We start from the raw sequence: 109414 nt of genomic DNA, 5'->3' as shown, positions 1-109414 counted from the left end.
AGGGCAGGGTAGATTGCATCACGGCTATGCAAACAGTCTCTCAAGCCTGAGGCTCAGTCAAGTCCCAGGTTCAATTCCCTGCACCACCATAAGCCAGAGCTGAGCAGTGCTCGGGTTTAAGAAAAAAAAAAAAGTAAATAAATAAGTAAAAGAATGAGGAAGATTCCTTGTAATCTTTATTTTTCTTTTCCCTTTTGTTGCCCTTGTTGTTGTAGTTATTACTGTTGTTGTTACTGATGTTGTCGTTGTTGGCTAGGACAGAGAGACATGGAGAGAGGAGGGGAAGACAGAGAGGGGGAGAGAAAGACAGACACCTGCAGACCTGCTTCACCGCCTGGGAAGCGACTCCCCTGCAGGTGGGGAGCCGGGGGCTCGAGCCGGGATCCTGATGCTGGTCCTTGTTCCTGGCACTTTGCGCTACGTGCGCTACTGCCCGACCTCCCCCCTCGTAGTCCTGAGATTTGAAAATGGCAACAGATAACTGTTGCTAGGTTAGCTGGGAGCTTGTTTTTCTTTGGAAAGTCTTGTGGTTGGGATTCACCTCAAGAGAGACGTGACCTCGGCAGCTCGGTGACATCTGCTGGGTAAGCTCACGGCCAGATCTAGAGACAGACAGACAGACAGCAGCAAAGGCACCTGGTGCTCTGGTCTGAGCTGCAGAGAGCTTAGCACCAAAGCAAGCACGGCGTGTCCGGGGCGGGGGTCATCTTTGTCTGACCCAGAGCCCTTATGTTAGTTAGCTCCCGCCCCCATTATTTTTCTAATTTAATCTGATGTTGGTTTATGTTGTCTCATCCATTTTCCCCAGAGCCCTGCTCAGCTCTGGCTGCTGGTGGCGCTGGGCATTGAACCTGGGGCCTCAGAACCTCAGGCAGGAGGGTCTCTTTGCAGAACCACTGTGCTGTGTCCACAGCCCCCAAAAGGAATTATTTTTTAAATTTTTACTTATAAAGTTGACAAGACCATAGCATAAGAGGGTACAGCTTCACACATTTCCCACCACCCGAACTCCATTTCCCATCCCCTCCTTTGAAAACTTTCCTGTTCGTTATCCCTCTGGGAGTACAGAATCAGGAAAAAAAATTAATTTTATTTATTTATTTATTTACCAGAGCCCTGCTCAGCTCTGGCTTATGGTGGTGAGAGGGACTGAATCTGGGACTTTGGAGCCTCAGGCATGAGAGTCTGTTTGCATGACCATTATGCTATCTACCCTCCGCCCAAAAATTAATTTTTAATACACATTTAATTTTGGGCAGAAACAGAAAGAGATCGAGAGGAAAGGGAGATACCCGCAGCCCTGCTCCATCCCTCGCAAAGCTCTCCCTGCAGGTGGGGGCCAGGGGCTCAAACCCGGGTCTTGGCACTGGGTAATGTGCATATGCTTTACTGGGTGCACCCCTGCCCCCTGAAAGATGAATTTTTATAAAGATTTATTCATTAGAAGAGGAGTACACACGATTGGCATCAGGACCCCGGTTCGAGCCCCCGGCTCCCCACCTGCAGGGGAGTCGCTTCCCAGGCGGTGAAGCAGGTCTGCAGGTGTCTGTCTTTCTCTCCCCCTCTCTGTCTTCCCCTCCTCTCTCCATGTCTCTCTGTCCTATCCAACAACGACGATAACAATAACAACAACAATAAAACAACAAGGGCAACAAAAGGGAATAAATAAATAAATAAATATTTAAAAAGAAAAAAATAATAATGACCACAATAAAACAAAGGCAACAAAAAGGGAATAATAAATAAATATTTAAAAAAAGAAAAAAGATTTAGAGACACAGAGAACCAGAGTGTCACAGGGCCTGGAGCTCACACCACGGCACCACCTCCACCAGCATCGTACGCCCCTCGGGCGCCCAGAGCCTCTGTCTGCAGGAGCGAGTTGGTGCCCCTCATAAGCAGAGTTCTGGTGCCCCCGGCCCAGAGCTGCCCCGACGGGTGTCTCTGGAGGCCAGCAGGTGGCGTCCGCTGCTCAGGCCCCAGACGGCCGCCCTGCTGTCCCAGGTGTCTGGCGGGCGGCACCCAGAGGCAGCTGGGCCCTGGAGCTACTGGCCAACGGGGTCACCTCTGAGTGCTCCCGCGTGGGGGCAGAGGCACCCCCGGGCCCCCGGACTGTGGGTGGGGAGTCCAGCAAGACCGGCAAGTCCCAGGGCCGAGGCCGTGGCTGCGGGGAAGACAGACCGGCCCCTGGCCCCTGGCCCCTGGATCCAGCCGCGCCTGAAGGCCGCCCACCGGGGTTTTCCGCGAGTGTCACGCTCCTCAGAAGCTGCTCAGAGATACGGGTCCGCTGCCGGAGAGGACCCGGCAGAGGACGGCTTCACCCTGGAAGGGGGTGCTGGGGCACCCGTGTAGCCGGGGAACTCCTGCCTCGGTTTCCCCACCTGGGACCCAGGGTGGTCCTGGCCTGGGCGGCCGAGGGAGAGTCAGGATGCAGAAATGACACAATCTGAAGGGGGGGAGGGAGATGAAGACTGGGGGCCCCTGGGGGGACTCAGCTCCCGCTGCCCCCTTCAGCCACTCCAGCCCCCACCCCAAATTCCACCCCCCATCCCGGCCTCGTGGGACTGCGGTCTGGGTGCAGGGGGCGGCGGGATGCCAGGCGGGATGCCATGGGGGTGGTCTCTCCAGCCCGAGAGGGCCCGGTGGACTTCCTGGAAGAGGTGGCTTGGGACTCAGGGGACCATGGGAGGGAGATGCCGATGAGAGAGGGGACTCCCGCACACCCCCAACCCCAGCCCGGGGGCGTCTCTCCCAGGAGAGATGCTTGAGGTTGGCAGAGACCTGTGCTGGGGTCCCCGGGGTGCAGCACCCAGCGGCCGCAGGGCTGGTGTCTCTCTCGGCCCCTCTCTCCATCTCTGAAAAGAAAAGAAGGGACAGCAGGAGGCAGCCCGCCGCCGGGCCCGGGCGCTGCTTGCCGGGGCCTCGGGGCCCCCAGGGAGATCTCCAGGGGCTGGGCGATGGCGCGGGGCTATAGAAGGACCGCCTGAGGCCCCGATCCCCGCTCAGTCCCCAGCAGGGCGCTGGGCTCGCTCGCTCCTTAAATAAATAAATACGTTTGAAGCCTGTGGTCCGGGAGGCGGTGCCGGGGACCAGAAGCACGTACCAGAGGGCTGTCTGGGTCTCTCTCTTTCTCCTTCTCTCTCTATCGCTCTCCCCTCCCCGTCTTTCTCAGTCAGAAATACACAAAATCTTTCAGAAAGAAGCAAAGAAAGAGGAAGGGAGAGAAAGAAAGAAAGGAAGTTTTTGAGGGCCAGGGAGGGGTGCTGGACGCTCGGGCCTGAGGCCCTGGGTCCCATCCCTGGCCTCGCAGGTGTCAGAGGCGGCTGTGTGTCTCTCCGTCTCTGTCTCTGCCTCCGTCTCTCTGTCATTCTGTTAGCGTCTGGTCCTTGCACCCAGGGACCCCAGGACGGGCCCGGTCTGGTCGGGGGAGCCGGTCGGGGCAGGTCGGGCCGGGTGCCGGGAGATAAGATCTGAGGGCGGGCGCACGGCCCTGTGACACCCTGCGCCCGGCCTGGCGCCGCCACCAGCACCCGCCCTGTCCCTGCCCGCACGCGGCCACTGTCTGTCTGAACGTCTGTCTGTCCCTGGCCACGGCCCTGGGGCTCTGATTCTGGAAGCCGCGGGGCCCGCTCCGGGGCCGGCCGGCTCCACCGTCCACCTCTGGGATTTTAAGAGGCGAGAGTCGAGGAGACCCCCCCCCCCCAGCCCCTGCACCGTGCTCCCTGGGGGCTTGAACCCAGGGCCTCGCTCAGGGCAACGTGACGGGAAGGACAGTCTCTGGTCCTTCACTCTTTCTTTCTAATGATTTTTAAACTGTCTTTATTTATTTATGGGACAGAGACAGCCAGATATCGAGAGGAGGGAGGATAGAGGGACAGACCCCCGCAGCCCTGCTCCAGCGCTCGGGAAGCTTCCTCCCTGCAGGCAGGGGCTGGGGGCTCGAACCCAGGTCCTTGTGCACTGTATCAGGTGTGTCCGGCCAGGTGCGCCACCACCCGGCCCCCTCTTTTTAAATTGTTATTAGTGATTTAATATTGATTTACAGAATTGGCCCGTCTCCTTCCATCCAACATAAGATCTGCCCAGAATGAGGGAGTTTAAAAATTAATAGAGTGTGGGAGACGGCACAGGGGTTCTGCAGACACTCCCGCCTGAGACTCTGAGGCCCCAGGTTCAGTCCCCAGCGCCGTCAGCAGCAGCCGGAGCTCAGCAGGGCTCTGGGGAAAATCACCATCATCATCACGACGACAACAACAATACAAAGTTGAAAGAGGAAGAATTCACTCTGGAAATAACCGCCCATCACCTAGTTCCTGGTAGGCTGAGTGACTGGGAGACCAGGTAGGGCAGGTCACTTGGTGGAACTCCCTCCTCCTCCGCCAGGCAGGCAACTGCAATCTGGGAAGCCCCGGGGCGGTTCCCTCACAGCTGTGCTGCGGCATCTCCCTGCTGAGGCCTGGAATGAGTGAACCAGCCGCCCCTCAGGCCTTGCTCACGCCTGGGGGCTGCCTCTCTCCTCTGACCTCCGTGTTTATTCCTTCAGGTATCGTCTCTGTTCTATCAAATCAATAAAGTTTAAAAAAAATAGCTTCATTTATTCCTTTTGGCTAGAGACAGAGAGGAACTGAGAGGGAAGGGGGGAGAGAGCGAGGGAGAGAGACAGAGAGACAGCCCTGCTCCACTGCTCACAGAGCTCTCCCCCTGCAGGTGGGGACGGGGGGCTCGAACTTGGGTCCTTGTGCCTGGCGACAGGTGCCCTCAACCGGTTGTGCCACTGTCTGGCCCTCAAATAGCTCTAAGGATGTTATTATTATCATTATCATTATGACTGTTGCTACTGTCATTATTATTTCCCCAGAGCCTGCTCAGCTCTGGCTGATGGTGGTGCCGGAGATCGAACCCGGGACCCCGGAGGCTCTGGTGGGAGAGTCTCTCTGCTGAACTACCGTGCTGTCTCCCTAGCCCTTTATTTCATTTTTAAGAGACTTATTTAGTGAGAGACACGACACAGAAAGGGACTCGGAGCCTCACTCAGGCACCCACAGCACTGGGGCTCGAACCCGGGGCCCCCACCTGTCTGCTCGATGTTTTGGGGGGCTCTCTGCCTTATCTGTCAGGCCTTATCTATCCTCCCCAGTGCCCTGACCCCGCGTCTGCCCCTCCTGGCCTCCTCCCTCCCAGCAGCCCTGTGTTGAAGCTCGCCCACAGGCTCCCCGAGGCGGCTGGGCCTGCCCCCTAAGTCCCTCGTCTTCCCAGCAGGACCCAGGACCTTTGCACAAACTGCCTACACATACCCTGCTCCATGGTAGCTGCCTGTCCATCTCCTCCCTTGCCTGGCATAGAACACCTCCTCCAGGAAGGCCTCCAGGACTGCACTTGGGCTCCCAACTTTGGGACTGTAATATATATATATATATATGCTTTTTTTTTTTCTTTCTTCCAGGGCTTCCCAGATCTAGTATGACTTTTAGAGAGAGAGAGAGTTCTGTTTCCTTCTTTCCTTTTATCTCTTCTCTCTCTGGGTCATGGTGGAATTGGGGTTCAGAGCCCTCCACGGACATGTCTTACAGACAGCGGGTGACAGACAGATACAGAGACAGGGAGACACCCCAGCCCATCTTCACCACTCGCGGGGCTTCCCGTGCACGGTGCTCCCGCGTGGTGGCTACAGGGGGATGGGGACGGGGGCTCCAAGTGAAGCGTGCACTCTACCTGGTGGGCCCGCTGCTGGCCCCACAGAGCCGGGGGCTCCGCCTGTCACCCCCCTGCCCTGCGCCTGGCTGGCTTATTCATTCAGAGACACAGAGGGAGAGATCATAGGAGCTTCCTCTGGTGCTGCGACCCCGCCCACGTGGTGTCTGGCCTGGACTCTTCGCTGAGCGCCTTGTCCGGCCCCAGGGACGTGTGTGTCACGTGTTTGGTTTCCGCTGTTTGTTACTGTAGCCAGAGCCCTGCTCAGCTCCCCGTGGACGGGCTGGAACCCGGGGCCTCGGGGCTGTGGGTGGGAGTCTGCTGGGTGACCCGTGCTCTGTCTCCCGGGTGTGTGAGCCTCTCTCTGTGTCTCCCTCTGTGTCTGTCTCTCTGCCTCTGCCTCACTGTCTGTCTGTCTGTGTCTCTGTCTGTCTCTGTCTGTGTCTGTCTCTCTGCCTCTGCCTCACTGTCTGTCTGTCTGTGTCTCTGTCTGTCTCTGTCTGTGTCTGTCTCTCTGCCTCTGCCTCACTGTCTGTCTGTCTGTGTCTCTGTCTGTCTCTGTCTGTGTCTGTCTCTCTGCCTCTGCCTCACTGTCTGTCTGTCTGTGTCTCTGTCTCTGTCTCTGTGTCTGTCTCTCTGCCTCTGTCTCACTGTCTGTCTGTCTGTGTCTCTGTCTCTCTCTGTCTGTGTCTGTCTCTCTGCCTCTGTCTCACTGTCTGTCTGTCTCTGTCTCTGTCTCTGTGTCTGTCTCTCTGCCTCTGTCTCACTGTCTGTGTCTCCATCTGTTCTGTCTCTGTCTCACTGTCTGTCTGTGTCTCCGTCTGTTCTGTCTCTGTCTCACTGTCTGTCTGTGTCTCCATCTGTTCTGTCTCTGTCTCACTGTCTGTCTGTGTCTCCGTCTGTTCTGTCTCTGTCTCACTGTCTGTCTGTGTCTCCGTCTGTTCTGTCTCTGTCTCACTGTCTGTCTGTGTCTCCGTCTGTTCTGTCTCTGTCTCACTGTCTGTCTGTGTCTCCGTCTGTTCTGTCTCTGTCTCTCTGCCTCTGTCTCACTGTCTGTCTCTCTCAGTCTGTGTCTCTGTCTGTGTCTGTCTCTCTGCCTCTGTCTCACTGTCTGTCTGTCTGTGTCTCCGTCTGTCTCTCTCCTAGAGAGGGGAGCAGGGCTTCTCTGGCACAGGGAGGCCGGGCGTGGGCCTCCTGCCTGCACTGGGGGAGCCTTCTCCTCCCAGCGAGGGGCGGCCACCGCCGGGTGGGCAGAGCAGGTCCCGGCTGGATGAGCCGCACAGCACTGGTCCGGGATCCCCGCACAGCCTCAGTTTCCCCTGGGGGCCGCAGGTCGCCCGCAGCTGGGCTTCAGAACTGCTTCCCGGGGGGTTTACTGCGGGGCTGAGGCCTTGGGTCCGAGCCCCGGGCCAGCGCAGCAGGAGGAGAGACCCACTGCCCCACTCTGCCATCAGCCACGAACCCACGAGCTTCCCCCAGGATGGGCCAGGGTCCTCTCATGGGGCGCCCGGGCTGGAACCCAGGGCCACCTCCCAGGCGCCCGGTGGAGTGCGAGGGGCGGTCACCCTCGCCCCTGGCCTGAGGGGAGCGGCAGGGACAGGCCCCAGTCACCCCCCTCTGGCCTCAGAGCGGCTGACGGCCCATCCGAGGCTCCTGTGACACCCTGTGACCCGACACGGCTGCAGGCCACCAGACACCCGGTAAACACCCAGGACGCGGCACCTGGGGCGGGGCGGGCGGGCGGGGCGGCCGAGGGGGGTCCCTGCATCTCCCCGCTCGAGGTCACGACCCCGGGGTCCCAGGGGCGCCGGGGAGAAGGCAGATACTCATCAGCTGGAACTTTCTAGCAGAGATAAGAGAGACAGAGACAGCCCAGTGCGGAGCCCTGCAGGTGGGGTTTTGAAGGCCGAGTAGGAGTTTGCCGCCTCGTCAGGTCGGGGGCCCCTCCGTGGGCTCCCGATGTGCCCCAGCCCCGTGGGGGTGAGGAAGGCCCAGGGCTCCCAGCCTTCCCTCTATCCTTGGTGAACTCCTCTCTTCATGCATCAAAACCCCTCGCTCAGTGCCTACTCCTCCAGGCAGGCCTCCCGGATTCCAGGTCCCAGCGGGGAGGTGGGATCTGTTCAGGGTACATGGCCCCATTCCGTGGGGGGGGGGGGGTTGGAGTGGGGAGCCAGGCTGGGTCCCACGTCCACACTGAGGCCCAGGAGGTGGGGTGCCTGCAGGGGGAACGGTGGGCTTTATCCCTTGGGGTGGAGCCCAGGCAGGACTAAGGGGGACCCAGGCCCTGGGAGGGGTTGGGGAGATGGTAGAGGGGTCTGCACACAGACTCTCCCGCCTGAGGCTCTGAGGCCCCGGGTTCCATCCCCAGCACAGCAGCAGCCAGGGCTCAGTAGGGCTCTGAGAAATAATAATAATAATAATAATAATAATAATAATGGTTCTGCACAGACTCTCCCGCCTGAGGCTCTGAGGCCCCGGGTTCCATCCCCAGCACAGCAGCAGCCAGGGCTCAGCAGGGCTCTGGGGAAAATAATATTAATAATTATAATAAATAATAATAGTAATAATATCTATCTGCTCTAGGGAGAATAGTAATAGTAGTAATAATTATTGGTCTGCACACAGACTCTCCTGCCTGAGGCTCTGAGGCCCCGGGTTCCATCCCCAGCACCACCAGCAGCCAGAGCTCAGCAGGACTCTGGGGAAAATAATAACAATGGTAAGAATAATAATAGTATGGCTGGGAAACAGCACAGTGGTTTTACAAAAAGACCCTCCTGCCTGAGGCTCTGAGGCCCCGGGTTCCATCCCCAGCATCAGCATCAGCCAGGGCTCAGCAGGGCTCTGGGGAAATAACAGTAATAACAACAACAATTCAGCACAGACTCTCCTGCCCGACGGCTGCTTCTCTGAGGCCCAGTTTCTGTCTCTGGAGCCGTCACGCAGAGCCCCGGGTCACCACAGGCACAAACAAGCAGTGTCCTAGGAGGAGGGGAGGGAGGGGAGAGACAGTCTCCGGAACAAAACGCCCTGGGGAGGGGGGGCTGGCGGAGCGCTGGGCGGCACCCAGGGAGCCATGGAGGGTGGGCAGGGCTGTGGGGTGTCTCCTCTCTCAGCACCCTGCACAGCACCCAGGGAGCCCATGGAGAGTGGGCAGGGCTGTGGGGTCTCTCCTCTCTCAGCACCCTGCACAGCACCCAGGGAGCCCATGGAGGGTGGGCAGGGCTGTGGGGTGTCTCCTCTCTCAGCACCAGGCACAGCACCCAGGGAGCCCATGGAGGGTGGGCAGGGCTGTGGGGTGTCTCCTCTCTCAGCACCCTGCACAGCACCCAGGGAGCCCATGGAGGGTGGGCAGGGCTGTGGGGTCTCTCCTCTCTCAGCACCATGCACAGCACCCAGGGAGCCCATGGAGGGTGGGCAGGGCTGTGGGGTGTCTCCTCTCTCAGCACCCTGCACAGCACCCAGGGAGCCCATGCAGGGTGGGCAGGGCTGTGGGGTGTCTCCTCTCTCAGCACCCTGCACAGCACCCAGGGAGCCCATGGAGGGTGGGCAGGGCTGTGGGGTCTCTCCTCTCTCAGCACCAAGCACAGCACCCAGGGAGCCCCATGGAGGGTGGGCAGGGCTGTGGGGTCTCTCCTCTCTCAGCACCAGGCACAGCACCCAGGGAGCCCCATGGAGGGTGGGCAGGGCTGTGGGGTCTCTCCTCTCTCAGCACCCTGCACAGCACCCAGGGAGCCCATGGAGGGTGGGCAGGGCTGTGGGGTCTCTCCTCACTCAGCACCCTGCACAGCACCCAGGGAGCCCATGGAGGGTGGGCAGGGCTGTGGGGTGTCTCCTCTCTCAGCACCCTGCACAGCACCCAGGGAGCCCATGGAGGGTGGGCAGGGCTGTGGGGTCTCTCCTCTCTCAGCACCAGGCACAGCACCCAGGGAGCCCATGGAGGGTGGGCAGGGCTGTGGGGTCTCTCCTCTCTCAGCACCCTGCACAGCACCCAGGGAGCCCATGGAGGGTGGGCAGGGCTGTGGGGTCTCTCCTCTCTCAGCACCCTGCACAGCACCCAGGGAGCCCATGGAGGGTGGGCAGGGCTGTGGGGTCTCTCCTCTCTCAGCACCAAGCACAGCACCCAGGGAGCCCCATGGAGGGTGGGCAGGGCTGTGGGGTCTCTCCTCTCTCAGCACCAGGCACAGCACCCAGGGAGCCCCATGGAGGGTGGGCAGGGCTGTGGGGTCTCTCCTCTCTCAGCACCCTGCACAGCACCCAGGGAGCCCATGGAGGGTGGGCAGGGCTGTGGGGTCTCTCCTCACTCAGCACCCTGCACAGCACCCAGGGAGCCCATGGAGGGTGGGCAGGGCTGTGGGGTGTCTCCTCTCTCAGCACCCTGCACAGCACCCAGGGAGCCCATGGAGGGTGGGCAGGGCTGTGGGGTCTCTCCTCTCTCAGCACCAGGCACAGCACCCAGGGAGCCCATGGAGGGTGGGCAGGGCTGTGGGGTCTCTCCTCTCTCAGCACCCTGCACAGCACCCAGGGAGCCCATGGAGGGTGGGCAGGGCTGTGGGGTCTCTCCTCTCTCAGCACCATGGACAGCACCCAGGGAGCCCATGGAGGGTGGGCAGGGCTGTGGGGTGTCTCCTCTCTCAGCACCATGGACAGCACCCAGGGAGCCCATGGAGGGTGGGCAGGGCTGTGGGGTGTCTCCTCTCTCAGCACCCTGCACAGCACCCAGGGAGCCCATGGAGGGTGGGCAGGGCTGTGGGGTCTCTCCTCTCTCAGCACCAGGCACAGCACCCAGGGAGCCCCATGGAGGGTGGGCAGGGCTGTGGGGTCTCTCCTCACTCAGCACCATGGACAGCACCCAGGGAGCCCATGGAGGGTGGGCAGGGCTGTGGGGTCTCTCCTCTCTCAGCACCCTGCACAGCACCCAGGGAGCCCATGGAGGGTGGGCAGGGCTGTGGGGTCTCTCCTCTCTCAGCACCAGGCACAGCACCCAGGGAGCCCATGGAGGGTGGGCAGGGCTGTGGGGTCTCTCCTCTCTCAGCACCCTGCACAGCACCCAGGGAGCCCATGGAGGGTGGGCAGGGCTGTGGGGTGTCTCCTCTCTCAGCACCCTGCACAGCACCCAGGGAGCCCCATGGAGGGTGGGCAGGGCTGTGGGGTGTCTCCTCTCTCAGCACCATGGACAGCACCCAGGGAGCCCATGGAGGGTGGGCAGGGCTGTGGGGTGTCTCCTCTCTCAGCACCCTGCACAGCACCCAGGGAGCCCATGGAGGGTGGGCAGGGCTGTGGGGTCTCTCCTCTCTCAGCACCAGGCACAGCACCCAGGGAGCCCATGGAGGGTGGGCAGGGCTGTGGGGTGTCTCCTCTCTCAGCACCCTGCACAGCACCCAGGGAGCCCATGGAGGGTGGGCAGGGCTGTGGGGTCTCTCCTCTCTCAGCACCAGGCACAGCACCCAGGGAGCCCATGGAGGGTGGGCAGGGCTGTGGGGTCTCTCCTCTCTCAGCACCCTGCACAGCACCCAGGGAGCCCATGGAGGGTGGGCAGGGCTGTGGGGTCTCTCCTCTCTCAGCACCCTGCACAGCACCCAGGGAGCCCATGGAGGGTGGGCAGGGCTGTGGGGTCTCTCCTCTCTCAGCACCCTGCACAGCACCCAGGGAGCCCATGGAGGGTGGGCAGGGCTGTGGGGTCTCTCCTCTCTCAGCACCAGGCACAGCACCCAGGGAGCCCATGGAGGGTGGGCAGGGCTGTGGGGTCTCTCCTCTCTCAGCACCCTGCACAGCACCCAGGGAGCCCATGGAGGGTGGGCAGGGCTGTGGGGTCTCTCCTCTCTCAGCACCCTGCACAGCACCCAGGGAGCCCATGGAGGGTGGGCAGGGCTGTGGGGTCTCTCCTCTCTCAGCACCATGGACAGCACCCAGGGAGCCCATGGAGGGTGGGCAGGGCTGTGGGGTGTCTCCTCTCTCAGCACCAGGCACAGCACCCAGGGAGCCCATGGAGGGTGGGCAGGGCTGTGGGGTCTCTCCTCTCTCAGCACCCTGCACAGCACCCAGGGAGCCCATGGAGGGTGGGCAGGGCTGTGGGGTCTCTCCTCTCTCAGCACCAGGCACAGCACCCAGGGAGCCCATGGAGGGTGGGCAGGGCTGTGGGTCTCTCCTCTCTCAGCACCATGCACAGCACCCAGGGAGCCCATGGAGGGTGGGCAGGGCTGTGGGGTGTCTCCTCTCTCAGCACCAGGCACAGCACCCAGGGAGCCCATGGAGGGTGGGCAGGGCTGTGGGGTGTCTCCTCTCTCAGCACCAGGCACAGCACCCAGGGAGCCCATGGAGGGTGGGCAGGGCTGTGGGGTCTCTCCTCTCTCAGCACCAGGCACAGCACCCAGGGAGCCCATGGAGGGTGGGCAGGGCTGTGGGGTGTCTCCGCTCTGTGGGGGGCTGTAAATTGGCCAAGAGGGTCTCTGCTCCTCTCTCGTTAAAATGAAATAAAATAAAATAAGTAACAATATTTGTTTAAAAGGCCGGCAAGGTTTCTACACCTTATAAGATCCCCAAGGAATCATGATGTGTGACCCCGCCCCCAGGGGTGGATCCTCACGCCTGATTGGTCTGTTCTTGCCCTACAGGGGCGGGACCTCACAGATGGCTCCACCCTCAGGGGCGGGTCCTGTCTCCAGGGGGTGGAGCCTGAGCCTCAAGTGGGCAGCGGGGGCGTGGCCGCTGGAGTTTGAGTGGCAGTTCCAAAGGTCCCCGGTACCACCCCTCCAGGCGCCCAGAAGCGCCCCCCAGGGCTCCCACTAACCCGCGCCCCCCACATCAGCCACTAGGCCGGTGTCCAATAACGAAGGTGAACCCCAGGACCCTGCGTGACCCTTGTGTTTCTCTGCCGCCTGGCCACATAACGCAGGCACATCCCTGTCCCCACACTCTGAGTGACCCTCCAAAACACCCCAGGAGGGGGACACCCACATACAAAGGCCCTCCAGGGTGGGGCCCCGCATTGGGAGCCCCGTTTCCCCTTCTAGAAAGGGGGTCCCCAGGGAGTCGGGTAGGGGCGCAGCGGGTTAAGCGCACGTGGCGCAAAGCACAAGGACCGGCGTAAGGATCCCGGTTCGAGCCCCCGGCTCCCCACCTGCAGGGGAGTCGCTTCCCAGGCGGTGAAGCAGGTCTGCAGGTGTCTGTCTGTCTCTCCCTCTCTGTCTTCCCCTCCTCTCTCCATTTCTCTCTGTCCTGTCCAACAACAATGACATCAATAACCACAACTATGTTAAACAACAAGGGCAACAAAAGAGAAAATAAATAAATATATTAAAACCAAAAATAGAAAGTGGGTCCCCCCCCCCCGAAACGGCCATTTCTCACTCTAGGTATTTATTAGAAAAATAATCATGGTACAAAAGAACATTTCCTTCTGGTACTTGCCAAGGCTGGGAGTCCTACCCGGGGCCTGGGCTCTGCACTTGGGGTGCACACGCTGCCCCCACGTCCCGGCCAGCCGGGACCGCACCCTGGTCTGGCCCTGAGGGCGGCCCTCTGTCCAGTGTTCCCCGGCCCCTGGGTCTGGAAACCCCAGCGGCCCCTGGCTCCCAGCACCCCACTTCCTAGGCCTGCCTGGCCCCCGAGCTGGGCTCCCTGAGAAATCTGCCCCCGAGCTTCCATTCCAACCGAAAAGGGGGCGTGCTGACCACTGGGATCATCTGCCCGCACAGCCCCTTCCTCCCGGGCGTCTTCACTTCTCGGTTCCTGGTTCAGAACCTCCTGGTCCTGGGGCCCCGCTCTCCCCGAGGTTGGGCGTCTGTGGCGACTCCAAAGTCCTCAGGATCTGAGGGCCTCGGTCTAGTCCCCGGGGGCAGCCGAGGCAGGGGCTGTTTCCCCGACTGCACCGGGCAGGGGGGCGGCTCCTGCCCCTGCGGCCTCGCTGGGGGGGGGTCTCCTCAGCAGGTCATGCGGCGCCTGTGGGCGGCCCCGGGGGGCGGGTTGGGATCCACCTGCGGAGACAGAGACAGGCAGCGGGTCAGGACCCCCTGCAGCCCTCTGCCTCTGCAGCCCCCAGCCCTGCTCGGGATGACGGGGCCCCAGGAGTTGTCCGCGGGGCTCGGCACCTCGGAGTACAGGGGCGGCGGGCGGAAGCGGAACTCCTGGATGTAGGGGAAGAAGGGGCTGCTCTTCAGGCCCCTGGCCGGCTCCAGGGGGGCCCCCTCGGCTCCAGTCACCACCTCGGCGTACTCGGGAGGGGCTGGGGAGAGACGGGGGGGGTGAGGCGGGGGGAGGGTGCCGGGGACACCCCAAGGGCGGCCGCTTACCCTCGGGGGGCTCCGGGGGGCCCCCGGGTCCCCAGCAGTCCAGCACGAGGCCGGCCTGGCTGCCCACGCTGGAGCAGCGGCTGGCGCAGGGGCGCAGGGGCACCGTGCCGATGACCAGGGGCAGCTCCAGCATCAGCTTCGACGTGCCGGGGATGTCCACGCACACCTGCAGGGCCACAGCTGGAGTCTCGCAGCGCCGGGGAAGCTCCCCCGACACCCCGCCCGCCCACCCCCGCGAGTGTCTCACCTTCAGCTCGTAGTCCACGTGCAGCAGGCGGCAGCCGTGGATGGAGGGGCCCACCGGGGGCACCCGCAGGGGCCGGCCCTGCCACAGCCCGCGGTCCCCCGGGGCCACAGGCTCCCCCTCCAGCCTGGCTACCACCTGGTGCTTCTGCCGCCTCGCACCCCGAGCCACGAAGGTCTGAGTCTGCACCACGGCCGCCCGGGGCCTAACCGCTCGGGTGGAGTTGTTGTCAATCTCCGCGAAGACTGGGATCACCTCGCCTGGGGATGCAAGGGGCAGGGGGGGTAGGGGCCCGCTGAGGGGCCGCCCACCCCCACCTGCTCAGGCCTGACCCACCTGTCTAGGCCTGACCCACCTGCCCACCCCCCACCTGCCCAGGCCTGACCCACCTGCCCACCCCCACCTGCTCAGGCCTGACCTACCTGCCCACCCCCACCTGCTCAGACCTGACCCACCTGCCCACCCCCCACCTGCTCAGGCCTGACCCACCTGCCCAGGCCTGACCCACCTGCCCACCCCCACCTGCTCAGGCCTGACCTACCTGCCCACCCCCACCTGCTCAGGCCTGACCTACCTGCCCACCCCCACCTGCTCAGGCCTGACCCACCTGCCCACCCCCACCTGCTCAGACCTGACCCACCTGCCCACCCCCCACCTGCTCAGGCCTGACCCACCTGTCTAGGCCTGACCCACCTGCCCACCCCCACCTGCTCAGGCCTGACCTACCTGCCCACCCCCACCTGCTCAGACCTGACCCACCTGCCCACCCCCACCTGCTCAGGCCTGACCCACCTGCCCACCCCCACCTGCTCAGACCTGACCCACCTGCCCAGGCCTGACCTACCTGCCCACCCCCACCTGCTCAGACCTGACCCACCTGCCCACCCCCACCTGCCCACCCCCACCTGCCCAGGCCTGACCTACCTGCCCACCCCCACCTGCCCCGACCGCCCGGCCCCACCTGGCGTGTACCCCCTGCGATCGATCTTGGCCGACAGGCCCACGAGGCCCCGCGCGCTGTACCAGGACCGCGCCATCTTCTCCCGCGCGCCGGCCTGCGGGGCCTGGGGACAGAGGAGCTGGTCACCCGGGGCCAGGCCGGGGTGGGGGGTCTCGGCCCGGGGTGCGGGACGCGGGACGCGGGGCGCCGGATGCGGGGCGCGGGATGCGGGATGCGGGGCGCTCACCAGCAGGGCGGGCGTGTTGATGTCCACGGGCTCGATGACCGTGAAGGCCGTGCGCAGCGCGCCGGGCGGGCACCCATGGGCGGCGCAGGGTGGCCTTGACGCTGTAGCGCACGCTGCCGTGCCGGCCCTCGAACGACGTCACCAGGCTCCTGGGTGCGGGCCACGCTCAGACCCCGCAGCCCCGGCGCCCGCCCCGGCCCCCGCCGCGCCCCGCCCCGCCCCGCCCCACTCACACCGGCAGCTCGAAGCTGAACGGGAACTCGTGGCGGCCGGCGGGCAGCTGCAGGGTCTCCCCGCGGTCTGCGGGAGAACAGAGCGGGTGCGGCTCAGGGCCGGCCGGGGCGCGCTGTCCTGCACCCGGGGCGCGGGGCCGCCGTACCTGGGGCGAGCACGGAGGTCTCGTGGTCCAGCACGTCGAGGTGCTCGTTGTAGCTCTGCGTGTAGGCGGTGCTGGAGCCCGCGCTGCGGGACTCGGTCCAGTGCACGCGCGCGCGCCCCCGGACGCGCACCCGCAGCGCGCGCACCCGCGTCGGGCCCCCCAGCTCCAGTACCACCCGGCCCAGCAGCATCTCGCCGCCGCAGAACACGGGCCCGGCGCCCCCCGCCTCCCCGGCCAGCCGCACGGCCAGCCGCTTCACCTTGCCGAACAGCATCGCGCCGCGCCGCCGGGGCTCGAACCCGCCACCCCGCGGGGCCCCGGCGCCCGGCGCGCGCAGACGCACTCTCAGCCCGTCCCGCCCCGGACTCCCGCGGCCCGGCCCAAGCGCGGCTTAAATGGGGCCGCGCGGACGAGGCCACGCCCCCGGACGCACACGGGCCAATGAAAAGGGGGGCGGGGCACGACGGGGCCGGCGCGAGCCAGTCCGGGAGCCGCGGGCGGGCAGGCCACGCCCCGAACCGCCTTCGCCAATAGCAGGCGAGGGGCGTGACGACCAGGCCTGTGGACGCGGAGCGGGGCGCCAGTGCGGGGCGTGGCTAGCGAGGCCGAGACTCCGGCCCGCATCCTCCGGGGCTCGGGGAAAGCGCGGCCGGGGGCGGCGGTCACCTGCCGGGGGTTCCTGCCCTGCTGACAGTCGTTAACCAGCGCCACCGGGAACGTGACTGCGGGCAGAGAGAGGGATCGGCAGCCGGGACTGTTTCCCCTCTGGGCGTTAGGGAGTGGAGGGGGGGTGAGACGGGGAGATATCAGGCGGCGGTGCACATGGTTGGCCGCACATACGGTGCACAAGGGCCCGGGTTCGAGTCCCCAGCTCCCACTTGCGGGGGGAATGGTTCGCCAACGGTGAAGCAGGGCTGCAGGTGTCTGTCTCTCTGTCTCCCTGTCTCCTCCTCCTTCTCAGTTTCTGCCTATCTCTATCAAATAAATAAATAAATGAATCCTAAAAAAGGAAATCTATATACAGAATAATAGTCATGTAAGAGTCTCTCCCGCCTGAGGCTCCAAAGCCCCGGGTTCAGTCCCCGGCACCACCAGCAGCCAGAGCTGAGCAGGGCTCTGGGAAAAAAAAAAGAACAGCAAAGAGTATGGAATGGGTAGGATGGGGCTTTGCCTCGGTTTCCCCTCTGGGCCGGGGGAGTTCAAGCGGGTGGGGTCTCCCGAGCGGGTCTAATCTCCCCACTGGGCACACACCCGCCCATCCCTCGGGATCTGCAGGCCGCTGGCGCCCCCTGGTGGAGGCCCGGCGAACTGCTGCCCTCATGCGCCGTGACCCCGGCATACCCCATAGCCAGCACCCCATGACCGGGTGGACAAGAGGACCAGAGTCTGTGGGCAAGGGGGTCAGCCTGGAGGCCAGCGTGGAGGCGGCGGCTTCTGGGATGAAATGGGGGGCACAGAGACCCTCCCCGCCGCAGGAGCCGGCCGCTGAATGTAACCCAGGGTCCCCTTTACATCCGGGCTGTCACAGCTTACATGCAGGGACCGGGGGACCCCGCGGCCCAGCAGGATGACCCCCCCGTTACAGGGGAGACTCGGAAGATCTGGGGGAGACTGGGGGGTCCCGGGGAGACCCTGGCGTCCTGGGGACAGACTTGGGGGTCCAGGGTGTGGCTTCAGGGGTCTGGGGGAGACTGGGGGGCCCAGGGCAGACTCGGGGTTGGGGGAGTGAGAGACTCGGAGTCCCCCCCCAGACATGGGGGCATGGCAGACTCGGGGTCCTGGCGGGGACCCCAGAGTCACGGGGGTCCCGCCCCTGGTGGGTGTCCCTGTCCACCCACTGCCTCATCCAGGCCCCCACCTTGGCAGTGGGGGGCACCCAGTGTGGGGGGTGCTGTCGGGTCCCCACGGCGGGCGGGGGTCGGCAGCCGAGGTGGTCTTCTAAGTGGGAAAAGATTGTCGGGGGAGGTTGACATTGCACATGACTGAGGTGGCACTGAGGTGGCGGTGCCCCCACACACCCCAAGAGGGGGGAATCCAGAGGTGCAGCCCCCTTTTTCGCACAGTGTCTCCAGCTACAGCGGGGCAGCTGGGAGGCTGGGAGGGGCTGTCCCCACGCATCAGCCACCCAGGCGAGAAGCGGACACTTGGGGGTCCCGCACAGGGTGGACACTCACAGGGGCTCTGGGCGTGAGGCCACGGAGGCACCCAGCGCTGGCCCCAGGCCTCGAACCCGGCCCCCCAGAACCCCGTTTGTTGGGTGTCATCTGTCCGGCACCCCATGACCCCAGCCCCCCTTGAGCCTTCGAGGTCTCCTGTTTGAAACCATCCCTCGGAAAGTGGGGTCCCCAAGGCGGCGTGGAGCCCCCGACTCTGCCCAGAACCCCCACCCCAGAGGCCGAGCGCCAGGCCTGAGACGGGCCCCAAGACTGAGCCCAGACCGCAGAGTCCAGTCCCGCTTTATTCTGCACCATGTTCTCCAGCTGTGACCCTCCTGGGGGTGGGGGGTCAGGACCCCCGATCCGATGAGGGGGCAGCGGGGCCCGGGGGGCAGTGAGGTCCACAGGAGGGCCAAGACCCAGAGGTGCGCTGGCCAGGGAGGGGGTGGGGGCATTCAGCCACAGTCCCACGCTGGGGCGCCGGGCACGGGGGCCGAGGGGCGGGGGACCCGGGTCAGGAGGCCCGGCAGCGTGTGCAGGCAGCCGCCCATCTCCTCCAGGCCATCCACCCTGACTGCACCCTGCCCAGGGCCGCCCCCCTCAGTGGCGTCCTTGTCCGAATGCCCTTCCCCACACCCTTCAAACATCTGGGGAGGGGGTTCCCCGGGGTCTTCCCCTCCCATAAATCCCCAGGAGGCAGGGCCCCACGGGGAAACTGAGGCAGGCTCACCATGATGCACGTGAGCAGACACACGGCCTTCCCGCAGGAGCTGCGCGGCACCGAGTCCCCGTAGCCAATGGACAGGAAGGTGATGGACACCAGCCACACGGCGTCCAGGAAGCCCTCCGGGGTTGCCTGCTGCTCCTCAGACCTGGGGTGTGTGTGTCAGGGGTCAGGGTAGTGTCCGAGGTCGGGTGGGGGTGGGGGGCCCGGGGTTGGGTCTGGAGTCCTCAGACTGGGTTGTGGGTCCAGGGTGGGGTCTTGGGTCTGGGGTCCAGGGTTGGATGAAGGGTCCTGCCTGGAGTGGGGTGGGGGTCCAGGCTGTGGGGAGGGCGCCAGGGCAGGGTGGGCGTCTTGGGGGGGCGGGGGAGGGGGGTGTCTCCGCAGTGGGGGCTGGGGTCCCTGGGGCTGGAGCTCCCGTGCCTGGGTGGGGTCGGGGTGGTGCTGGGTGGTGACTCTGGGGTCCCGGAGGAGCCTCCCGGATTGGGTGGGGGCCCCAGGGGGCTGTTGTGGACCCGAGTGGGCGTGGCCCTGGGTGGGCGGGGTCATCGATGAGCGGGGGGCGGAGCCCTGGGTGGGCGAGGCCCGGGTGGGCGGGGTCATCGATGAGCGGTGGGGGGCCTGGATGGGCGGAGTCATTGATGAGGGGGGCGGAGCCCTGGATAGGCGAGGCCCGGATGGGCGGGGTCGTGTGGGCGGGGCCACGGGTGGGCGGTGCCAGGTGGGTGGGGCCCTGGGTGGGCGGGGCCTACCTCGCACACACGCAGGGTCCAGGCGGCGACTGCGCAGGCGCCGAGGCTGCAGGCCAGCAGCGCGGTGGCCGGGCGCGCGCCCACGAGCGCCTTGGAGGCGGAGCGCGCGTCCACGGCGACCCGGCTGAGCGCGCCCAGGGAGCGCGCGGGCGCGGCGCGGAGCAGGTAGACGCGCAGGAACATGGGCGCCGCCAGCAGCGGGGCGCCGGGGCCCGAGGGCGGGGGCCGGGGCGGGGGGTGCACTGCGCACACGGCCAGCTCCAGCCCCAGGCCCAGCAGCCGCCGTCCTGTCGGCGCCACGCGCCAGTCCCGCGCCCCCGACTCCACCAGGAACAGCTGCGGGGACCCCAAAGCCAGTCACGTCGGGTCGGGGGACCCCAGACCGGTCACTCTGGGTCCGGGAGGGCGCCCCAAACCGACTGTCACACCGTTCCGGGGGCCCCGTCTGTTGGGGCGGGCGCCCAGGATCCCCCTGTAGGCCTGCTCTCCAGGGTCCCACTCTGGGGGTCCGCAGAGTCCCCCTATTAGGAGGCAGGTCCCCAAGATTTCCCTACACGGGTCGGGCCCCGGGGGGCCCCAGGATGTCGTCGGGAGCACCCACCTGCACCTCGCGCGCGTGGTACAGCCCCACCAGCGCCAGGAGCACCAGCGTGGACAGGGACACCAGGCCGCGCAGCATCAGCGAGAACAGCGACTTCTGGCTCGGACAGACGCACAGACGGGGTGGGCCGCCTGGAGCCCGCCCAGCTGCTGGGGGACCCCAAGCCCCCGGGGCTCAGAGGCTTCAGGCTCCTGTCACCCCGGAGGGGGGCTCTGGATGCCTCCAGGGGTCCCCCCATTCTGGGGTCCCCTCTCCTGTGCTCCACTCCTTCGCCTCAGCCTTCGGGGGGCCCCTACCCCAGCCATGTCTCCTGTCCCGCCTCCCCAGCTCTGGAGTCCCCACCTGGGCATGGGCCCCCCAGGACAGCTCGGCGTCGGTCACCATGACCACGATGCCGAACACGGCGAAGACCAGGGCGTAGTCGCTGAGCCGCCGCCGCTTCTCAAACAGCTTCCGCCGGTGGGGGGCCCTGGGGGACCCCCGGGAGCCCCCCGCGCCCTCCTCCTCCTCCTCCAGCTCCTCCGCCCCTTGGCGCACGGGCGGGGTGCAACCGGCCTCGGGGTCGGGGTCCTGGGGGTGACGGCAGCGCCTCCCTACGAGGCTGGACATGGAGGATTCCTGTGCTGAGCTGCGGGGACACAGGGGGGACAGAACCCCAACATTTGGGCCCTCCAGAACCTGCTGGGGTCCCGGGACACTCGCAATGATGGGTCCCCAGTCCTGCCCCCTTGTCCCATGTCCCCCCAACCCCAGCCCCTTCTGTCAGCAGATATGGGGTCCCTGCTCTCCCCCCCACCATCCCTTGGAGGAGCGCAATGGTTAGAGCATCAGAATCTCGGGTGTCAAGCCCTGGGTTTGAACCCTGGTGTGGCATGTGCTGCATGGACACTCTCTCTCTCAAAAATACAATAAAGGGGCCGGGTGGTGGCACACCTGGCTGAATGCACATTACAGTGCACAATGACCCAGGTTCAAGCCCCCACTCCCAACCTGCAGGGGAGAAGCTTCATGAGCAGTGGAGCAGGGCTGCAGGTGTCTCTCTGGCTCCCCCTCCCCTCTCTGTTGTTCCCTGTCTCTATCCAATAAATAAAGATGACAAGAACAATTTAAAAAATACAATAAAGCGAAAACAACGCCTTCACAGTTCCTCCTCAGTCCTAACACACCCCAGACAGAGTTCTTGGAAAATGAGGTAGCCACCCAGGAGGCCCTCCCCACTCCAAGGACAGGCCAGGGCTGTGCTGTGTGACAAGAGGTGTCCTGGAGCACGCCGCTATCAGCTGACCCAACAACACAGGGATAAGGGGGCCAGGGGTGGCGCCACATACGCCCCGAGCCTCTGCCCACATGCAGCCCTGGGAGGCGTCAGCAGATTCGAGGTTCCTGCCTGCCCGTACCCCGGGGTGCAGAAGGACAGCTGGGCAGGGAAATGGGGTGCTAGCAGAGGTTGGGGGGTCCAGGTGGACAGTTGGGGCTGCGGAGTCAGGTTCAGGAGGGATGTAGGGGATGGATTGAAGGCTGGGGTTCAGGCCAAAAGACGAGAAGGGGAGTGGCTATCCAAGATCTTCGGAGGCCTGTGACTCAGCGAGGGGGGCCAGGCAAGCGGCCGAGGGTGGGGGCGAGGGCAGGGTCTCCTTGGGTGTGACCAGTGGGTGGGCGGGGGGGGGGGGCTGATCCTTTGCTGGGGACTCAACAGAGACTCACAAAGACCCCCGAGTTCCTCCCCCAAGGGAGGCTCAGAGAGGTGGGGTCAGCGTTGTAGCCTCAAGGAGACGTGTCCAACCCGATCCGGGCAGCCCTGCCTTTGGGGGTTCACAGAACGGGGTGCAGGACCCATGTCCTCCTGCCCTTGGGGACCCCTTTCCAAAGCTGACTGCTCCCAGTGTTTCAGGGGGCAGACACCCTGCTCACTGGCCCTTGGGAATAAAAGTTGAGGTTCAGGAAGGACTGCGCGGCTTTGTCCCCGAAACCCAGGAGGCCCCGACAGGGAGGAGCCAGCTGACCCCCAGTAATGGCCGGTGGTGCCACCCTCCACGAGCAGGGGTCCTGAAGACAGAGCCCCCCAGTGTGCCCACAACCCCAGGGGTGGCCTCTCCCGTGCAGGGAGCCCCTGACATTGGATGCAGCCCCCAGGTTGCCGGTGGGGGGCTCCTCTGGGTCGTACCCCTCCTGCCTGAACGCCCCCCACTCTAGAGGACCCCCATCTGTCTTTGGGGACACACAGGCCTACCCCCCGATGGCCCTGAACCCTTGTCTGGGTGCAGAGTCCTCCCGAGGGTCCCGTGGCCCTGCGCCCCAGTATCGGGGCCCCTCTGCACCCGGATACCTGCGGGCGGACCCTGGGGGCGTGGCCCCGGCGGGCTGGGGGCGCGGCGACGGGCGGAGCCCTGATTGGTCGGAATACGCCCCCGCTCCCTGATTCAAGCCCCCGCCTCCTTGTAAAGAGGCCTCGTGGCGGAGACCCCAGAGCGCCGCCAATTCCTGGGGCCCCCAGCCCAGCCCCTTCCCCCTGGCATGGAGGGTCCCTGCAGGAGTCTACCTTTTACAATACAGCAATACAGGAATCCGGGGTCCCCTAAGCATCTCAAACCCCCCCCCTGCCTCCTCAGTCGCCCAGGTCCCTCGGGGTTGCTCAGCCCCCCACCCCAGCACTCCCCCTCCCCAGGCTCTCACTGGGTGCTGGTCCAGCTGATGTAAATAGCGCACCCCCCACCCCCCAGGAGCTGGCGGGAGACTGGCAGGAGGCAGAGTCCGAGGTGGGGGGTCTCCCTGCATGGTGGCGCGGGACTGTAGAGTCTGTCCACTCTGATGCTTTTCCTTGTCGAAAGAAAGAAAGAAAAGAAAAGGAAAGAAGGACAGACTTGGAGTGTGAAGTCTGGCCCTGGGTTCCAGCCTATTCAGAAAAACCGAGAGGCAGTGCTGTGAATCTCTGGGGGTCCAGCTCCCCCCCAGGTCTCCCAGAGGTCTTCACTGTGGTAGGAGACCTGGGGGGAGGCTGCAGGGTCAGGACCCCTGGCTCAGCACCTCCGGCCTCTCCTGTGTCGGCAGCTGCACTGGGAAGTGGGGCACCCCCGCTATGGCCCTGGGGGTGAACTAGGGCCCCCACCTGGTGCAGCTGAGGGGTGCTCTTAGGGGCATGAGGGAGGGCAGCCTCTGAACACTCCTCACTCGTCTGCTGGAGACCGCACACTCAGCCCCTGAGGCTCACACCCTTGGGGGTTCGCCCACTGTCCCTTCCTGGGTCCCCAGCAGAGCAGAGAAGCGTGGAGGCTGCGGGTCCTCAATAGCGCCCAGGCTCCCTCCTGGGTATTAGGACACCCAGCCTGGAAGATTCTGGGGTCCCTGTGCTTGGGGCCTGGGGTTCACATTAGTCCTCAGTGGGTCTCCCCAACCCTGTTCCGGGACTGGGAGAAAGGGGGGTCCCCAACACACAGCAGGTCTGCAGGTGGGGGTCATCAGCCACAAACACGGGGTGGAGGAGGTGACAATAGGGGTCTCGCTCGTCTCAAGTGCCCACCCGCGCTGGGTAAGAGGTGTCTCCGCATCCCAAATCTTAGGACCTGAAGGCCCCACCACGGGTGTGGAAGGGGAGGGGGAGGGTTTGCGTTACCTGGGGACAAGGATGAGGTGCGGTCTCTCTAGGCCCCCTTTTGAGCATGGAGCCCCAATCTCAGCCTAACAAGGGTGCAGGAGCTGGGTTGCTCCTCCGAAAGCCCCCCACAGGGCGGCTCACCCCCATCAATGGGGGCTCCCCAAAGGAGAGGGAGACACTTAAGACAACTCTGAGTCCTGGGAAACCGCCAGGTAGTGGGGAGTTGGGGTGCCCGGGGCTTCAGGCGGCCAAGATCTCTGCTCCCCGCTAGCAAGCTCCCCCATAAGCCAGACACCCCCCAAAATCAACTTCTCCACGCCTCCTCTGTGGGCCGGGTCCCCACCAGAGAGACGTCTGCGGGACTCTGGGTGTGAAGGTCACACGGGAGGGAAGCCCCCTGCATTGTGCCCTGTGACCTTGGCTCTCCTGGCTGTGTCCACACAACTGGGGGGATCGTCTAGCCCTGGGGGGGGGGGCTGGGCTCCTCACCGTGTCTCCCACATCCCCCCAGACCCCCAACCCACCTCGGGCCTCCGCGCCGCTGGGGGCTTCCTCCCTTCTTCTGTTCATTCGAAATATAGCGCTGACCCCCTTCTCCACTCCCGGAGGGGGCGCAGGGGGCTGGGGAGGGGGTGCCCCACTGCAGGGCAGACATACATTAGGAAGTTTGAGGGGCCCTCGCAGAAGGTGCCGCAGCTCCTCCCCCTCCCTGTCCCCGGGGCACCATCGGGTCTTGGAACCCCCCAAAAAGGCGACCTCGGGGCACAGCTCAGCTGGTCCCCGGGACCCCCACCGCACTCGCTGCCCCCCAGAGGCCGGTCCGGGGTCTCCCCCTCTGTGGGGCTCCTTTCCGGGCTGCTCTGTGCGCCCCTCAGGGCTGACTCGTGTTGCCTCCTGCTCCGGCCTGGGGCACACCCTGGGGCACCTGGGTCCCTTCACCCCGGGTCGGGCCAGGAGCTGAAAAGGGGTCCCTGGCCCACCCTCCCCCCAAGAGGCGGATGCGCCAAGCTCCGCCATCCGCGTCCTGCAGAGGAGCCATGGGAGGGGGAGGAATTCCGCGGATCTCCAGAGGAGAAACAGCCGTAGAGGGGCAGCGACGCCCCGACCCCGCTTTCACAATAACCTGCCTCTGAAGGGGGGGGCCGGGTCCCCCGTCATTCATCTCCCCTGCAGAGGGGCGCAGGTGTGCAGGAACCGCGTTGTGAGGCGAAGACGCAGGGTCGGTGAGCCCGGGGCTGGGGATTCCCGCCCCGCGTCTCCTGCAGCGCGCTTGCTGCACTGGGGGCCGAGCTGGGGTGTCCCCTCAGCCCCCCACCTGCTCCTGCACCCCTCCTGCCGCTCTCCGCTCCGGGTCCCTCCCTCCTCCCGGGGGGCACACAGGGGAAGCCGGCCTCACTCAGGTGCGCCCCGCCCAGCTTCGGGGAAGCCCCGTAGACTCCCGCAACCACCCACCCCGCGCACTGCGGCGCCCGGGATTCCCCGGCTACGGGGGGGGGGGGGAGAGGGAGCGCGCATGCGCGGCAGACACCGGCGCCCCTCCCCGTCGGGGATGCCCTGGCACGTGCGCGGTACGTGCCCCGGCCGGGGATTCCCTGGCACAGTGCGCGTGCGCAGCGTGGCCGGCCAGGTGGGGTGGGGCCCTTCTGGGATTGGCCCCCGGCGGGAGCCCGGGCGCCCCTCCTGCGGGGGACAGACATGGGGCGCCCCCTCTACCTCTCCTTGGGCTGCCACCCCTGGCTTCACGTCAGTCCTTGGGGGGCCCCAAAGGTCCATTTTTTGAATTTACTTTTTTATATTTATTTTCCCTTTTGTTGCCCTTGTTGTTTCTCATTGTCGTAGTTGTTACCGATGCCATCGTTATTAGGACAGAGAGACACGGAGAGAGGAGGGGAAGACAGAGGGGGAGAGAAAGACAGACACCCGCAGACCTGCTTCACCGCCTGGGAAGCGACGCCCCTGCAGGTGGGGAGCCGGGGGCTCGAACCGGGATCCTAAACGCCGGTCCCTGCGCCGACTCCCAAAGGTCAGTTTTTATGCCCCCGCCCGCTGCACCCCGGGGACTGCAGATCGGGGCGGCGAGTGGGGGTGCAGGGGAGAAGCGCGGGGGCGGGACGGGGTGTGTGGGGGACCAAGCAGGGTCACAGCGGCGACCCGCGACACCCTCTGGCCTGGGCCCCCGGCCCGGGACTGCCATTTGCCAGACCAGCTGCAGCCCTCCGGGGTCAGAGGTTTCCGGCCGGGACCACCCACCCACCCACCCGCCGGGGTGCGAGCTGGAAGCTGGCTGAGACCCCCCCCCCCCCCCGGAACTGGGCACTGCAGGCTTCGCCCCAGCCCCAGGCAGACCCGGCGCACGCGCCTCTCCGACCACCTTTATTGCCCGCTCTGGGGGCGCAGGGCGTCGGGCGGGGGTCCCTCCCCGCAGGCCGGCCCGTCACTTGGGGGCGTTGAAAGGCAGCGCCCGCTGGTTCATGGGGTTCTCGGGCGCGCGCAGCCACTCCTTCTTTAGCAGCTGCTTGAGCTGCGACAGCCGCATGTTGGGGTGCTCCTGCCTCAGCCGCGGCAGCTGCGCCTCCTCGAACGCCGTGAAGGCCGCGCGCATGCGCCGCTCCGGGTGCCGGTCCGCCTCCTCCGCCACGCTGGGGGGTGTGCGGGTCAGGGCGCGGAGGGCAGCACCCCCGGCCCAGGGGCCCTCACTTCCGGTCCCGGGGAAGTCAGCCCTGGGGGGCACCACTTCCGGTCCCGGGGAAGTCAGCCCTGGGGGACCCCACTTCCGGTCCCGGGGAAGTCAGCCGTGGGGGGCACCACTTCCGGTCCTGGGGAAGTCAGCCCTGGGGGACCCCACTTCCGGTCCCGGGGAAGTCAGCCCTGGGAGCCCCTACTTCCTGTCCCGGGGAAGTCAGCCATGGGGAACCCCACTTCCGGTCCCGGAGAAGTCAGCCCTGGGGGACCCCACTTCCTGTCCCGGGGAAGTCAGCCCAGGGGCCCCACTTCCTCTTCTGGGGAAGTCAGGCTGGAGGACCCTCACTGTCCTGGGGAAGTCAGCCCTGGGGACCCCCACTTCCTGTCCTGGTTGCGACTGAGGGACCCTCAGCCCAGTTCAGAGGACTGCACCAGCCCCAGAGCACCTGCACCCAGTTGGGTGCTGGAGACTCAAGCCCCACCCCAGGAAGCCCCGCCCCCAGGCTCTCAAGACCCGCCCACCTGACTTACCATTGGTCACAGGTCACGCCTATCTGAGCCCCACCCCGGGGTTCAAGGATCTACCGCAATGGCAAGCCACGCCCACTGGAGTTCGAGCTCCGCCCCAACAGCACACCACGCCCACCAGGTCAGACCCCGCCCCTGAAACAGCTCGAAGCCCCGCCCACCTGAGCACCGCGATGGCATCCTCGATGGTGCGCGCCTCCACGCTGCCCTCCTCGCCGACACGCCGGTTGAGGTTCTCCTCCAGGGGCACCTCCAGGTGGCTCTTGGCTTTCTCGGCTGAGAGGGGGATGAGGTCAGAAAAAGGGTGGGAGCTTCCTCCCTGGAGGGGTTGGGGTTGGGGGGGGGGCAGGCTTCCTCCCTGGAGGGGCGGGCTTCCCGGGGGCGGGGGCGGGGAGACGGGCTTCCGCGGGGCCGCACCCGGCTCGGGCGCCTCTCTGTGCACCGGGTCCCGGCGCAGCGTCTCCTCGATCTGTGCGCGGGTGACCTTGGCGGGGGCAGCGCGGGGCGCCTTGCCGCCCTTGAGCCTGGAGTCCTCCTCCTCCAGCAGCCGCTGCGCCTCCTTCCTGCGCTCCAGCTGCTCCAGCCGCCGCTTCTCCTTCTCCTCCTGGGACGGGGACAGGCGGGCACGGCGGCTGAGCGCTGGGCCGCCCTGACAGGTGCGGGGACGCGGCCGGGGGAGCCTCGGAGCGCCCCCACTTGGCGCCGCCCCGGCCCAGTCCTGAGCATGTTCCATTTAAAACATTTCATGTGTTTATTTAATGAGAGAGAGAGAGAGAGAGAGAGACCCCAGAGCCCTGCTCAGCGCTGGCTGATGGTGGTGCTGGGGATGGAACCCAGGGCCTCAGGTGGGATCGTGTGTTCGACATTTATTACTGGATAGAGACAGAGAGAAATCGAGAGGGAGGAGAGAGACCGAGACACCTGCAGCCCTGCTTCTGCTTCGCCACTCGGGAAGCTTCCCCCCTGCAGGCGGGGACCGGGGGCTCAAACCCGGGTCCTTGCGCTGCCATGTGTGCGCCTGACCAGGTGCGGGAGATGCTCTGACCGTCCCCCAGGGCGTAAACATCTCTCTATTCCACTTTAACACGTTACTGAACAAAAGACAGACGGCAGACGGCAGAGCCCAGAGCCCTGCCCAGCTGGGGCTCGAACCCAGGGCCTCGGGAGAGAGTTTCCGTGACTCGCGGCTGTGTCTGATGAGAGGCAGGTGGCAGACAGACAGAGGCGGCGCTGACCCGGGCCCGCACCTTGCGCTGCTCCCTCCTCATGACGTGCTTGTCCTCGTCCCGCCAGTACGCATCCTCCAGCTCCTTCTGCTTCCTGGCGTCGGCCGCCGCCTTGGCCTCGGCCCTCCGCGCCCGGGCCGCCGCCGACTTGGTGTTCTCGCCCTGGAACTTCTTGGGCATCCCTCAGCAGGCTGCGGGCGGGGCGGGCGCGCTGGGCCGGGGTTCGAGCTCCGGCGCCCCGCGGGAGCCCCAGGGCCGCGCAGCACCGGGGGAGGCTCCGTGCAGGGTGAACCCGCGTGGGGGGCGCAGGGGGCCTGGAGCCGGGAGGTGGGTGCACACCGGGACCCCCCGGGAGCGCCAGGCGGGGATTGGAAGCTTGGGGGTGGGGGGGTCCGAGGAGCCCACCCACGTGATTGACAGCAGAGATGGCACTCCCTGGCCACCTCCTCCAGGAAGCCCTCCGGCCATCGCTGGTGGGTTTCGCCAGCCCACCGTCCCCGCGCTTCGTGGCAGGAGGAGGGGGGTCAGCTCTCTCAGCGCCCCCCCCCCCCCCCAAGAATGCAAGAATGGGGCTGGTGGGATCTGGGGGGCTCGGGGAAATGGGCTCCAACGATCTCGGGAGCCAGGGACGTAGGGCGTCGGGAGCGGCCGGCCTCGGAGCACCCCACCTCCACCCCACCGGGACGCGGGGATCCCCCGCAGAACGCGCCCGTGGGGTCCCCGGTTCCCCGCCCCCTGGCCCCGGCTCCGCCCGCGCCGCGGCCGCTCCTACCTCCTTCCTCCAGCGCCGGCCGGTCGCGCCGAGGTGACGTCATACACACGCCTGCGCACCAGGCTCCCCGGGCGGGCGGCGGCGCGCACTGATGATAAGCGGGGCCGGCGCCATCTTGGGAAAGGGAACGCAGAGCCAGGCGGGAATCCGGCCCTCGCCCAGATCTCCGGCCGTTCCCCGTCTTCCCCCCGGAATCTGGCTGATCCACAGCTCTTCCAACTCCCGCTGATCGCACCGGTGAGGCAGGCGAGCCAGGGAACTGGGACTGGAGCGGCAGGTGGGCATGCTGTCTTCACCAAGATGGCGGCGCCCGGAGAAAAGATGGCTGCCGCCCGGAGAAAAGATGGCGCTTTCGGCGTCACACGTGGTCCAAAGCTGGCAAGGCGGGAGGATGCTGCCGCCGGGAAACCAAGGGAACCGCTGTCCAATGGGATCCGCGGGCGCCAGGCCCCGGCGGGATGGAGGAGGATGTGACCGGCTGCCCGTCGCTGAGAGCCGGAGGAGAGAGTGACAACTCAGCGCTCAGGCAGCCCAGACCCTGTGAGGCCTGGGTCTCCGCTGCTGTCTCCGGGGCTCGATCCCTGCAGAGGGCGCCCGCCCCACGGCGCACTTGGCCGGGTTAGAGCCCCAACACCACAGGGGAGAGCCCTAGCACCAGGGGAAACTTGTATGGCGTCTCTCCTATACCTTTCACTGCAATCAAAAGCGCAAGCGCCTCGCTTCTGGTGGTCTGCGAGGTCGCGCCGTGGATAAAACACGGGACAAGGGAGTCGGGCGGCGGCGCAGCGGGTTAAGCGCAGGTGACGCAAAGCGCAGGGACCGGCGTGAGGGTCCCGGTTCGAGCCCCCGGCTCCCCACCTGCAGGGGAGTCGCTTCCCAGGCGGTGAAGCAGGTCTGCAGGTGTCTGTCTGTCTTTCTCTCCCCCTCTCTGTCTTCCCCTCCTCTCTCCATCTCTCTCTGTCCTGTCCAAGAAGGACGGCATCAATAAGAACAACAATAACTACAAGAAAACAACAAGGGCAACAAAAGGGAATAAATAAATAAAATAAATAATTTTAAAAAAAACATGGGACATGAGCATGAGGTCCTGACTTCCATTCCTGGCAACACGTGTGCTCTCTCCTATTTTTATCATCAATAAGGAAATAAATTATGTTTTTTAAAAAATCTTTATTTTGAATAGAGACAAATTGTGAGGGGAGGGGGAAGTAGTGTAGTAGAGAGACACCTGCAGACCTGCTTCGCTGCCGGCAAAGCGACCCCCCTGCAGGTGGGGAGCCAGAGGCTTGAACCTGGTTCCTTGCACTTTGAGCCACCTGTGCTTAACCAGCAGCGCTACTGCCCGGCCCCAGATAATATTTTTAAATCATTTAAAAAAAATTTATTTCCTTTTGTTGCCATTGTTGTTTTATTGTTGTATTTATTATTGTTGTTATTGATGTTGTTGTTGGATAGGACAGAGAGACATGGAGAGAGGAGGGGAAGACAGAGAGGGGGAGGGAAAGACAGACACCTGCAGACCTGCTTCACCGCCTGGGAAGCGACTCCCCTGCAGGTGGGGAGCTGGGGGCTCGAACTCGGATCCTTACCGGTCCTTGTGCTTTGCACCACGTGCGCTTAACCCACTGCGCCACCGCCCGACTCATATATATATATATATAGCTCTGACTGATGGTGTGGGGGGGAACTGAACCTGGGACTTTGAAGCCTCAGGCATGAGAGTCTCTTTGCACAACTATTACACAATCTACCACCCACCCTAAATAAAATCCTTAAAAGAAAAGGAAGAGGGAGTCAGGCGGTAGCAGAGCAGGTTAAGTGCACGTGGCTTGAAGAATCCATAAGGATCCTGGTTCGAGCCCCCGGCTCCCCACCTGCAGGGGAGTCGCTTCACAGGCGGTGAAGCAGGTCTGCAGGTGTCTGTCTGTCTCTCCTCCTCTCTGTCTTCCCCTCCTCTCTCCATTTCTCTCTGTCCTAGCCAACAACGACGACATCAATTACAACAACAATAACTACAACAACAATGAAAAAAAAAGGGCAACAAAAGGGAAAATAAATAAATATTTAAATTTAAAAAAAAAGTAAGAATGGTGCTCAGGGAGGTGGCGCACTGGTAAAGCTTTGGACTCTCAAGTATGGGGTCCCGAGTTTGATCCCTGGCAACACATGTGCCAGGGTGATGTCTGGTTCTTTCTCTCTCCTCTTATCTTTCTCATAAAGAAATAAAATCTTTTTTAAAAAAAAGTAAGAAAGAAAAACTCGTTTCTAAGGTAGATAGCATAATAGTCATGCAAACAGCTCTCATGCCTGATGCTTCAGAATCCCAGGTTCAATCCCCCGCACCACCATCAGGCAGAGCTGAACAGAGCTCTGGTTTAAAAAAAAAAAAAAAAAAAAGAATGAAAGAAAGAAACAGAAAAAGGGGTGGGGGTCGGGCGGTAGCGCAGCGGGTGAAGCGCACGAGGCACAAAGCGCAAGGACAGGCTTAAGGATCCCTGTTCGAGACCCCGGACACCCACCTGGTGGAGGGGTCGTCGCTTCACAAGCGGTGAAGCAGGTCTGCAGGTGTCTGTCTTTCCTCCTCTCCCCATCATCTCTCTCAACTTCTCTCTGTCCTGTCCAACCACAATAACAACAGCTACAACAACAATAACAACCACAACAAGGGCAACACAAAATGGGGAAACAGCCTCCAGGAGCAGTGGGTTTGTGGTGCTGGCACTGCGCCCCAGTGGTAACCCTGGAGGCAAAAATAAGTAAATAACTTGCTTCTGTGGGCAGAGAGATCTCTGTTGTCATGGGAACCAGGACCAAATCCTTCTTCCCAGCCCCCGCCAGGGGTGCCCAGCTGCCTTTGGTCCAGAGGGGCGGCCAGAGAGGTGTGGCCCCCGACCCCCAGCCCGCACAGCAGGCCCCTCTGCCCCCAGGGCGGAATCCTGGCTCCTGCCATCTCGCAGCCGGGCGGCAGACCGGACACTGGCCTGCAGGGGGCGCGGCAGGCTCTCGACTGAGGCCCCTCATCACAGGCGCCCAGGGGAGCTCTGCTTCTCATTAACAAGCAAAACACAAACTCTGAAGGATGGAGGCAGCAATACACCTCCTGACCCCGGGCCCTGGCCTCTTGCTGGGCTTTCTTGCTTTCTTTTTAGATCTGATTGATTCTTCCCCCCCCCCCCAGCATTTCCTTTTAAAAATATTTTCATTTTATTTTATTTTATTTTTTATTTTTTTCCCTCCAGGGTTATTGCTGGGCTCGGTGCCTGCACCATGAATCCACCGCTCCTGGAGGCCATTTTTCCCCCCTTTTGTTGCCCTTGTTGTTGTAGCCTCGTTATGGTTATTATTATTGCCATCGTTGATGTCGTTCGTTGTTGGACAGGACAGAGAGACATGGAGAGAGGAGGGGAAGACAGATAGGGGGAGAGAAAGACAGACACCTGCAGACCTGCTTCACCGCCTGGGAAGCGACTCCCCTGCAGGTGGGGAGCAGGGGGCTCGAACCGGGATCCTAATGCCGGTCCTTACGCTTTGCGCCACATGCGCTTAACCCGCTGCGCCACTGCCCGATCCCCTCATTTTATTTTAATGAAAAAGAGAGGAAGAAAGAAAGAAACCAGAGTTCTACTCAGTTGTGGTTGATGGTGGTGCTGGTAACTGAACCTGGGGCCTCAGAACCACAGGCAGGAGAGTCTGTTTGCAGAACCATTATGCTTTATTATTATTATTATTATTTTCTCCAGAGCCCTGCTGAACTCTGGCTGATGGCGGTGCTGTGGATTGAACCTGGGACCTCAGAGCCTCAGGCAGGAATGTTGTTTGCAGAACCATTATGCTGTCTCCCCAGCCCCTAATTTATTCTTGGGAGGGAAGGGAGGAGAAACATGCAAAGTGGGCTCGTGAGTGGTGCACCGGGCTAAGCACACGCAGCACGGTGCACGAGGACCCGGGTTCAAGCCACCGCTCCCCACCTGCAGGGGGGAAGATTCCTGAGCAGTGGCGCAGGGGTGCAGGTGTTTAAATCAAGATGGGGGCAGGGGCAGGCACGGACGGAACCCGGGACCTGCAGTTCTACCCGCTGCCCCTCCTTGAGCCCAGAAGGTCTCTGCTCCCCAAGAAGCAGGGCTGAAAGACGGGGGAGCAGGGGTTGGGGGGCGAGGGCTGCAGGGGTTAAGCCCCCACAGGCAGCACCGGCCGGCCGCTGAGAGAATGAGAGAGGCTCAGACTGGGGCCTGGTCTTCCTGTTGACTTAACCCCGGGCGGGCGCGGCAGTCAAGTGCAACGTTCCAGAACCGGCCCCGGGATCCGGGCCACACGCAGCTCCCTCCTTACGCCGCAGGAGAACGGGCTTGCGAGGGCCCACCCTGCGCGCGTCTGGGGGTGCGAGGACGCAGGGGGACCCTCTCCACGCACAACAGCACAGGGAGACGGGGTCTCGGGGGCATGCACAGCTGGGGGAGCACAGGACTCTCGGGCCTCGGTCCCGGCCTGTCCCAGCATTGCCGGTTGCCAGGCTCTGCTTCTCTCTCTCTCTCTCCCCCCTCATAAATAAGCACAACTTTAAAATATCTCTGGGGTCGCCTGGTGAAGAGCTCGTGTGACCATGCACAAGGACCCGGGTTCAAGCCCCCAGGTCCCATCCGCAAGGGGGAAACTTCCCAGGCGGTGAAGCAGGTCTGCAGGTGTCTGTCTTTCTCTCCCCCTCTCTCTCTGTCTTCCCCTCCTCTCTCCATTTCTCTCTGTCCTCTCCAACAAGGACATCAATAACGACAATAATAATAACTACAACAATAACAAAAAACAAGGGCAACAAAAGGGAAAATAAATAAATAAATAACCTACAAAGATGTCCAGGGAGCACATGCGGTGAGTGGAGCGCACAGCTCCCACAGCGAGGAAGCTTCCGCCAGGCACACCACAACCAGTCCTTTATTTTATTTTATTTTCCATTTATTTCTTTCATATGAGGGAGGGGAGGAATGGACGCGCAGCGCATGATCCTGGGTGGAAATGCAGACCCTCAGACCTGAGAGCCCAGCACTCTGTCCGTCCACTGAGCCTTGTTCCGGGCTCTTGCCATGTGATTCTTTTTCTTTCTTCCATTTCATAGAGGGCGAGAGCGAGCCGTTCCTGTGTTCCCTCAACTCAGCCACCTCCCCAGTGACCAAATGTCTTTCCTCTTTCATTGGGAAAGGAGGGAGGGAGAAAAGAGAGGGGGAGATGGCACGGGGGTTCTGTGAGAGTCTCCTTGAGGTCCTGAGTTCAATCCCCAGCAGCCTCTGGGGAAATAGTAACAACAATAATCATAGAGAGGAGACAGTGGTTCTGCAAAAGACTCCAACCTGAGGTCCTGGCCAGCGGAGCAGGACTCTGACCAAAACAAAGAAAAGAAAAGGAAGCGAGAGGGAGAGCGGTGGGTGTGTTCATGCAGGAGCTCACTGCTATCTCCCTGCCTGCCCTGTGGGTGCAAGGTCCCGAGTTCAGTCTCTGGCACAGCAAATCATGATAACAACCAGGACTGTTCTGTTTTGTCCTTTGAGACAGAGACAGAGTGGGAAAGAGCCCCCAGCCCCGAACTGACTCCGGTGTGCCAGGGGCCAGGCTCCAACTCGGGCAGCACAAGGCCAAGCCCTGGTCAGCTCTGGAAATAGCCCTCAGGGCTTGCACGGGGGGCCTGGTGCGGCCTAACATCCGCGGGGCCTCTGTCCTCCTTCCCCTTCTTTCCCGATGGAGGGCTTGGGGGCCGGGGTGGGTGAAAGGCCCTGCTTGCTTTTCTGGCAAGGGTTTGAGGCGGACTGGGCTCTGCCCACACCCTGGCCGCGTGCAGGGAGCAGGGTGTCGCCGGGGTTCTGGCCCACGGGGGTGCTGTTTGCTTAGTACTCCAGGCTGCCTCCCCCACCCCTGTAATCTCAGTTCCTCCACACCTGCCTGTCCCTCAAATCAAACAGGGGCCTCCTGGCGCCCGGGTGGGGTCCCCCACTTCTCTGAAAAGTCAGGGCCCCCAGCAGCAAGAAGGAAGCAGCCAGCTCCTGAGAACACACCCATATTCCCTGAATGTTTAGTTGAGCAGCCCAGGCAGGACTCGAACCCTGGCCCCTGCCTTGTTCCTTTTTATTATTTTTCTTTTAAAAAAATGTTATTGGGGGAGTCGGGCTGTAGCGCAGCGGGTTAAGCGCAGGTGGCGCAAAGCGCAAGGACCGGCATAAGGATCCCGGTTCGAACCCCAGCTCCCCACCTGCAGGGGAGTCGCTTCCCAGGCGGTGAAGCAGGTCTGCAGGTGTCTGTCTTTCTCTCCCCCTCTCTGTCTTCCCCTCCTCTCTCCATTTCTCTCTGTCCTATCCAACAACGATGACATCAGTAACAACAATAATAATAACAACAATATGTATTGTTAAATGGGAATCTGGGGAATGTTATGCATGTACAAACTATTGTATTTACTGTTGAATGTAAAACATTAATTCCCCAATAAAGAAATAAATTATTTTAAAAAAATAAAATAAATAATAACAACAATAACAAGACAACAACAGGGAAAATAATAATAATAAAATGTCATTATCTTTATTGTTGTATGCTTTACATTGGGTTCTAGTTCTCCCCCACCAAGAGAATTAGATCAGTCCAGTTAAATTTCGCGGGCCCGCTTGGCCCCGCCCCGGAGGAACCCCGCCAGAGTTCCTGAGTTCCTGAGTTCCAGAGGAAGAGAGAGAGTTTCAGAGGGTTCCCCAGTATGAGAGTTCCAGAGTGTCAGAGTTGGAGGGTTCCTGAGTTCGAGAGTAAGGGAGAGTGTTTGCGCCGCCGCAAAGAGACAGCAGAGTTCTGTTTGGTGATTAGTTTGTCTTAGTTTATGAATCGTTGTTCCTGAATAAAGAAATACAGCTTCCCTGCCCAGCCGTTGTCTCCGTGTCTCTGTTACCCGCCGTGAAGCTAGCCCACCCAGCCAGAGCCCTCCGAAAATTTTAACAACACTTTATTCCTTTACTTATTGGACAGAGACAACCGGAAATCAAGAGGGAGAGAGGGAGAGAGAGAGGGAGAGGGACCTGCAGCCCTGCTTCACCACTCCCAAAGCCTTCCCCCTGCAGGTGGGGGCTGGGGGCTTGAACCTGGGTCCTTGTGCGCTGTAACATGGCCCCCCCCCCCGCTGGCCCTGTTCTCAATCCTGCACCCTGGGCACCTCCTGGGGGGACTTTAATGGGGAGCAGGGCAGCAGGGGCTCTGTTCCCAGGGACGTGGGAGCCACAGTGGGCGTGGGAGCCAAGGAGGGGCAGAGGGCAGGTGCAGGAACAGGGGCCGGACCCAGGTGTCTGGCGGCCACCCAGCACCCGTGGCTGAGCTGCCAGATGGAGGGACCCCACTCAGGCTGGGAGGGAGGTCGGGTCGCTGGGCACCCAGCCCAGCCTGGCCTGAAGCTGTCTCGCCTGGCTGGCAGGCGGCCTCTGTGCAGTGACCAGCCTCTGGGGAGCAGGGCCCGGCCGCCTGTCGGCTCAAGGTGTCCCAAGTGAGTGCCAGACATGACAGGACCTGGGGGCCCCTCTCTTGGGGACTCAGCCAGGTTCCCCTGGGTTACACCCCTCCCGGTTCACAGTGGTGGGGGGACAGAGGACATGACCAGCTCCCCACCTGTCACCATGTGCAAGGACCCCGGTTCAGGCCCCTGGTCCCCACCGCAGGGAGCAAGCTTCAAGGGCGGTGAAGCAGGGCTGCAGGGGTCTCTCTGGCTCTGTCCTCTATCTCCCCTCCTCTCGTAATTTCTCTCTGTCCTGTCAGAAAAAAATAAATAAAAGAAACAGAAGGAGGAAGCTAGGAGGTTGTTCAGCAGGTTAAGCAAATGCCCTGTTATACATGAGGTCCTGGGTTCGAGCCCTGGCACCACACATAGAAGGTGCCATGGTCCAGGGGAAGCTCCACTTCTGTTTCTCTGTGTCTCTGTTTCTCTCTTTTTAAATTTTATGTGGTGCACTGCACCAAAGTCAAAGACTCTGGGGTGGGGAGAGGGTTCCGGTCCTGGAACATGATGGCAGAGGAGGGCCTAGTGGGGGCTGTGTTGTCATGTGGAAATGTTATACACGGCCAAACTGTTGTATTTCACCATCAACTGTAAACCATTAATCCCCCAATAAAGAGAGAGATTTTATGTATTTATTACTGGACAGGACGGAGAGAAATTGAGAGAGGAGGGAGAGATGAAGAGGGGGAGAGGGAGGGCTGGGCGGTGGCACACCCGGGTGAGCACGTTCCAAGGTGCGGTGCAAGGACCCAGGTTCGAGCCCCCAGTTCCCACCTGCAGGCGATGCTGTGGGAGTGATGAAGCAAGGGTTTCAGGTGTCTTTCTACCTCTCCTTTGCACAATCCCTACTCCCTCTCAATTTCTGGCCGTCTCTTACAATAAATAAATATAATTTTAAAATCTTTAAGAGAGAGAAGGAGAGACCTGCAGCCCTGCTTTACTACTCGTGAAGCTTCTCCCATGCAGGTTGGGACCGGGGGTTCGAACCCGGGTCCCTGCGCCTGGCAGTATGTGTGCTGTACCACGTGCACCACTGCCTGGCCCCTGTGTCTCTCATAAAGTTGGCTGTGAGTGGGGAATGCACATGCCGCTTACTCTGCCCCCTTCCCGCCCCCAAGGACCAGTGAAATAACCACCCCCCAAAAAAGTCTTATTTAAAAAATATGAGGGAGTCGGGCGGTGGCGCAGTGGGTTAAACGCACATGGCGCACAGCGCAAGGACTGGCGCAAGGATCCTGGTTCGAGCCCCCGGCTCCCCACCTGCAGGGGAGTCGCTTCCCAGGCGGTGAAGCAGGTCTGCAGGTGTCTGTCTCTCTCTCCCCCTCTCTGTCTTCCCCTCCTCTCTCCATGTCTCTCTGTCCTATCCAACAACGCCATCAATAACAATAATAATAACTACAACAATAAAACAAGGGCATAAAAAGGGAATAAATAAATATAAAAAATATGCATGGTTGATGAGGAAGGAGAGAGAGAAGTAGCCACACCTCTGGCACACGTGGTGCTGGGATGGGCCCTGGGGCCTCAGGCCTGAGAGCTGTGCCCCCATTGGTCCCCCCACCTTGCCCCTGCTCAGTCAGCTGTCACGTTTCCAAGTCAGGGAGACCAGGAAACACCCGGTTTCTGCAGAAGGATGTCAACACTGAACCCCGTCTCCTCTGCTGCTCAAGATGAGTCCTGAGTCCTGGTTTTTAAAAAAATATTTTCTTAGAGAGAGAGCGCGTGCAGAGCCCTGCCCAGTGGGCCGAGGGTGGAGAGCCCACACGACGGCCCCTGCAGGGCTGGAAACATAAATATTTTCTTTTCTTTCCAAACATCCCTGGCTCTAGTTATTTTTATCTATTTCCTCTGGAGAGAGCAGAAGCGGAGCATTGGCCCATGCCGGGCCTGGGCTCGAACCCGGGCCTCACCGACATGGGCCGCAGTTGAGCAGCCTCCCAGGTGTGTGTCTGGGGACCCCCACCCCTCCTGCAACCGAAAAAAGAAGCCTCACGGGGTGGGAGGAGGGGTCTCAGGTTTATTCGCCGTGGTCCTGACTCACCCCACACCCCCCTGCCCTGGCCCTGGGGTGCTGCTTTGCAGAGCTCCGCCGGGCAGGCTCCTGGGAGAGAGAGAGAACCCCCAGCCTGCACCCCGCTACCTGGGAGCCAGGGCAGCCCCGACACCCCCATTCTCAGGGCTGAGATGGGGTTAGTGAAGTGGGGGAGGCCTGCTTCTCCGTCCAAGCCCCCTGGAAGTGGACGTTGGGGGGAACACATGGGCGAGGAGGCGGAGGGGGGCTGTGCCAGGTACCCCCCTGTGGAGGTGTCCCCCTGGTTGCTTAGTGACCTGGGTCCCTCGCTGGGCGTCAGTTTCCCTAGAAACGGGGTAAAGGGGGTTCCCCATCCTGGGTGGGGTGCAGACATTCCCGTGGACGGACTTTAAAGTTGGGCTTTGGGGGCGTCCTAGGCTATGGGTGGGAGCCGGCAGGGGTGCAAGGACTGGCTACAATGACCTCTGGGGGTGGAGTCTCGTGCGGAGCCCATTTACATATACGTGCGTCCCATCCAACCAGAGCCTGCAGGTCTGGGGCGCTTGCTCGCGATTGGCCGTCCGCTTAGGGGCGGGGCTCAGAGGTTGGACTCTCGGTGTGGGTCAAGGTCACGGTCAAGGTCGCCGTTCTGATCCTTGCAGCCTGGGACCAGCAACTGGTCCTCCCCGCCAGGCAAGAAGGCCCGGGGCTTCTTGGTTCCCGGGCTCAGGCCCAGAAGCCTCTGGAGGTGGGTGGGAGGGAAAAGTGGACCCCATTAGACACCCCCTTTTGCTGGGTCTGCACCCCAGCCTTGCCCACTGCCCTGTGCAGCCCCCCCCCCAAAGCCCCCTGTGACCTGTTGCAAGGCTGGAGAGTCGCCAAGTGTCCCAGGGTGGAGGGAGCACGTGCCCCTCCTCCCCAGCCCTGACCTGGCCCATCCCCGGGCCCTTTGCTCAGGCTGTGCCCTCCAACATTGCTCCCCCGGCTTCCCTCCCTCCCTCCCTCCCCACCTCCCTCCATCCTTCCTTCCCTCGGGGTTGGCTTGGTTCCTCTCTGCCCTGTCTGCTCCCAGCTGACTCATTTTCTGCCCGAAGGAACAAGCTTCCCTTCCTTCTTATCCATTCAATTAATTAATTAATTTATTTGGGTGGAGTGGGGCCTTTCCCAGGCACAAAGTCACCATTCCCAGCTGGCTTCTCCAATCAGAGAGAGAGAGAGAGATATGGAGAGAGACAGAGAGAAAACAATACTGAGCTTCCTCTAGTGCTGCGGGTCCATCTGACTGGTGTCAGTGTGAGGTCCTGGGTTCAATCCCCAGCTTTTCATGTGCCAGAGAGAGGGTCTGCATCTCTCTCTCCCCCTCCCACTAATAAATAGGAAGTGGGCTGAGGGACAGTTCACTGGGTAGAGCGCCTGTCTTGCCAAAGCACTTGGCCTGGGTTCAAGCCCCAGCATTTCAGGCAAGGGGCCATGGCCCCAGAAAACCTGCGAGTGCCATGATGTTTCTCTGTCTCTGACAGAGTGAACAGGCTTGGCCTGGGAGCTGTGAAATCATGGGAGGCCCTGGGCACTGTCATGATAAAATGCAAGAAAGTAACACCCAGCGCCCCTCCGTGTGAGCCCCCACCTTGTCCAGGCTTGCGTCCAGCATGGCCACTTCCTCCCGGGGGGCCGCGGGGGGCGGCTGGGCATCCAGGTCCCACCAGAGCAGCCCGGGGCCCAGGGTGCCCCGCTTGGTGGGGCCTGGGGTGGAGAGAGGAGAGAGAGTGAGGAGCGCGAGGCCCCTGCCCCTAGTGTCCTCAGCCCCATCCGGTCCCTCCCCCGCCAGAAGCGGGGTGCCATTCTCACCCGTGAAGCAGCTGACCAGGGCCCCGGCCAGCACAGTGCTCACGGTGCCCAGGGCCGCGTAGTACAGGTACGACACGGCGTACAAGGTGTCGGCCAGTGCCGGCCGGCCCGGGGGCCCCTCAGGGGTGCTGTGGGGGGGGGTCAAGGGACCCCAGGTCACATCTGTCCCAGCCTCTTCCTCCCCTTCCCCCCGTCCAGGACATCCACTGACCCATCGGGCCCACTGGTCACGTTGGTCCGGAGGAGGAGCTCTCCCTGGTGCTTCGAGGCATTGGCACTGGGCACCAGGCAGCCGGTGATGGAGGCAGGCAGCACCCCCATGCTTTGCGCGCTGGGGGGGTACAGGCTGGCACCCACGGACACCCAGAGTGATAGCACCAGGCCGGCCGCCAGGCCCGAGAGCACCCCCTGGGGGTGGGGTATGGGTGAGGGGCTGCCAGCCCACCTGGGCACTCAGCTAGCAGCCGCTCTTACAGGGTGCCCCCAGGGTGCCCCATTCCCTCTCCTGGTGTCCCCAGACCCCCCCAAGGGAGCCTCCAGCCCGCAGGACATCCCCAGTCGCCTTGAAGTGCCCCCAGCCCCTCACCGGAGTGTTGCAGGCCGGCAGGAACATCCCAAGGATGAAGGCACCCAACAGCGGGCCGCTGATGACGCCCATGACAGTGAAGGAGCCCTGGGAGCAGGCGCCCCGCCTCAGTTTACCCAGGTTTTCCCGGGTGCAGAGTCCTTGCGGGGGCTGAGGGCGTGGTTCTGCTTCTGTCCCCGAGCAGGCCGCCCTCCAGGGACCCCAATTCCCCAACACGTCCCCAGGCCCCCAATTCCAGTGGAGATGGGGGGGCTCTGGTCTCAGGGAGCTTGGTGGGGGCCCTCTTGACTAGGATGAAGGTTTCTGCCCTGGGGAGCCGCTGGGGGTCTCTGCCCTGGGGATGGGGGTCTCACCTGCAGGACCCCGCCCCCCAGCAGAGAGGACAGTGCTGCCACAGTGAGACACGCAGAACCATAGATGAGCGCTGGTGGGCAGTTGGGTGGCACCGTCAGTGTGGGGAGGCTGCCCCAGCCCCTCTCCCCACCCCCAGATCCCCCCCACACACACACTCACACAGCCCCTTGGCGACCAGCACCAGCTTCCGGGGCGCCAGGCGGGGCAGGCGGGGCCGGATCAGGTCCTCCACCGTCACGGCGGCCATGGCGTTGATGCTGGTGGACGCCGTGCTGGTAGGGCGGGGGGGTCAGCAGCCGCACCCCAAACTCCACGCCCCAGGGAACCCTGCGTAGTCCAGGGCGGGGCTGCCCCGTGCACCCCAAATCCGTAGAACACTGGAGGGAGGGCATGGGGGGCTGCCCTGGGGGACCCCGCTCCCGGCAGGAGACTCGGAGAGATCTGTGCTGGGGCCGGCTGGGGGCTGGGGGTGGCTCCCGTTTTGGGGGCTCACCTGAGAGTGCCGCTGTAGGCGCAGGCCAGGAACAGCCCGGGGACCCCAGGAAAGTCCTCAAAGATGTCCAGCACCAGCAGGGGCATGTACTGCGGGGACGGGACGGGCTGAGATGAGCCTCCAGGCGCCTCCCTGCACAGCTGCCCCCAGACCCCAGGTTACAGCTGCTGCCGGGTGAGGGCCGGGAGCCCAGCAAGGGGAGGGGCCGAGCACGGCAAAAACAGTCTTTTTAAAATATTTTCTTTTCCCTTTCTTTCTTTCTTTCTTTCTTTCTTTTAACCAGAGCACTGCTCAGCTCTGGCTGATGGTGGTGCGGGGGATTGAACCTGGGACTTTGGAGCCTCAGGCATGAGAGTCTGTTTGCAGAACCATAATGCTATCTACCCTCCGCCCAAAAACAGTCTTAATTCAAAGAGATGGAATGATTGAAGAGGAAGGAGAGAGGCAGAAGCAGAATGTCCGTGCAGCACACACAACGCTGAGAGCTGCACCCCCCCAAAAAACGACCCCCCCCACCGTGCCCGGGTGGGTCACCTGGTCCGGGGCCGAGATGCGGCCGGCGAGCAGGGGGTCGCAGTCCACATAGAGCGCGAACATGGCGATGCCGCAGCAGGCCGCGCTCGACACGATGAGCAGCAGCCCCAGCTGGTTGACCAGCAGGGCCCTGGGGAGGGGCCGCGGCGTGGGGGGGAGGAAGGAGCCCCGCGCCGACCACGCCCACAACCCAAACCACGCCCCGCCACCGGCCCCGCCCACAGACGGAAGGCCACGCCCTTTACCCGGGCCACACCCACAGCACAGGTCATGAGAACACAGCTGCCAGTCACGTCGGCCAACGTCAGCCCCGCCCAGCCACCCGACCACGCCCCTAGCCACACCCCTCCCCTGGTCCCCGCCCCCTGCCCCGCCACGCCCCCACTCACAGCTTGGCCTGCCTCTCGCTGCGACAGGCCACATAGCGCTGCACCTGCGCCTGGTTGACCCCGTACATGGACAGCCACACCAGGGTGCCGCCCACCACGAAGGTCCAAAAGGTGTAGCGGCTCCGCGGGTCCGGGTCAAAGCTGCGGGCAGGGTGTGGGGGACACGGCATCACATGGGGCGGGCTTCTCCGCTCGGGCCTGTGAGCCTCCGACATGCCCATCCCAGAATCCTGGCCCGGAGGCCCGATTCTGCGTCCTGCGGGGGACTGGGCTGCGGGTTTTGAGGTTCGCATAGGAGTTTGCCAAGTCCAAGAGCCAGGTGTCTGTTTCTGACCCAGCCAAGGGTGCATGTCCGCGCGTGCCGGAGGCCACACAGAGCACAGCGTCTGCACCAGAAATGAAATAAGGGACCCGGCGGCGGCGGCGGCGGCGGCGGCGGCGGCGGCGGACGTGTCACCCTGCACAAGTAGCTGGCTTCAACTTCCCTGGCCTCCAGACCTCCAGAGAGGTTCAGCAGGGCTGCAGGGATCTCTCTGTCTCTCTCTCATAAGTGCTGGTTCCCTGTCAGCAGGGAGGTGGGGAAGGGCATGGAGGAGAGCTAGAAGAGTCTGGAAGGAGCGAGGAGGGCTTCCTGGAGGCAGCGGGCACTCACTCGAGCAGGTTGATCCTCGAGTGGTTGTGGGCGAGCGTCAGTGCCCGCCGGGGCCCCCCTGCCAGCAGGGCTGCTCGGGCCAGGATGACCCAGAAGCCGGTCAGCATGACGGCCACCTGGAAGACGTCGGTCCACACCACGGCCTTCATGCCGCCCTGAGGAGGGACTGGGCTCAGGGGCCGCCTGACCCCCAGTCGACAGGGTACTCACAGGGTAGGGGGTCCCCAATGAACAAGATACCATCAGGGTGGGGTCCCCAAAGCACATGGCCCCTTTCGGGGTGGGGGGCCCCAGTGGACAGAGCCCCGCTTCAGGGTGGGGGAGGCCCCCCAGTGCACAGGGACACCACCGCGGGGTGGGCAGCGGGGTGCTCACCACGGCCGTGTAGAAGGTGCAGATGGCGCCCGTGGACAGCAGGGAGGCCCAGATGTCCAGCCCGGTCACTGTGGGAGGAGCCGCCCGGTGAGGGGGGCTGTCCTGGACCCCCACTCCCTGGCTCCTGAGGTCAGCCCTGCCCGCTCCCGCCTGGGACCCGAGTCCAACCCTGGTTGAGGATGAGCGCCGGGGCATAGATGACGACGCCGGTGTACAGCACCTGCGGCGGGGTTGCGCGTGCTCAGGTGGGGGCGGGGCCAGAGGCCCGCAGCCAATCGTGGAGGGGTGGGCGGAGCCAGACCACTGAGGGTGGGCCTGGCAAGGAGGGTGGGCGGGGCCAGAGCGATATGGGCGGACAGGAGAAGGCCCGCTCTAAGTGGTGGGCGGGGCCAAGCCTCGGTGGGCGTGCCCTTCAGGGTCAGCTATGCAATAGGATGAAGGGTCGTGGGCGGGGCCATTCAAATGTCCCGGGCAGGGGCGTGGCCGAGAGGGTGTGGGCGGGGCCTGGGCCCGGCGGGGCTCACCGTGGCCACCAGGTACTGCAGGGTCCCGCAGAGGCGCACCGCACGGCTGAAGCGCAGCTCCAGGTACTGCAAGTGGGGGGTGGGTGGGAGAGACAGCTCGCGCTCCGCGGCCAGGGCTTGGGGTCCCACGTCCCTCAACCAGAAGCTCTCTGAGGGCCCTGATGCCCGCGTCCCTGCACCTCTGGGGCCCGGGGACCCTTAGGATCGCGTCTGTCCACCCCTGTGGCCGGTCGCAGCCACAGGTGACATTTGGGCCCCCCGCCCCGCAGGCTCTCCCCGGGGCAGAGCAGGTGCGGGCAGGTGCAGGAGGGAGGCCCGCTCCCCGCTTCCCGCTCGGCCTGCCCGGGTTCCAGGAAGCCTGCCCCGGGTGTGTGGGGGGGTTGTACCTGGTAGGTGCTGGTGAGCCCCAGGCGGTAGAAGACGGGCAGGAAGCAGGCGGCCGTGAGCAGCGAGCAGAGCAGCTGGCCCAGGCACATCCACAGGAACTTGAGGCCGTAGCGGTAGGCCTCGGCCGGGACCCCCAGCACCTGCACTGCCGACATGAAGCTGGCGGCCAGCGACAGCCCCACGGGCAGCGCGCCCAGCCGCCGGCCCCCGGTGAAGAAGTCGTCGGCGCTGTGCTGCCCGCCCCGCACCAGGGCCACCCCCAGCCCGATGCCCGTGGACGCCAGCAGCATGGCTGCGAACACCGTGTAGTCCCAGCCCCCGAACGACGCCCCCGGGTCTCCGCCACCCATGGATGGAGAGGGTGCTCTGGCCGGACAGACGACAGCCGGACGGTCGGACAGCGCTGGGCTGAGTGGCTCCACCCGCTGTCAGCCTCTGAACCCCGGGGGCTCCTGCAGGCCGCCTGTCCCAGCTGGGGGCAGAGGTGACAGCGAGCCTCCAGCCCGGAGCCCCACTTATAAGCTCCCTGTCCGTCAGGCCCCGCCCTCACCCCCCTTCCCCGGGGGACCCGCACCCTTTCCGCCCTGGACCAGGTGGGACAGGCCGGCACAGGCCTTGCGGTTGCAGGTGGGTGGGGTCTGCAGGTGCATGGGGCACCTCCCCGCAGGCAGACTGGCCTAGACTTGGGGACCCACCCCCGGGGGTAAACTGAGGCTGGGAGGAGGCACATGGGTGGTTTGAACGCAGAGCCAGGCTTCCTGGGGCCATGGACGCCTTGTGGGTGTTCACTTTCAGGGCTGAGGAGCCCAGGGGAACCACAGTGTAGGGGTTCTTGTTCCCCTGGGGTCAGCCAGGAACCCCAGAGCAGCACACAGGAAGGTGAAGGTGACTGAGGACCCTCCTGCTGGCAGGGCTGCCTTCCTCAAGGACTGTCCTCTCTGTCCCAGGAGAGCATGGAACACCCCACCCCCTCTCTAGCTGAGACGTTAGGGTGGTGCCCACCGAGGAGGGGCTGGTGAGGTAGATCCAACCTGTGTGCAAACTGAGCCTCAGTGCAGGGCTCTGGGTGTGCCCGGCTAGGAGAGGCCAAGGGGCGAGGCTGTGAGCTGACCCAGGTCGCGGTTTCTCCTGGAGCCACTGCCAAGCGGATGTGTCCTAGTCCTGCTAGGAGGGCTCTTCAGTTCCTGGCTGCGACCCCAACGGGGTGCCGGCACATGGGCAGGGTGCTGCCTCGTGTGACTCCCTCAGGAAGGTGCTCAGAGGGCCCAGCTCTGCACACACCCCCCACACAAGGCAGAAACCGGCCACCTGCACCCAGAGGTGAGTGTCCCCCTCAACGTGCCGGGGCTCCAGGCAGGAGCTGGGGGTCAGGCCCAGGGGAGCAGACTGGCCACCCCCTCCAGGCAGGCAGCCAGCCTGCCAGCCAGCGGGATCAGCTTCATGACTGGAATTCCTGGGCACAGCTCCGTCGGCGGCCGCCGAGGACAGGAGCCCCCCACCCCACAGACGCACAGACAGGGGCAAGGGGGCCAGATACAAAGTGTTTATTGGGGGGGAGGCCCCGCTGGGGCTTAGAAGAAGGTGTTGGGCCTCTTGGTGGTGAAGCGCGGCTTGTGCTGGCGCCGCAGGACGCGGTGCGGCAGCGGGAACTTGATCTTGGAGTCGTGGAACTGCTTGACGGCCGGGCGGCGGCACTTGCTGGCCGCGATCTCCTCCACCTTCATCACCTGGATGGCGTGCGCGCGGGCGCGGTGCCGGGCGCCCATGTCGCGGTCTGCGGGGGAGGGGGGCGGTGAGCCGGGGGTCCCCGCGGGGAGGGGTGCCCGCCCGCCCGCCCGCCCCGGGGCACGCACAGCACTGCGTGACGGCGCCCGCCGTGGTCAGGTCGCGGTACTCGCGGTACATGTTGTGGGTGCCGCTGCGGGAGTCGTAGCGCAGCCAGATGCCGAAGTTCTTCACGCGGAGCGGGGACTTCTCGAACACCTGCGGGCGCGGGCGCGGGGCGTCGAGGCCGGGCAGGGACCCCCCCCCCCGCACCCCCGGGCCGCCCGCCCGCCCCCCGCCCGCCGCGCACCTGCCCGCAGTACACGATCTCGCCCGACGACTTCTTCATCTTCTTGAGCTGCGACACGAAGTACCAGAAGCGCGACTTGGCCACCACGTGGTTGGGCGCGAAGATGCGCATGCGGTAGAGCGGCGGCGCGGCGCACTTGGCGCTGGGCAGGCAGCGCCCCACCACCTTGTACTCCCGCAGCTGCAAGGACGCGCGCTCAGCCCGCCGCCGCGACCCCCGCCCGCACCCCGCGCCGCCCGTCCCGGCTCCTCCATCCCGGGGCCCGGCCTGAAGCCCAGATCCCCACACCCCGGGCCCGAAGCCCCGATTGCCGCGTCTCACGCTCGCCCCCCCCCCCATCGTGCCCTGAGCGCCTGTCCCGGCGTCCCCGCCGCCCCATCGGGTCCCCGGGCTCCCCCACGCGGTGGCCACGGCGGCCGCCATGTTGGCAGCGGGGCCGTGCGGTCTCGCGGGACTTGGATCCCTACGGGGCGGCCCCCGCCACCTCCTCGGGTGCCCCCGGATGGGTCCGCGCCGCCTGCCCGCGCCCCCGAACCCCGAACCCCGAACCCCGGGGCCGCCTTACTGTTCCCGAGGCCTTCATGGCGCTGCTCTCACGCTCGCCGCCACACTCGAAAGGAAGGGGCAGCCTTCGCGCAGCCGCACTCCAGAGCCGCCCGGCAGGAAGTCCCGCCTCTCCCCGCACCTCACGCCCATTGGTCACTGTACCAATCGCTCACGTCATCGGCTTTCTGATTGACTTCCGGACGCGCGCTCGGGGGGATAGACTACAACTCCCATGAGGCAGAGCGGCTCGGCCCGGCCTGTTCCCCTGCGTGTGCGCCCGTGGCACGCCGGGAGTTGTAGGCTTCCCCAATGGGCGGCGCCCTCGCGGGGCACCTGCAGGTCCAGGCCCGGAACCAGGGCTGGACTAGCCCGCCGTGTCTGTCCGATGCGGGCTTCCCGGTTCTCCTCCTCCAGTCGGGCCTCTTTGCTGCTTTTCTCTGCGGTCTGGCATCACAGGCCTGACTGTTCTCAGCCGTAACATGGGAATAAATCGTCATTTCCTTGAATGCCATTTATCTATTTATTTATTTTTGCCTCCAGGGTGATTGCTGGGCTCGGTGCCTGCACCACGAATCCACTGCTCCTGGAGGCCATTTCTCTCCTGTTGTTACCCTGGTTGTTTTTATCGTTGTGATTACTATTCTCCTTGCTATTGATGTCGTCGTTGTTGGCTAGGACGGAGAGACATGGAGAGAGGAGGGGAAGACAGAGAGAGGGAGAGACAGACAGACACCTGCAGACCTGCTTCACCGCCTGGGAAGCGACGCCCCTGCAGGTGGGGAGCCGGGGGCTCGAACCGGGACCCTCACGCCGGTCCTTGCGCTTGGCGCCACGTGCGCTTAACCCGCCGCCCGACTCCCTGATTTATTTATTTATTGTTCTCCAGGGCCCTGCAGAGCTCTGGCTGCTGGTGGTGCTGGGAATTGAACCAGGGACCTCACAGCCTCAGGCAGGAGAGTCTTTTGCAGAACCATTATGCTGTTCCCCCCACCCCCACTTTAATGATTCCTTTGCTTGTTTGTTTGTTTATGTTATTTCTTCAGAGTCGTGCCTAAGGACCAAACATCAACACTTAGCAACTCCTGTTACTCTTTAGGGCGGGCAGTGAGCTCTGCAAAAACCTTTGCTGCTTGAGACTCTGAGGTCCCAGGTTCAATCCTCAGCAGTATCATCAGCCAGAGTTGAGCCGGGCTCAGGTGGGGGAGGGTGGAAAATGAATTAAATAGAGAGGGGGGTGCAGGGGGAGACAGCATCATGGTTCTGCAAAGAGACTCTCATGCCTGAGGCTCCAGAGTCGCAGGTTCAATCCCCGGCACCACCATGAGCCAGAGCTGAACAGGGCGTGGGAGATAGCATGATGGTCATGCAAAGGGTTTTCTGCCCGAGGTTCCAAGTTCCATCCCACCGTCAGGCGGACTTGAGCAGGGCTCTGGAGAAACAAAATACAAGAGGCCGCTTGGTGGCACACCTGGCTACAGGCACGCGTTACAGTGCACAAGGACCCAGGTTCCAGGCCAGGGTGGCCACCTGCAGGGACAAAGCAAGCTTTGGGAGCAGTGAATCAGGGCTGCAAGTGTCTCTCTTTCTCTCTGTCTTCCCTCCTCCCCTCTCGATTTCTGACTGTCTCTACTCAACAAATAAGTAAAAATAATTTAAAAAAATAAAGGAGATTGGGAGTCGGCGGTAGCGCAGTGGGTTAAGCACAGGTGGCGCAAAGCGCAAGGACCACCGTAAGGATCCCGGTTCGAGCCCCCGGCTCCCCACCTGCAGGGGAGTCGCTTCCCAGGCGGTGAAGCAGGTCTGCAGGTGTCTGTCTTTCTCTCCCCCTCTCTGTCTTCCCCTCCTCTCTCCATGTCTCTCTGTCCTGTCTAACAATGACATCAATAACAACAACAATAATAACTGCAACAACAATGAAAAAGAACAAGGGCAACAAATGGGAAAATAAATAAATAAAGGAGATTGGATCTGGGACCTCAGAGCCCCAGGCATTAAAAAGAAAGAGAGAGAGAAGAAAGAAAGAAAGAAAGAAAGGAAATCAATGAATGGTGTTCCGGGAGGTGGACTCTCAAGCACGAGGTCCTAAATTCAGTCCCGGCAGCACATGGACCAGAGTGATGTCTGGTTCTTTCTCTCTCTCCTCCTTCCTCATTAATAAAGAAAATATTTAGGGCAGGGGTAGATAGCACAATGCTTATGCAAAGAGATTCTCATGCCTGAGGCTCTGAAGTCCAAGCTTCAATCCCCCCCCCCCCGCACCACCATAAGCCAGAGCTGAGCAGTGCTCTGGTGTCTCTGCATCTCTCTCAAAAATAAATAAATAGGGAGTCGGGCGGTAGCGCAGCGGGTTAAGTGCACGTGGCACAAAGCGCAGGGACCGGCGTAAGGATCCCGGTTCGAGCCCCCGGCTCCCCACCTACAGGGGAGTCGCTTCCCAGGTGGTGAAGCAGGGCTGCAGGTGTCTGTCTTTCTCTCCCCCTCTCTGTCTTCCCCTCCTCTCTCCATGTCTCTCTGTCCTAGCCAACAATGACAACAATGACATCAATAACAACAATAATAACTACAACAATAAAGCAACAAGGGCAACCAAAGGAAATAAATAAATATAAAAATAAAATAAAGAAAGAAATAAAAAATACTTTAAATAAAATAAAGAAAATATTTTAAAAATCAATGCACGGCTCAGCAGACCCGAGAAGGGGAGCAGTGCAGAAACCCAGGACACTTGGGCGTGACGCTCGGCCAGGTCCACACGGCGCCTGTCATTCACTCGCCATTTTGAGCAAGCCGCAGGAAACTCGAGCAAACGTGTGCCGTGCAGATCTTGTGAACTCCGGAGCGCATCTCTCCTGGGCTCCTGGCACAGCCACCGTGACCGCTGCCCCGGGACACACGGTCACAGCTGCTGACACCCCTGTTGGACTTGAGGGACCCAGGACAGAGGCAGAGTCACCAGTGGGTGTCCGCAGGCGTGGAGGCCCCTGGGTTCCTGCCTGGTCTGACCTGGTTCTCTTCCTTATTTTATCACATCACATCACATCACATCATATTTATGGGTAGAGGCAGCCAACAACTGAGAAGAGGGGCAGATAGGGAGTGAGGAAGACAGTCACCTGCAGCCCTGCTTCACCACTCTCGGAGGTGAGGACTGCGGGCTCGGACCTGGCTCCTTAAGCACTGTAACATGTGCGCTCAACCAGGTGTGCCACCACAGCCCCTCATGTTTCCTTATTTTTTGCCGTGCCTGCCTTTTGTTCGGGGGGGGGGGGGACAGGTGTCTTGAACCCAGGGCCTCATTCTTTGTAATGTGTTCTGCCTGGTGAGTGACTGGCTGGCCCCCATGTCTTCAATAACAAAAAAACCAAACACAAGCAGTTACTTGTTAACAAGACAGAGACAGTGGGGGCCACTCGGCGGCACACCTGATTAAGCACACTCGCTAAAGTGTGCGATGACCGGGGTTCAAGCCCCTGCTCCCCACACGCAGACGGAAGCTTTATTAGTGGTGAGGCAGAGCTGCGGTGTCTCTCTGTCGCTATCTCACCCGCGTCTCTCAATTTCTCTCCGTCTCTATCCAATCGATTAATCAATCAATCAATCAATAGTTTAGGGAGAGACAGGACCAGAGCCTGCAGTGTTGGGGTTGGAACCGGGAGCCTCAGGACTCCAGGACCTGCCCTCCAGCTGCTGGTTAGTCTTCCTGGCTGCTGTTCTCCTTGGTCATGACAGCTCACTCCGGGACATGGGTGTCTGGGGACACTGAGACCTCAGAGTCTCTCTTCCTTATACATAAAGAAATAAATTTGGGACCTGGAGGTGGCACACCTGAGCACACGTGGACCCGGGTTCAAGCCCCCGGTCCCCACCTGGAGGGGGGACATTTCACAAGTGGTGGAGCAGGGCTGCAGGTGTCTCTCTGTCTCTCTCCCTCTCTCCTCTCAATTTCTCTTTGTCCTATCCAACAATAAGTAAATACATATATATATATATTAAAAAAGAAAATAAATTTTTAAATGTTTTAAAATTTTTTTAAATTATTTATTTTCCATTTTGTTGCCCTTGTTGTTTTATTGTTGTTGTTACTGATGTTGTTGTTGTCGGAAAGGACAGAGAGAAATGGAGAGAGGAGGGGAAGACAGAGAGGGGGAGAGAAAGACAGACACCTGCAGACCTGCTTCACCGCCTGGGAAGCGACTCCCCTGCAGGTGGGGAGCCGGGGGCTCGAACCGGGATCCTTACGCCGGTCCCTGCGCTTTGTGCCACCTGCGCTTAACCCGCTGCGCTACAGCCCGACTCCCTTTAAACTGTTTTTTTTTTTTTTTTCTAATTGGCCTGGGAGTAGTGGAGTCCAGCACATGGTAGGCCTTGATGCCACAGGACTGCATGAATGAGTGAGTGAATGAATGAGTGAGTGAGTGAATGAGTGAGTGAATGAATGAGTGAGTGAATGAGTGAATGAATGAGTGAGTGAGTGAATGAATGACTGAATGAGTGAGTGAGTGAATGAGTGAATGAGTGAGTGAATGAATGAATGAGTGACTGACTGACTGAGTGAATTAATGAGTGAATGAGTGAATGAATGAGTGAGTGAGGGAAGGCGGATCTATAACTAAGGGGCTGAAGTCTGGGACCTCGGCCTGTCTGGGCTGCACTTCCGCACGTGTCCACCAGGTGGCAGCAGAGACCGGGGTTTGCCGGGTTGGGGGCTCAGCTCGCCCCCCAGGCTGATTCCCCAGAGCAAGGAGCAGGCCGGTGGAAAGAGGACCCGGAAAATGAGAGAGGGAGGGAGAAAGAATGAGTCCTTCCGTCCATCCGTCCATCCACTAATCCCGTGAGTCGTGCATGCACACATCTGATCTGTCACTCGACTTTTTTCCCTTTTGCCTTCAGGGTTATCACTGGGGAAAGAGAGAGACAGGCTGGGAGTGTGGATCCACCTGTCAACGCCCGTGCTCAGCGGGGAAGCAATGACAGATGCCAGACCTCCCACCTTCTGCATCCCACAGTGACCCTGGGTCCACACTCCCAGAGGGATAGAGAATGGGAAAGCTGTCAGGGGAGGGGGTGGGATACGGAGTTCTGGTGGTGGGAATTGTGTGGGGTTGCACCCCTCTTATCCTATGGCCTTGTACCTACTTCCACTTCATAAATAATAATAATAATTTCCCACCCTAGGCTCTGAGGTCTCGGGTTCAATTCTCAGCCTCACATGTGCCCGGGGAAGGTCTGCTGCTCCCTATCTCTCTCTCTCTCTCATGAAACAAATCTGTTTCTTTTGTTGTTACCAGATCCCATCGCTCCCAGGCTGCTTTTCCATCCAGAGAGACAGAGACGGGAAGGGAGAGCAAGAGACAGCACGGCACCAGAGCCTCCTCAGGTGCCCTAGTCCCTCCCATGGGGTGCTAGGGCTCGAACCTGGGGCCTCACACTATAAGGTGTGCCCACTGCCTTCTCTGGCCTGGGAGCCATGAGGTCGTTGAAGGAGGGGCTGCCCCCCACCCAGGCAAAGAAGCTTCCGGCAGCCTTGCCCCTCCCCGACCGGCCCAGGCTGTGACTTTCCGTAACTGGCAGCCACTCAGGAAGTGGAGGCCACACAGGAAGACCGGGGCTTTCCTCCTGCGCCAGCTCTGTTGCCGGCAGGTAGGGGCCGGGGTCCGTAGGGGGCTGGGGGTGTGGGGGGCGGGGGGTCTCAGGGCGCCCCGGCCCCGGTGGGTGGTGTGTGGATGTGGGCTGAGGACACTGCCTTCTTGGGCCTCCATCAGACTCAGGGGACACGGACCCCACACCCGGCCTGGGGGGCCTGCCCCAGGATGAGAGACAGAGGCTCTCTCTGTGTTTTTCTGTATCTACAGGATCATTAAAATAGGTTATTGTTATGAGAGAGAGCTGGGCGGTGGCAGAGGGGGGTAGATAGCATCATGCTTCTGCAAACAGACTCTTCTGCCTGAGGCTCCGAGGCCCTGGGTTCAATCCCTAGCACCACCATCAGCCAGAGCTCAGCAGGGCTCTGGGGGGAAAAAGAGAGAGACAGAGAGACAGAGGCAAACAGAGAGAGAGGGCGAGAGGAGTCCTTCCAGCTCTGGCAGAAGACCATCCTGGGGCCTCTGGGCGCTCTGGCCGAGTCCCTTCCTAGCTGTGATACATTTATTATTTATTCATTCATTCATGTGTTTATAAGTTTTGCAGGAGCCAGGGGTTTTGAGGGCTGAGGAGGACTTTGGTGAGGGCAAGAGCTGGGTGAGCCTCCCATCTGTGACCAAGAACTTGTTCCAGGAAGGCTGCTTGGTCACCCACAGAGGATGGCCCCCTGCCCAGGGTGGGTGAGACACAGAAACAAAGAAACAAAGAGAGAAAGAAAGAAAAACAAACGGGGAAGGGGTCAGCCAGTCATGCGCCTGGTAGAACACACATGCAAGGACCAGGGTTCAAGCCCCTGGTCCCCATCTGCAGGGGAGAAGATTCAAGAGTAGTGAAGCAGGGCTGCAGGTGTCTCTCTGTCTCATTCCCTCCCCTCTTAATGTCTCTCTGTCTCTATGCAATCATAAATAAATTAATCAATAAATATAAATTGCAGTTAGGGGTAGATAGCATAATGGTTATGCAAAGAGTCGCTCATGCCTGAGGCTCCAAAGTTCCAGGTTCAATCCCCTGCACCACCATAAGGCAGAGCTGAATAGTGCTCTGATTAAAAAAAAAAAAAAAAAGATACAGGTCCAAGAAGGATGACAGAGGACCTAGTGGGGGTTGTCTTGTTCTATGGGAAACTGGGGAATGTGATGCATGTACAAACTACTGTATTGACTGTTGAATGTAAAACATTAATTCCCCAATAAAGAAATTTAAAAAAATGTTTTTTGAAAAAGAGACACAGATGTAGAGAAACAGGGATGGAGACAGAGGCACAGAAACACAGAAAGAGACAGTGGGCTGGGCCACAACACAGCGGTTCTGCACAGAAACCCTCCTGCCCGGGGCTCTGCGGTCCCAGGTTCAGTCCCCAGCACCACCATTAGCCAGAGCTCAGCAGGGCTCTGGGCTTTCTCTCTGTGGATCTCTTTTTCATTAAAAGTAAATTAAAAACATTTATTTAAAAAAAAAAGAAAGAAAGAAAAAGACAGAGACTCAACGCCAAAGGCGGGGACACGAATGGATGAAGGGACGCAGGGAGACAGAAATACACCCAGAGTTCTGGGGCTCAGCGGCTGTCACGGCTGGGGAGAGGGGGTGTCCCCTGGGCCCCCCGGGAGGGTCTCCTGCCCAGGACGGGTGCAGAGACCCCCGGCTCACACAGCGCACACGCTCCAGCCCCCCAATGGCCGGGCGGCCGGCCGGGCGTCTGGGGGGCAGCGGGAGCTGGGCTTTGCGGGGTGAGTAGGAGCTCGCTGGGGGCAGGAGCCTGCCCGCTGACCTGCCCCTCTGCCCGCAGCATGGCGCCCCCCAGCGAGGAGACGCCCCTGATCCCCCAGCGCACCTGCAGCCTCTCGTCCACCGAGGCCGGCGCCCTGCACGTGCTCCTGCCCCCCCGCGGCCCCGGGCCCCCCCAGCGGCTGGCATTCTCCTTCGGGGCCTTCTCGGCCGAAGAGCTGTGTGTGCGGGCGGCCAAGGCCAGCGGTGAGGGCACCCCGGGCCGCAGGGAGACGCGCAGGGCGGGAGTCGGGGCTCCGGGGGCGAGCGCGGCGGACGCGGGTGCCTCTGCCCACAGGCATCCTGCCGGTGTACCACCTCCTCTTCGCTCTGGCCACCGAGGACCTGTCCTGCTGGTTCCCCCCCAGCCACGTCTTCTCCGTGGAGGACGGGGCCACCCAGGTCCTGCTCTACCGGCTGCGGTAGGACCCGGGACCCTCCTCCCCTGTCCCTTCTCTGTCCCTCTGTCCCCTCCCTGCAGGGTCTCTGGGGGGAGCTGAGGCCAGAGCGTGTGGGCACCTCCAGGGTCTCACTCCTGGGTCCCCCCTGTCCCCCTCAGCTTCTATTTCCCCAACTGGTTTGGGCTGGACCGCTGTCACCGCTTCGGGCTGCGCACGGCGGCCACCGGGGCCTTCCTGGACCTGCCGGTGCTCCGCCATCTCTTCGCGCAGGTGGGCGGGGTCTCAGGGAGGGGGCGTGCCCGGGAGGGGCGGGGCCACAGAATGGGCGTATCTGGGGGCGTGGCCACATAGTGGGGCGTGTCTGGGGCGTGGTCACGGAATGGGCGTGTCTGGGGAGGGGCCACAGAGTGAGGCGTGTCTGGGGTGGGGTCACCGAATGGGGCGTGACAACAGAATGGGGCGTGTCTGGGGGGCGGGGTCACAGAGCAGGGGCGTGTTCTGGGAGGGGCCTTAACAGTAGCAGGGCCCGGTTTGGGGGCGGGGCCTGTAGAGGGGAGGAGCCTCTGTTTGTGGCGGGGCTAGGGGGCAGGGCTGGGATCCTGGGAGGGTGGACCCTCAGGTTTGGGGAGAGGCCTCTGTCTTCCCCGGAGGTGGGTCTTCACTGTGGGCAGGTCCTCTGGAGGGGCGGGGCCTCAGTGTGGGCGTGGTCACGTCATGGGCGGAGCTCACTGTCTGGCCCCAGCTTCGCAGTGACCTGGTGAGTGGCCACCTGGCCATGGGGCTGAGCCTCAAGGAGCAGGGCGAGTGCCTGAGCCTGGCGGTGCTGGACCTGGCGTGCCTGGCCCGGGAGCGTGGGCTGCGGCCGGCGGAGCTTCTGAGGACCATCAGGTGAGGGCTTCCCGGCGGCGGTGGCTGCGGGGTGCTGCGTCCTGTCTGTCCCTGCTGACCCTCCTCCACACAGTAGGTACCTTTCTATTCCCTGTCCTCAACAGCAAAAAGCCTGGCTTCCCCAGCTACCAGGCCTGTCTGTCCCTGACACCATTCTGTCTGTGTCCGCATGTCTCCATCCCTGTGTCCCTGTGTCCCCATCCAATCCCTGTGTCCCCATCCAATCCCTGTGTCCCTGTGTCTCTGTCCTCACGTCCCCATCCCTGTCCCTGCGTCCCCAGCTACAAGGACTGTCTGCCTCCGTCGCTGCGGGAGCTGATCCAAGGCCTGAGCTTCGTCACCCGCCGGCGTATCCGCAGGACGGTGGAGCGGGCGCTGCACAAGGTGGTGGGCTGCCAGGCGGAGGCGCCGGCTCTCATGGCCAAGTTTGTCATGGACCTGCAGCGCCTGTGTCCCGTGGACGCAGAGACCTTCCCCGTTGGCCTGCCTGGCCGGCCGGAGAAGGGGCTGCTGCGGGTGGCAGCGCTCAGCGGGGTGGCCTGGAGCCCTGGAGACCCGGAGGTGAGGGGTGGGGCTGGGGCAGGGCCAGAAGGAATGGTGGGCGGGGCCATGGCAGTGGGTGAAGCAGGACTTGGACTGGGTTGAGAGGGGCGGAGCCAGAAGGTGGGACTGGGAGAGGGGCGTGGTTAGAGGGTTGGCCTGTGGGGGCGGGGCCAGAGAGCAAGAGGAGCGGGTGGGCCAGGGCATGGGCCCAGCTATGGGAGGGGGCGTGGCTACAGGAAGGGAGGGGCCACCATAGTAGGCGGAGCAACCGAGTGGAGCGCCGGCAGTGGGCGTGGTCGGGGCGGAGCCAGGAGAGTCGGGGAGGAGCCAGGAGAGTCGGGGAGGAGCCAGATAAGTGGGCGAGGTCTGGTGTGGGCGGGGTCTTCTGCACCAGTTGACAGCAGAGCTGAGCAGGGTTCTGGCTTCTCTGCCTCATAATAGAGAACATGAGATAATGGGGTGGGGGGGCGCGTGGGCTGACTCACCCAGAGGAGCGTCTCTCCTTCTCTCTGTCTCTCCACCTCTGGCAGAAACAAGGAAAGAGGAGTGGTGGGGGAGGGCTCTGGAAGGTGGAGCTAGGGAGTGACAGGGTGGGATGATCAGTGGTAGCGCGGGGGGGGGGCCCTACCTGGCAGATTAGGGGAGTAGTCTCTCCCCACTGGACACTGGGGGGAGCTGGGAGCATATTGGGCGGGGTGGACTTTGGGGGATCCAGGATGCCTGAGCGCTCAGAGGGGGTGCCCCTTGCCCCCCGCCCCGCAGGCCTTCCAGCCCTTCTGTGACTTTCCGGAAGTCGTGGACATCACCGTGAAGCAGGCCCCGTGCTCCGGCCCCATCCAGGAGCGCCGCCTGGTCACTGTCACCAGGACGGACGGCCAGATCCTGGTGGGCTCGCATCCCGGGAGGGGAGGGTCCTCCGCTCATCGGGAGGGGGGCAGGGTGGGGTCCTGGGCACTGATTGGGGTCTCCCCCCTGCAGGAGGCCGAGTTCCCGGGGCTGCCCGAGGCCCTGTCCTTCCTGGCCCTCGTCGACGGCTACTTCCGGCTGACCACCGACTCCCGCCACTTCTTCTGCAAGGAGGCGGCGCCGCCACGGCTGCTGGAGGAGACTGCGGAGCAGTGCCACGGCCCCATCACGTGAGGCCTGTACCCCAGTCCCCCCGGGGGACTCAGGGGACACTTCTGGGGTGGGGGTTGGCTGCGACAGCCCTGCAGAGACACCCCCAAGCTCAGAAAGAGAATGCTCCTGGGGGGGGGCAGGGTGGGACTCAGGCGCTGGGACGCCATCTCCCTGTCTCTGTCCGTGAGTTCTTGACTTCTCACCACAGCCTGGAATTTGCCATCAACAAACTCAAGACCCAGGGGTCCATCCCGGGCTCCTATGTGCTCCGCAGAAGCCCCCAGGACTTTGACAGCTTCCTCCTCACCGTCTGCGTTCAGGTAGGAGGGCCCTCTCTCCCCTCTCCCTCTCCCTCTCCTCTAGAGCCAGGGAGGCAGGGTGGGCTTCCTGGAGGAGGCATCTTAGCACCTTCTCCCTCACTGTCTCTCTCTGTCTCTACCCAATGAAACACAGATGAGTCAGCTCTTGCTCAGGAAAGAAGGGGAGTGAGGGGGTGGAGAGACCCCATTCAAGGACTGACTGTTTCCTCCCAACCCTCCCCCCCCCCCCAGACACCCCTGGGCCCCGACTACAAGGGCTGTCTGATCCGGCGTGACCCCGCAGGGACCTTCTCCCTGGCTGGCCTCGGCCGCCCCCACAGCAGCCTGCGCGCGCTCCTGGGAGCCTGCTGGAACGGAGGGCTGCGAGTGGATGACGTGGCGCTGAGCCTCACCTCCTGCTGTGCCCCCAGGCCCAAAGGTGACCCCCTCTGACCTGCCTGGCCCAGCTCTTGGGTGTCAGGTGGAGAGAACCGTGAGTTCCTGGCGTGTGGGGCAGCGACCAGGCTGCAGGTGCGGCTGGATCCAGGCACTCAGTCGCTAGCAGTCACTCTGGGGACCTGCCGAGTGCTCACGGGTGTCCGAGCACCTCTGGGTGGGGAGGCAGCCAGGCCCTCTGACCTCTGCCCTTCACCCCTAGAGAAATCCAACCTGATCGTGGTGCGGAGAGACTGCGGTCCGCCCGCGTCCGCCCCGGTCTTCCCCCAGGCCCAGTGCCCCCTCAGCCAGATGACCTTCCACAAGATCCCGGCGGAGAGCCTGGAGTGGGTAAGGGGGGCGCGGGGGCAGCTGCGATCCACCCCAGCTGTGAAGTCGGCCCCAGGCCCATTCCTGCGGCAGGTGCCGTGGTGACTAACGTCTCCTGTTGCCCTGGGGTCTGCAGCATGAGAACCTGGGCCACGGCTCCTTCACCAAGATCTACCGGGGCTGCCGGCACGAGGCTGTGGACGGGGAGCCCCGGGAAACGGAGGTGCTCTTCAAGGTTATGAATGCCAAGCACAAGCACTGCATGGAGGTGGGGGGACCCGCGGGGTCCAGGGGGCTCCAGGATGGGGGGCAGATGCCTGGGGGAACGGCAGGTGGGGAGACCTGAGGCCAGAGGGAGGCCTTCTCAAACCCAGAAGCTCCCACCAGCTGCCACTCAAGAGCTCTGACCCCCTAGGACCCGCCCCATAATAGCCCCGCCCACCACACCTGCGATGATTGGCTCTTCCCCTCCAGAGCCCCGCCCACCACGGGTCCCTCCCCTGGACCCTCGCCCTTCCTGGCTCTTCTCCCACAGGCCAGCCTCTTCCTCCAGAGCCACGCCCACCACGCCTCTTATAGGCTCCTCTGGACACTCGCCCTCGCACTTCCCTTCTTCATTGGCCTGCCCAGGCCACGCCCACAAACCACCGCCGCCTTCTTGCCCCACCCCTCTAGAGCCATACCCTGCTCTCATTGGCCAGCCCCTCCAGAGCCATGCCCCTTTTGCTGACACCACCCACCCATCTCCCCCAGCCACTAGCCTGTGCCTCCCACCCACGTGTCTACCCTTTGCTCCTTGGCCTCGCCCATACAGAAGAGTCGGGGGCATTCCAGGCCCCCAAATCTCCCACCCCTATCACTGGGGAGGGCCTGTGTGCATGAGCGGGGGAGTCTTAGGATCGGCCACCTTCAGTTATGGCTTGATCTAGGAGCAGTGGGACTCCAGACCAGGGGAGGAGGGGCAGGTCTTGTCCTGGGGCCAGGTTGGGGGGGTCTTCCGTCTGGGGGGGGAGCCCATGCCTGATGCCCTGCCCCATCCCCCAAGTCGTTCCTGGAAGCCGCCAGTCTGATGAGCCAGGTGTCTTTCCCACACCTCGTGCTGCTCCACGGCGTCTGCATGGCAGGGGACAGTGAGTCACCCGGCGCCCCACCCTGCTCCCCGGCCCGGCCCGGCCCCCGCACCCTGGGGCCGTCCCCCTGCCCCCCGCCCCCCCGCCTCTCTGAGCTTGCCCCGTCCCCATGCACGCCAGGCATCATGGTCCAGGAGTTTGTGCGCTTGGGCGCCCTGGACACCTACCTGCGCAAGTGCGGCCCCCTGGTGGCGGCCAGCTGGAAGCTGCAGGTGGTCAAGCAGCTGGCCTACGCCCTCAACTACCTGGTGGGTGCGGGGCACTACGGGGCGGGCTCTGCGGGGCGTGCAGGAGTTCGGGAAGGGCCATGGGGCTGAGGGCACAGAGTGTGTGCCGGGCTGGGGCTGGGGGGCAAGAGCGGGACCGGAGCGGGAGCGAGTGGCGGTGCCCAAGGGCTTTGGCGGGCGGGTCGGGTCCAGCGGCCAGCCCAGCCGTTCATGGGCCCGTGGGTGCCCGCCCCTCAGGAGGACAAAGGCCTGCCCCACGGCAACGTGTCGGCCCGCAAGGTGCTCCTGGCTCGCGAGGGGGGCGACGGCAGCCCTCCCTTCATCAAGCTGAGTGACCCGGGGGTCAGCCCTGCCGTGCTCAGTCTGGACAGTAAGCTGGGGGGCCCTGGGGTGGGGCCGGGGGGACTGTGGGGCCCGGCGGCTGGCCCCTGACCCACCCCTCTCCATCCTGGCTGCCCCAGTGCTCACTGACAGGATTCCCTGGGTGGCCCCCGAGTGCCTCCAGGAAGCTCGGACCCTGGGCCTGGAAGCGGACAAGTGGGGCTTCGGGGCGACCGTGTGGGAGGTCTTCAGTGGCGTCCCCATGCCCCTCAGTGCCCTGGACCCCACACAGGTCAGAGCCGGTGGTGGTGGTGGTGGTGGTGGGGCCGTGGGCAGGAGGTCGGGGCAATCCCGGTGGGCTGTCTGATGGTGACGCCCCGCTTGTTCACAGAAGCTGCAGTTCTATGAGACTCACCAGCAGCTGCCTGCCCCCAAGTGGACAGAGCTGGCCTTGCTCATCCGGCAGTGCATGGCCTACCAGCCCAGCCTCAGGCCCTCCTTCCGCGCTGTGCTTCGAGACCTCAATAGCCTCATCACCTCAGGTGGGCCCCCTCCCTACCTGCAGGGGGGAAGCTTCACGAGTGGTGGAGAAGGGCTGCAGGTCTCTCTCTCCCCCTTCTCTCTCAGTGTCTCTCTGTCTCTATCCAATAAAACAGAAAGAAAAGTATGTAAAAGGGGAAAATGGCTGGGATGGTGGATTCCTAGTGCCGGTGCCAAGCCCCAGTGATCACGCTGGAGGCGGCAACAATCATCATGGCAGCAAGGCGGGTGAAATGCTTCCCCTGGACAGCACGTTGCTCCTCCATGTGCACAGCCCAGGTTCGCACCCGGCCCCCAGGGCCTTGAGGCAACTTTTTTTTTAAAAAAAAAATATTTATTTCCCCTTTTTGTTGCCCTTGTTGTTAACATTGTTGTGGCTATTGATGTTGTTGTTGGATAGGACAGTGAGAAGAAATGGAGTAGGGTAAGACAGAGAGGGGGAGAGACAGACAGACACCTGCAGACCTGCTTCACCGCCTGGGAAGCGACTCCCCTGCAGGTGGGGAGCCGGGGGCTCGAACCGGGATCCTTAGGCCAGTCCTTGCGCTTTGCACCACGTGCGCTTAACCCGCTGCGCCACCGCCCGACTCCCGCCTTGAGGCAACTTAAGGGCCGTGGTGTCTCTCTCTCCCGCTTCCGCCTGTGTCTCAACCACTCTATGTCAACCTGAAAACAACCTCCCTGGAGCAGTGAAGCCCCAGAAGTGATGAAGACATATCTAGCGGGAGTCGGGCGGGGGCGCAGCGGGCTAAGTGCAGGTGGCACAAAGCACAAGGACCGGCGTGAGGATCCCGGTTCGAGCCCCCGGCTCCCCACCTGCAGGGGAGTCGCTTCCCAGGCGGTGAAGCAGGTCTGCAGGTGTCTGTCTCTCTCCTCCTCTCTGTCTTCCCCTCCTCTCTCCATTTCTCTCTGTCCTATCCAACAATGACAAAATCAATAACAACAATAATAACTACAAAGACAATAAAAAATGAAGGCAACAAAAGGGAAAAAAGACATATCTGTCTGTCTGTCTGTCCATCTGTATGTCTCTATCTGTCTGTCTGTCTATCTGTCTTTCTATCTACCTGTCTGTCTGTTTATGTAATTTGAAAAAGTGTTCTTTCCTCCCCAGAGTCCTGAGCTCTGGCTGCTGGTGGTGCTGGGGATTGAACCTGGGGCCTCAGAGCCTCGGGCAGGAGAGTCTTTTTGCAGAACCACTGCTGTCTCCCCAGCCTTATGTCTTTAAATGTATTTATGAATGAAAGCAAGAGAGAGAGAGAGAGAGAATGAGCACGCAAGAGCCCTAGAGCACCACCACGGCTTGAACCCGGGACCTCCTGTCCGTGGGTCTTGCTTTCCAGCCACTTCCTCTCAAGGGTGGCTTCCTGGGGTATTTCCAGCCCCCCAATATGAGCACAGAGATATGGTCATGGAAGGAGGGGGGAGGGTGTCACATCGCACCCACCCCTGCATTCGCCCCAGATTATGAGCTGCTCTCGGACCCGGCACCCGGCACCCTGGGCCCCCGGGATGGGCTGTGGAGCGGTCAGATGTGTGGCAGCCAGGACCCCACACTGTTTGAGGAGCGTCATCTCAAGTTCATCTCCCAGCTGGGCACAGTGAGTGACAGCCTGGGGCTGGGGACACACGTGCCTGGGGACAGACATGGGGACGTGCCTGGGGCTTGGGAAAACAGCTGGAGGCAGACCTGGGCCCCGGGACACAGCTGGAGACAGGCATGGGGACACACCTGGGCCCTGGGGACAGCTCGGGGACAGGTCTGGGGACACACCTGGGCCCCGGGGACAGCTCGGGGACAGGTCTGGGGACACACCTGGGCCCCGGGGACAGCTCAGGGACAGCCCTGGGCCTGCGGGACCACTCTTCTCCGCCCGCCCGCCGGCCTGCAGGGTAACTTCGGCAGTGTGGAGCTGTGCCGCTACGACCCGCTGGGTGACAACACGGGCGCGCTGGTGGCCGTGAAGCAGCTGCAGCAGAGCAGCCCCGAGCAGCAACGAGCCTTCCAGCGTGAGGCCCAGCTGCTCAGCTCCTTGCACTGTGACTTTATTGTCAAGTACCGCGGGGTCAGCTATGGTCCTGGTGAGCCGGACCCCCACCCCGGGACGCAGAGAGCCCGACCCCTCCTGGCTGCAGAGAGCAGGACCCCTCCTGGGTGCAGAGATGGGACCCCCTCCTGGGTGCAGAGAGCAGGACCCCTCCTGGGTGCAGAGAGCAGGACCCCTCCTGGGTGCAGAGAGCAGACCCCTCCTGGGTGCAGAGAGCAGACCCCTCCTGGGTGCAGAGAGCAGACCCCTCCTGGGTGCAGAGAGCAGACCCCTCCTGGGTGCAGAGAGCAGACCCCTCCTGGGTGCAGAGAGCAGACCCCTCCTGGGTGCAGAGATGGGACCCCTCCTGGGTGCAGAGAGCAGGACCCCTCCTGGGTGCAGAGAGCAGACCCCTCCTGGGTGCAGAGATGGGACCCCTCCTGGGTGCAGAGAGCAGGACCCCTCCTGGCTGCAGAGAGCAGACCCCTCCTGGGTGCAGAGAGCAGACCCCTCCTGGGTGCAGAGATGGGACCCCTCCTGGGTGCAGAGAGCAGGACCCCTCCAGGGTGCAGAGAGCAGACCCCTCCTGGGTGCAGAGAGCAGACCCCTCCTGGGTGCAGAGATGGGACCCCTCCTGGGTGCAGAGAGCAGACCCCTCCTGGGTGCAGAGAGCAGACCCCTCCTGGGTGCAGAGAGCAGACCCCTCCTGGGTGCAGAGAGCAGACCCCTCCTGGGTGCAGAGATGGGACCCCTCCTGGGTGCAGAGAGCAGGACCCCTCCTGGGTGCAGAGAGCAGACCCCTCCTGGGTGCAGAGATGGGACCCCTCCTGGGTGCAGAGAGCAGACCCCTCCTGGGTGCAGAGAGCAGACCCCTCCTGGGTGCAGAGATGGGACCCCTCCTGGGTGCAGAGAGCAGGACCCCTCCAGGGTGCAGAGATGGGACCCCTCCTGGGTGCAGAGAGCAGGACCCCTCCTGGGTGCAGAGATGGGACCCCTCCTGGGTGCAGAGAGCAGACCCCTCCTGGGTGCAGAGAGCAGACCCCTCCTGGGTGCAGAGAGCAGGACCCCTCCTGGGTGCAGAGAGCAGACCCCCTCCTGGGTGCAGAGAGCAGGACCCCTCCTGGGTGCAGAGAGCAGGACCCCTCCTGGGTGCAGAGAGCAGATCCCTCCTGGGTGCAGAGACCAGACCCCTCCTGGGTGCAGAGAGCAGGACCCCTCCTGGGTGCAGAGAGCAGACCCCTCCTGGGTGCAGAGAGCAGACCCCCTCCTGGGTGCAGAGATGGGACCCCTCCTGGGTGCAGAGAGCAGGACCCCTCCTGGGTGCAGAGAGCAGGACCCCTCCTGGCTGCAGAGAGCAGGACCCCTCCTGGGTGCAGAGAGCAGGACCCCTCCAGGGTGCAGAGATGGGACCCCTCCTGGGTGCAGAGAGCAGGACCCCTCCTGGGTGCAGAGAGCAGACCCCTCCTGGCTGCAGAGAGCAGGACCCCTCCTGGGTGCAGAGAGCAGACCCCTCCTGGGTGCAGAGAGCAGACCCCTCCTGGGTGCAGAGAGCCCGACCCCTCCTGGCTGCAGAGAGCAGGACCCCTCCTGGGTGCAGAGATGGGACCCCCTCCTGGGTGCAGAGAGCAGGACCCCTCCTGGGTGCAGAGAGCAGACCCCTCCTGGGTGCAGAGATGGGACCCCTCCTGGGTGCAGAGAGCAGACCCCTCCTGGGTGCAGAGAGCAGGACCCCTCCTGGGTGCAGAGAGCAGACCCCTCCTGGGTGCAGAGATGGGACCCCCTCCTGGGTGCAGAGAGAAGACCCCTCCTGGGTGCAGAGAGCAGACCCCACCTGGGTGCAGAGATGGGACCCCTCCTGGGTGCAGAGACCAGACCCCTCCTGGGTGCAGAGAGCAGACCCCTCCTGGGTGCAGAGAGCAGACCCCTCCTGGGTGCAGAGACCAGACCCCCTCCTGGGTGCAGAGAGCAGGACCCCTCATGGGTGCAGAGAGCAGACCCCTCCTGGGTGCAGAGAGCAGACCCCTCCTGGGTGCAGAGAGCAGACCCCTCCTGGGTGCAGAGAGCAGGACCCCTCCTGGGTGCAGAGATGGGACCCCTCCTGGGTGCAGAGAGCAGACCCCTCCTGGGTGCAGAGAGCAGGACCCCTCCTGGGTGCAGAGAGCAGGACCCCTCCTGGGTGCAGAGAGCAGACCCCTCCTGGGTGCAGAGAGCAGACCCCTCCTGGGTGCAGAGAGCAGGACCCCTCCTGGGTGCAGAGAGCAGGACCCCTCCTGGGTGCAGAGAGCAGACCCCACCTGGGTGCAGAGAGCAGACCCCTCCTGGGTGCAGAGACCAGACCTCCTCCTGGGTGCAGAGAGCAGACCCCCTCCTGGGTGCAGAGAGCAGACCCCTCCTGGGTGCAGAGAGCAGGACCCTTCCTGGGTGCAGAGAGCAGGACCCCTCATGGGTGCAGAGAGCAGACCCCTCCTGGGTGCAGAGACCAGACCCCCTCCTGGGTGCAGAGAGCAGACCCCTCCTGGGTGCAGAGAGCAGGACCCCTCCTGGGTGCAGAGAGCAGGACCCCTCCTGGGTGCAGAGAGCAGACCCCTCCTGGGTGCAGAGAGCAGATCCCTCCTGGGTGCAGAGAGCAGACCCCCTCCTGGGTGCAGAGAGCAGACCCCTCCTGGGTGCAGAGAGCAGGACCCCTCCTGGGTGCAGAGAGCAGACCCCCTCCTGGGTGCAGAGAGCAGACCCCTCCTGGGTGCAGAGAGCAGACCCCTCCTGGGTGCAGAGAGCAGACCCCTCCTGGGTGCAGAGAGCAGGACCCCTCCTGGGTGCAGAGATGGGACCCCTCCTGGGTGCAGAGAGCAGACCCCCTCCTGGGTGCAGAGAGCAGACCCCTCCTGGGTGCAGAGAAGACCCCTCCTGGGTGCAGAGACCAGACCCCTCCTGGGTGCAGAGAGCAGACCCCTCCTGGGTGCAGAGAGCAGACCCCTCCTGGGTGCAGAGAGCAGGACCCCTCCTGGGTGCAGAGAGCAGGACCCCTCCTGGGTGCAGAGAGCAGACCCCTCCTGGGTGCAGAGAGCAGGACCCCTCCTGGGTGCAGAGAGCAGGACCCCTCCTGGGTGCAGAGAGCAGGACCCCTCCTGGGTGCAGAGAGCAGGACCCCTCCTGGGTGCAGAGAGCAGGACCCCTCCTGGGTGCAGAGAGCAGGACCCCTCCTGGGTGCAGAGAGCAGGACCCCTCCTGGGTGCAGAGAGCAGGACCCCTCCTGGGTGCAGAGAGCAGACCCCTCCTGGGTGCAGAGAGCAGACCCCTCCTGGGTGCAGAGAGCAGACCCCTCCTGGGTGCAGAGAGCAGACCCCTCCTGGGTGCAGAGAGCAGACCCCTCCTGGGTGCAGAGAGCAGACCCCTCCTGGGTGCAGAGAGCAGGCCCCCTCCTGGGTGCAGAGAGCAGACCCCTCCTGGGTGCAGAGAGCAGACCCCCTCCTGGGTGCAGAGAGCAGACCCCTCCTGGGTGCAGAGAGCAGACCCCTCCTGGCTGCAGAGAGCAGGACCCCTCCTGGGTGCAGAGAGCAGACCCCTCCTGGGTGCAGAGAGCAGACCCCTCCTGGCTGCAGAGAGCAGGACCCCTCCTGGGTGCAGAGAGCAGACCCCTCCTGGGTGCAGAGAGCAGACCCCTCCTGGGTGCAGAGAGCAGACCCCTCCTGGCTGCAGAGAGCAGGACCCCTCCTGGGTGCAGAGACTAGACCCCTCCTGGGTGCAGAGAGCAGACCCCTCCTGGGTGCAGAGAGCAGGACCCCTCCTGGGTGCAGAGAGCAGACCCCTCCTGGGTGCAGAGAGCAGGACCCCTCCTGGGTGCAGAGAGCAGACCCCTCCTGGGTGCAGAGAGCAGACCCCTCCTGGGTGCAGAGAGCAGGACCCCTCCTGGGTGCAGAGATGGGACCCCCTCCTGGGTGCAGAGAGCAGACCCCTCCTGGGTGCAGAGAGCAGACCCCTCCTGGGTGCAGAGATGGGACCCCTCCTGGGTGCAGAGAGCAGACCCCTCCTGGGTGCAGAGAGCAGGACCCCTCCTGGGTGCAGAGAGCAGACCCCTCCTGGGTGCAGAGATGGGACCCCCTCCTGGGTGCAGAGAGAAGACCCCTCCTGGGTGCAGAGAGCAGACCCCACCTGGGTGCAGAGATGGGACCCCTCCTGGGTGCAGAGACCAGACCCCTCCTGGGTGCAGAGAGCAGACCCCTCCTGGGTGCAGAGAGCAGACCCCTCCTGGGTGCAGAGACCAGACCCCCTCCTGGGTGCAGAGAGCAGGACCCCTCATGGGTGCAGAGAGCAGACCCCTCCTGGGTGCAGAGAGCAGACCCCTCCTGGGTGCAGAGAGCAGACCCCCTCCTGGGTGCAGAGAGCAGACCCCTCCTGGGTGCAGAGAGCAGGACCCCTCCTGGGTGCAGAGAGCAGGACCCCTCCTGGGTGCAGAGAGCAGACCCCTCCTGGGTGCAGAGAGCAGACCCCTCCTGGGTGCAGAGACCAGACCTCCTCCTGGGTGCAGAGAGCAGACCCCCTCCTGGGTGCAGAGAGCAGACCCCTCCTGGGTGCAGAGAGCAGGACCCCTCCTGGGTGCAGAGAGCAGGACCCCTCCTGGGTGCAGAGAGCAGATCCCTCCTGGGTGCAGAGACCAGACCCCCTCCTGGGTGCAGAGAGCAGACCCCTCCTGGGTGCAGAGAGCAGGACCCCTCCTGGGTGCAGAGAGCAGACCCCCACCTGGGTGCAGAGAGCAGACCCCTCCTGGGTGCAGAGAGCAGACCCCTCCTGGGTGCAGAGAGCAGACCCCTCCTGGGTGCAGAGAGCAGGACCCCTCCTGGGTGCAGAGATGGGACCCCTCCTGGGTGCAGAGAGCAGACCCCCTCCTGGGTGCAGAGAGCAGACCCCTCCTGGGTGCAGAGAAGACCGCTCCTGGGTGCAGAGACCAGACCCCTCCTGGGTGCAGAGAGCAGACCCCTCCTGGGTGCAGAGAGCAGGACCCCTCCTGGGTGCAGAGAGCAGGACCCCTCCTGGGTGCAGAGAGCAGACCCCTCCTGGGTGCAGAGAGCAGGACCCCTCCTGGGTGCAGAGAGCAGGACCCCTCCTGGGTGCAGAGAGCAGGACCCCTCCTGGGTGCAGAGAGCAGGACCCCTCCTGGGTGCAGAGAGCAGGACCCCTCCTGGGTGCAGAGAGCAGGACCCCTCCTGGGTGCAGAGAGCAGGACCCCTCCTGGGTGCAGAGAGCAGGACCCCTCCTGGGTGCAGAGAGCAGACCCCTCCTGGGTGCAGAGAGCAGACCCCTCCTGGGTGCAGAGAGCAGACCCCTCCTGGGTGCAGAGAGCAGACCCCTCCTGGGTGCAGAGAGCAGACCCCTCCTGGGTGCAGAGAGCAGACCCCTCCTGGGTGCAGAGAGCAGGCCCCCTCCTGGGTGCAGAGAGCAGACCCCTCCTGGGTGCAGAGAGCAGGACCCCTCCTGGGTGCAGAGAGCAGACCCCCTCCTGGGTGCAGAGAGCAGACCCCTCCTGGGTGCAGAGAGCAGGACCCCTCCTGGGTGCAGAGAGCAGACCCCTCCTGGGTGCAGAGAGCAGACCCCTCCTGGGTGCAGAGAGCAGACCCCTCCTGGGTGCAGAGAGCAGACCCCTCCTGGGTGCAGAGAGCAGACCCCTCCTGGGTGCAGAGAGCAGACCCCTCCTGGGTGCAGAGACCAGACCCCCTCCTGGGTGCAGAGAGCAGACCCCCTCCTGGGTGCAGAGACCAGACCCCCTCCTGGGTGCAGAGAGCAGGACCCCTCCTGGGTGCAGAGAGCAGACCCCTCCTGGGTGCAGAGAGCAGGACCCCTCCTGGGTGCAGAGAGCAGACCCCTCCTGGGTGCAGAGAGCAGGACCCCTCCTGGGTGCAGAGAGCAGACCCCTCCTGGGTGCAGAGAGCAGACCCCTCCTGGGTGCAGAGAGCAGGACCCCTCCTGGGTGCAGAGAGCAGACCCCTCCTGGGTGCAGAGACCAGACCCCCTCCTGGGTGGAGAGACCAGACCCCTCCTGGGTGCAGAGAGCAGGACCCCTCCTGGGTGCAGAGAGCAGACCCCTCCTGGGTGCAGAGACCAGACCCCCACCTGGGTGCAGAGAGCAGGACCCCTCCTGGGTGCAGAGAGCAGGACCCCTCCTGGGTGCAGAGAGCAGGACCCCTCCTGGGTGCAGAGACCAGACCCCCTCCTGGGTGCAGAGACCAGACCCCTCCTGGGTGCAGAGAGCAGGACCCCTCCTGGGTGCAGAGATGGGACCCCTCCTGGGTGCAGAGAGCAGACCCCTCCTGGGTGCAGAGATGGGACCCCTCCTGGGTGCAGAGAGCAGGACCCCTCCTGGGTGCAGAGATGGGACCCCTCCTGGGTGCAGAGAGCAGACCCCTCCTGGGTGCAGAGATGGGACCCCTCCTGGGTGCAGAGAGCAGACCCCTCCTGGGTGCAGAGATGGGACCCCTCCTGGGTGCAGAGAGCAGACCCCTCCTGGGTGCAGAGAGCAGACCCCTCCTGGGTGCAGAGATGGGACCCCTCCTGGGTGCAGAGAGCAGGACCCCTCCTGGGTGCAGAGAGCAGACCCCTCCTGGGTGCAGAGATGGGACCCCTCCTGGGTGCAGAGAGCAGGACCCCTCCTGGCTGCAGAGAGCAGACCCCTCCTGGGTGCAGAGAGCAGACCCCTCCTGGGTGCAGAGATGGGACCCCTCCTGGGTGCAGAGAGCAGGACCCCTCCTGGCTGCAGAGAGCAGACCCCTCCTGGGTGCAGAGAGCAGACCACTCCTGGGTGCAGAGAGCAGGCCCCCTCCTGGGTGCAGAGAGCAGACCCCTCCTGGGTGCAGAGAGCAGACCCCTCCTGGGTGCAGAGAGCAGACCCCTCCTGGGTGCAGAGAGCAGACCCCTCCTGGGTGCAGAGAGCAGACCCCTCCTGGGTGCAGAGAGCAGGAACCGTCCTGGGTGCAGAGAGCAGGACCCCTCCTGGGTGCAGAGATGGGACCCCTCCTGGGTGCAGAGAGCAGACCCCTCCTGGGTGCAGAGATGGGACCCCTCCTGGGTGCAGAGAGCAGGACCCCTCCTGGGTGCAGAGACCAGACCCCCTCCTGGGTGCAGAGAGCAGACCCCCTCCTGGGTGCAGAGATGGGACCCCTCCTGGGTGCAGAGAGCAGGACCCCTCCTGGGTGCAGAGAGCAGGACCCCTCCTGGCTGCAGAGAGCAGGACCCCTCCTGGGTGCAGAGAGCAGGACCCCTCCAGGGTGCAGAGATGGGACCCCTCCTGGGTGCAGAGAGCAGGACCCCTCCTGGGTGCAGAGAGCAGACCCCTCCTGGGTGGAGAGAGCAGACCCCTCCTGGGTGCAGAGAGCAGACCCCACCTGGGTGCAGAGATGGGACCCCTCCTGGGTGCAGAGACCAGACCCCTCCTGGGTGCAGAGATGGGACCCTTCCTGGGTGCAGAGAGCAGGACCCCTCCTGGGTGCAGAGATGGGACCCCCTCCTGGGTGCAGAGAGCAGACCCCTCCTGGGTGCAGAGAGCAGGACCCCTCCTGGGTGCAGAGAGCAGACCCCTCCTGGGTGCAGAGACCAGACCCCTCCTGGGTGCAGAGAGCAGGACCCCTCCTGGGTGCAGAGATGGGACCCCTCCTGGGTGCAGAGAGCAGACCCCTCCTGGGTGCAGAGATGGGACCCCTCCTGGGTGCAGAGAGCAGGACCCCTCCTGGGTGCAGAGAGCAGACCCCTCCTGGGTGCAGAGAGCAGACCCCTCCTGGGTGCAGAGAGCAGACCCCTCCTGGGTGCAGAGACCAGACCCCCTCCTGGGTGCAGAGAGCAGGACCCCTCCTGCGTGCAGAGAGCAGACCCCTCCTGGGTGCAGAGAGCAGGACCCCTCATGGGTGCAGAGAGCAGACCCCTCCTGGGTGCAGAGAGCAGACCCCTCCTGGGTGCAGAGAGCAGACCCCTCCTGGGTGCAGAGAGCAGGACCCCTCCTGGGTGCAGAGAGCAGACCCCTCCTGGGTGCAGAGAGCAGGACCCCTCATGGGTGCAGAGAGCAGACCCCTCCTGGGTGCAGAGAGCAGACCCCTCCTGGGTGCAGAGAGCAGACCCCTCCTGGGTGCAGAGAGCAGACCCCTCCTGGGTGCAGAGAGCAGGACCCCTCCTGGGTGCAGAGAGCAGACCCCTCCTGGGTGCAGAGAGCAGGACCCCTCCTGGGTGCAGAGAGCAGACCCCTCCTGGGTGCAGAGAGCAGGACCCCTCCTGGGTGCAGAGAGCAGATCCCTCCTGGGTGCAGAGACCAGACCCCCTCCTGGGTGCAGAGAGCAGACCCCTCCTGGGTGCAGAGAGCAGGACCCCTCCTGGGTGCAGAGAAGACCCCTCCTGGGTGCAGAGACCAGACCCCTCCTGGGTGCAGAGAGCAGGACCCCTCCTGGGTGCAGAGAGCAGACCCCTCCTGGGTGCAGAGAGCAGGACCCCTCCTGGGTGCAGAGAGCAGGACCCCTCCTGGGTGCAGAGAGCAGACCCCTCCTGGGTGCAGAGAGCAGGACCCCTCCTGGGTGCAGAGAGCAGGACCCCTCCTGGGTGCAGAGAGCAGGACCCCTCCTGGGTGCAGAGAGCAGGACCCCTCCTGGGTGCAGAGAGCAGGACCCCTCCTGGGTGCAGAGAGCAGGACCCCTCCTGGGTGCAGAGAGCAGGACCCCTCCTGGGTGCAGAGAGCAGACCCCTCCTGGGTGCAGAGAGCAGACCCCTCCTGGGTGCAGAGAGCAGACCCCTCCTGGGTGCAGAGAGCAGACCCCTCCTGGGTGCAGAGAGCAGACCCCTCCTGGGTGCAGAGAGCAGACCCCTCCTGGGTGCAGAGAGCAGGCCCCCTCCTGGGTGCAGAGAGCAGACCCCTCCTGGGTGCAGAGAGCAGGACCCCTCCTGGGTGCAGAGAGCAGACCCCTCCTGGGTGCAGAGAGCAGGACCCCTCCTGGGTGCAGAGAGCAGGACCCCTCCTGGGTGCAGAGAGCAGACCCCTCCTGGGTGCAGAGAGCAGACCCCTCCTGGGTGCAGAGAGCAGACCCCTCCTGGGTGCAGAGAGCAGACCCCTCCTGGGTGCAGAGACCAGACCCCCTCCTGGGTGCAGAGAGCAGACCCCCTCCTGGGTGCAGAGACCAGACCCCTCCTGGGTGCAGAGAGCAGGACCCCTCCTGGGTGCAGAGAGCAGACCCCTCCTGGGTGCAGAGACCAGACCCCCTCCTGGGTGCAGAGAGCAGGACCCCTCCTGGGTGCAGAGAGCAGGACCCCTCCTGGGTGCAGAGAGCAGACCCCTCCTGGGTGCAGAGATGGGACCCCTCCTTGGTGCAGAGACCAGACCCCCTCCTGGGTGCAGAGAGCAGACCCCTCCTGTGTGCAGAGAGCAGGACCCCTCCTGGGTGCAGAGAGCAGGACCCCTCCTGGGTGCAGAGAGCAGACCCCCTCCTGGGTGCAGAGAGCAGGACCCCTCCTGGGTGCAGAGAGCAGACCCCTCCTGGGTGCAGAGAGCCGACCCCTCCTGGGTGCAGAGAGCAGGACCCCTCCTGGGTGCAGAGATGGGACCCCTCCTGGGTGCAGAGAGCAGACCCCTCCTGGGTGCAGAGAGCAGACCCCTCCTGGGTGCAGAGAGCAGGACCCCTCCTGGCTGCAGAGAGCAGGACCCCTCCTGGGTGCAGAGAGCAGGACCCCTCCTGGGTGCAGAGAGCAGGACCCCTCCTGGGTGCAGAGAGCAGACCCCTCCTGGGTGCAGAGAGCAGACCCCTCCTGGGTGCAGAGAGCAGACCCCTCCTGGGTGCAGAGAGCAGACCCCTCCTGGGTGCAGAGAGCAGACCCCTCCTGGGTGCAGAGAGCAGACCCCTCCTGGGTGCAGAGAGCAGACCCCTCCTGGGTGCAGAGAGCAGACCCCTCCTGGGTGCAGAGAGCAGACCCCTCCTGGGTGCAGAGAGCAGACCCCTCCTGGGTGCAGAGAGCAGGACCCCTCCTGGGTGCAGAGAGCAGACCCCCTCCTGGGTGCAGAGAGCAGACCCCTCCTGGGTGCAGAGAGCAGACCCCTCCTGGGTGCAGAGAGCAGACCCCTCCTGGGTGCAGAGAGCAGACCCCCTCCTGGGTGCAGAGATGGGACCCCTCCTGGGTGCAGAGAGCAGGACCCCTCCTGGGTGCAGAGATGGGACCCCTCCTGGGTGCAGAGAGCAGACCCCTCCTGGGTGCAGAGAGCAGACCCCCTCCTGGGTGCAGAGAGCAGACCCCTCCTGGGTGCAGAGATGGGACCCCCTCCTGGGTGCAGAGAGCAGACCCCTCCTGGGTGCAGAGAGCAGACCCCTCCTGGGTGCAGAGAGCAGACCCCTCCTGGGTGCAGAGATGGGACCCCTCCTGGGTGCAGAGAGCAGACCCCTCCTGGGTGCAGAGAGCCCGACCCCCGTCCAGCGTGCACTAAGCTGGACCCCAACTCCAGGGTGCCCTGAACCAGATCCCTACCCTCCCGGGGTGACTAAGCCGGGATTCCTTTCTGGGGTGCACTGAGCGGACCACCACTCCGTCACCCACGCAGCCACCCCAGGTGAAGAGTGGGACAGGGGGTGACAGATCGCCATGCCCCCCCCCACTTGTCTCTGGGGGAAAGTCCACGGGGCCAGGAGGGAGGGGCCCGCGTCCGGGCAGGGTCGGAGCCCCCAGCCACCCCCGCCCCCAGGCCGGCAGAGCCTGCGCCTGGTCATGGAGTACCTGCCCAGCGGCTGCCTCCGGGACTTCCTGCGGCGCCACCGCGCGCGCCTGCCCGCTGCCCGCCTGCTGCTGTTCGCCTCGCAGATCTGCAAGGTGGCGACTGGGGGCTGGGGGCGCGTTTGTGGGGGGCCCCCGGGAGGCCCGGGCTCACCCTGCCCCCCGCCTCCTAGGGCATGGAGTACCTGGGCTCCCGCCGCTGCGTGCACCGCGACCTGGCGGCCCGCAACATCCTGGTGGAAAGCGAGTCGCACGTGAAGATCGCGGACTTCGGGCTCGCCAAGCTGCTGCCGCTCGACAAGGAATACTACGTGGTCCGCGAGCCCGGCCAGAGCCCCATCTTCTGGTGGGGGCTCGCCCAGACCGACCACGCCCACGCCCAGGCCCCGCCCAGACCACGCCCAGGCCAGCCAGACCACGCCCACAGCCAGGCTCCGCCCAGACTCTGCCCGGGCCAGGCAGACCACGCCCACAGCCAAGCCCGCCCAGGCCCCGCCCAGGCCCAGGCCCCGCCCAGGCCACGACCAGGCCAGGCAGACCACGCCCCCAGTCAGGCCCCGCCCAGACCACGCCCAGGCCAGGCAGACCACGCCCACAGCCAGGCCCCGCCCAGGCCACGGCCAGGCCAGGCAGACCACGCCCCCAGCCAGGCCCCACCCAGACCACGCCCAGGCCAGACAGACCACGCCCCCAGCCAGGCCCCGCCCAGACCACGCCCCAACGCAGACCCGCCCAGACCACAGCCACCATTAAGGCCCCCAGCCAGACCACGCCCCCACAGAGCCACGCCCACGACGCAGACCGTGCCCGTGTAGACCCCGCCCGCAAGACCCCGCCCCAGCACGAACCCTGCCCAGACCATTCCACGCCCCTAGCACAGGCCCCACCACCATTGCCCCTCTAAGCTGGCCCTGCTCCTAGTGCCTCCTCTATGCCACCCTCCAGGTTCGCTCCTGAGTCGCTGGCGGACAACGTGTTCTCTCGCCAGTCCGATGTGTGGAGCTTCGGGGTGGTCTTGTACGAGCTGTTCACCTATGGGGACAAGGGCTGCAGCCCCTCAGCCGTGAGTGCCTGACACCCCTCTACTAGGAGGGACTGGGCTTGGTGGTGGATCCTCCCCAAACTGGGGCTGAGCCACCCCAGAGGATGACAGGCCCCGTCCTCCAGGGGACCCATGCCCTCCTCCAAGGCCCGCAGGCCCCGCCCCTGAAAAAGGCACGCCCAGGCAGCCGCCGGCCCCGCCCACCCAGACAGCCCACCACGGAGACCCGCCCCATCCAAGGCCACGCCCACTACAGTGCCCCGCCCCGTTCAGGCCCCACCCACCGCTGGTCTCCACCCAGAACAGCCTTTTTGAGGCCACGCCCCACCCTCTCCTCAAAGACCACGCCCACTACCATGCCTTGCCTCGCCCATCGTTTGGCCCCGCCCACCCTTCACCCACCCACTCCCTCCAGACCACTCAGAGCCCGCCCCGCATCAGGCCCCGCCCACCGAGCCCCGCCCTCCTGTCCCTTCCCCCCAGGAGTTCCTGCGGATGATGGGGTGTGACCGTGACGTCCCCGCGCTCTACCGCCTCCAGGAGCTGCTGGCCGAGGGCCGCCGCCTCCCCGCGCCGCCCGCCTGCCCGGCCGAGGTGGGACCTCGTGCCTCAGTTTACCCGCCCCGCAGTGGGGCCGGAGAGGGACAGTCACCTGGGGAGGCGGGCGGAGACTTTGGCCCGGTCCTGGGGACTCCTCCCACATCTCCCCCTCGGGAAGCCCGGGGTCTCAGCCCGGGCGCCATGTGGAGGTGCCATGGAGCCACCGGGGAAGCTCCGTGGAGGCTGGGGCAGGGCAGGGGTCTCTCCTCTCCCTGTCTCTGTCTCCCCACAAAGTCATGAATGAAAGGGACCCAGAGATGGATGACCCACCTGGTTGAATATGCTCGTGGGGACCTGGGTTGGAATCCCAGTCCAGACTTCACAGGGGAACTCCTCCCAGCAGGGCTGCGCCTCTCCCTCCCTGTCTCTCCCTGTGTCTGTCTCTCCCCCTCTCTGTCTCTATCTTCCTCTCTGTCTCTCCCCCTCTCTGTCTCTTCCACTGTCTGTCTCTCTCCATCCCTGTATCTTCTTCTCTCTGTCTCTCTCCCTCTCTGTCTCTCTCCATCCCTGTCTCTCCCTGTGTCTCTCTCTTCCTCTCTGTCTCTCCCCCTCTCTCTGTCTCTTCCACTGTCTGTCTCTCTCCATCCCTGTATCTCCTTCTCTCTGTCTCTCTCCCTCTCTGTCTCTCTCCATCCCTGTCTCTCCCTGTGTCTCTATCTTCCTCTCTGTCTCTCCCCCTCTCTCTGTCTCTTCCACTGTCTGTCTCTCTCCATCCCTGTATCTCCTTCTCTCTGTCTCTCTCCCTCTCTGTCTCTCTCTTCCTCTCTGTCTCTCCTCCTCTCTGTGTCTCTTCCACTGTCTGTCTCTCTCCATCCCTGTATCTCCTTCTCTCTGTCTCTCTCCTCTCTCTCCCTCTCTGCCTCTCCCCTGTCTCTCTCCCCCTCTGTCTCTCCCTCTCTGTCTCTCTGAAGGGGGGTCTGTTAGTGGGCTGTGCAGGCCCGAGCCCCAGAGAAAACCGTGGCAGCCAAGTATGAAGAAACAGACAGAGATTAACATGAACAAGAATCTCGCCCCAAGTGAAGAAATAATAGCGGGAGGGGAGGGGACCCGGGAGCCTTGGGCTGGGGGTGCAGCACGCCCTTGGGGCGTCCCCCGTGACTCCGTGTCCCCCCAGGTCCACGAGCTCATGACCCGCTGCTGGGCCCCCCGCGCCCAAGACCGGCCGACCTTCAGCGACCTGGGCCCCCAGCTGGACGCTCTGTGGGGCGGGAGGCGGGAGTAGTCTCGGGGGGCTCCCCGCCACCCAGGGACCCCACTTCCATCCGGAGCCCCCACCCCGGGCACGGGGCCTCGGGCCTCTCTGTGCCCCCAAACACGATGTCTTTCCGCCCTGACTTGGGGGGTCCTGGGAGACGCGGGTGCCCCCAGTTCTGCCCTCTCGGGGACCCTGTCCCCCAGCTTCGGAAATTCCTGTTCGCCCCTCAGAATCCCGGCCGACTCTGGGGTCTGGGGGCTTTAGGGGGGCAGGGAGGGGACACTGGGTGTGTGTTTAAGTCAATAAAGACGGCTGAGAAAGAAAATGTGGCTGATGGCAGGCTGAGCGTCCTTGTGGGCCCTGGGGGGCGGAGAACATGGGGGTCCCAGGAGGGCTGGGGGCTGAGATCCTGGGGGTCCAAGGAGGGCTGGGGGCTGAGAATATGGGGGTCCAAGGAGGGCTGGGGGCTGAGAATATGGGGGTCCCAGGAGGGCTGGGGGCTGAGAGCCTGGGGGTCCAGGAGGGCTGCGGGGCTGAGAACATGGGGGGTCCCAGGAGGGGTGGGGGCTGAGAGCCTGGGGGTCCCAGGAGGGCTGGGGGCTGAATATGGGGGTCCCAGGAGGGCTGGGGGGCTGAGAATATGGGGGTCCCGGGAGGGCTGGGGGCTGAGAATATGGGGGTCCCGGGAGGGCTGGGGGCTGAGAGCCTGGGGGTCCCAGGAGGGCTGGGGGCTGAGAGCCTGGGGGTCCCAGTAGGGGTGGGGGCTGAGAGCCTGGGGGTCCCAGGAGGGCTGGGGGCTGAGAGCCTGGGGGTCCCAGGAGGGCTGGGGGCTGAGAGCCTGGGGGTCCCAGGAGGGGTGGGGGGGCGGAGAGCCTAGGGGTCCCGGAGGGCTGGGGGCTGAGAACCTGGGGGTCCCAGGAGGGCTGAGGGCTGAGAATATGGGGGTCCCGGGGGGCTGGGGGCTGAGAATATGGGGGTCCCGGGAGGGCTTGGGGGCTGAGAATATGGGGGTCCCAGGAGGGCTGGGGGCTGAGAGCCTGGGGGTCCCAGGAGGGCTGGGGGGCTGAGAATATGGGGGTCCCGGGAGGGCTGGGGGCTGAGAGCCTGGGGGTCCCAGGAGTGCTGGGGGCTGAGAGCCTGGGGGTCCCAGGAGGGCTGGGGGTTGAGATCCTGTGGGTCCCGGGAGGGCTGGGGGCTGAGAACATGGGGGTCCCGGGAGGGCTGGGGGGCTGAGAATATGGGGGTCCCAGGAGGGCTGGGGGCTGAGAATATGGGGGTCAGAGGAGTGGTGGGGGCTGAGAGCCTGGGGGTCCAGGAGGGCTGGGGGGCTGAGAACATGGGGGGGGTCCCAGGAGGGCTGGGGGCTGAGAGCCTGGGGGTCCCAGGAGGGCTGGGGGCTGAGAGCCTGGGGGTCCCAGGAGGGGTGGGGGCTGAGAGCCTGGGGGTCCCAGGAGGGCTGGGGGGCGGAGAGCCTGGGGGTCCCGGGGGGCTGGGGGCTGAGAACCTGGGGGTCCCAGGAGGGCTGAGGGCTGAGAACATGGGGGTCCCGGGGGGCTGGGGGCTGAGAATATGGGGGTCCCGGGAGGGCTGGGGGGCTGAGAATATGGGGGTCCCAGGAGGGCTGGGGGCTGAGAGCCTGGGGGTCCCAGGAGGGGTGGGGGCTGAGAGCCTGGGGGTCCCAGGAGGGCTGGGGGCTGAGATCCTGGGGGTCCCGGGAGGGCTGGGGGCTGAGAACATGGGGGTCCCGGGAGGGCTGGGGGGCTGAGAATATGGGGGTCCCAGGAGGGCTGGGGGCTGAGAATATGGGGGTCCCAGTAGGGCTTGGGGCTGAGAATATGGGGGTCCCAGGAGGGCTGGGGGCTGAGAGCCTGGGGGTCCAGGAGGGCTGGGGGGCTGAGAACATGGGGGGGGTCCCAGGAGGGCTGGGGGCTGAGAGCCTGGGGGTCCCAGGAGGGCTGGGGGGCTGAGAATATGGGGGTCCCGGGAGGGCTGGGGGCTGAGAGCCTGGGGGTCCCAGGAGTGCTGGGGGCTGAGAGCCTGGGGGTCCCAGGAGGGCTGGGGGTTGAGATCCTGTGGGTCCCGGGAGGGCTGGGGGCTGAGAACATGGGGGTCCCGGGAGGGCTGGGGGGCTGAGAATATGGGGGTCCCAGGAGGGCTGGGGGCTGAGAATATGGGGGTCAGAGGAGTGGTGGGGGCTGAGAGCCTGGGGGTCCAGGAGGGCTGGGGGGCTGAGAACATGGGGGGGGGTCCCAGGAGGGCTGGGGGCTGAGAGCCTGGGGGTCCCAGGAGGGCTGGGGGCTGAGAGCCTGGGGGTCCCAGGAGGGCTGGGGGCTGAGAGCCTGGGGGTCCTGGTAGGGGTGGGGGCTGAGAATATGGGGGTCCCAGGAGGGCTGGGGGCTGAGAGCCTGGGGGTCCCAGGAGGGCTGGGGGCTGAGAGCCTGGGGGTCCCAGGAGGGCTGGGGGCTTAGAGCCTGGTGGCCCCCACTGCGTCCAGCTGCGGCCTTGGCTCAGTCCTGGGCCCTGATTACAGGGCGGGTGAAGGAACAGGGTGCCCCTGGCTCAGAGGACAAGGCCTGGGAGGTAGTACACGCTGGTGCAGGGAGGGCTACTCAGCGGGCTGCAGCCCAGTCCCCAGGGAGAGGGGGCCAGAGCCGGAGACAGTCTCCACGTCTGTCTTGTGTCTCTCCCAGGTCGGTGCCTCTGGGCTGCTCACTGCCTCATTTCCCAGGGACCAAACCATAGAATTCCAGACCCTTGAGGGGCCACCCTGACCCCAGTGTGTCAGGCCCCAGGACCCCGACCCTCCGCCCTGGAGCCTCACGGAAGCTCAGCACCCCAGCCCCCAAAGTCCCCAGCCCCCCAGCCCCCACACCCTCAGCCCCCCGCAGTCCCCAGCCCCCCAGTCCAGCGGGCAGCCTTGAGGGTCCTGGGCTTTGCCCCCCCCAACCTCAGGCTGCACATCTGCCCTCACAGGGACCCCCAGGCCTGCCTGTCCAAGCAGTGGGGCCCCTCCTCTGTCTGAAATATTCCAAATATAGGGGTCCAGGCAGGGCCAAGCTGAGCACACCTGTCACCATTCACAAAGACCCAGGTTTGAGCCCCCAGGCCCCACCTGTAGGAGGGAAGCTTCTTGAGTGGTGGAGCTAGGCTGCAGGGGTCTCTCTGTCTCCCTTTCCCTTCCAATTTCTTTCTGTCCTATCAAGTAAAAATAGAAAGGACATAATAATAATAATAATAATAATAAATACTCTGGGTCTCTCATTCATAAGTAAATCTAAAATGGGGGGGTTTGGGGGACAGCATGGGGGTTCTGCAAAAAGACTCTCCTGCCTGAGGCTCTGAAGCCAAGGTTAAATCACCAGCATCTCTGGGGAAAATAATAATAATAATAATAATAATAATAATAATAATAATAATAATGAGACAGCATCATCATTCCTTAAAAAGACTCCCCTATTTTTTCCAGCAGGCTCTGAGGCCCCAGGTTCTATCCCCAGCACCACCATCAGCCAGAGCTCAGCAGGGCTCTGGTCCCTCTCTCTCTCTTTCCCTAAAAATAAATGTGAAATATTAAAACATACAGAGAAGGCTCTTGAGCCAGTGCTGGGGAGGGCCTCCAAGGCTCAGGGACAGAACCCCTCGCCCTGACCCGGCCCTTGACCTGGGGGCCCCCACTCTGAGGCCATGCTGTTCGCTCTCCAAGGCCCTCAGCTGGGGCAAGGAGGCGGCCAATAAAAGGGGGTGCGGGCCGGGCTGGGGCACCCTCACCGCCATGGCCCCCCACGTGCTCGGCTGGGTGCTGGTGCTGCTGCTCCCTGCACTGGCAGCCCCGGCGGCCCCCCTGGAGGTGGCGGCACCAGAGAAGCTGTGCGGCCACCACCTGGTGCGGGCGCTCGTCAGGGTCTGCGGGGGACCCCGCTGGTCCTGGAAGGAGGACGCCTGGCCTGCGGGGGGCAACGACCGTGAGTGGGGTTCCCAGGGGCATCTGGCTGGGGGTGAGGGGGTGCTGCCCTGAGCCACCTCTCTGGGGTCTCGTCTACCCTTCTAATGATCCGGATTAAGGTGCAGAGACACAGGGAGCTTCCTTTGGTGCTGCAGTGCTGCCATGTGGTGCTGGGGTTCTAATCTGGGGCCTCCTCACCCACCCACGCTGTGTCCCTTCTGTCTCTAGGTGAGCTCCTGCAGTGGCTACAGGGACATCACCTCCTCCAGGGACTGGTGGCTGACGGGGATCCCAAGATGGCAGCCGTTCTCCACCGTGACCGGCGCCGTCGCCGGGAAAGTGTCCCCAACCCCGTCTGGCAGTGCTGTGTGCGGGGCTGCACCCGGGAGCAGCTCCTGGGCCTGTGTCCCCACTGACTCCCGGCATGGGGGCTCCCCAGCCCCCAGTATGAGACCCTGAATCAATAAATGTCACTCCTGCAGAATCCAAAACTCCTCCCACTTTTTTTAAGACAACAAAATGGGGGGGGGAACCACTGAGCCCAGGGGTCCCCAGAGAGAGCTCAGTGGATAGACCACACACATTGCTGTGCCCGAGCCAGGTGCCCCATGGGGGAGCCGTGGACAGCACTGGGGAAGCTCTGTGGACATTGCAGTGGGGCTGGGGGGGTATCTCTGTCTTTTTCCAAAATAAATGGCAGAGATGGGACAAGGGAAGGCGGGGGTGGGGTGTGGGGTGTCAGCTCTGACCACAGGGTGCAGGGAGCCACGGAGGGTGGGGAACATTAGCTGCCTGGTAACAAGGTTTCCCAGCCCCAGCACAGAGGGTGGAGCAGAAGCTCATGAATTCTGCTTGGAAAATATAATAATAATAATAATAATAACAATAATAATAATAACAACAACAACACATCTCTGCGTGTTTACGGGCTTATTCTCTGCCCTGAGTCAAACTGAAGGCCAAGAGATGGGGTGGGCCCGGAGCTCCCCTCCCCGGGGGCCCACACACGACCCGTTCTGGGAGGGACACAACTTGGGGTGGCTGGGTCCTGTGGGGACCCCAAAACAGCTCATCCCACAGGCGGCCGGGATGGCACCCCATCTTTCTGGGGAGTCAGGGGGTGCTCAGCCCAATAGCGGCCACAGAATAGGGTCCGCAGGGAGCCAGAGGGCGGGCCTGGGGGGAGGGGAGAGGGGAGATAGAAGGAAGAGGAGGAGGGAGGATAAAAGGAAGGAAAATAAAAAGGAGAAGGTGAGTGGCAGGGAGAGACAGCACAGGGCTCTGCACACAGACTCTGAGGCCCTGGGTTCCATCCCAGCATCGCCGTCAGCCAGAGCTCAGCAGGGCCCTGGGCTCGCTCTCTGTAAACGTCTCCATTAAAAGAAATAATACTACTACTAATGAATAGAAGACTAAAAAAAAGGAAAGACAGACAGCCTCTTCTGCTAGCATTGAAACTATTTATTTCTATTATTTCTATTATTTCGGGCTGGGGGGACAGCACAGTGATTCTGCAAAGAGACTCTCCCGCCTGAGGCTCTGAGGTCCCGGGTTCCATCCCCGGCACCGCCGTCAGCCAGAGCTCAGCCGGGCTCTGGAGGGAAAAAAATAATAATAATAAACAGGCCGAAACTATGCGCTTGGCAGGCTGACTGGGGAGACCGGGACTTGGGGGAGAGGGCCCTGGAATTTTCAAGCCTCCCCACCCTGGACGGAGCGCGGGCACCGCGGGAAGGGTTCTGCGGGTCGAGCTGGAGCTCCCAGAGGGCGGCCGAGCCCGCGTGGCCCTGGGGGGCTCCCGGGGCGGCCGTCACCCCCCTCGCTCCCTGCGCCCGCAGCGCAGGCCTGGCCGGTGCAGCGTGTCCCAGAGCAGCCACGTCTCCCAGGGCAGCACCCGGTGCACCAGCAGCAGCCCGCAGTGCGCGCAGGGGTCGTGTGCCAGGGCGCGGGGCAGCCCGGCCGTGCGTACCCCGGGGTGGGCCGAGGGGCGCAGGCCCGCGCGCTGCAGGCAGAGCCCCAGGAACACGTCGTCGATGGGGAACAGCCGCAGGGCCCCCGCCGCCCGGCGCAGCGCCCCCAGGGTGGCCCTGGACGCCAGCAGCCCCCCGCCGCCACAGTACGGGGGTACCGAGCCCCGGCCGGCAACAGCACCTCGGGCACGAAGTACTTGCTGCCCAGCGCGCGCACGGGGCCCACACCCTGGATCAGGTGGCTGGTGAACAGGTGGGAGTCAGGGTGCCGGTCCCCCAGGAAGGCCACCATGTTGTCCGTGTGCGCGAACACAAAGGAGACCCCCGGGCAGTGCTCGCCCAGCCAGTCCAGGAACAGCACCTAGGGGTGCGGGCGGGGAGCTGGAGCCCAGCATGCCGGGCAGGGGGGTGGGGGCTCCAAGGGGGGCAGGGGGGCTGGGGGCTCCAAGGGGTCCCCGTCTCCCTGGGGTCTCCTGTCTCCTGGGCATCTCCCTGGGGTCTCCCAGGGTCTCCTGTCTCCCTGGGGTCTCCTGGGGTCTCCCTGGAGTCTCCCGGGGTCTCCTGTCTCCCTGGGGTCTCCTGGGGTCTCCTGTCTCCTGGGCGTCTCCCTGGGGTCTCCTGTCTCCTGGGGTCTCCTGGGCGTCTCCCTGGGGTCTCCCTGGGGTCTCCTGTCTCCTGGGCATCTCCCTGGGGTCTCCTGGGGTCTCCCAGGGTCTCCCGGGGTCTCCTGTCTCCCTGGGGTCTCCTGTCTCCTGGGGTCTCCCTGGGGTCTCCTGGGGTCTCCTGTCTCCTGGGGTCTCCCTGGGGTCTCCTGGGGTCTCCTGTCTCCTGGGCGTCTCCCTGGGGTCTCCTGGGGGCTCCTGGGCCCCACCCCATGGGCACCTGCTTGAGCGTGAGGTTGAGGAAGGTGTCGTGGAAGTCCCACTGCAGGATGTCGCCGTGCTCGCGGGCCTCCAGCTGCAGGAGCCGGTCGAGGCGGGGCGCGCGGGCCGGCTCCGGGTCCGAGCCAAGCAGGAAGACGCGCGGCGCAGGGGCAGCCCGGCCACCAGGCGCTCGAGGCCCCAGGTGACTCGCACCTGCTGGCGGCGGCCCAGGTGTGCGGGCGCCGACTTGATGGCCAGCAGCAGGAAGGGGGGCGGCGCGCACTTGCGGGGCGGCGGGTCCAGGCGGAGCGGGAAGGCCCGGCAGTGGCCCCGCAGCAGGAGGGCGCGCAGCCCTGCGGGCAGCACCTCAAACCCGGGCAGCGCCGCAGCAGACAGGTTGGCCTCGCAGGGCGCGGCGCGGGGCCCCGGGGCGCTGGGGAGCTCGGGCGGCCAGGTGGAAGGGGGGTCGGGCTCCGGGGCCGCCGGGCAGCCGGGCGGGGCCCCGCGCAGGGTCAGGGGCAGGACCGTCACCACCACCAGGCAGGCCGCCAGGATTGCCTCCACCCGCGGCCACCGCAGCCACCGCATCTCTGCACCGGACTGAGGCGGAGGAGTCCCCCCGTGAGCGCTCACATCTGGGGGGTACACTGAGCTCACAGTCACCGTGTGCAAGGACTCGGGTTCTAATCCCAGTCCCCTGTCTCCTGGGGGGTCTCCTTGGGACCCCCTGTTGCCTTGGGGGCCTCCTGGGGTCTCCACTTCCCCAGGTGGTGAAGCAGGGCTGCAAATGTCTCTCTCCCTCTCTATCTCTCCCTCTTCTCTCAGTTTCTCTCTCTATCCACTAATAAAGATAATTTTAAAAAATATTTAAAAGAAAGAGACTGTCCTTTCTGTCTTGCTCTGAGCAAAAACCCTGGGTTCGAGTCCCCTGGGAGCAGGGTGCAGGGTGGGGGACCTTCAAGGGTGGGGGACTGGGGCTGCAGATGTCTCTCTGTCTCTCTCCCTCTCTCTCTCTCCTCCCTCCTCCATTCCCACATTTATTTTTATTTATTATTGGAGAGAAACGGAGCTGAGGGGGAGGTAGAGAGACAGAGAGACACCTGCAGCCCTGCTCCACCGCTCATGAAGCTTCCTCCACATGTGGGATCAGGGGCTCGAACCTGCATCTCTGCACACTGTGGTGTGCGCTTGTAACCATAACCAGGTGCACCACCCCCTGGCCCCTCCATTTCCACATTTCTCAGTTGGTGGAAGGCAGGAGGCCCGGGGGTCCCTCTGACACAAGGTCCCGGGGATGGAACTCGGGGTCCTGAGACCCCACACAGCCCCACACAGCCCCCACGGGGGCTCCTACACATCCCTCCAAACCCAGCACTGGTGCTCCCTCCTCCAGGAAGCCTTCCTGCCCCAGGCTGAGCCCTTGGCCTCCCTTCCAGAGCAAAATGCCAGAGCCCCGCAGCTGGGGTTGAACCCTGACCCAACATAAAGGGGACGCTTGGCCCCCCAAACAAGAGAGAGGACTGAGTGAGCACTGAACCCCGGCACTCACCCCAGCTGCCGGTCCAGGGCTGGGGTCTCCTGGGTGTCCCCGAGGTCACCTGGACGGTGTGGATCAGTCTGTGGGTTTGGGGGTCCCTCAAGGCCAGGGCCCCCAGGTTCTGCTTGTGACCTTGGAGAGGCCGCTTGCCCCCCCGAGCTCCGTGGGGGGAGTGGGGGTCCCCGAGACCCTTGCCCCACGGGCTGTCTGCCCCCTTCTGTGGCACTTGGTGGTGTTGTCTCTGATCTGACATAGGGCTGGAGCTGCCCCCAGTGCCATAGGGCCTCCTCTGTGGTGCTGGGGCTCCACCCGGGCCGAGCACAGGGCAGGGCCCCTGCCTGGTCTAAGGAGAGGCCTCTTTTTTATGACACCCTTTAAGTGTTTTTTATTTTTAATAGGTTTGTTTTGGGCAGAGAAAGAGAGACATCGAGAGGGGAGGGGCCCGAGGTGAGGCCGGGGCTGCAAGGCCCTGGGTTCGAGCCCCCACAGAGGAGTCACACGCACAGGCGTTGAGACAGGGAGAGGGAACAAGCAGGTTTGTGGGTTGATTTATTCATGGAGTCAACCTAGTTCTTTCTCATAAATATGAGAGACAGAGAATCAGACCCCAAGGGGCAGGATGGGGGCTGCTGAGGGCCGCAGACCCCCTTCGCCTCCTCTCTGATTCCCTCAGTGAACTCCTTCGCACCCCGCCAAAGCCCCGGCCTCCGTGCCCATGTCCCCTGGGTCGCCTCTTCCAGATTGGGAGGGTGGCACTAAAGATACTGGGGAATGAATCTGGGGCCTCTCGGGTGCAAGCTCCTTACCCACTAGCTCCCCTCCCCGGCCCCAGGTTCCACCTTCCACAGAGACCCAGGACTCTGGGGTCAAGCCAGTGGTGGGTTTGCCTATGTCCCCCCCACCCCCGTGCCCCTTCTTGTTTGTTCTCCAGTTCTCTTAACATAGAAAGGACCCCTGCAGGGCCCCCAATGCCAAGCCCTCATGGGGCCCCCGAGACACCCTCCCGTCTCCATGCTTTGCACACACAACCCCTCCAACCCCAACAGAAAATAGGGTCTGGGTCTCAGACATCCGGGCAGTGAGCCGGGGCCCAGCCTGCCATGGCAGGTCTGGGGGGACATGGGCTGGTCTGGGGGGACGTGGGCTGGTCTGGGGGGACGTGGGCTGGTCTGGGGGAACGTGGGCTGGTCTGGGGGGACGTGGGCTGGTCTGGGGGGTGTGGGCTGGTCTGGGGGGATGTGGGCTGGTCTGGGGGGTGTGGGCTGGTCTGGGGGGACATGGACTGGTCTGGGGGGTGTGGGCTGGTCTGGGGGGTGTGGGCTGGTCTGGGGGGTGTGGGCTGGTCTGGGGGGACATGGACTGGTCTGGGGGGTGTGGGCTGGTCTGGGGGACATGGTCTGGTCTGGGGGGTTATGGGCTGGTCTGGGGGGTGTGGGCTGGTCTGGGGGGACGTGGGCTGGTCTGGGGGGACATGGGCTGGTCTGGGGGGACATGGGCTGGTCTGGGGGGACATGGGCTGGTCTGGGGGAACATGGGCTGGTCTGGGGGGTTATGGGCTGGTCGGGGGTGTAGGGGGCTTGGGTCTGTAAATACCCCCTACTCCAGGCAAACAGGCAGGATTCGGGGCCTTTGATGGTCAGGGTTTTGGGGGGGTCTAGTGGTAAACCCACTTGACCATGGTCCTATGCCCCCTCTTCTGCTCTGCACCCTCATTTAGGACCCCCATCTGCAAGAGACGGAGAAGGCCCAGGTGACGTGGGCGAGGAGGCCGGGGCTTTGGAGGGTGTGCAGGAGTTCGGGGAGGGGATCGCAGAGCAATGCAGGGTGTCTGGGGGCCTGAAAAGTGGCCTTTCTGGGGCGACGTCACGGCAGCCCCCTCCCCACCCTACCCCCAGGGGTCTGCAGACCGGGAGTTGGGTCAGGCCACCTGGGGGCCCCCCCTTCCGCTGGCCCTGGGCCGTGTGCCAGCAGCCCCTCCCTGGCACCGTGTGGGCAGGAAAGAGGCCGGGCCGCCTGGGCGGCAGGGGTGGGGCCCCTGGGGGGTGGGGATGACAAGGGGCTTCTGTGGGTTCCCTGGGCGGGGGGCGGGCAGAGTATGTGGGTGCCGGAAGGTGTAGCAGGACGTTCACGCCTTGCTGTGTCTGCGGCCTGGGCTTCGAGCCCCAGCGCCACATGGGAGTGCCCAATGGCCCCAGGAGAAGCTCCAAACAGGAGAGGCTATGACCACAGTCTGCTGGGCCCTCGGGCACGAGTCCCGGGTTCGATTCCTAGCATGGCTTCTGCCAGAGGGACACTCTGCTTGTGTTTCTTTCACCGTATCTTTGCCTGCGTAGCTACATGGTTACTGGTGGCTATTGTTTTCTCATTTACTTAGAAAGAAATGGGGAGGAGAGAGAGAGAGAGCTCAGTCCCACTCTGTCATTGCTCTGGGAGCTTCCCCAAGCACTGGGCTGGGGGTTCAAACCCAGGTCCTCACACAGCACTGTGGTCCTGGGGTCTAACCCTAGCCCCACATGGCAGGCCCACAGTGCACCAGGGGGAGATCTGCCCTCTGGCTGCCGGGGACTGTGGACCCAGGGAGCCACCCAGGGACCCCACCCCCCCCCAGTGCGAGGAGCCAGAACTTTGACGATGCAAACCGCCCAGATACTCTGGGGGTTTAAAATATAAATTTTATATACTTCCTGTGTGACTCAGGCCACTGGGTGGGTTCTGGGGGACCCCAGGCTGGGGAGACCCTAGGGGGACCAGCTCTGCTCCACGCATCCCTGGGACAGAGGGAAAACCCAGGCACAGGGGGAGGGTGTGTAGGCGGTTCAGCTTTGTGGTGGGAGCCCCCATCCCCGAGTCGGTGGTGGGGTGGGAAAGCAGCTCTGAGGGGCCGTCCACACCAAGCCCCCCACATCCCCGCTGGGTGGGGTCCCCAAGCTGCGTCCAGCCAGGGGGTGGGGGGCCTGGGGCCGCTGGGGTGACCCGGCAACTCGGTGTCCCCCAAGTCCCCCGTAGGCGCTCAGCTCTCCGGGCTGCTGATGGTGCCAGGGGTACCCCGTTTCCATCCTGGGCACGGGGATCCAGGCTTCCAGCCCCAGAGACGGGGTCCCCCACCTCAGAGAGCAGGGGCTGGGGGGTGGGGTGTGGGACCCCCGCTCTCTACGGGTCTGGTGCCCTCCCCTTCTCTGGGGGTCTCCAGACTCACCGGAGCCGTGCGAGAGGCTGCACCTGGGAGCAGGCTCCTTCTTGCTGCTGCCCTGCCCCTTCCAGACACTGCCTCCCACCGCCTGCCCGGATTGACACGCCCCCAGAGCAGGAGACAGTCCTGGCATACAGGGAGGGGCTTCTAGGGAGCAGAGATGGGGTTCCGGGGCATAGGGAGGGATCCCAGAGTGTAGAAAGGGGTCCCAGGGCCTGGGGAGGGGTCTTGGGGTGTGAAGAGGGGGTCTCAGGATGCAGGAAGGGGCCCTGTGGTGGCAAAATAAGTGTGAGGAGGGCACAGGAAAAAATGATTAGGGACCGGGAGAGAGCGCAGTGGGCAGAGCACAGGCCTTGCTGGGCCTCAACCCAGGCATCACATGGGAGAGCCGTCAACAGCACCAGGGGAAGCTCCGTGGGTGGTGGAGCAGGCGGTGGGGTCTCTCGTCTCTGTATCTCTCATAAAACACAGGCATGAAGGTCAGAGAGATCTCTCTCAGCCTGTGTCAGTCTCTCTGTCTCTGCCACCAGGGCCCCGCTGGGGCTCAGCACCTGCAGGACTCCACTGTTCCAGGTGGCCGAGCACAAGGACCTGGGTTCGAGCCTCTGGTCCCCAACTCACGAGTATCTCTCTGTCTCTGTCTCTCCCTGTCAGCATGGCCCTGGGGGCAGTGGGGGGCAGAGGAACCCCGGGAGAGCATCTGGGCGCTGCCCACTGTCCTTTCTGGTCACCGCTTCCCTGTCATGTGGCCTGGCCACATTCCTGCAAGTGACACCTGGGTGCAGGGCCGCCCCACCCTGGGGACCCGCCCAGCGGAACGTCCCTCAAGTCTCGGGGTCATCACGGGGCGCCCGCCCCATCGCCAGCCCCCTTCCTGAGTCCCCCGGGGCCCCAGGCCGGACGCGAGCTGCCCCCCCAGCAACACACGGAAACGGCTCCCTTTTTCCTGTTTTATTAGAAAACTCAGTGTTTACTCCAAGAACAGTAAAAGGCCGGGTGGGGCCTGTGGGCGCGGGTGCGAGGGGCCGGGAGGGCGGGAGACCAGCTCACTGGGCAGCGCTGGCAGGCTCAGCTGCTCACGAGGTACATGCCTGCGGGTGACGGCACGTCAGGGCGGCTGGGGCACCCGGGGCTCCCCGAGACCCTCCCCGCCGGCCTTCCCACCCCGAGGCCGGGCGGCTGACGCTGGGGCGGCTACCTGTGGCAAACCTCCTCTTGACCAGCGACATGCGGTAGCCGCTGCCCACCAGCTCCAGGTCCACGCCCGACAGGGTGGCGCCCTCGCTGGTGAACTGGGCGGCCACGGGGCTGGGGGTGCTGGGCCCCGAGCTGGGCTCCCAGCTGGCGCAGAGGCAGCCCGAGCCTGGGGGGGGCCGGGGTCAGCGGGTCCGGAGGCGAGACCCTTCCCCAAGCTCCCGGGGCCCCCAGGGACATGCGGGGGCCCTGCCGCCCCATCTGGCAAGGCCTCCGCAGGCACCCCAGGCCCCACGGCCTCACCCCTTCCTCTCTGAGCCCCCACCCCCAGCGTGCAGACCCAGCCCGCCCCCGCCCGGTGCCCTCCCACACTCGCCTCCTTCCTCAGACACGTCTGGGAGCTTCCACAGCAGCCGCTTCTCCTGCAGGTTCCTGGCACGGGGGAGTTGGGTCAGAGCCGTCCGGGGACCCCCCTCCTTCACCTCCCTGCCCCTGGCCGCCGCAGGTGGGGCCTCACCAGGTGGCAGCCGGCTGCAGACGCACGTTGTTCACCGGCTCCCCGACGGGCAGCAGCACCTGCAGGTTAGTGAGGGCCGTGGGCACGGCCGTGGCGCCGGGCCGGTAGCTGTACTGCACGGAGACCTGTGTCAGGCTGGCCCCGCACTGCCAGTGGGCGCTCAGCTGCAGGGGCACCGACTGGGGGCCCGGGCGTGAGAACTGGGGTGCAGGGGGAGGGAGAAATGACGGTGACAATTGAGAACTCCTACGCGGAGCTCAAAGCCCCACGCACGACGCCCCCGTTCTCACAGCCTTCGGCCGCTTCCGGCCACACCGGCCCTGCCTGACGCCCACCACTCGGCCCCTGAACCCCCCCAGTCAGTGCACACCCTGCTGCAGGGGCGCCTCCAGCAGAGACCTATCCTGACGTCCTTGGAACCCATGTCACCCGCAGAGGGCAGAAGGCTCTCGACCCACTGTCTCACGACCTGCACACCACAGGCGCCCAGCAGAGGGCGCCAGAGCCCAGGACTGCTCTGCCTGCACTACCGAGCACGGCCAGAGGAGGGTGGGGGAGCACCATCCTGTTAGGCTGCGCTGCCTGCACTACCCATCATGTCCAGCAGAGGGCAGCAGACGTCTCATCCGCCAGATACACCACCTGCACCACCATGGCTGGCCAGCAGATGGCAGCGGAGGCCTTGTTCGCAGCATCACCTGAACTCCTCCGAGTCTCCAGAAGAGGGAAGCACATTTTTACTTAAATATTAGCGTCCAGGAGGTGGCGCAGCGGATAAAGCATGGAACTCTCAAGCATGAGGTCCTGAGTTCAATCCCCGGCAGCACATGTACCAGGGTGATGCCTGGCTCTTTCTCTCGCCTCCTATGTTTCTCATTAATAAATAAATAAAGTCTTTAAAAAATTACCACCATATGGAGAGGCAGTGCTGCACTTGATTAAGTGCACATGTTACTATGTGAAAGGACCTAGGTTTGAGCCTCCACTCCCCCTGTGGGGGAAAACTTTACGAGTGGTGGAGCAGTGTTGCATGTGTAACTATCTTTTCCCCCTCTCCCTTACCAACTTCTTTTCGTTTTAATAAGAACAGAAAGTAAGAAAGAAATGGCCGCCAGGATCAGTGGGTTTGTATTTCTGGCATGAAGTCTCGGCAATTTCCCTGGTGGTAATAAAAATTATCGTGGGAGGGAGGAGTCAGCATCGTGGCTCTGCACACAGACTCTCCTGCCTGAAGCTCAGAGGTCCCAGGTTTAATCACCAGCACCACCGTCAGCCAGGTCTCTGGTAAAAAAATTGTCATCAGGACCATGGGTTCAGTGTCTGCATGATAAAGCCATGTTCCTCGTGGCCAGTCTTTGTTTTAATTTTTCCTTTTATATGAAATAATTCCTTTTATCTGAGAGAGTATATGAGACAAGAAGTGGGGAGAAAGAGAAACACTTGCAGCCTTGCTGCACCACAGGTGAAGCTTCCCCTTGCAGGTGGTGCCCAGGGTCTTGAACCCAGGTCCTCTAGCATGGTGATGAGTGTGCTCTAGCAGGTGCATGCACCCTACCTGGCCCCAGCAAGTTCTCATTTTGCTAGACTCACCAGCTACACTATCACATGCTTCCAGAAGATGGTAGCTAAGTCTTTGTCTTTACTGTCATCTGCACAACTGCACATACCCACCAGATGGCAGCAGAGTCAATGTCATGTTAGATGGGTTTGCCCGCACTACCGCACATCTCCACAAGATGGCAGCAGAATTAATGTCCCATTAAATGGCTTTGTCCGCACTACCACAAATCCCCGGGAGATGGCAGCAGAATCAATGTCCCATTAAATGGCTTTGTCCGCACTACCACAAATCCCCGGGAGATGGCAGCAGAATCAATGTCCCATTAGATGGACTCGCCTGCACTATCACACCTCTCCACGAGGTGGCAGCAGAGTCAATGTCCGATTACATGAGACTGCCTGCAGTACCACATATCCCCACGAGATGGCAGCAGAATCAATGTCCCATTAAATGGACTCGCCTGCACTATCACACCTCTCCACGAGGTGGCAGCAGAGTCAATGTCCGATTACACGAGACTGCCTGCAGTACCACATATCCCCACGAGATGGCAGCAGAGTCAATGTCCCATTAGATGGACTTGCCTGCACTATCACACCTCTCCACGAGGTGGCAGCAGAGTCAATGTCCGATTACATGAGACTGCCTGCAGTACCACATATCCCCACGAGATGGCAGCAGAGCCAAATGTCCCATTAGATGGACTCGCCTGCACTATCACACCTCTCCACGAGGTGGCAGCAGAGTCAATGTCCGAGTACACGAGACTGCCTGCAGTACCACATATCCCCACGAGATGGCAGCAGAGCCAAATGTCCCATTAGATGGACTCGCCTGCACTATCACACCTCTCCACGAGGTGGCAGCAGAGTCAATGTCCGATTACATGAGACTGCCTGCAGTACCACATATCCCCACGAGATGGCAGCAGAGTCAATGTCCTATTACAAGGAGTTGCCCGCAGTAACACACATCCCCACGAGATGGCAGCAGTCAATGTCCTATTAGATGGGAAGCACCTGCACTACTATGTCTGTCCACCAGATGGCAGCAGTCAATGCCCCAGTAGATGGAGTTGCCTGCACTACCGTGTGTCTTCACCAGATGGCAGCAAATCCTGGTTTTGCAACCTCACCACCTGCACTGCCACAGACATCCACCGGAGGGCAGCATCCCCGCCACCCAACGGACTGCCTGCAGTACCGGGCGTCCCCACCGGAGGGCAGCAACCCAGCCGTCGCCCACCTGGTAGCGCAGCAGCACCAGGTTGAAGTAGGAAGCAGCCGGGTTCAGCTCCGCCTGGCGCTGTAAGGCGTCTGTCAGGGCACTCATATTGAGCCAGAAGTCTTTGGTCTCGGGGTCACTCTGTGAGGGGTCACTGCAGACGAGGGGAGGCCTGCAGTCACCCCAATGTTCCCAGGGTTGGGGGCGCCTCCACACCCAGCCCCCCCATCTGCACTCGGCAGGGGTAGGAGAGATCTGGGCACAGACAAGCCCAGAGAGGCTCGGCCATCGGCCATGGGACACGTGGCGGTCTCAGTCCACGGCCCCCACCTGAAGAGCAGGTCCGAGTTTGGCTGGAAGTGCTCGATGGAGGCCGTGTGCACCAGGCGGAAGCTGAGCACGGGCGGGGGCGGCGTCCCACTGAATACTCGCAGGATGCTGGCCGGGAAGGTCATGGTCAGCTCCCCCGTGACCCGGGCCAGGCAGCTGCAGGGTGGGGGGACAAACGGACAGGGGTCCACCTGAGCCTCCCCCAGGCAGCCTGACCCCTACCTATCCTATCGGGGACAAACGGACAGGGGTCCACCTGGGCCTCCCCCAGACACCCGGCCCATATCCAGGGTTCACAGTCCCCCTGGAGCCGGAGGAGGAGGGACGGTCCTTGTTCCCTGCTCTCTTTTCACTTAGGCCACCAAGATGCTCGAAGCAGGACAGTGAATTTTTTTTTTGCCTCCAGGGTTATTGCTGGGGCTCGACACCTGCACCACAAATCTACTGCTCCTGGAGGCTATTTTTCCCCTTTTGTTGCCCTTGTTGTTTTATCATTATCATTGTGGTTATTTTTATTGTTGTTATTGATGTTGTCATTGGATAAGACAGAGAAATGGAGAGAGGAGGGGAAGACAGGGCTCGTACCTGGGACTGTGGCCACGGAAGTAGGCGTGCACATACTCTGTGAAGGCGGTGGCCACGGGTAGGGCGTCCTGGGATCCCAAGACCACAGGGCTGGGTCCCCTGGATATGCCTGGGGCGGGGTTGGGGGAGGGAGAGTGGGTAGAGATCTGGAACCCCAGGACCCACCCATCCCCAATGGCTCTCCCACCCTGAAGTCTGCGTCACCCCTCAGAATAAAAGGGGGAAACTGAGGCACAGGGCGTGTGAGCCCCAGTCACCTACCATGCCCCATCTGGGGGGGGAAGCTGGGCCGGTCGGGGGCGCTGGGGGCCGAGGAGCCCAGTGGGGAGGGGCTCAGGGAGCGAGACTGGAAGCAGACAGGCCAGGTTGGGGACCCCACGGCCCCCCGCTCGCCCCGCCCCTGCCCTTGCCCCCCATCTCACCAGGTCTCCACTGCTGCGTGTGAGCGGGCAAGACGCCTGCCTGGTCCGGGGTCGGCGGGGAGGGGCAGCCAGGCCTTCCCGGGGGGCGGCGTCCAGCACGGGGTCTGGGGGCAGCGCGAGAGGGGTGACTGAGAGGCCGCCCCGTATCCCCAGCTCCAAACCAGGCGTCGGGCTGATTTGGGGGAGACCGTAAGATCTGGGGTGCTCCCCCTAACTCCCACCTGTCCACCAAGTCCTGGGCCCTCACACCCCCCTGCCAGCCCTGTATCCCCCCACCCAGCTCCCTGGGACACCCCAAATCTCACACTCAGAGGTCCCCCCAGGACTCACCTGCAGCTCCCGCCTCCAGCCCCCAGGGGCCCGGGGAGTCTGAAGTGGGCAGGGTCCGGCTTCCCCTGGTCTCGGGGGGTGGCGCTCTGCAGCCAGGAGGGCTCTGAGGGGTGCCTGGGCGGGGCACCCAGGAGTCTGGCGAGGGGCCGGGGGCCACGTGCGACGGGGAGTCCAGGCCCGAGTCCTCCACGTTCTCAGGGGATGAGGAGGAGAAGGGCGACGGGCTGGAGGTGAACCCCAGGCTGCTGGAGCCTGGGGAGCAGCAGGTGACAGAGGCTCAGCCCCAACCTGGGCCAGGCCGAGCTCCCGAGACCACGCCCACCTCGGGAGGAGGCCACGCCCACCCGAGAGGAAGCCACGCCCACTCCGGACTGCACCCGGAGACCCGCCCACCAGAGGCCACGCCCACAGCCCAGAGGAAACCGCAGTCAACGGCCCCTCCCCCAGGCCACCCACAGTGTGGATGCCTCCTCCAGGCGGCCATCACTGAACGGGGCTCCCTGTAGGCCCCTCCCAATGGTGCCGTAGCCACGCCCCTCCACGGTCTGACATCTCATGGTCCCCCGACATTCTCTTGGAGCTAGTTACCTGGGGCGCACCTCTGCTGGCCATGCCCACCCGACCCCAAGGCCACACGCACCACCCGAACCACACCTGCCCACGGATGACTCCACCCACCCAGCCCCGCCCCACCCCGCCCAAAGCCCCGCCCATAAACCAACAGGCCCCACCCACCAAGCATCCAACCCTGCCTCATCTCTCCAGCCCTCCAACCGAGTTGGCCCCGCCCTCTCACCCTATTGGCCCCCACTCTGGTAAAGCCCCGCCCACCCACCACAGACCACGCCCACCACCCAGCAAGTATGTTCAGCCTGTTCTTCCCACTAGCGTCTTCCATGACTCCACCCACCCAGTGCCCCACCCTTCACTCAGCTACTGGCCTAGGGGTCCTCCTATGGGTCCTCCCCCAGGTCCTCCTGTGGGTCCTCCTGTGAGTCCTCCCCCAGGTCCTCCTGTGGGTCCTCCTGTGGGTCCTCCCGTGGGTCCTCCCCCGCCCGCCCCTCACCGGTGAAGTCGTCCTGGTCGAAGGCGGCCTCCAGTGGCGGCCCAAACAGACTCTTGGTCAGCGGGTCCTCTGGCTGCGGGCGCTCAGCTCCACTGTGGGCACAGGGTCCTTCACCTGCTCTGCCCCGGCTGTGCTGCCCCCGGGAAACCCTTCCCACAGGGTGAGAAATGGGGAGACGGGGGCCCCAGGCCCCCCAGAACCCACCTGCTGGTCCTGGGTGCCGAGCGCGGCCTCTGTGGCCTCCCCACCGTGTCCCCTAGGAGAGAGCAGTCCCGCATTCCTCACGCTCTTGGGCGGACTCCTACTCGCCAACTAAGCCTCAGCTCAGAAGCCCCTCACCGCGCAGGGCCCCCCTTCAATTTTCAGGGCGGCCCAGAACGAGGGTCAGAGTGAGCAGCCTCCCTCCACCCCAACCCGTGCCCACTACTCACGGGACGACTGACGCTTCATGGTGCCCTGTGGAGAGAGGGGTCAGGGGATCAAGGGTCCGGGGAGCCCTGCCCACTACCCCCACCCTGGGACCTGCCTCACCCCTGGCCCAGGAGGCAGGATGAGGCTGCTGGCCGTGGCCCTGAGTTGCGCGGCTGCCGCCTCCAGGCTGCCTGCAGGATTGCGGGCGGGGGCCGGCTTGATTTGCACGATAAACTTGCGTGGCTCGTCATCATCGAAGTCCGAGTCGCTGGAGGAGAAGCGGGAGGAGGGCTCGGCCGTGCGTGCACCGGGTCAAGGGCCATGTGGGGTCTCTAGGGCCCCCCCACACCCCTCTCACACCAGGGCCCTGTGTAAGCCTTTTCCCAAGGCTGTTCTGCTTCTGATTGGTGAACTCCTATTCAGCCCCAATCCTGGTGGCCCCTCCTCCAGGAAGTCCTCTGTCCTGCACCCCTCCGCTAGAGGATATTGTTCTGATTCACATCAGGTCGAACCGTAAAGCCTTCTTCATCCACCTCTGGACACGTCTGGGGAGGCAAGGGGTGCTGGAGATGCCCTCTAACTGTCCACCCGGCTCAGCCCACTGCCCCGCCCTGCCCCACCCAGGTGATGAGCGGGGCTGGGAGGTCAAGGTAACGGCCCAACCTAAGGTTAAACCCCCACCCCCAGCTCCGGGCTGCAGACACAGAGGGTTAGGGGCGCTCCCCCCTCCCCGTCAGCACTCACCCCGGAATCGGGCTCCTGGGATCCTCTGGAAACAGAGAGAGGGGTCAGTGTTAGGAACAGATACGGGGTCTCTGAGAAGGGGGAGTCCCTGGGAAGCTCCTGGTGCAGCTAATGACATGGTGGTGCGCTGGCCCATCCACCCCAATCGGCGGGGGGGGGGTATCTAGCCTGGGGAGGGTCTTACACAGCAGTGGGGGGCTCCCGCTCGCGCCGGCTGAGCCCCGGGAGGCGGAAGGCCTTGGCTCCCCGCAGACGCTTCATGGCTGAGGACAGAGGGACTGGGGTGAGCCCCGGGGGCCCCCTTCAGCTGCCCCCCGTCGGAGCCTGGGCCGGGGGAGGGTCACTTGCCTTCCTGCAGGGCAGCTGCGCTGTAAGCCTCGAAGTCCACAGGCCCTGAGAGAGATGGGGTGTCAGCCGGCACGCGGTGGGGGGGCACCCCGAGGGCTTGGGGGCGTGGTGTTTCTGGGGGGCACTCAGTGGATGGGCTGCCAAGCCAGGAGGCGGGACCGGCCCAGGGCAGCGGGGGCCTCACCCGGCCTGTTCTGCCCGGTGCCCTTGGTCTCGGCGAATTTGCGCAGCAGCGTGTCCACACCCACGTTCTCAATGTTCTGCCGGAACTCCTCGTGCACCTGCGCGGGTGGGGCGCTGTGGGCGGGGCAATCGCAGGCCCCGCCCCACCCAGTCCCTCTGCTGGGCCCCGCCCATGGCGCCTAGGCCCCGCCCCTGAGCAACACCCCACTCCCTGGGCCTCGACCCTGCCCGCTTACTGGGCCCATCTGTCCCTCAGCCCTGCCCCTATCTGCTGGAACCCCTACTCTCATCTCCTGCCCCCCCACCCCGTCTTCTGTGCCCGCCCCCTGCACATGGGCCCCGCCTCCGCACACCTGCCCGATCTGCACATGCGTGTCCTCCACCGAGTGTGCGTAGGACCCCATGAGCGCCTTCATGTGACGTAGGTGCGTCTCCTCCAGGGCCTGGAAGCGCTGGGGGGGTGGGGGGTCCAGGAGCTTCAGGTGGGGGCGCCGTGACCCTGGGACCCGCCTTCTTCCGGCATTCTCCCCAGGATGAGTGGGGGGCTCCCTGAGACCCCCAGCCCGTGCACACAACCGACCGACTGGCTGGAGTCTTTGGGGGGCGGCTCTGGGCCTGGGCTTCTCCGGCCTGGCTGGGGGGCTGGGGGCCCCTCTACCTGCGCTGAGTCCAGCATCTTTTGCTCGAAGTCTGCACGGGCCACGTTGTACTTGTCCACAGAGCGCCGCAGGCTCTCGGCCGCCTTCCTGGTCTTGGCCTCTGCCTGGGAAGAGGGGGGTCCCTCAGCAGGGGTGGCACTGGACAGGCTCCCCAGGGCTAGGTCCCCAGGCTCCGGGGGAGGGTGGCACCTTGTCCATCTCCTTCGGGCTGGTGGTCTCCCTGCGCAGCCTCTCCTGGTCCAGACAACGGTGCAGGTAGTTGTCACGAGACTTGGGCAACAGCTGGCTGACCCCCGCCAACATCTGGACAGCGTCCAGTGTCCCCCCGGCTTCCTCCTTGCACTGCGGGGGGCACGGCTGTCACCCGACGCCCCTAGGGAGGGGACAGCACGGACACCGCAGCTTCCCAGCCCCCCACCCCTTCAGTCTGAGTCAGTCTCCCCTGTCTCTATCCAGTAATAAACAAACAAATTTTAAGAAGAATTAAATCAGGGGGCGGGCAGGTAGCGGCACCCCTGCTTAAGCACACACATTACACTGTGCAAGGCCCCGGGTTTGAGCCCCCAGGCCCCACTTGCAGGGGGGAAGCTTCTCGAGTGCTGAAATAAGGCTGCAAGAATCTCTGTCTGTCTCCCTCTTTGTCTCCACTCCCCTCTCAATTTCTCTTTGTCTCTATCCAAAAATAAATACATGATTTCTTTTAAAGAGAATTTTAAAAGGTGTCTACATCAGGCTGTGGAGACAGCTCAAGCGGTCAGCGCACCAGCTTGCAGACCTGAGTCCACAGGTTCAAGTTCTGGAGCGTCTTTCAGCCAAAGCTGGACTGACACTCTCTCTCTCTCTCTCTCTACCGCTTGTCCACATACGAGGTGAGATCATGACTTACTGGTGACGTGTCTGTGTATGCAGGTCACCTGTCTGCTGTGTTCTGCCCTCGCCCCACCCTTAGGGTTTTTTGCCGTCAGCCTCTCACCCCTGTTTAGACCGAGCTCACTCACTGTCAACCAAAACCAAGTCAGCAACCGCCAACTATTCACTCCTGGTGCCCGTCCCCCGTCCCCTGCCCTGGAGCGTGACACCTTCTCATCTGTAGTGGCGAGTCTAATCCTGGGTCTCTCACCTCGCTCTCTCAGCCTGCACACTCTCTGAGCCAGGAGCGCTCGCTCACGGGTCCTTGTGACTTTGCTTGTGATGGAGAGGAACTCCATCTCGACATTTTTTTCTCTCTCTTTCCCTCCCTTTTTTTTAACTACCTGTGTGCCTCACCCCCCCAAGCCTCCCCCTTGTGGCCCCGCCCCTCCCGCCTGGCCACTCCCCTGCGGCCCCACCCCTCCTGCCTGGCCACTCCCCTGAGGCCCCGCCCCCTCACCACCCCTCCCCTCCCCTTGTGGCCCCGCCCCTCCCGCCTGGCCACTCCCCTGCGGCCCCGCCCCTCCCGCCTGGCCACTCCCCTGCGGCCCCGCCCCCCCGCACCTTCTTGTGGGCCCGGCCCTGCTCCTCCCCGTAGCGCAGCACGTCCTTGATGAGCTCCTGCAGCTTGCGAGTGAGCTCCAGGTGACACAGCGCCAGCTTGTCCGAGGACACGCGGAAGACCTCCCACAGCGGGGCGAAGGTCCTGCGGGCAGCGCGGGGCTCGCAGGTGCGCCCCCACCCAGGCTCTGCTCCCCCCCCCTCTCTCTCTCATAAAGCTCAGGTCTCGAAACCGTCCAGTGCGCCTGGGAGGCAGCTCGCTGGCAGAGTACACGTCTTGCCAGTTGAGGGGCCCTGGGTTCGAGCCCCACACCATTTATCACCTGGGGAAGCCCCCGGGATGGTGCATCAGCGTTGCACCCCCCCCCTGCTTTTCCTATCGCAAGTCAAATGGGCCGGGAGATGGATGACCCACTAGGTTGCACACCTGAGTAGGTGCAAGGACGCGGCCACTACACGGGAGCACCGCGCACAGGGACGCTTCTGGAGCGGAGCTGGGGTGTCTCTCCTTCTCTGCCACCTCTCCCCTCTATCTCTTGCTCTGACTGAAGTGACCCTGAGGGTAGGGGTCCCCACACTCACCCCATGGGGGTTCCGTTGCTGGCCAGCTTGGAAAGTTTCGCCATGGCCTTTGAGTAGGTCTCCTCGATGGTGGCCCTGGGTTCGAGGATGGGGAGATGCTGGAGAGGGTTCTGGGCTCTTGTAGGTGCGGGGGAGGGGCTTCCCCGGGCCTCAGTTTCCCCAACCACAACACCTGAGCAGTGGCTCTCAGAGGGGAAGGGCCTTCCATGCGTGAGGCTCTGGGTTCAAGCCCTGGCACCACATGGGGGCACCATGGGCCGCACCAGAGGAAGCTCTATGGACGGTGGGAGGTCTCTCCCCCAAATAAGGACTTGGGGTGGTGGGCGTGGCTGAGGGTGTGGGCGTGGCCTGGGGCGCTGGGGGGCCTCACCGCTCCCGGATGAACTCGGCCAACTCCTTGGTGGCCACGGGCCCCTGCTTCACGCTGTGGTAGAGGACCTCGAAGCCGTGGTTCTTGTCCCCCTACAGGGATGAGGGGAGGGAGGATGCAGGGAGCTGCCCGTTGCCTGGCAACAGAGTCCTGGACCACCGAGCAAGCCCCTCCCCCAGCCTGCAGGGATTGGCTCCAGCCCTGGCCAGTCAGGCTGCTGCACTGTCCCCAGCCGCAGGGATTGGCTCCCTGGGGTGAAGGTTGGTCCAATCAGAAAGAGGCCTGGGGTTCTGACTCCAGACTGGAAGGCGAGACCACGCCATTGGCTTGCTGTCTCTCTGCAGCTGCATCTCTGGTCCCTTCTGTCTACATCCTTCCAGAAGTGAGGGGTGACCTGGGGCTGTGGCCTGGGAGATAGAGCAGCGGCTGAACACTGGACTCGGGAGCGGAAGGCTCTAGGTTTGATCCCCGGGCCTTGCATGGAGTTTGGCAAAACTCCCATCTCTTTCCCCTTCTTTCTCTCTCATGCCAATAAGCAGCTAAATCTCTCCCTCTTTCTCTCTCTTCATTTATTTTTAATCAGTGACATCTGGACCCAGAAGGAAGTGGATCTTGGGAGAGACACTGGACTTGAGAAAATTTAAATGAGAAAGAGTCCTTGTAATTATTTCACAAGGAGGGGGGTGGTGGTGCACCTGGCTGAGCGCACACACGACAGTTCACAAGGACCGGGCTTGGGCCTCGAGCCTCGGGCCCCACCTGCAGGGAGAGACTCCACAAGCGGCAGAGCAGGGCTGCAGGTGTCTCTGTCTCTCTCCCTCCCCCACCCCTCTCAATTTCTGTCTCTATCCAGAAATAAATAAAAATATTAAAGGGGAAAAAAAGAGAGAGAGAAACCAGAGCACCACGTGGAACCTCTGGGTGCCGAGGTCTTCAAGTAAGGTGCTCTGTCATCCACACCTCATTCATTCATTCATTCATTCATACATTCACTGGTCATTGCCGGGCCTCACGACTCCTGGTGGAATTTCAGGCAGGAAGAGAGAGGGCCGACGGGGGAAATGGGTCAGCTGCTACAGCACTGGTTTTGCAGACCTGGGGTCCAGATATGATCACAGCACCAGCCTTTGCCACATAAGCAGGGCTCAGGCCTCTCTCTCTCTTACACACACACACACACACACACACACACACACACACACACACAAATAAACTTAAGCTATAAGCACAGCCAGGGCTGCCTCCACTCCAGTCTCCCGGATGAGGCCCTCACTCTAGAAAACCTCTTGGCTCCCTGTCGCCTGCCAGCCAAGCTCCTACAGCCTGAGCCTGGCCTTTGCCTTGTCACTGGGGAACCGGCGAGATCCTTCCTCTCTCCTGGTCTTGATTCTTCCACATGGTGAGTGAGAACAAGCCCCCCACCCCGATGGCCCGGTGAGGGTCTATACTGGCCTCTTGGACAGCCCCACCCAGGGGACCCTCGGGGACGGTGCGCCAGGCACCACATCTGAGCAGCACTGGCCACTAAGCACTGGCTCCCTTCCTGGCCTGAGGCTGCCCACAGTGGCGCCGCCACCCCCAGCTCACCGGCGGGAAGCCCGGGCCCCTTCCTGGCCAGCTTGGGGCCAAGTACCACCCAGCTAGAGGCCACAAGGACTCAGAACTAGCACCTTGGGGGCGTGGTGCTCCTGGTTTGACGGCAGAGTGGTGCCCTGGCCTCTCTCTATATACAATGACAAAAACAAAGCTTAAAAAACGTGGGGTCCTGGTGGGGGCGCACCCAGTTAAGCACACACATTACAGTGCTCAAGGACCGGGTTCAAGCCCTTGCTCCCCATCTGCAGGGGGGAAGCTTCCAGAGCAGCAGAGCAGGGCTGCAGGGGTCTCTGTGGTCCTCTTTCTTTTCCTTCTCAATAAACAGGCGTTTGAAGTGAGCTAACTGACAGCACAGCATGGTGCTGGTCAGACCCTGGGGCCGCCTCCCGCATCCCAGGAGGGAAACTGAGGCCAGGCGCCTTTTAGCCCTGCTCCGGGTGGGGGCAGAGGCGTCTCTCTCCTGCAATCGCCCCCAAAGCCAGGGTGCGTCTTGCTGGAATATAAATAGCTATACACCTATTCAGCCCCATCACCCGGCAGGCGGCAGGCTTGTGGGGGTGGCTGCTGGGAGTCCTCATCACTCACCCCTGCTTCCGACCCCTGGGGAGGACTCAGTGAGGGGGGTGCCCTGCCCCCCAAGAGGGCCATTCCAAAGGAGGCCTGGGGGAATGAGGCCCCAGGCAGCCAGGCTGCGGCCCCTTTAAGAAAGTCCAGGCCTGGGTGAGAGGAACCCCAGCTGGGGAGGAGGGAGCCCGCCTGTTGCCAGGGGTAACCGGTTGCTTAGCAACAGGCTTCTAATGGCTAAGCAGCCCTGGGAAAGGGGAGGCTTCCCTGGCCTCCTGTACCCCCCATGCCACACCCTGCACCACTCTTCACCTGCAAGTCTCAGCCCACTGCTGCCTCCATCTGCCTCCTCCAGGCAGCCCCCAGGCCTGACCCTGTCCTGAGCCTGCAGGGCTGCTTCTGCACCAGAATGGTGGTCTCTCAGCATTGGGTGGGGGGTGTCAGAGGCCTTAGCACCTCTCAGAATCAGCTAGACGTGGGGTGGCAGGGCGGGGGAATGGATGGATAGATGATGGATGGATGGTGGATGGATGATGGATGACGGATGATGGATGGATGACAGATGAATGGAGGATAGGTGGAGGATGAATGATGGATGGTGGATGATGGATGGATGATGGATGATGGATGGATGGATGATGGATGAATGGTTGATGGATGAATGATTGATGGATGGGTGGATAGATGATGGATGGATGATGGATGGGTTGATGGATGGATGATAGATGGATGATGGATAGATGGAGGATGGGTGGATGGATGGATGATGGATTGATGAATGGATGATGGATGGATGGATGGATGATGGATGGATGATGGATGGATGGATGATGGATGGATGGATGATGGATGGATGATGGATGGATGGATGGAGGATGGGTGGATGGATGATGAATGGATGATGGATGATGGATGGATGGATGATGGATGAATAAGACTGCTTCATAGCTTCATAGGGTCAGCATTTCAGTGATGTTCAGAAACCCCTGAGTGTCCCGGGAGGTGGTACAGTGGGTAGAGCGCTGGTCTCTCAAGCATGAGGTCCTGAGTTGGCCGCCTGTGCCAGAGGGCAGCTCTGCTCCCCGCCCCCACTCGTCACTGGACAAATACAGTGACTCCAAGAGAAAGTGGAAAGAGCGCCAGGGGCCCGGCAGGCTTCACTCTCACATGTGGGGTCCTGACTTCAAACCCTGGCACCACATCTGCCCCCCGCCACACACCTAGTAACAGGCTCCGAGGAGAGAAGAAACCCCTAGTCAACCAGGCTGGAACGACCTTGGAAGCTGCAGCTCAGTCCAGCCTGGGTCTGAGCCTGGTCCCTGCCTTCTCTCCACAGTGTCAGGTCTTGGGGTCCTGCCCGAGGCCTCAGTTTCCCCGCTCTTCAAGCTATCACTTATTCCCAGTTACTAAACCCACTTTAGCTTCTCCCTTCTTTCCAGGTGCCCCCCCCCACCTCCAGAAAAGTCCCCACCACCTTACCCGGATCCCCCAACAAAATAAGAGTGGGCGGAACATACCCAAAAATGCTCTGCAAAGTATGACATTCTGGCGGCCTGGATGAATCCTGGAGGCTCCAGGGATGTGACTCCTGTCTGGAAAGAGGCAGGCTTGAGCTGCCGGGGTCAGAGGAGGGGAAACACCGACTGTCCTTTCTCAGAGGGGGACCCCAGACCTGCAGGGAGAGGCCAGGTGAGCAAGGAGCCCAAGGCTGCGCCCAGCCACCCGCGTGGGGGCCACGGTCCTTCCAATGTCTCCGCCCGTCCCCCAGGGCCTGGCATTCACCTGATGGTTGAGTCACAGCCCAGCTCCGTGCCTCAGTTTCCCCATCTGCAAAGCAGGAGGAGGGGTGAGGTCGGCGGGGGCACCCTAGGCCTCCCCACCTTGGGGACTGGGCACAGCGTCCCCGGCAGGCTCTGGGTGGCACCCTTGTCACCGGAGCTCACAGCCTTCATCCATAATTCACAGCCCGCAGCAGCCGGAATCTGCAGGCAGCAGGCAGGGACAGGCCCCGCCTTCCCGCAAGGCTGCCTTCCCCCAGCCTCAGTTTCCCCAAAGTTAACTGTCCCCACGGTCATCCAGTCCCTCTGCCCTGTCTAGGTAGGGAAGCAGAGTGGAGACAGACACCCTGGCACCACAGGGTCAGAGTGAGACTGCAGAGGGCAGAAGGATGGACCCAAAGCGGGCGGCATGGGGCCTGGGGTTTGAGCCATGAGCAGGAGTTCACCAGGCACAAAATCAACCTGACAAGCACTACCCTCTCTGAGTTTTCTGAGTCCCCAAGCAGTGCCCTGGCCCCCACCCGGCAAGCGAGGGTGCGTCTGGAGCCCCGTGGGCTGGGAGCCATCCCCTCGGGCTGGGAAGCCAGACACACACACACCGAGGCCTGGGGCCTGACCCCACTTGACAGACGGGGCGGACCCAGTGCCACCAGCCCTGTCCCCTGCCCCCTCCCCCGCCAGGCCATCCAGGAAGTGACAGCTGTGTGGTTCCCCAAACCCGGAGGGGTTGCTGGGGGGGGCTCACCAGGAGAGGGGCCGGGCTCCACCGCCAGACACGCGGCCCTGCCACTTCCGTGGTGGGGACAGGAAGCTGAGGCCACGCCCTGCACCCAACCGTCACCCCCCCCCAACACCACCGGCAGCCACACCCCGAGGCTCACAGGGCCCTGGGGGCTGAGGAGTCAGGACACCCACACCCGGGACCCATCCCAGGGGGGAGGATGCCTGCTCACGGAAGTGGAGACTGAGGCTCGAACCCAGGGCCCCGAGTCAGGGCTTCCGAGAGCTGGGTGCGGGGGGGGGGGGGGGGGGGGGGGGGGGGCTCTTCGTCTGTGTGGGTCCCTCCCTCCAATCAGAAAGACAAGAAGACATTCAAAGGATTTCTTGAACCCCAAGGCTCGCGCAGTCTCTCCCTCTCTCTGTCTCTCAATTATTTTTTCATTTATATACATGTATTTTAACTATTTTTTTTTTAGATTTTATTATTTATTTATTCATGAGAAAGATAGGAGAAGAGAAAGAACCAGACGTCACTCTGGTCCATGTGCTACTGGGGATTGCAGGAGAGTCTGTTTGCAGAACAACTACCAACTATTGCTATTGCTATTAGTATTAGTAATATTTTCCCCAGAACGTCATGCTTGAGAGTCCAGTGCTTTATCCACTGTGCCACCTCCCGGGCCACCATGTATTTTAACTATTTATCTTAATGAGAGAGATACAAAGAGAAAGAGAGATCAAGACAGAGACAGCCACAGAGAAAGACATCAGAGCCCTGCTGAGCTCTGGCTAATGGTGGTGCTGGGGACTGAACCCGGGACCTCAGAGCCTCAGGCAGGAGAGTCTGTGTGCAGAACCATTATTACTATTACTATTACTATTATTTTCCCCAGAGCCCTGCTGAGCTCTGGCTGATGGTGGTGCAGGGGATTGAACCCGGGACCTCAGAGCCTCAGGCAGTAGGGTCTTTTGCAGAGCCATCATTCTGTCTCCCCGGCACTTTACATTTTAAAACATGCATTGATATTTATCAGAGAGAGAAGCAGAGCCTCTGTCTCGCACAAGTGATGCCGGGAATCGAACCCAGGATCTCAGGCCTGAGAGTCCAAGGCAAATGATTCCGACTATTTGTTTCATATGAGATAAAGTGTTTCACAGACAAGAGAGACAGAGGCAGAGACAGAGACAGGCAGCGCAGGGGACAGCACGCACAGGGAGCCTGGGACAGGCCAGCCTCGTACCCCACCGCTGAGCTGTCTCCCGACTTTTTCCTCTTCTGATGTGAGGATCACAGCACCGTCATGGGCCCCCTAAAGTCTAGGGCTGGGGCCCCAGAAGCCAGTTCAGCCCCCAAGGACCTCGTCAGAGCCCAGAGACAGACAGACAGACAGCAGTGGCCACGCCCCCACCCTTAGGCTGTGGGAACTGGGGGGTGGGCACATCCCAGGAGCCCTGGGCAGCATCCCGGGAATGCCACCTGCCCTGCCCCCAGAAGGCACCCCCCCAAGTCCCAGGAGCAATGCTAAGCAAAGATGGCGGCTGGGGGAGGGCTGGGGGGCCCTGAGCTGTCTGGGGGACCCCTTGGGTGACTTGGGACCCCCACCACACCTGTCTGCACACAGCAAAGTCAGAACTTTTTTATTGGGGGGAAGGGGCTTCCCAGTGGGAGGCAAGTGTCCTCTCTAGGATGCGCCTCCAGTAGGGAAACAGAGGAACCGTCCCCCCCCCAGACCCAGCGACTCCCTTCTCTGTCACCGTGACCCCATTTAGGACCTGGGAGGACATAATTAGTGCCACCGCGGTCACACCTGTGTTTACGGGGCTCCCTGCCTCCCACGGCTGCTCTGATCTCAGCACCCCCAAAAGAGGAAGTCACCCCATTTCAGACGGGGACGCCCGCGCCTGGGGGCACGTGCGGGGTGCCCGGCCCAGCACCCCCCACCCAGGGTGGGAGAGGTCAGGGGACAGGCTGCCTGCCGGGACCCACCCACAGACAGGCTGTCCCCCGCGTGGGTGCTGGTATGTGGGTCAGGGCGTGTAGGGTGCCCTACCGGCCCCGCGTCCAAGGACAGACCCGGCTCCTGCCCCCACGCTGACCACCCCCCACCTGCATTTTGCAGTAAACTAAGGCTTGGGGTCCCTTTAGACGTTCACCCCGAGACTCCAACAGCTCAAGTCGACGGCTGAGGACGCCCCGAGTTCAAGAAGGGGCGCCGAGGTTCCAGGATCTCTGCGGAGCAGGCTCCAGAGCCCCCCAAACCCGACTTGCAAAGGGGAGAGAACCAGGTCCAGGCAGGAGCTGTCACCCACCAAGGTCACCGGCCGGCCAGGTGGCGGGGAGCCGCCTCCAGGTCCCCCCACTGCGGCTGCGGCCCGGGGGCCCGGGGTCCCATCCCAGCAGATGGCGGGGCTCCCCCACCCCCAGGCGCCTCCGCACCCGCTCACCGCCCGCCTCCGGCCCACCTCGGTTTATTTTCATGCCGGGACAGATGCCGCCTGCCCACACCCCACCCGGGCGCCCGAGGACACCCCAGTCTTGGTGCAGGAGCCTCCGAGCCACCCCGGCGCACCGACAGATGCCTGGAGGGTCGTCTGCGAGGAGGCCGGAGCTGGGGTCCCGCGTGCAGGGGGCCGGGGCACCCCCAGACCCGCGGCAGGGCCAGAGGAGAAAAGGGGAGGGGTCCGTTCCTCTGCCTGGTGGGGTGGGGGGTCCAGGCTCAGCGGCGGGTCTCCCCTGGGCTGTCCTCCTGGACACCCCGCTTTCTGCATGGGCGCCCGCAGCCCTGCTCCCCAGCCGGGCTTAGAATAAAGGGAGCCGGGGAAGGGTCCCCGTCGCAGCCCTGCCTCGTCCTCCGCCAGCTCTGCTGCAGGCCCGACCCAGGATTGGGGGGGGTCCCCGCGATCGCTCATGAACCCCGAGGTCGCCCGGGTGGGGGACAGCTTCCCCCTCCAGGAAGCCCCCCCCTCCGCCCACCGCGCCCCAGCCCACCCCACCCCTCCTCTCCCGTGCACGGCTCGCCATCCCGGACCCCCCCGCGGCCGCCGGGACCGGGGACGCGTCCCGCAGGTGCAGCCAAGGGTCCCCGAGCCCCGGTGCGGGTCCCACTCACCCCTGCAGGCGACCCCGCGCCGCCACCTGCGGATCCGGCGCTGCCACCGCGCGCCCCGCCCTCCCTCCGCCCTGCGGCGCGCCAGGCCCCACCCACAGAAGGGCGTGGCTCGTACAGGCCCCGCCCCCAGGCGGTTTCTCGAGGAGCGGGGCGTACCCCGGGCCGGCGGCGCCTGTGATTGGACGGCGGCGCAACACGCCGCCCACACCGATCGGCTGAACCCGCGCCGCGCTTCTTGTGGCCCCGCCCATTCCCCAGCTCCCGCGACACCGCCCGCGGGTCATTTGCAAAATTTAAAGAGACAGGCGGTGCTTTTTGCCGGAAGGAGGGCACAGGTGAATGCCCCTTAATGAGGGGGCGCCGAGCAGGTGTTCCCTACGGAGAGGCACCCCCCCACTGCTGCATCTCATGAATCTGAAGTCTGGGCCCTCCCTCCAGGCCCCTTGAAATAAGGACCCCCCCTCACTGTGGCCCTCCCTGGGGACACCAGCTGCTCCCCCCCAGGCCACCAGCTCAGCAAAGGGAACCAGGGCGCCCCGCTCACCACCCACCCGGGGGCGCCACCTGCAGCTGCAAACAACTCCAGATTTTAGGGTTTTGCTTTTCTTTTTAATACAGGGTGAGACAGACATAGCTGCAGGCCTGCTCCACTGCTCGGGAAGCTTCCTCCGTGCAGGTGGGGACTCGAACCCTGGTCCTCTCCCACTACCAAGTGTCACCGCACCCTGTGGGCCGTCTCCCACTCGAGTGATACTTAAAACCGGCTTCTTCGGGCAGCAGGAAGTTAGCTCACATGGTGTTTGAGGTCCTGGGTTCGTCAGCCCGGACACCCCCCACGTGTCTGTCTCCCCCAGTCGGAGCCACTTTGCGCCTGGTGACTTTGAGCTCTGCCGGCTGTTACTGTTGGCACCGCGCAGCACTGGCCGCTCCCTTCCTGAGGAATCTGAGCCCCCCACCCCCCGCAGCTCCAGCCACCTTGTCCCGGAAGGCCTTAGCATCCTTTTCACGGCTGAGTAGTATTCCGTGGGGTTTATAGCTCGGAGAATTCCACTCTTTGCGCGGTCACCTCCGATGGGCGCTGAGGCCAGGGTCAGTGCCCTGGCAGGTGTGAGCAGCGCTGCTGTGAACACGGCTATGGGCTTCCCGACTCGAGTCTGTGTCCTTCAGATCAAGGGCTTGGGGTGTGGGGGCCCCACTAGATTCCACACCTGACTCGGGGCTCAGGGGCTCAGCCAGGTGCAGGAGCCCTGGAACTCCTGGACTCTGTCCCTCCCTCCCTCCCTGTGTCCTCATGTTTCAGGAGAGACCCCCAGACCGCCTGCTGGGGCTTGGGGGGTGTAGGAACCTGCGGACCCCAAGAACGGCAGGGCCAGGCGGACCGAAACACTCAGGTCTCGGGCTTCCACTTCCTGTGTTTCTAGAACCTTCCTCCCCAGGGCCCCCAGCCACACCCCCAGGGCCCAGACCTCGCCCACCGTGCCCCCAGGGCCCAGGGGGAAGTCACAGCTGCTGGGCACGGCTTCCCCGTCTCCTCTCAGTTCCTCTCACCCTCCTCCTCCGTGTGCCCTCCACAGTGAGCCCGGGTCTACGGGCCCCTCGGCAGGGGGGGAAGCACAGAGCCATGAGGGACTTGAGGGGACAGCCGGAGGGCAGCCTGGCAAGGTCACAGGCAGCACCCGGTGCAGGGGACACACGGGAGCTATTTTTAGCTGGGTGGGCGGCGGCTGGGGGGGGGCAGGCAGCTGTCAGGTGCGGGGGAGACGGGAGAGACAGAGACGGGGAATCAGAGGGGCACGGAGATACAGAGATGGGGAGACAG

The 109414-nt window shown here is 63.4% G+C and overlaps 8 protein-coding genes across 13 annotated transcripts; 2 read left to right on the top strand and 6 right to left on the bottom strand.

Moving 5' to 3' along the window:
- Window positions 1-13029: 13029 nt before the first annotated feature.
- On the bottom strand, window positions 13030-16121 carry ARRDC2 (arrestin domain containing 2). The gene is given in 9 exon segments (XM_007533179.3): window positions 13030-13667; window positions 13782-13915; window positions 13983-14148; window positions 14230-14486; window positions 15188-15290; window positions 15414-15467; window positions 15469-15562; window positions 15647-15713; window positions 15793-16121. Coding segments are annotated over 9 exon segments (1203 nt in total). The 5' UTR covers window positions 16067-16121; the 3' UTR covers window positions 13030-13613.
- A 9851-nt stretch (window positions 16122-25972) lies between these two features.
- CCDC124 (coiled-coil domain containing 124) lies at window positions 25973-28875 on the bottom strand. The gene is made up of 5 exons (XM_007533169.3): window positions 28823-28875; window positions 28072-28241; window positions 27242-27428; window positions 26986-27100; window positions 25973-26253 (listed from the first exon to the last, which is right to left on the bottom strand). Exons 2-5 carry the CDS (start codon window positions 28228-28230, stop codon window positions 26049-26051), a joined length of 666 nt encoding a protein of 221 aa, XP_007533231.1. The 5' UTR covers window positions 28231-28241; window positions 28823-28875; the 3' UTR covers window positions 25973-26048.
- Window positions 28876-38409: 9534 nt separating this feature from the next.
- Window positions 38410-45408, bottom strand: SLC5A5 (solute carrier family 5 member 5). The gene is made up of 15 exons (XM_060182325.1): window positions 44485-45408; window positions 44099-44164; window positions 43743-43794; window positions 43575-43642; window positions 43200-43354; window positions 42548-42688; window positions 42159-42288; window positions 41625-41713; window positions 41291-41403; window positions 41131-41201; window positions 40778-40864; window positions 40403-40599; window positions 40192-40319; window positions 39971-40086; window positions 38410-39085 (listed from the first exon to the last, which is right to left on the bottom strand). The coding sequence occupies exons 1-15, from the start codon at window positions 44833-44835 to the stop codon at window positions 38942-38944; spliced, it is 1908 nt and encodes a 635-aa protein (XP_060038308.1). The 5' UTR covers window positions 44836-45408; the 3' UTR covers window positions 38410-38941.
- Window positions 45409-46014: 606 nt separating this feature from the next.
- On the bottom strand, window positions 46015-47236 carry RPL18A (ribosomal protein L18a). Its single transcript, XM_060182415.1, has 4 exons — window positions 47125-47236; window positions 46560-46739; window positions 46339-46468; window positions 46015-46259 (listed from the first exon to the last, which is right to left on the bottom strand). Exons 1-4 carry the CDS (start codon window positions 47140-47142, stop codon window positions 46057-46059), a joined length of 531 nt encoding a protein of 176 aa, XP_060038398.1. The 5' UTR covers window positions 47143-47236; the 3' UTR covers window positions 46015-46056.
- Window positions 47237-52408: 5172 nt separating this feature from the next.
- JAK3 (Janus kinase 3) lies at window positions 52409-76657 on the top strand. 2 transcript variants are annotated; one of them, XM_060182289.1, is made up of 25 exons: window positions 52409-52482; window positions 52609-52745; window positions 54532-54716; window positions 54808-54931; window positions 55069-55180; window positions 55653-55798; window positions 56080-56359; window positions 57104-57226; window positions 57320-57477; window positions 57669-57780; window positions 58012-58198; window positions 58418-58545; window positions 58661-58792; window positions 59570-59654; window positions 59775-59902; window positions 60119-60251; window positions 60343-60494; window positions 60594-60744; window positions 62207-62343; window positions 62635-62824; window positions 73463-73587; window positions 73665-73837; window positions 74437-74554; window positions 75017-75127; window positions 76248-76657. In XM_060182289.1, the coding sequence occupies exons 3-25, from the start codon at window positions 54533-54535 to the stop codon at window positions 76353-76355; spliced, it is 3297 nt and encodes a 1098-aa protein (XP_060038272.1). In that variant the 5' UTR covers window positions 52409-52482; window positions 52609-52745; window position 54532; the 3' UTR covers window positions 76356-76657. The 2 variants fall into 2 exon arrangements, with proteins under 2 accessions (XP_060038272.1, XP_060038273.1); XM_060182290.1 differs by lacking the exon at window positions 52409-52482 and having other exon boundaries at window positions 52573-52745.
- A 3443-nt stretch (window positions 76658-80100) lies between these two features.
- INSL3 (insulin like 3) lies at window positions 80101-80762 on the top strand. The gene is made up of 2 exons (XM_007533220.2): window positions 80101-80290; window positions 80500-80762. The coding sequence occupies exons 1-2, from the start codon at window positions 80101-80103 to the stop codon at window positions 80685-80687; spliced, it is 378 nt and encodes a 125-aa protein (XP_007533282.2). The 3' UTR covers window positions 80688-80762.
- A 1104-nt stretch (window positions 80763-81866) lies between these two features.
- Window positions 81867-83692, bottom strand: B3GNT3 (UDP-GlcNAc:betaGal beta-1,3-N-acetylglucosaminyltransferase 3). Its single transcript, XM_016192608.2, is given in 4 exon segments — window positions 81867-82417; window positions 82420-82602; window positions 83124-83264; window positions 83267-83692. Coding segments are annotated over 4 exon segments (1086 nt in total). The 3' UTR covers window positions 81867-82081.
- A 5075-nt stretch (window positions 83693-88767) lies between these two features.
- FCHO1 (FCH and mu domain containing endocytic adaptor 1) lies at window positions 88768-107691 on the bottom strand. 5 transcript variants are annotated; one of them, XM_060182301.1, is made up of 28 exons: window positions 107596-107691; window positions 103770-103814; window positions 103505-103579; window positions 99828-99919; window positions 99458-99532; window positions 98879-99020; window positions 97595-97747; window positions 97405-97509; window positions 97100-97198; window positions 96748-96844; window positions 96564-96608; window positions 96400-96478; window positions 96216-96240; window positions 95959-96034; window positions 95592-95773; window positions 95492-95516; window positions 95265-95316; window positions 95061-95152; window positions 93995-94246; window positions 93665-93768; window positions 93504-93588; window positions 93243-93351; window positions 92658-92813; window positions 92349-92481; window positions 89543-89742; window positions 89402-89457; window positions 89030-89194; window positions 88768-88922 (listed from the first exon to the last, which is right to left on the bottom strand). In XM_060182301.1, exons 3-28 carry the CDS (start codon window positions 103529-103531, stop codon window positions 88900-88902), a joined length of 2649 nt encoding a protein of 882 aa, XP_060038284.1. In that variant the 5' UTR covers window positions 103532-103579; window positions 103770-103814; window positions 107596-107691; the 3' UTR covers window positions 88768-88899. The 5 variants fall into 5 exon arrangements, with proteins under 5 accessions (XP_060038284.1, XP_007533284.2, XP_060038285.1 ...); XM_007533222.3 differs by having other exon boundaries at window positions 95959-96016; XM_060182302.1 differs by lacking the exon at window positions 107596-107691 and adding an exon at window positions 104511-104571.
- Window positions 107692-109414: the final 1723 nt, after the last annotated feature.

This window comes from Erinaceus europaeus, chromosome 23 (genome assembly GCF_950295315.1).
Source record: "Erinaceus europaeus chromosome 23, mEriEur2.1, whole genome shotgun sequence".
Taxonomy (NCBI): domain Eukaryota; kingdom Metazoa; phylum Chordata; class Mammalia; order Eulipotyphla; family Erinaceidae; genus Erinaceus; species Erinaceus europaeus.
The sequence above is the reverse complement of the archived record's forward strand: the minus strand, read 5'-3'. Positions and strand labels throughout refer to the sequence as shown.

Coding starts and splice junctions, on each gene's coding strand:
- SLC5A5 (XM_060182325.1), bottom strand. CDS start 44,835: ATGGGTGGCGGAGACCCGGGGGCGTCGTTCGGGGGCTGGGACTACACG. Junction 42,689..43,199: donor TCGAGGATCAACCTGCTCGA/GTGAGTGCCCGC, acceptor CCCTGCCCGCAG/CTTTGACCCGGACCCGCGGA. Junction 40,865..41,130: donor TGGGGGGCGGGGTCCTGCAG/GTGAGACCCCCA, acceptor GCCTGCTCCCAG/GGCTCCTTCACTGTCATGGG.
- FCHO1 (XM_060182301.1), bottom strand. CDS start 103,531: ATGTCATACTTTGCAGAGCATTTTTGG. Junction 95,153..95,264: donor TCGGCACCCAGGACCAGCAG/GTGGGTTCTGGG, acceptor CTGTGCCCACAG/TGGAGCTGAGCGCCCGCAGC. Junction 88,923..89,029: donor CAAGAGGAGGTTTGCCACAG/GTAGCCGCCCCA, acceptor CGTCACCCGCAG/GCATGTACCTCGTGAGCAGC.
- CCDC124 (XM_007533169.3), bottom strand. CDS start 28,230: ATGCCCAAGAAGTTCCAGGGCGAGAACACCAAGTCGGCGGCGGCCCGG. Junction 27,429..28,071: donor TGAGGAGGGAGCAGCGCAAG/GTGCGGGCCCGG, acceptor TCCCCGTCCCAG/GAGGAGAAGGAGAAGCGGCG. Junction 26,254..26,985: donor GATGCCATCGCGGTGCTCAG/GTGGGCGGGGCT, acceptor CACACCCCCCAG/CGTGGCGGAGGAGGCGGACC.
- RPL18A (XM_060182415.1), bottom strand. Junction 46,469..46,559: donor AGATCGTGTACTGCGGGCAG/GTGCGCGGCGGG, acceptor CCGCGCCCGCAG/GTGTTCGAGAAGTCCCCGCT. Junction 46,260..46,338: donor GGGCGCCGTCACGCAGTGCT/GTGCGTGCCCCG, acceptor CCTCCCCCGCAG/ACCGCGACATGGGCGCCCGG.
- JAK3 (XM_060182289.1), top strand. CDS start 54,533: ATGGCGCCCCCCAGCGAGGAGACGCCCCTGATCCCCCAGCGCACCTGC. Junction 56,360..57,103: donor GGAGCCCTGGAGACCCGGAG/GTGAGGGGTGGG, acceptor CCCGCCCCGCAG/GCCTTCCAGCCCTTCTGTGA. Junction 60,745..62,206: donor CAATAGCCTCATCACCTCAG/GTGGGCCCCCTC, acceptor CATTCGCCCCAG/ATTATGAGCTGCTCTCGGAC.
- INSL3 (XM_007533220.2), top strand. CDS start 80,101: ATGGCCCCCCACGTGCTCGGCTGGGTGCTGGTGCTGCTGCTCCCTGCA. Junction 80,291..80,499: donor GCCTGCGGGGGGCAACGACC/GTGAGTGGGGTT, acceptor TTCTGTCTCTAG/GTGAGCTCCTGCAGTGGCTA.